The sequence below is a fragment of the Armigeres subalbatus genome, chromosome 3 (assembly GCF_024139115.2).
Source record: "Armigeres subalbatus isolate Guangzhou_Male chromosome 3, GZ_Asu_2, whole genome shotgun sequence".
Taxonomy (NCBI): domain Eukaryota; kingdom Metazoa; phylum Arthropoda; class Insecta; order Diptera; family Culicidae; genus Armigeres; species Armigeres subalbatus.
Window position 1 is genome coordinate 279,833,229 of NC_085141.1, and position 144,179 is coordinate 279,977,407.

The window sequence follows — 144,179 nt, forward strand, 5'->3', positions numbered from 1 at the left end:
ATGTTAATTATCGCAGCTTGTTCAAACTCAATAGCACTCGGTGCTGTGGTATTAGTTAAGTCCGCAACTCGTCCATTTTGTTTCATATTCCGAACACTTGCACATTTTTACTTCGGAGGTCTTTATGGCACATGAATGAAAATATTTTAATCGATCAGTTGTTTCCATCACGTAACGAAAGAATAGAACTTCCATATAAACGCTTGATAAGCATATTTTATTGATTGTAACGGTAGGTAAAATCGATATTCATCTACTTCGGAATTACTTCCAGGCACATTATTTTATAAACTCAACATGCTAAAAAAATACGTCTAACGCTGGCCCACCGCTATATCGCATTTATAGCCATAACCCACAGTCTGTTCTATATAGCAGCATATCTTTGCGCCTCATGGAACGCAAGCGGAGTAAAACCATGCTTTCATATTGCTTTATTTAGACGATATCCTGTTCAAATTATCTCGCGCCATGGTCCTCACTTGGTCCTGCTGTGCGAAGCAGTTCAGTCTGTTGCTGGATGCTTGGTGGGATCGGACGTGTCCATCAGTTAGTGCCGACGGGTGTGATAGGAGAATCCATAAATAATGTCTTAATTTATTTAAAATTTCGATACAAGTGCATTGAGTTTGGTAAAAGTGAACCGTCTCTTGATTGAGAATCCGAAAAGCTAAGGATTACACGGCTGTTCAAGCGGTCGCGGAAAAATATCATCATGAAAGGAGTTAACTCGTTCAACTGTACGCTGTTGATAATCGTTTGCGCGTTTTTCCGAGGTGAGAAGATACATAATATTCAGTGAATGATTCCCAATATAAATAAACCACGTTGAAGCATCTAATATGTGGTTAACCGCAGGAACTTTTTGCTTTGGATATCGGTACTTCAGGAAAGGATTAAAAGTTTATGTTTGAGTGTCAGCCACAGCGAAAGTGTGAATGGCACTTTTTGATCAAGTTCCCGTAAATGATATCTAAAAAAACGCTTTTTGATTAAAATGTATCAAATTTTAAATCTTATCGCCTGCTACAGGTAACGTATACCTAATCATAAATAAGGCAAGAAATGTGTTTTCCTAATTTATGTTTATTTAAACATTATTCACTGTTAATGTGATTGTTACTATAGATTTAACTTTCAAATATTGTGCATAGAAGTGCATACCCAAGATGAAAATTAGAATACCTACTTGTCGTCCTGATGGACTCGATGTGATATTTCATGCAAAACATTCATCAATATTAAACCAAGGTTAGTATTAGTATAGAAATACGGATAATAACAGAATTAGATGATTTGATTTAATGTCATAAATGTACATTAGGGTGGCTCAAATTAGTATGGGAAAAACTTTTTTCAATTTTTTTGATGGGCCGTCCTCTTGTTCGATTCTATTTGATGCCCTGATGATCTGGACAAAATTTCAGCCAAATCGGTTAACGTTTGGGCGGTGCTAAACTCGTTGGAAGTGTATATGCAAAAATGTATGCAGAAACATCCCAAAACAGTGAATTGCAGTTGGACGGCACAACTTACGATGAAAAACTATGATACTCACTCAGATCTTGAAGAATTTAATACAGAATGCTATGCAGAAAACCGCGAGAAGATTAGAGTTTGCCCGGCTAAGTTATTAGCATTTCTCTGAAGTGGGGTTTGAGCAAATTTCGTTTCTTTTACCTTTGAAAAGAAATAAATTCATCCCTACAACACTCCAGTAAAATGCTAATATCTTTGCCTAAAAAACTCTAATCTTCTCGCGGTTTTCAGCATAACATTCTGTATTTAATTCTACAAGAACTGAATGAGTATCATGGTTCTTGATCGTAAATTGTACCGTCTAACTGCAAATCACTGTTTTTGGATATTTCTGCATACATTTTTCTATATAAACTTTCAACGAGTTTAGCACCGCCCAAACGTTGACCGATTTGGCTGAAATTTTGTCCAGAGCATCAGGGCATCAAATAGAACCTAATAAGAGGGCGGCCCATCAAAAAAATTGAAAAAGTGTTTTTTGAGCCACCCTAATGTACATACACATCTCAAACGAGCATTAATGCTTCCATTTCTATGATTTTGATTTCACAATTGAACAGTTGCATATCTTTGATAGCGTAAAATCCTTATAGTATCTTGTTCGAATGTGCATAACACTTGTAAGATATTGTTCAATGTTAAGTAGTGAACTAAAATTTTGAGGTTTTATCGTTAAATATTTAGCCAATTCATATATCAGGTAGCGTATAGAATAGATAGTGTTTAAAGGTACAATACTCCTAGTAATTTAGTATGTCGAATTCGACGAATCCGATTGCATTTATCCCAAATTTATGCACTGGTTGTGAAATCTAGAACACCAGGCTAAGAGTCGGCAATAAACTTGCAAATGATTAGAATTAAAAAAAACAGTTTGTCCAAATAACGTTATGAAAATCATCAGATTAAACCGGCTTTTCATGCAAAAGAACCAAATTAAACTGAGGGTTTTTGTCGCCTTCATAGTTTCACCGGATCCGCTCTGCAAATCATACATCAATTAGCATCACCACCATAGAAGTCCGGTCGGTCGGGCAATGGAGACTCGAGTCTATTGCGAAGTGGCTGAATCCGTTTATGTCGCGGTTTGTGCTGCTAGAGCCAACAAGCGAACTTTTCGGTTGGCTGTTTGCCAGAGTATAGGTCCGTTTAATCCAATAGACGCTGACGTTGATGGTTTGGTTTCGGTGGATGGCAAATCTCCGAACGTTTGTGGGTAAACCAGAAATTTAATTTATTGTTGTGATTCTGTTGAGTGAGCAAATTTGCAGTTATGGGCCATTGTTTCGAGCAGATTACAGGATAGTCGATTATATGTGCAAATTTTAAGAGAGGACAGTTCAAAACACACTCACAGGGCAAAATGGCCTAACTCATGAAATCACTCATATAATCTTTTGGAGGACATTTCTTTTTTATTTGTTTTATTTTATTTCATTGATGTGTTAAATCAGGACACTTCTGACCGAATATTACCACTACAATTTAATATTAGTCATTTACTATGGAGCTGCAAAAAAAGATAACAAAGATAAACAAACAACCATGCGTTCACAATTATGTTTCATGCAATAGAGTAATTTTACATCACCATTCGGGCGTCTTGCCCCAAGCACATCTTTAAAACATATTTTAAATGCATTAGAAAGTCATATAAACCTTGTTGTTTTGTATAGGAGATTATTTTGAAATGTAGCTAGTTTTGTAAATTTTGCATTTGCACGTTGAAATGGTTAGGTATTCTTGTTTATATTGGTGAAAACATCGATAAAACTTATGGGATGTATAATGGACTGTTCTCCCCTACTTTCCTACACTCAACCAGTAATAGCGTTCGTCAATTCTGTATAGGAACTTTCCGTAATCTGTAAAGAACTGGGCATATGCGGAAATTTCAGAATATTATACAAATATTATATAAGACCTGAACCAAAAACGCATAAGTCGAAGAGTCTCACGATGATTCTGTACCTTCTTATAACTTTGGGAATTCAATTTGGTGTGATATCTTGGGATCTTGGGGATTTTGAAAGTTTCCATCATCTGCTAATTTGTTCGGGGATTGAAAACGAATATGTTCACACAACCAGCGATTGTCCGATTCTCAGACGATTCTGTATTAGAACCTACCTAACTATCTATATCTATGATGGTCGTACTGTACTGTGTATTGTCCGGAGAAAATCGAATGTCATATTCCAGATTGATCGTTCCTGGGCCGCCACAGTATTTGCTGCCCAAACACTCCGAGAATTCGATAGTATGCATCTTTTAACGCTCATGGCCATACAGGGTGACTGGACGCATCGACGTTGTGTACAGCGCTAGTTTTATCCGTGTCTGTAGGAAGGACTGGGGAGACTTCTCGCTTAACTTTTCAAAAGGACCTAAGTAACATTTTTTTCATGAATTAATTTGAATAGCGCAATCAACAGAACAACATGAAAGCTTTTCATTGCAGTACTCAAATTAATTCATGAAAAAAATGTTACTTAGGTCCTTTTGAAAAGTTAAGCAAGACTTGATCTCCTTCCCTCATTTCCGATGTATCCGATGTAGCCAAAAATAAATAAACTTATGCGATTTTTGCACAGACGGTCTCATTTAACTCTACTGATGTGTGCCAGTCTGTAAATTGTTGTTGTTATTGTTAAACATTCGATTTTTGGAGTGTTGTCACAAATCGAATTTTAACATATTTGAGGGGAATTGATTCCTCCCCAAGATAAAAGTAAAAAGGTGTACGTATTCGTCATCGATTTTAGTTATGGAATTCGACAGCGTATGTAATCTTGGAATTTTGGGATGGACTGAAGATGAAGAAAAGGGATGAAGGGTCCCCATATTGAATCCACAACTTAAAATCCAAATGTCCTTAAATTGTTATAGAGTGTTGACAATTTTATCAGTACAGATCAATTATTTTCTGATTTGTGCTGTGGAAAAATGGCATTTGGTTATTTATAGGAGAAGTTGTTCAAATTTTGCGTGACCACTAAAAAAGTCTTTAGAAGGGTCAAAACACAGAAACTGTCCTGCAGAATCAATATGGTTGCCAATCCAAAAAATAAGATAGCGATCAGCTTAGGATACGGCAGGCATGAAGAATGTTTTTATAGAAGTCGATTTGGCAGCGAGCGGAGGGCAACATTTGTGATGGTATAAATCTCACGACCTTCCTTCTGCCAAGCTCCCGTATGAAGAGTGAAAGAAGAGTATCAGTAGTGCTGTCCAATGAGCAGCTCGAAGTAGCTCAAAGTTGTTTTCCTCCTGCTCGTTCTTTTTGGTCAACAAATGGGCATGAGCAGGACAGGGAGAAACTTCGAGCTACTTCAATACTTCTCATTGGACAGCACTAGTGTGTAGACTTCCACATATATGCATACTTTCCAATTTTTTAGCTCTATGATGGCTGAAGTCATTCAATCCTGCTCATTAGTGACATTTACAATCTTTACATCATTGCGAGGTGGCTCGCGAAAACCGCAAGTTATATCGTCAAAAAATAAAATTGTAATAATCATTGGCGTAACTAGCCCTAATGCCTAGGGAGGAGGGGGGTGAGCTATAGCCCCTTCATCTATTTTCTCTATTTTGAGCTTCTTTTCAACAATTCTCTCTAGGGCAGCAGGGACTATGTCCAAGGGCTTGACGATCCCTCCCCAGGCCATCTGCGAGTTGTGGCGCCTGCCTAGGATGTGGTGGGGTTTGACAGTGGGCCCTGTTAAACCTCTATAAAAAGCTGCATGAATCCGCAAGCAGGCTCCGCCAAAGCGACCGTGTGCAGCCCACAGCGCACAAGCCCAAGTCCTGGTGTTCGGTGGGACGCTAAACAGCCCTGACACGACGGCCCTCCGACGAGACAGGAGGTTTACTCAGGCCCAATAAGCCGCTTTTAAAAACAACTATTACGAACAACATAGAAGATAATACGACTCGATACAATCGGCAACGACCTAGGCGACGAATAAAGGATCACGATTGGAAGCTTGGAACATGGAACTGCAAGTCGCTAGGCTTCGCAGGTTGCGACAGGATAATCTACGATGAATTACATCCCCGCAACTTCGATGTCGTAGCGCTGCAGGAAATCTGCTGGACAGGACAGAAAGTGTGGAAAAGCGGGCATCGAGCGGCTACCTTCTACCAAAGCTGTGGCACCACCAACGAGCTGGGAACCGGCTTCATAGTGCTGGGAAAGATGCGCCAACGCGTGATTGGGTGGCAGCCAATCAACGCAAGGATGTGCAAGCTGAGGATAAAAGGCCGTTTCTTCAACTATAGCATCATAAACGTGCACTGCCCACACGAAGGGAGATCCGACGACGAGAAAGAAGCGTTCTATGCACAGCTGGAGCAAACATACGATGGATGCCCACTGCGGGACGTCAAAATCGTCATCGGTGACATGAACGCACAGGTAGGAAGGGAGGAAATGTATAGACCGGTCATCGGACCGGATAGTCTGCATACCGTATCGAACGACAACGGCCAACGATGCATAAACTTTGCAGCCTCCCGCGGTATGGTAGTCCGAAGCACTTTCTTCCCCCGCAAGAATATCCACAAGGCCACAAGGAAATCACCTAATCAAGTAACGAAACCAAATCGACCACGTTCTAATCGACGGCAAATTCTTCTCCGACATCACGAACGTACGCACTTACCGCAGTGCGAATATTGAATCCGACCACTACCTAGTTGCAGTATGTCTACGCTCAAAATTCTCGACGGTGATCAACACGCGTCGGAGTCGTCCGCCGCGGCTAAACATTGGGCGGCTACAAGACGGTAGACTAGCCCAAGACTACGCGCAGCAGCTGGAAGTGGCACTTCCAACGGAAGAGCAGCTAGGCGCAGCATCTCTTGAAGATGGCTGGAGAGATATTCGATCCGCCATTGGAAGCACCGCAACCGCTGCACTAGGCACGGTGGCTCCGGATCAGAGAAACGACTGGTATGACGGCGAATGTAAGCAGTTAGTTGAAGAGAAGAATGCAGCATGGGCGAGATGGGCGATATAAGCAGGCGCAGAACAGACAAAACTCGATTTTCCGGAGGAAAAAGCGCCAGCATGAAGATCGAGACCGTGAAGAGACGGAGGAACTGTACCGCGCTAATAACGCACGAAAGTTCTATAAGAAGTTGAACCGTTCACGTAAGGGCCACGTGTCACAGCCCGATATGTGTAAGGACATAAACGGGAACCTTCTTACAAACGAGCGTGAGGTGATCCAAAGGTGGCGGTAGCACTACGAAGAGCACCTGAATGGCGATATGGCAGACAACGGTGGCGGTATGGTAATGAACCGAGCACGCGCGCAGGACTTGCGACTTCCGGCTCCGAATCTCCAGGAAATCCAAGAGGAGATCGGCCGGCTGAAAAACAACAAAGCCCCTGGAGTTGATCAACTACCAGGAGAGCTGTTTAAACACGGTGGTGAAGCACTGGCTAGAGCGCTGCACTGGGTGATTACCAAGGTTTGGGAGGATGAGGTTCTGCCGCAGGAGTGGATGGAAGGTGTCGTGTGTCCCATCTACAAAAAGGGCGACAAGCTGGATTGTAGCAACTACCGCGCAATCACATTGCTGAACGCCGCCTACAAGGTACTCTCCCAAATTTTATGCCGTCGACTAGCACCAATTGCAAGGGAGTTCGTGGGGCAGTACCAGGCGGGTTTTATGGGCGAACGTTCTACCACGGACCAGGTATTCGCCATACGTCAGGTATTGCAGAAATGCCGCGAATACAACGTGCCCACACATCATCTATTTATCGACTTCAAAGCCGCATATGATACAATCGATCGGGACCAGCTATGGCAGCTAATGCACGAAAACGGATTTCCGGATAAACTGATACGGTTGATCAAGGCGACGATGGATCGGGTGATGTGCGTAGTTCGAGTTTCAGGGGCATTCTCGAGTCCCTTCGAAACGCGTAGAGGGTTACGGCAAGGTGATGGTCTTTCGTGTCTGCTATTCAACATCGCTTTGGAGGGAGTAATACGAAGGGCAGGGATTGACACGAGTGGTACGATTTTCACGAAGTCCGTCCAGTTATTTGGTTTCGCCGACGACATTGATATCATGGCACGTAACTTTGAGAGGATGGAGGAAGCCCACATCCGACTGAAAAGCGAAGCTAAACGGATTGGACTAGTCATCAATACGTCGAAGACGAAGTACATGATAGGAAGAGGCTCAAGAGAGGTCTATGTAAGCCACCCACCACGAGTTTCTATCGGTGGTGACGAAATCGAGGTGGTAGAAGAATTCGTGTACTTGGGCTCACTGGTGACCGCCGATAACGATACCAGCAATTCCATACCAGAAATTCGGAGGCGCATAGTGGCTGGAAATCGTACGTACTTTGGACTCCGTAAGACGCTCCGATCGAATAGAGTTCGCCGCCGTACCAAACTGACTATCTACAAAACGCTTATAAGACCGGTAGTTCTCTACGGACACGAGACCTGGACGATGCTCGTGGAGGACCAACGCGCACTGGGAGTTTTTGAAAGGAAAGTGTTGCGTACCATCTATGGTGGGGTGCAGATGGCGGACGGTACGTGGAGGAGGCGAATGAACCACGAGTTGCATCAGCTGTTGGGAGTGTTATATCCCTGCGCATTTCAAGCGCAATCAAAACGTCAGTTGACGAATCGAATGAACGAACCGAATGGTTCGACTACGAATGTCTAATAGACGGACGCTCAGTCCATTTCGATACTCCGTACAAGGCAGTTCTACTTTTTACAGCTATACCGAAATTACCGTTGTAAGTCCCATTGTCCGCTTAGTAAATCCACTTGGTCGGTCTATTCTTATGGTGATAATAGTAAGTTTAACAGTGGCGAACGAGGAATTAAACTTAACGCGTGCGGAAAAGTGAACAAAAATAAAAATTGAACAGTGATAACGATTAACCGATTTTGACGCTTCGACGCAGTGCAAACCATTATCCTGCTTGCAATCTAAATGCGATCACGCCTGTGACAGAAGACAATGAGCAAAACTAATTAGTTTCGGAAATCAAACAGGCAACCAGGTGCCGAAATTTTCAGGTCACTGTTTCAACGGCGAGTTACTTTTCGTGAGTAGAATTCCTCTAAGGTAAGCGGAGGAATCTGTTCTTTTTTACGGCATTTGTCGGCCATTTTGTTATTACAACATGCGATATTATCCACAGCACTATTCACAAAAAAAATGAAAAGGCCTTTTCACACATTATTCCTGTATAGTAATGATTCAATAGGGTGGACACATTGTATCCTGAAACAATAAAATAAATCAGTTTCTTTGTTCCTAATATAATAAAAGATTTATTTTCTTTTATAACAGGTTACAGTGTTAATATAACACAATAAAGCAGTGATTTTACCACATGATTTATTCAAATTGAACCTGTCGCTGATTGTACAATTCGACTAAATTGAATACTATCTGGCCTATACAACCGATTGTACAGTTCGACGTAACAGGAGCGTTACTGTACGGTTCAGGTGAGCCTGTATTCAAATTTCGTAGTATCCGAGGCAATCTATTTGAGAACAGCGAATCGAGGTAGAAGGTGACACTCCGGATTGGAAGATTTGGCTCGAGGACAGTCGTCACGGCAACGGTCGTTGATACAGGAAAAGCTCTTTTGATTTCATCGGTAAGTCGGACACTTTTCTGATTATATTATTGAAGTCGTAATAGTTTTATTTCCGACAACTTTAACATTTTGATACTATCCATTCTGCTATTTTTTTGTTATTCATTTTTGTGTGTGTATATTTATATTTCGGTTAATTGAACACATTATAGACTGTATATTAAGTTGCCATGAGCATGTCAAGCATTGCATGTACAATGGAACCCTTTCGCAAGGGTGCTAGTTTTAGTAACTGGTACGCCAGGTTAAAATTTTTTCTTCAAAGTTAATAAAATTAACGATGAGGAGAGAATGGCATTTTCATTACACTTAGTGGACCGGTCATGTTTGAGGAAATCAAACTGTTGTACCCGGCTGGTAACTTTGAAGAGGCGGGCTTCGACGATTTAATCGCGAAGCTAAAAACTCGTTTAGACAAAATTGATCCGGATTTAGTACAGCGGTACAAGTTTAGTACTAGGGTACAGAACCCGGACGAATCAATCGAAGATTTTGTTCTCGCTTTAAAACTTCAAGCCGAATTTTGCGGTTTTGATAATTTTAAAGAAATAGCCATACTTGACCGCATCATTGCGGGAATAAAAGACAGAAATCTGAGACAGCGACTTTTGGGAGAAGAAAAGCTAACTTTGGTGAACGCTGAGAAAATAATTGCGACCTGGGAAGTTGCGAAAGCTAATGCAGGCACTGCGGATGAAAGGCAAAACGAAAATTTGGGACAGGTTGCAGCTATCCGCGGTACTTTGCAGGGAACAGCATACGGCAGGCTAAAGCAAGCTTTTGATTTATCGAGAAAATACAACGAGGGAGATTACAACATAGGTGCCGGGAGCAGCAGAGGTCCTGTCAAAAGTCGACTGGGAGTTAAACCTTACACTTACGGACAACATGGAAGAGGGCAACGACAATTCGGTACTAGGTCGGTGAACTTCAGATCAGAGGGAGGTATGACAAGACAAAGGCCAGATTATTCCCAAATAATTTGTCATTTTTGTGGAGTAAAGGGCCATATAAAAAAAAAATGTTTCAAACTAAAGAATCTCCATAGAGATACAGTTAACCTGGTAGATTCTTACAGGCCAGGGCCTTCTGCGGACCGCCACATAATTGAAATGATGGAACGGATGAAGGCAGATGATTCGGATGGAGACGAGAGTGATTCAGGTGATTTGGCATGTATGTTTGTATCGTCTATTAATAAGATAAGCGATCCGTGTTTGATATTCGTGGATGTTGAGGGAAATCCCTTAGAAATGGAAATTGATTGTGGTTCGTCGGTGTCTGTTATCAGCAAAATAGATATTTTCAAAATTCTCCAACCCCTTGGTCAAATATAATAGGAAACTTATTGTGGTCAACGGATCTAGACTGAAAATTGAGGGTGAGGCAAAGGTCTGGGTTAAATTTAACAATAAACTGGAGTTGATGCAATTATTAGTGCTTGATAGTGAAACTGATTTTTACCCCTTGTTGGGCCGAACATGGCTAGATGTTTTCTTTCCTGATTGGAGACAGTTTTTTACAAATTCAATGCCCGTCAATCATTTATCAACTATGTCCAGCGAAACTGCTGTGGATGAAATAAAAAAGAAATTCAGAAATGTTTTTGAGAAAGATTTTTCGTCACCGATTAAGAAATTCAAAGCACAATTGGTGATGAAGAATGAATCTCCTATATTCAAAAAAGCTTACAGTGTGCCATATAGACTTAAAGAGAAGGTCGCAGATTATTTGGATAAGTTAGAAAAGGAGAAAGTTATAACACCAATAGAGACGAGTGAATGGGCATCGCCAATAATAATAGTTATGAAGAAAAACAATGACATCCGTTTAGTTATCGATTGTAGGGTATCTATTAACAAATTGATTATACCAAATACTTATCCGTTACCCACAGCGCAAGATATTTTTGCCAATTTGTCTGGATGTAAAGTTTTTTGTGCCCTTGATTTGGAAGGAGCGTATACACAGCTTGAGTTAGCGGAAAGATCGAAAAAGTTCGTGGTGATAAATACCATGAAAGGTCTATATACCTACAACAGACTTCCCCAAGGAGCTTCTTCGAGCGCTTCTATTTTCCAGCAGGTAATGGACAAGGTTTTAGAGGGCATTGAATACGTTACGTGCTATTTAGATGATGTATTGATTGCCGGGGTAAACATAGAGCATTGTAGAAGAAATCTTCTACTAGTTTTAGAGAGATTAGCTAATGCAAACATAAAGGTTAATTTTGAAAAATGCAAGTTTTTTGTCAACGAAGTCCACCATTTGGGTCATATTATTAGTGAAAAGGGGTTGATGCCCAGCCCAGAAAAAATTTTAACAATTGAGAAAGCAAAGGCACCAAGAAACGAAACTGAATTGAAATCATTTTTAGGATTGTTGAATTACTATCATAAATTCATACCGAATTTATCATCCAAATTATACCATTTATATAACTTGCTGAAGAACAAAGTAAAGTACATTTGGGATGACAACTGTCAGAAAGTCTTTGAAGAAAGCAAAAATTTGTTGGTGAACACAAACTTTCTAGAATTTTACGATCCTAAAAAACCGATTATTGTTATTTCGGATGCATCGAGTTACGGTCTTGGGGGTCTTATTGCCCATATGGTGGACGGGGATGAAAAACCGATTAGTTTCACATCATTTTCTTTAAATCAAGCGCAGAGAAAATATCCGATTCTACATCTCGAAGCTCTAGCACTTGTTTGTACTGTTAAAAAATTTCACAAATACCTATATGGTCAACATTTTACTGTTTACACTGACCACAAACCACTGGTGGGGATTTTTGGAAAAGCGGGTAATAACTCGATATATGTGACCAGACTTCAAAGATTTATTTTAGATTTATCTATTTACGACTTTGACATAATTTACAGGCCTTCACACAAGCTAGGGAACGCGGATTTTTGTTCAAGATTCCCACTTAAGCAGGATGTTCCTAATGAGGTGGACGCAGAAGTTATAAAAAGCATTAATTTTAGTAGACATACACCTATTGATTACAAAATGATAGCCAAGGAAACAGATAATGACGAATTTTTACAAAAAATTAAAGGATTTTTACTTACTGGTTGGCCGAACAGAGTAGATAAACGTTTTAATGAAGTTTTTGCAAACCAACAGGATTTGGAGTTAGTGGATGAATGTCTTCTTTATAAAGATAGGGTAATTGTACCAAAAACATACCAGAAACAAATTTTAAAAATTTTACACGGTAACCATTTAGGTGTAGTGAAGATGAAGCAGTTAGCGAGAAGCATGGTTTACTGGTATGGAATAAATGCAGATATACAGAAATTTGCGGAAAGTTGTGAGGCATGTGACAGTATGGCGATTACCCACAAACAGAAGGCGTCATCAAACTGGATTCCTACTACAAAACCTTTTAGTAGAGTACATGTGGACTTCTTCCATTTTGAACATCGTACTTATTTATTAATTGTTGATAGCTTCTCCAAATGGATAGAAATTGAACATATGAAACAAGGCACAGAATGCAACAAAGTATTAAAAAAAATGGTATCATTTTTCGCTCGTTTCGGCCTTCCAGATGTTTTGGTTTCGGACAATGGTCCACCATTTAACTCCAGTGGGTTTTACAATTTTCTTGAGAGACAAGGTATTAGGGTGATGAAAAGCCCACCTTATAATCCTTCCAGTAACGGACAGGCAGAAAGATTGGTCAGAACTGTGAAAGAGGTTCTGAAGCGGTACCTACTGGAACCAGAAATTATGGAGTTAGATTTGGAGGACCAGATAAATCTTTTTTTGTTTAATTATAGAAACAATAATTTGACGAAGGACGGACATTTTCCGTCAGAAAGGATATTTTCCTACAAGCCGAAAACCATTCTTGATCTTATTAATCCAAGAAAGCAATATAAACAGCACTTAGAAGTACCACAACCCAATGATGAAATCATCGCAGAGTCACAGGCCGGGAAAATCCCGAAGCACAACGATGATTCGATTAATAATCTGATGATGGGTGATAGTTTGTGGTACAGAAATCACAACCCCCATCATCATGCTAGATGGTTGAAAGCAACATTATTGAAAAGATATTCTTCTAATATGTTCCAGATTCGAATTGGAAACGTAGAGGCCATGGCGCATCGAAACCAAATTCGGATTCGTAAAGACGATTCATGGCAGGGTCCGAACGTGCTCATCAAGCGACACGACCCAAATGAAGTGAATAGCGATGAACCGATAGAAGCTAATGAGATGCAGATGTTTAGTGAAGGCGAGGAGGGAAATCCCTCAGAGGAAAGTGACCGGAATAGAAAGAGGAAACGTGTCATATCGGACGTCGATCTAAGTGAGCCTAGGAGATCGAAGCGGAAAGAAAAACAAATCTATGTGACGATTTTTATTATATTTGAATTGTGTAATGAACTAACGTGAAACGAATGTTTATTTTGAATTCTATTTGGTTGACAAATGTCAAGTTCTGATTATAATATTATATATTAGTCGATAAGCTTTGCAAAGGAAAGAATTGTTATATCCCTGCGCATTTCAAGCGCAATCAAAACGTCAGTTGACGAATCGAATGAACGAACCGAATGGTTCGACTACGAATGTCTAATAGACGGACGCTCAGTCCATTTCGATACTCCGTACAAGGCAGTTCTACTTTTTACAGCTATACCGAAATTACCGTTGTAAGTCCCATTGTCCGCTTAGTAAATCCACTTGGTCGGTCTATTCTTATGGTGATAATAGTAAGTTTAACAGGGAGAACCATCCATCGTTCACACCGCGAAAATCGGAAGACTGCGGTGGGCCGGGCACGTAGACAGAATGTCGGACAGTAATCCGGTGAAAATGGTTCTCGACAACGATCCGACGGGAACAAGAAGGCGAGGTGCACAGCGGGCAAGGTGGATCGATCAGGTGGAGGACGATTTGCGGACCCTCCGCAGACTGCGTGGTTGGCGAAGTGCAGCCATGGACCGAGCTGAATGGAGAAGACTTTTATGTGCAGCACAGGCCACTCCGGCCTTAGTCTGATAATAAAAATAAAAAAATTCAACAATTCTCGAACATTTTACCTTCATTAATCTATCTTAGTGGTAATGTTTTTTTTTTCTTCATAAGCAATGGAGGGGGAATCTGCTCAACAGACATCCTGGGTTGCCCAGGAAGTGCGGGGTTAGGGACCACCTCCAACAGCAAATGAGGGAGGCAGGACTACATCCCCGACCCACTAAACCGTTTCCATTGCCGTCAAGCCCATAGTCCCAGTCGGTACAACCAGAAAGTAATGCTTCAAAGGGGGGCCAGTGTACAACGCACCCTCGAGATTAGCTGCGTGTCCTTGCAGCATCGAACATCGTGACTCGCTTTTTTAGAAGAACACCATGGTATCGTGCCAGCGCATTGCCGGCTTTCCAGGTGGCCTTACCACGCCCTATGTCCTCGGAAGGTGGGAAGGGTCGACTTCGCGCCTGCTTCCCTCTGCACGACTGGTATCAAGAAGGATGATGCCGCGTACACCCCAAATTGACCTCTCTGCGATAGGGTCTATGAGAAGTGGTAATGTGATGAATACGGTCCAACCACCCTAGGCAATTGCGGATCAACCACACTCGTCCATATTCTCTCATTTTCTCAAGCACGAGCTTTCTGTTGTAGCCCACAGTATCGAAGTGTGCTTGTTTACCAGCCGATGATTGCTACAACGATTGATAGCGTATGACTATTGTATCTAAGTGTAGTAGCACTCGACTTGGTCCCGCACACTCTAGAAATTCTGACGGACATCTTCCAAGGATTTCGATGAGAATTCTTTGGTGATTCCGGTGGGAATCTCCAGAGATTCAACGGGCATCCTTCAAGCACACTGAAGAAAACCATCAGGGATTCTGAAGGCAATCCACCAGGGATTTCGACAGGAATGTTCCAAGGAATCCAACGGAAATGTTTCAGGGATCCCAATGAGAATCTTCTCGATATTCTGAATAAAATCCTCCAGAATTGCCAACGTGAATTATCAGGGATTTTGTAGGAAATGTTACAAATCGTCGAAGGATTCCTAAGCAAATCGTCGAGGAACTCCGAATTAATCCGCCAGAGATTCCATAAAGAATCCTCCAGCGATTCCGAAGGGAATCCTCCAGGGATGTTGAAGCAAATCGTTGAGGAATTCCTAAGCAAATCATCAAGGATTTCGAAGCAAATCGTCAAATGATTCGGAAGCAATTCGTCGAGGGATTCCGAGGCAAAACGTCGAGAGAGTCCAAATTAATTATTGAAGGGATTCTGAAGCAAATTGTCAAGAAATTCAGAAGCAAATCTCCGAACGATTTCGAAACAATCTTCGAACGACTCCGGAGGATTTATGAAGCAAATTAACCAAAGATTCTGAAGCAAATCCTCTAGCAAATCCCTACAGATTCCCGAAGATATCCCTCAACGATACCGAAAGGAATCCAGTGTGAATTCCTTCTGGACTCCGGTTGAAATACTCCGATGATTATGAAAGGAATTCTTTAGAGATTCCAATTTCTGTCGGGTTCTGATTAAAGTCACTAGATATAAAGTCTGGTGGAGTGAAAACGGTTAGATTTTCTAATCATAAAAAAATCTTATTAGATTTAGGCAACCTTTGAAAAAGTTCAAGCTACCGCATGATGATTATCTTTTGTAAGTTGCTTTCACAAAGTAAACACAATTTTTTATTATTATATTCGCGGAAAATTAAAAAAAAGTTCCATTACCCTTTTCTTTGGATTCTTGCATTTTGTATTTTTGAAATAATTTTCATATTTATCAGAACTATCTAAATACTTTCAATTGATTCAAGCCCATTTGAAGCGTCATGTTTGATTGGATCATACAAGTGACAGTTTGATTGGTGACATGTCAGTGTCTTCGCCAGATTTTATATCAAGTGACTTCTGATGGGAATTCCTCTCAGATTCTGATGAGAATCCTTCTCGGATGCTGATGGGAATTGTGGAGATTATCATGCTGATAGGAAGTGGAAGTCTGACTCGAAAACTGTCACTCCAGTTCGTGATGGTTGACCACATGTCTCTGACTGCTTTGATTGATATTTTGGTGGCTCTGCGTCTTGATATTTAGGTGCCATCCACTTAGACTTGACGGATCTGGCTAAAATTTTTACTGTAGTTTCTGGAAGCAAAACTTTATTTTCAGGGGGTCTGTCTGCTTGATAGAATTTGAGAGAGTACCTTGTAGGTGGTATTGGGGAGACATGCCCGGGGTTCTACCAAATCGCATCAAGCTCCATACATTTTTTTCCGATTTTTCTGCCCAGTCCTTCGTTTAGCAGATTTATTTGATCACAAATTGTACCGGATATCTCTCAATCCCATAACTGTCCCATAACTAAGGATATCTAAATGTACGTATAAAATAGTATGGAATGATTTCCGTTTTCCTTTTACGAAAAAAATTATTGCAAGTTAGTCAAAAGGCCTCTTGGAGCGGTTTGGCAGAACCCAGACCATATAAGATAGCTCGAATTCTTTTCTTCCCCCTTTAAATTGTGATTGTGTGATTGAAACTTTGGATTTTTTCGTTCAGCCGGTCATCCCCACTAACGTATTTCGACATCAACAGTAAGGCCGTCTTCAGTGTCTCGTACTTGACTCGACTTTTCTCGAGGTTGAGGTCAAAATACGTATCGGTCAAGATACAATTAAGTGGTGGAATTCAATGGGATTGTACAAACTCGTCTTATGACAAGCGTAATTCTATTGCCCACATTTTGCCGGTAATAGAATCTATTGTACGTCTAATGGAACGAGGATATGGGAACTTAATTGGTATAATATAGAAACAATAGAGTTCATTGCTCATGAATAAAATGTGTTGTGTTTTTATAATAGTTTATTGTAAACCTATTGTATTTTTTATCCGGGACTCCCAACTTTTAGGAGCTCAGTCGGGATTCTGTCCTTCATTAGCTCTCGAACAGCCTTTCTCAATGTTGCAAGCTTTTTGCTTATGCCCAGCTCTTATACAGATTTTGTTAGGTTCTTATACAGAATTATGAAAAAATCTAACATCCGCAGGTTAGGTTTTGAGAAACTGTTTAGACGAACTTTACTTTTGACCACATTTGGTTGGAGTCTTTAGAAATGGCGAACAGTTCTGTTTAATGATGAATCAAAGTTCAACATCATAGGAAGCGGCGGGATGTCTCGTATACGGAAACTGCTTGGAAAAGCTTGGATCTTTGATACTGTTAACAAGTATGGGAATATCTGGGAATGTTTTTTCCGTTAACAGATGAGTGCAATGGATTGCTTCTGCTGCTAACTAGCACGTAAAGCTTTTTTTTGGCACCAATAACTGAAATTATTGAATACATATGAATACATATTGAATACTACTAGTATAAACAATCAGCTTCACAGATGTATTACTTTTTGCATTCAGAAAGCTTGTCATTTTCTTCCGATCGATTCTAGAGAAACAGTACTTTTCTTGTTAGCAATACCTGGTCATTCATAAAATGTACATCATTAACCTTTTCTCCTTTGTGTCAACGATGCCACATCAGCCCTGCATCCATAAATAAACGATCTTGTTTTCCAGACGAAACTAAAAATGCTCGAGAGTCAACATCTATACCTATAGGCATCGTCCTGTATTCGTTCACTCTTTTTTTTTCGAACGTATTTGGCACTGAGTCTCTATATAGGCTGATGGTTATAAAGGAGCTTCGACGTAATAAACTGGCCCAAATTTATTATTCTAAGAAAAAGTTCTTGGAAAAAATCGGATAAATTTGTTTGTTGCTTTTTATGATTTTGGAAAATTTTATATCAAATGTATGGACGAATATACGAATAACGTCATGCAAAATACATACTTTGGGGGCTTGACCAATAAAAAACGGATTCTCCATTTGTGGGACCAGTCTGTAATAGGGAAGGGGGCAGACTTTGTGTTGCGTTCTGGTGGTGAAAGGATACAGTAGACGGTTCATGTTTTGCCACATGAGAGAGACACTGACCTATAATGTGTTTGCCCTTCTCTATTCTATTTTCGCCATCCATACGGATGACATGGACGGTACGTCGGTACATGGCGGTCGTATGTGAATTACGGTGAGAATAAACGATTAAAAACACGAAATATATACCAGCTCGATTCACCTTATGGAGTTGGTGGCTTTTGATATTTTGGTACTTATCGTTTCCAAAGAGAAAATTGAAAAAAATAGAAAATTGCACCAACTGTACTTGTACAAAACGCTCATAAAACCGGACGTATTCTTCCTCGGGGAAAGCCTTGGAAGCCTCATTTCAAGTGGCTCGGAAGCCTCCTTCCAAGAGGCTCGGAAGCCTCCTTCCAAGAGGCTCGGAAGCCTCCTTTCAAGAGGCTTGGAAGTCTTATTTCAAGAGGCTCGGAAGCCTCCCTTCAAGAGGCTCGGAAGCCTCCTTTCAAGAGGCTTAAAAGCCTCCTTCAAGAGGCTCGGAAGCCTCTTTTCAAGAAGCTCGGAAGCCTCCTTTGATAGTGGCTGGGTTCGATTCCCGGTGCCGGTTTAGGCAATTTTTTTTTGTTTGGAAATTGTCTTGACTTCCCTGAGCATAAAAGTATCATCGTATTAGCTTCATGATATTCGAATGCATAAATGGTAACTTTGCTTCGAAACCTCGCGGTTAATAACTGTGGTAGTGCTGAATGAACACTAAGCAGCGAGGCGGCAATTTCCCAGTGAGGGATGTAATGCCAATAAGAAGAAGATATTTTTTTCGTTGTTTTGTTACGGAGTATATCATGACCTGACCCATGGAATACCCTCCCAATATCCCACTGCGTCGAACTTATGTGGGTCTCGCTGAGTATAAGACTTCTCGAGAAGTAAATAATAAAGTGAAACTTTTTTCCTCGTCGTGATAGCAATCACGATGGAGAGTTAAAAAGAAACGTGAATATTACTAGTGTCTATTGTACGAAATATACTGTCACGATGCTAATGCTATGGCTTGTGGAAATATGCTTATATAAAAATCAAGAAATAGTCTTCATTTTAGCATAAAATCTAACTGCGTTTGAAATGCAGCAGTAATCATCGAAAGTAATAAGTTTTTTAATTTCCCATTTCCGCTTCTCCTTATTCTGCTTCCTAGTTGGTTTTGAAACCTGTAAGACCATGCCACAGGCGGCAACACTTGTAGAACATAAGACGATAGATGTAAAGCAGAAGTGCATAGCATAGAGTTTAATCCGATTTTTTGAGTGAGGTGCCAAATACTTGAGCTGATTGCAGAGATTCTGCTCGGTGGGCGATATGTGAGATATGCACACACGCTTGACTGTGCATATTTTTAATGAGCATTGCTCTGGAAAGGAACGAGTCACGGCATAAAGCAGTGTTCTACGGAGATGTTCGCGTATACCAGTAGCAGCCTCGCTATTTTGATACGTAGGGGAACGCGGAGCACATGAATAAAAAGGACACCGGGCCCATCCCTATTTTCTTTAAAACTTTAATGTTTGTTTTTGTTTCAGTTTGATCAAATTCATGGTGTGTGCATCGATTTGAGCACTGGGTGGCTCAAATTAGCAAGGAAAAACCTGTTCTAATATTTTAAAATGGGACGCCCTTTCATTCCGTTCTATTTGATGTCCTGATGCTCTGAACAAAATTTCAGCCAAGTCGGGCAACGTTTAAGAGGTATATGTTCCTCCAGATATTTTTCCATTTAAACTTCCGAACGAGTTTGTCACCGCCCAAACGTTGACCGATTTGGCTGAAATTTTGTTCAGAGCATCAGGGCATCAAATAGAACGTAATAAGAGGACGGCCCTTCAAAAAAATTTGAAAAGTGTTTTTTGAGCCACCTTAATGTGCAATATAATATTGTATGAACGTCTTCTTGAGCTTTTATTTTTTTTCGAAGTTCCTTAATATTTTTGTTCCTGATATCGTTTGAGTCTAATGAAAAATTTGAATTATGTTTTTTTTATATCGTAAAATATCTAAAACAAAACAAAGCCTGACGTGTGTCCACTTTCCCATATCCATCAACCCTTGCATGGATGGGCATGCAGAGCGACAACACATTGTAGGGTATGTTGTGTGTGGGAAAAATAAGAGTGGATTACTCTGGAGCATCCTTTTGAGTGGATGCTGAAGAAGAGCATGACGTATCCACGAACGTATAAGGTGCTGTTTGTTCATGATGGGGTCCTCTAGACCTCCAATTACGTAGTCGGTAGGGTGTTTATCAGGCCGGAGGTGGCGGATTCGACAATTCCAAGGTAGCCTTTCTGGATATTAAATTTCTCGACTACTTTGGAACAGAGTTTTATTGTGCGTGACACATAACAAGATCATAATTAACACTAAGTTGAGAGGCGGCAAAAGGGTTCTCTAAACAACAAGCTTGCAATGCCTAGGAGGGAACCTTCTCGTGCTCCATTCCATTTATAAGTACATCACACAAGTTGTGGTGGATAGATGTGTGCATTTACTCTTCATTAACCTCAGGTGAATAAACCCGCAACAGGGACACGTCTCAATGATTGGCAAGATATTATATGGATTACAGCATGACGGGAATACCAAGTTAGATATGAACGGATGGCAACCAAGCATGTGATTTAGAAAGTAACGATTCTAAAAATGATACCGTTATGATATGATGCACAAATGTTGTACCTGATACAAATGACTAATAAGCAATGTGCGAACTTCAAACGTACCGTCGTGGGGGATTAGAAATTGTATCGAAAAAAAAAATCAAATTTGAAATAGAAAGTTGCCATACAACTATCAACAAGACACCCGAATGGCAATTTGATAGTAATTTACGTTATACATAATTCTTGTTTCAAAATGTGCAAAGTACCCCTGATTTGGCAACAGAAGCTTCGCACGATGGTATGCAATTTGAATCATTTGTTTGAGAAACTGCATAAGTCCATTTTACACTATTTCGAGAAAACATCAAAAAACTGTTTTTGAACAAATTTGCACCGAATCTTTCGATTTCAATTTTTTTTTTCGTATTTTTAGCCAGAGTACGTATTTTTGGACGAGGATTCAGAATATATAAAAATCTCATTTTGGCCAAAAATGTTACATATGCAGTTTCTCAAACAAACGGTTCATTTATTGTTCGTAGAAACTAGAGGCATCAAAGAAAACTTGTGATGTTGATAAATTTTATTGATATTAAACCGACAAAAAAATTTATAACTACGATTTATCAATTTCTTATTAACTTATTTAAATTATATAATTAATTTCAGGTTATTCGTTTTTGTTTTTGGAAAATTGAAAATTGACGAAAGTAGTTTCTATACAAGGCTATTAAAAAGAAAATGGTTTTACAGAGTTCAACCTCCTCATGCTGTTTTGTTTGTTGAGAAATGGAAAAAGCTCTCACTTATCACCTCTGTACACTAAAGTTTAAAATAATCAAATGTTTTTGATAAAGTCCACCTTTCTTCGTCATCAGCCTCCCCAGACACAATTATAGTCGACTGTGCGCCGTCAATATTCGATTGAATATGGGTCATTGAATAATTCTGTACATTCCACAAATTGAGCATGAGCATTATGAACGTACAATTCGTAGTTGCACTCCGTGATTGACCAGAACTTGCGCAATTGCACAGAGATCCAAATGAATGGAATTTGGGATTAGCTATCCATTCTCAATGTAAACGTTTCGGAAGCTCAAAGCTCAAAGAAAGAAAGGGATTGTTAGGCCGACTCTCGTTGCTATTAGAGACCGAGTATACCTCTGCATGTCCACGACTGTCTTGGGATTTATTTATTTATTTTCTTGTATACCTTCATTTGACTATATCTGTCTCTATGAAGTACTCTGGTAGGGAAAAGCCAGAAATTGTAGTAAAAACCCTGCTCCTTTTTTTAACATGCAGTATTACAATTGGGTGGCCCTCCTTAGCCGTGCGGTAAGACGCGCGGCTACAAAGCAAGACCATGCTGAGGGTGGCTGGGTTCGATTCTCGGTGTCGGTCTAGGAAATTTTCGGATTGGAAATTGTCTCGACTTCCCTGGGCATAAAAGTATCATCGTGTTAGCCTAATGATATACGAATGCAAAAATGGTGACTTGGCTTAGAAACATCGCAGTTAATAACTGTGGAAGTGCTTAAGGCTCTATAAACCGTAATCAATTTGATGATGATTTTGTTCTCATTCGCACTAATACTAATGCAATTTTAGCCAAAATTCAATATTTCACTGCTATTCACCAACTTACCTTTGTCAACGTATATTCATGGTATTTTCATATGAATTTTTAACTCGCCTACACACTTATTTTTTTTTACCGGGATCTCAGCAAAATGTTAAACTTTTACCGAGTTTCGCACAGCCGTGCCCCAGCAAACATATTTTTTGCCGAGATTTCTGTCAAAATTGCTGAAAATCAACAAATAATTTGCCGAAAATCAGCTAACAAACGTCATTTTTGCCGGGATATCAGTTTTTATTTAGCTGGGCAGACGGCTGTGCGGATTTTTGCCGAGCTGCAGAATTAAAAACTGAGTGTGTAGCTAATTAATTATCAATTAATTGACTGAAAAGCGCTTAAAACTGCTTTTTTTCCTAGACAAATTTTCGTATACTAATTATACACACACCAACTCCGAACGATCGAGACACACACATACACATGCACTCAGTTTTTCACTTGTTCTTTTCTCGCAGTTTTCTTGATTTTATCACAACTAAACATAATTCACTACCTAACTTTCACTTTTGTCTTTGATGTTGAACACCAATTTCTTCACTTCATGTCGAAAAACCAACGAAAACTGCTTTAAAAAATTTGAAGTGAGAGACAAATTTGACGGCCGTATTGTGAATGTTGCAAAATTCGGAACACCCAAATTCACTACCGCATTAGGTGAAATAGTGCGCTCAAAATCTCGGCAAAGAAACTTAGAAATATCAAAACAATACATCGAATATGCTAGTCGACACTAGGGATCCTATATTAAGAGATGTGCGAATACTTTTCCAGACGATTTAGCAACGCTGTTACTTTCGTAAACAAACACTGCCAGCACTTGCCGTTGCGCAAAATGTTGGAGCTCGAACATGACTTTGCGCATAATAGCATTTTCAGACTTCGTTATCTAACGTCCAACAGTGTATTATCACTAAAATATAAGTGCAATACAAATGAACAAAGTACCATGCATGAGCTAGACTACTTCAACTTGCCAATGTAAAACAAACTGTTTATTCGACAAAACTTTTCGTAAAATATTTTTCATTACAATCGCAATACCTTTCAATCCGCAACAATAACGATGTTCATTTGGCTCAGATTCTGACAGCTCTCAATGCTCGATTGGCTCAAGATGGCCGCTTTCGCATATCTCTGAATGTAGGATCCCTAGTCGACACGCAAACAAATTTATGCATATACAAGAAAAGAATCATCATTTCATCGTTGCCAGATTTATTTGATCAAATAATTATTGCGGTCTGTTTGCGAATTAATCAAATCAACTAGAAAAAAAGAAAAGATTATGCAAGCTTCTGTTGGCAGGGTGGAGAATGGTTGACATTTAATTTTACCGTACCATTCGTCCTACCATGCAGTCAAAAAAAAACAAAACTACGGCAGCCGCAGCAGCAGCCACGACCAAGCAGACGACAGCACATACTTTTACTATTTTCTCCCCCCACAATCAATGTTTTCGTAGAATAATTTCTCAACGTATAGCCGGTTTTGGTGGCAAATATACATTTCATTATTCCTTACTCATTTTACAGATTAGAACTAATAAATTAGTATCTGTGGCTAGCACTTTTTCAAGGCTGTGTGCCACAGCCTAATTCAACTCGATTCTGTTCTATTTGCACTGCGCACAAGAAAGTGTGGATGGTTGACACGAGCAGGTTCACGCAGCAGCAAACAAACAGTCTGCGGATGAAGAATAAAAAAGACTTAATTTCGTCTTACATTTATTTGGTAAACTGTCTCAGTGTGCTCGACTGCTCAGTGTACGAAATTTTACCGGATAAAATGTAAATATTCGGAGAATCAAAGTGTTTTACTGTACTTTCCCCAACACTAAACATTTTGTTGCATCTGGCAACATTATGTAGCAGCTGACAAGCTCTTACCACCCCATTTCCACCCACCTCAAATTTTCGTCACTTTTTCGTACAAGTTGCCTCACCAATACTAACAAGCAATAACGCATTAATTTTCAAAACAGCGTTACAGAGTCTTGAGCCTTAAGTAAACACTAATGTCGTTTTCGGTTTTAGACCTGGGTCAGGTCCGACCCCGACTCTGAATAACCGAACGAAAAACGAATCGGGATCGAGTCAGTATGATGGTGTTAGTGAGATCTCAAGCCCTATCATCTGTTTTGTTTTCAGTTCGCACTTTTATCAGCTGGCAGAAATAAAAATATTTTATCAGATTTTATACAGATTTTATCTTTTGAATTTTGTTATTAGTGTTATTTTGTTTCTTATATAAATTGAATGGAGAAGTTAGATTTTTCTTCTGTTAATTGTTTATTTTAAAAATGACAGTTAATCCATCAATAAATTTATGTGATTAGAAGCATGTGATGAATGGTGACGGCAATGTGGATTGCCGTGAAGGAATTCCCCGAATAGAATGGTATTATACGACTATTTTTCTAGCTATCATTTTTTGAGTATTGAAAATTAAAGAAGAATTGTTTATAGAATCATTCGAAATACCGTACGTTAATCATACAATGTATGATATTTACGATAGGCTTTATGATATTCTGATTTTGGATGATACATTGAATGGGTTGTTAAGTATCGTTACCATTCAAAAACATCAACTTTTTCATATATTTTTGCGAAGACATTTTACCATGAATCATTAGTTTATCTTCATTTTTTGTTTCTAGTGATTATTCGGGTTATGATTATATTCAACAAAAACTTTAAATTGTTTGATTTTTCCTAAAGATTCTGCATTTGATTTGAATTAAACGCTGTACGATAATCGTTCAATTGTATGATTATTGCATTATAATATGTATAATATGATTTCCCATAATACCATACAGGTAATGTTCTCATTCGGGTTTTCATTTCATAAAATAAGCCAACACAAGAAAGTTAGTATTATATATTTTATATTGCCTTTTAGCATTTTCTTCTTCTTATTTTCCAAGAACGATTGGAAGAATGTTCTCTATTGTTAGCTTCATTTGTTTTTTGCTGTTCTTTGCACAAATAAATGAAAACAAAAAAAATCGAAGGTAAAGATTCGATTTAAGATCATGTTATGTAGCGATGTTCATTCAACAGTTTTGCCTGCGAATTATACAAAAAAGATTAATTTATTTAGTGGTGATGGTTCCTTTCTTACGAACTTTATAAGTGTCAGGGTGCGCTATAATCCGTAAGACACAAGATAGGGATTTGATATATTTGGAATAGCGCTGGAATTTCGGATAAAACATAAATGGCTATTAACAGAAACCCAATAGTTGAACGCTGGTTGAAAGTTTATTACAATTGGTCGTGACGCAATACGGGATCATCGGATACATTGTGCTGAAGGCTTAGTATATCTACCAGAGTTCCGGCATCCTGACACGGTCTGTTGTGATACCGTTCAGCTATTGGGTCAACGTTAGGTCTTAATACTTTACTCTTCGCACACCACATACATTAAAGAAGGTCCAAGAAAATTCTTACCTTCACAGGCATATCCTCGCAGTTTAGCTGAATCCGTTGCAAGATCCGCTAGCGCAGTGCCATAAAACCATTTTACCACCAACCAACCACCAACCAGCGAATGTTTCTAGAAATAATAAAAAATAGATTTACTTCCCGATTTGATATAATGAAGTTTTACTTACATGCATATTAATCTTTTCAAATTATCCAATTTTTATTTTCTTTCGTTGTTTCACTTTCACTCTTTGTATTACCGCCGACTTTAAGGAAAAAAAATATTACCAGTATTGGCTCAAGTCGAGCAACTGCCGCTGACAGAAATGTATCTATTGCACTAAAAATAAAACAAACCTCAACCCTGCAGTCGTGTGTAAAAAACAACCCAGATCATATCATTAATGATACTTTTACTACAGATTATTTTTCATTTCTCATTCTAGTAATCATTATTGCAACATGTATAATCCGACAAAAATTTTGTATGATCAGGTCGGTAAATGTATTAATCATATGATTTCACATGTATCATACAGTTAATGATGATCGAACATGGAATAGAAAACGTATAATTTTAACCGTTCAGCCTACGATTTATTTCTATGCGGGTCTAGCGCTCTGGAACATTTCCGGTAATTATGCCAATCCGTGCTTCCCGATAAACTGTTATACTGGTTGTAAGTGGCGTTCTGGATAACAGTGATTGTGTTACATTTGATTTATCAATTATGCCATTCAAATGTAATAGAACAAGAAAATATGGAAACGCTTAGTAAAAAATCCAATAGAAAATTTATTGAGATTTGGGGCCTTTTATTATAAAACAAAGATTCAAATCGCACAAGAGTTGACTGACATTTTTGTATTTTCCTCCCAACCTTTGGGATAAACCGCGATTTTGCCAAAACTGCAAAAACCAAATATACAAGAAATGCAAATAATTTTTCTCTACATAATTTTCCACTACATAACAGGAGATTCAACATAATAAATATCAACGGGGTAAAATATGTCTTTGTCGTTTTTTTTAACGAATTACAACTAAAAATCCTTCTTCCACTCTAAAATTATACTCAATTCGTATAAAGCTGTTCCTAAATTCACATTTGAATTTATTTTCTGGCCAAGTATCATCTGGAGTGTTACTAGGTAGCTAATATACCCTCTGCAAGGTGAAAAATTAATAAAACTATTGTAAATAATCAGAAAAACGTATCATTTGTTGATGGTAATATAGTTATCACTGCCTTATAAAGGGTTAATACATTATGTTTATATTCTTCAAATCCGTAACCTTAAACAAATTATTCGCAGAGCTGCAATAACGAATAAAATAATGGTATGAACATTTTGGTATAAATAATAATCCGATACTCCGGTACGCTATTTTCGCATTGAGAGAGCAATTATACCTAAAGCATATCATCGAATACACAACGTAATAGTGAATAAATAGCAGCTACAGCTACCTTCTCGTCACTGCATTTATCAATCACATTTTCATCAAAAATTTTAACCATCATTTTGTTTATAACGGAGCTACCGTCTGAAGTAATCAGCAAAAAATATGTCGGCAACTGAATCCATTTCACCATCAGAGAAACTTGAAGACAACACACAATTAAAATAATTCATTTTTACGTGGAAGACAGCAATAAAATTGATAAATTCAACAAATGAAACAAAAACGATTAAAAGTCAAATACCCATCCGCACCCTTCCGTGTCTTTCATGTTTCCATTTTCCTTTAGCGTAAACATAAACACCTGTTTAACAGTTTGTGTTCGAATGTATTGGTGAACCTAGGTTCGATCTCGATAAATCGGCAGAGCGAACCTCATTCGTTTTGGGTCGGATCTGGTGCGGATCGCGATCCAACCTGAACGAATAACCGAACGTTTTGACAGCTGTTAGTGCGGATGATCCGGTGCAGAACTAGGTTCGACCCAGCAATAACCAAAAACGACATAAGCTGCGAGGCGGCTCTGTCCCAGTGTGGAGATGTAATGCCAATAAGAAGAAGAAGATTACAATTAAAACACATTAAAACAGCAAAAAATAATTTAGGTTATAAATATAACACATTCACGGTACTCCAATCGCTAAAAACTAACACATTATTTACAAATATTATTCACGGATTTGGTTGCTTAATCGGCGTCCGAAATCAGCTGCATTGACATCAAAGTCGTAGTGGTCGAAGAACAGATTAAAAGTCGATATGAATTGTCCTCAAATTGTCCATAGCGGCTGTTTCTTGCACTCAATTGAAAGAACTGACGACGTCTTAGTGATCGCTCTGGCACATAAACATTTAATTCGTTGAGCAAAGCAGGGGCATCAATCTCATTCGTAAGGATATTTGATGATGCGATGAAAACGGCTTGCATATTTGACCTTCTCTTCTCTAGTGTTTCGATACCCAGAAGTGTGCATCGATGTTCGTACGGTGGGAGGTTCGTAGCGTCTCTCCAGGGAAGGCCTAGAAGAGATTTGCGGACAAATTTCCGTTGAATTGCTTTAAAACGGTCAATCCAAATTCTGTTGTAAGGACACCAGACAAGCACTGCTGACTTCAGTATAGAGCGTACAAAAGCACATTAGGGTGACTTGCGGTGGCACTCCAATCTTTCAGTAGTTGTACCATAACATAACAAACTTGAGGCAGACAAAAATAAACCCTTTTTTGTTAACATCCGATCACCGTAAACATTGCATTAATGTGATCGATTTCAGTCTGAGTTGCACTCAGAATTACTCAATACGGTTTAACTATGTCATAAACTATCGAAATGTGTCCGAAAATCAACAGATTTGCTTTGATTTACGTTGATATTTATGTGTTATGTTTTTATTATGCTAGCTGTTTATGTTCACATCTTGCGACATTGTTGCCAGCTCTTCAAACACACAAATATCATAATTGAAATTTACTGCGTTTTCTCTTTCATTTTTCAAGACGTTCCAAAGTAGAATAATAATGATATAATTACGACATTAGTAGATAACAGGTTGGAGGGAGATTTATTATTTTTTCGATATTTTACATGTTTTCACTATGATTTCACAGTGTTTTATGTTGACAGCACTGTCTGCTGCGATAGGGAATGATCAATGACTGCTTGCATACGACGCTGCCGACGACGAGCAACCGACGACGTCGTTGGCATAGGCGGTGGGAAGAGGAGTTTTTTTTTCACTTGGTTTTATTTTCATTGAATCGACGCCAAATGTGCACTAAATGATTCGATTATTTTGTCAATAAGTAGGTTTAGGTTCAAACTTAGTTCTGATACTTTTTCTTGTAAAAGGATAATTAGGTGTAACGGAAATAAGCTGCTTAGTGCTAATCGGAGTGAGAAGGTGGGTAATTGTAAGATTGTGTTGGTGAGCCGCAAGGTAGCCATTCTGAATGACACCGTAAGAGGCCTTAGAGGGAATTCAAACACAGCCGGTCACGAAACCCATCAGCAAGCCTCAGGATAAACCAAGCTGTCTATTTCCGCGAGCTATCACATCTTCGTAATGAGGGCAGAATCCAACAAAACTCCGAGATCTTTAACTATGTTGAGGCGTGCCAAAGTACGCCCGACCAAAAAAAAAAAATAATTGAATCGGCTGTCTTTTCCTGGTATACGAAATTGTACTACATTTCGCCACACAAAGCTCGAAAAGGTTACGCTTGCTCCGCTTGCTTACGTTTTTGTCTAGGCACTACAAAAGCATCGTTGATGAACAGGGAAAACAAGAGAGGACCCAAATTACTCCCTTGTGGAACACCTGACGTGATTGCGATAGTCCTGGAATGCGCTGCACCTAGCCTTACATTCATTGATCTTCCCGTCAAGTACGATTCAAACTAATTGATGAGTCCAGTAGATACACCGAGCTTCTGCAGTTTTATCAACACGATCGAAGGCGGCCTTGAAATCCGTGTATACAGGATCCACTTGAAATCCAGCATCCATTAATCGTAGTCAAAGCGACGTGAGTTCGACTAGATTTGTGTTTACGGAACGTTTCGGAAAGAATCCGTGCAGCGTTGTTGAGATATATTTTTTGCATTTTCCAAAGAGTGCGGTGTTTAGGTATAGTATGATTTTCAAAAGTTTTGAGAAAGTATTCAACGAAGTAATACCCGGCACTGGAAAAAAGAGAGATGATTTCCAAGCGGCAGGAAAGGTTCTCTGTTGCAACGACAAATTGTACAATTTCTTCAATGGATTCAGTAAAGAAGTAGTGCATTTATTCAGCAGAGTCGACGGAATCCCATCCGGGCCAGGCGATACCGAATATTTGAGTTTGCGCAGCGCATTTTCTATATGATCGTCAGTGATATCAAACATGTTGAACTCGAAACTATCCAAAGGAGTATCGTTAATTGCTGCTTCTGTCTGAGATGATGTAGCTTGCCCAAGTGAGAAGAAATTTTTGAAGTGAGTATCGACAGAGATGTCTCCAAGATCCAACCTCCTTGCGTTTCGTTCGAACGAACGTCCAGAACCGTTTAGGATGCAGTCGTAGATTCCTTTGTGTGCGCTCGCTCAATGAACCGATTATACAAAAGACGGTTGTTCGTTTTCCGCGACGTTCTAGTTTGCGTAGGAGGCTGGTTACTCCAAGGCGGTTTCGCAGGGGCACGTTGGACCGGAACATGTTCTTGAACCACTCGCATAACTTCATTATTGAAATGTTCCACCATATAATCAACATTTTGATGAGAGTTCAAAAAACCCCAATCAGCCGCCGATAGTGCATCACTGAGCAGATCGTAGTCAACACGCCGGAAAATGTACTGCTGGACCGAAGTATCTTCAAAACTTAGTTGCAAAGACAAAGTAACAGCTACATCTATAACAGGATGAGCAGTGTCAGCATGGACGAGTGACTCAGCTGATGCACATATATTGCATGCCGATAATGTAGCATCATTTACTAGAATTAGATCCAGAATACGGGAGTTGGGATAGAATATTGTGTTAGTAATAAAAAGGATATTCTATCTGGATTCACTTCGGTAAGCGATGCGAGCTATGGGACGGGATATAAATACGCGCATTGAAAATACTATACTCACGTTTCTACCATAGTACCATTAAACTGGCTTGTAACCTAAAATACGACCAAACGCGCACTAAATAATTCCATCAACGGCCGCACAAAGCAGATCAAATTATTCCGAATGATCGCGCGATCGTTCTGTGCACTTCTCGAAATTCAAACACGCACTAAATAATTTATTTACCAGCCGCACAAAGCAGAACATATTACAGTCGACTCTCTACATCTCGATTATCCATATCTCGATGTCGATGGTATGCTCGGTCCCTTCAATCTACATACATTTTTGCTTTCTACATCTCGATATCCTCCCTATCTCGATATCTCTCTATCTCGATGTGTTCTGGTCCTGATTTGTTCAGAATTCTGTCTCCCTACAGTGAGTCCAAAAAGTATTCGTCTAGCTGTGCATTTTCTAGAAAATGTCAAAAATAGAATCTAATAAGCTCAAAAAAATAAAACTATCGATTACATTGTGTAGCAAAATAATCAATTCATCTTTATTGTTAAAAATCAAACAGAAAAATAAAACAATAACAAAAACAAAGGTAACAAAACACAACCATTAATTAAATACGGGCTCAAAAAGTATTCATCTATTCAGGTTTTGCTCGCTTTTGAAACGAAAACAGGAGTTGTAGAATGAAATTCAATATGTCGTTGGATTCCCCTGTGTATCTATGACGGGCTGTAGTTCTTGTGGCATGGAACTGACCAAATTAGCCGTAACGGGGGACGGAATATTCTTCCATTCTTCTTTCAACACTAATTTCAATTCGTTGTTGTTGGAAAAATGACTTTCACGAATTTCACGAAAAGTTTGTCGTCCAGAACCTTCAAATGGAGTTAAATTGGATACATATTTTGGCTCTGAAGAGGCGTTTTGAGTTGATTGGGGTATTATAGAGTAGCTACAGCTTAGTACTTTGGGCTGTGTGCTCGAGGTAATTATCACCCCGTAAGATGTATGTTCCCTGTAAGCCTAATTTCTCAGCAATGGAGTTCAAATTTTCTTTCAAAATGCGAATGAACATTTTGTGATACATAATTCCTTCCAATAATGTGAAATTTTCCCACACCGGTTGCGCTCAAGCACCTCAGAGACCATGACGGAGCCCCCACCATGCTTTACTGCTCAAAAGAGATTCTGCGGCTGTATTTCAATATTCTTTTTCCGCCATACCATACATCGGCCATTTAATTCAAATATGCTGTACTTGCTTTCGTCAAATAACATGACTTGATTCCGAAAGTCATTCTTCTTCCAGCGATATTTTTAGCTGAAATCGAGCTGTTTTTGATAATTTGATGGCTCACTTGAATTTTCTTCCGTGATACTCGCCCATTATACCCATACTTTTCACAAGTATTTCTGTTCGTATTGGTTCATATCTGAGCACTTCTTCTCTCCAACTCACTTGCCTATATGGGTGAACTCGTTTTTAAGGATTTTTTTATTTTCCGCACAATAAATCGCTCATCGTTATCAGTTTACCATCGCTGATGAGCACTCTGTTATTTGTTTTGATAGATTTTTGTGGCGCTGAAGCGGCCAATCCCCAATAAAATGGTTGAATTCTTGCTACCCTTGGTCTACCCACATTTCATGCAAAAACATAAGTCAACTTGCACTAATTATGCAGGCGTAGAATAAGTTTTTTTTTCATTGGGACTCATCTTTTTACTTTTCCCACCTATGGTGCTTCTGTTTTCCGCGCCAAGTTCAAACAAACAAACAAAAGCATTATTTGATCTGTCATTGAGTATTGACAAAATGTTGCAAGACATCACTAGAGTGTGCTAGTGTAATTACATGCGAATAAAAATATTATATTCGTGTTTCGCTCGATTATTTTCTGAATAGACGAATACTTTTTGAGCAAGCGAAATTGACGAAATTTAGATATTCTCTACATACCAGAAAAAGTAATTGAAATTTCTATTTGTTTTTAAATAATAATCATGTGTTGATAAGTTTTCTACCAAATTTAGAAGAAAGTTTTTTGATATCACTTCTATCACGCCTAAGTTTTACATCTTACTAAAAAATATGCAGCTAGACGAATACTTTTTGGACCCACTGTATGTCGGCAATTTCTAGGCTACTAGACCATCTGGGGACAATAACAAACTCATCAAAAACAAGAAGTGACATTTGTTTTGTTGTCGTTTTTCGTAGCAACGCGCTTTTTTCGATCTAGTACCCATTTCAATTTTCCTTCCATTGCTCGATCTCTCCTTATCTCGATGGTCCCTTCAATATCGAGATGTGGAGAGGCGATGATTTATTTCGGATGATCGCGCGATCGTGCTGCGTACTTCTTGAAAACACAAACTATTTATTTATTCACCGACCGCATATAGCACAACCCCGGATTTCGCGATTTTTCTGTGCCCTAGCATAAACGCGTCAAATCATGCACCCCCACGCGATCGTTCTGCGTCCAATGGAGAACACAAACAAACCTGTATTGATGGTTTCACTTTCTTATTAATTTACACGCCCGCGCAGCAGAACCGGACATTTCGATAACCACGTGATCTTTCTGTGTACAATGCAAAACACGAACAAACTTCTACTCGATTTCTGTTCATTCAAATCAATAAATTACTTAACAACTAAAAACATTTTCAATTAACTGAGTAATCTACCACGTAAAAATGAATTCTATTGTCAACGTAGAGGCATTTTCAGCGGTAAATGTCAAAATAAACATGCCAAAGTTATGTTTTTTTGCACGCAATAAGGCAAACTCAATGTCAATCGAATTAATGGATCGATGAAGAAGTAGGCTGACTATGTCATTCCACGTTTTGAATAATCATGCGATGTTTAAAATAATTTTTGTATGCGATGTTTGTAATAATCCCACCGAAGTAGCTTCATGAAGTTGAATATTTTAAACTCTGCTGCATACACTTGGCAGCAATATGAAATTTCGCAATTAGGAAATTTCCCATGAAGAAATTTAATGGTAAAAGCAATAAATAAATAGAAAATTTCACTAAATAATGCAAAATTTCCATAAGCAATGAAGAATTTTCCGTCGAACAAATATTAGGGTGGTTCAAAAAATCGTGCTTACCTGATTCTTTATCATATTCTGAGTGTCCTTTGAAAATTTGAGCTCATTTGGATTAAAACTGATTTAGCACAAGCCGTTTCAAGTTTGCATGCAAATTAGTATGGGGAAATTTATTTTTTCATTATACTGATAATAACGCTTCCTCATTAAGCGCAGGTTGAAAGAAAACCTACATAGCTAAAAGGAATATTCAAGAGCTTTCACTCAGCGAAAAACGCATCCTAATCAGGCATTGAAAGTGTGAGTGAAGCGGACGAGCATTGAGCCTAGCTCAGATGGATACCAAGCAACGATTATGAGCGATCGTTGCTGCGTAAACAACGAGCGACAGGGTTCGCCAAGCCAAACTTGGTATGGTATCCAGGGAAGCTACGACTGGAGCATTTGTATTACGCTTGCTCTACTAAGAATAAAAGCAAAACACATCAGGTGTTCTGCTTTATTCACTCTGCTTTCAAGTTGCTGGGATGGAGGAGAGAAAGTATCGAAGCCTCCCATGCAGTGTATCCGAGTTCCATTCTCATAGCGGACTGAATTTTCCTAATGTCTGAAAAGATTTGCCTCGCTCAGTTGTCTCCCATTGGTGAGGGGTGAAGATCTTTAAACATTGAATCAACGAACGCCAAATGTCAACGATCTAGAAAGCATCAGCTATTAGGCCGCAGGAGAACATCAAGTTGGCATGAATTTAGCTGATTTTTACTCATGATCTGATTTTTTTCAATGCCTGATCCTAATTAATCGTTCCAATAATTAGTAATCGAATTTAATCTAGACCGTAGTTTTCTGGAACTTATTGCGTAACTCCTTAACAGGCAACATTGCTGCCCGTGGCGCGAAAGATAGCACACACAAATTCTGTTGAGTATTCCTTCTAGCCAGAGGCGTGGCCACGTTCCCAGACGTGGGTAGGACAAAAACTGGATTTTCAAATCTATAGAATACTTTTATGAAATTTCAGCGACTTTCCGGAGATCGTCTCGGATTTCAAGAGATTTTTTTCGAACATCCTCAAATAACTCCTTATGACTATGATATGGAAATACTAATATCATCTTCCAAAATTGGATCATGAACATGATGATAGAATTAGAGGCGAAAGTATAGAATTAATAGTTCCATTAGGATACGCGCAGACATGAAGAATGTTTTTTATAGAAGTTTATTTGAAAGCGAGCGGAGGGCAATATTTGTCGCACGACTTTCCTTCTGCCAAACTCTCGTATGAAGGGGGAGGAGGAAAGAATATCTGTGTGGAAGCTGATATATCTCCACTGGCCACAGCTTCCACACTGATATTCTTGTAGACACTGATGACTTGTAGACAGGAGGTCTGGCAAAGACTATATCACTTTTCTAAGTGAATCTTCGATCTATACTTCTCTTTATCTACCTTACCGAGTTAATGAAAATTCCTTTCCATGAGGGGCAGCAGGGACTATGTCCAAGGGCTTGAAGACCCCTCCCCATGGCCACTGCGAGTTAGGGGGCCTGCCTAGGCTGTGGTGGGGTTTGACAGTGGGCTCTGTTAAACCTCTACAAAAAGTTGCATGTGTCCATAAGCAGGCCCTATCAAACCAAGTCAACAAATAAACGTATATGGTGTCGTGTAGTATGCTGAAGTGCAGGCGATAGAGGTACTTTTCAACACAACATGTATGTATATCGTCTCCAATTTAGCATCTTGTATTGCACCATGTGCGATTTTATGTAAACTGGGAAGCGACCGTGTGCCGCTCAAAGCGCACAAGCCCAACACGAGTGCCAACCGGCACATCAGGATTAATACCAGTGAGATCCTGATTACGGTATACAGGTCAAGGCAAGTGACACACACACACGCGAAAGTAATGCAAAATAAACGACATGTAAAATGAACGTAAATTTATACATTCTTACTTAACGTCAAATAGAGATAAAATAAGGATTACTATCAATTATTTTCAATTTTAATCCCGTTTATGTTTTACTTTTCTTACGTTAATGAAATGATAACGCGGGCGCATAATCCGAAATTCAACTGAACAATCGCTCACTTTGAGCGATTGATTGTTTATTCTCGCGGAAAATGAACAATTCTCGGGTACTTATTCAAAAGGACGTATGTGATTTTGTAAACAAAGATTCAAACGTCGATTTGTCCAATCTGATGGCACTCTCCCGCAAACCAACACCACCATCAGGTAGCCGAAGGCTTCCCCTACCTGTCTGTGGTAATAGTTTGCGTTGGAGTGCTATCAGATTAGAAAAATCGAAGTTTGAATCTTTGTTTACAAAATCACATACGTCCTTTTGAATAAGTACCCGAGAATTGAACAAATAAAGGAAATGCTAATACTGCTGTGTAGAAGTTTCATAGGTCACATCACTTTCCATGGTGAATCCCGATCTATGTTACTGATTACCCCACCCAACTAACACTACTTCCTTCCCGTGGTAAATGTGGAGATGCAGAGGTATTCTCGGTCTCTAGTAGCAACAATTACCACACACTCACATTCCCTCCCTTTCCCAAATGACTGTAAGGACTTGGCCGGCGCCGTTATTGATCAACATTTGCGAGCTGCTGAAACGTGCACTTCGAGAATAGTTGGTAAATCCCAACCACTATTCACTTGGATCGTAGTGCAATTTGAACCAGTTCTGATCAATCACGGAGTAGCAACCATTGATATGTACAGTCAGTCTAAGCTAAGCTAAGCTAAAGCTAAGCTAAAGCTAAGCTAAGCTAAGCTAAGCTAAGCTTACCGAGTTAATGAAATTTCATTTCCATGGTATCGTGGAGATGCAGAGGTTTTCTCGGTCTCTAGTAGCAACAATGACTGCACACTAACATTCCTCTCCTTTCCCAACTGACTGTAGTAGGTAGTAAGTACCAACCTTTATTCACTTGGATCGTAGCGCAGTCACGGAGAACCAACCATTCACAAGTACAGTCAGTCTTAGCTAAATTAAGCTAAGCTATTTAGTTAAGCCTGTTTAGATTTTCACCTTATAATTCATTCACCTGTCAGTCTAACAAATCTTAGAAATTTTCTGAGCCTCCCTGAACTAGCAGAAATAATTACACAGCTCCAGAAATTTTTCAACAATTTTATGGAAGAGCAGACCCCATTAGAAACTTCAAGACTTCTGGGAAAATTTAAATACATCATTGAGGACCTTTTGGAATGGAAAGAATTCCTCATAGACTCTTAGAAGCCTTTCTGAATAGGTTTCTCCTTTACATTCAATGAATCGCCCACTTTGAGTGTGCTTACAGCGGCACACTAGGAGTTAACTTTTTGAAATCAGTATGGAGAAAGGCATCTAACGTTCGATTTCTCGAAATTAAGCACTTTCATCGATAAAATATTTGGTAGGCGTAGTAGCGGACACCTTCCTACATAACCAAATATTTTTTCATGAAAAGTTCCTAATTTTGAGAAAACCCGCATTAGATGTCTTACGCCATACAAATTTCTGGCGGATATTTTCTCATGCTGGATATTTTACGCATATACTATTATAGCGACTGGATGTGGCAGCGGCGGGTAGAAAATCAGCCACTGCCAATAATTCATTGAAACAGTATCGATAGCATTAGATATTTTAGTTATTCATATGATATGTTCTTACCATAATCATGTGTAGGACAATGCTTTAACTGTCCTACCCATGGATTTTCATGCGTAGGACATGTTCTACTTGGCCCACCCACTCCCGGCGCCACTGCTTCTAGCTATGTAGGTTTTTTTTTAACCTGCACTTAATGGGGAAACGTAATTAGCAGTATAATGAAAACATAATTTTCCCCATACTAATTTGCATGCAAACTTGAAACGGCTTGTGCTACATCAGTTTTAATCCAAACGTGCTCAAATTTTCAGAGGACACTCAGAGAACAAGATAAAGAATCAGATGAGCGCTGGGGAGCAAAATCGATTTTTTGAACCACCCTAATAAATATATATTAGCATTTTAAAAGTAAAAATTACAATTCTCCAACTAACACACAAGCTCAGGAACCTATGAATCACTCTGTTGGTCTTGTAGTCCTCCAATATCAGAACTAGGGATTGGTTTGGTAGATATTCTAAGAATCTTGTATATTGTACATTAGACTGGCCCAGGAAACAAAGAGTTGTGTAATTCCACGGGGCACCCCCCAGGATTGTGTCTTTGGGTAAGAAAATCAATCTCTGAAAATTTCAGCTCAATCGCTTGTTGCATAAGCTGGCGCATTTGATTTGAAGTTTGTATGGGGATTTCAGCCAAAATGTATAGGAAAATACACCTAAATCACTCATTCGATCTGGAAATTGGTTCTGATTGCTCGATTGACCTCAGAATTGCAAAAACGGTAGTTGGTATGCTACAGAACCATTTCACAGAACATTGTATGATGATTAAATGAATTTTTATATAGGTTTTGGCTGATGCGATTCGATCAAAAAATCCAAAAATACACAAATCAGCTCCTAATAAATCAGCCGAAAACTATATAAAAGTTCATTTAATCATCATGCAATGTTCTGTGAAATTGCTCTGTAGCATACCAACTTCCGTTTTTGCAATTCTGAGGTCAATCGAGCAATCAGAACCAATTTCCAAATCGAATGAGTGACGGAGGTGTATTTTCCTACACACTTAAAATAAATCGCCGAATTCGGTAAAATTTTACCGAAATCTCAACAGCAGAACTGTTCGGTAAATAATTTAACTGATTTTCGGTGATTTTGACAGTTGAGCAATGGAAAAAAATACAAAAAAACTGTAAAATAAATTACCGAACAGGTCTGCTGTTGAGATTTCGGTAAAATTTACCGAATACGGTGAAATGAGTTAAGTGTGTATACATTTTGGCTGAAATCCCCATACAAACTTCAAATCAAATGCGCCAGCTTATGCAACAAGCGATTGAGCTGAAATTTCCAGAGATTGATTTTTTCACCCAAAGACACAATTCTGGGGGGTGCCCCGTGGAATTCGACAACATTTTTTTCTCCCCATACTAATCTGGGCCAGTCTATTGTACATACTGGTTTAATGATGTCCCATGGGGCTTCTCCTACTGAAGCACAAGCTCGGGACCCTAAGAATCACTCTGTTGGTCTTGTAGAACTCAAAGATCTGAACTGCAAGAGACTCTTAGAGTTCATCTTTAATGCTGCCGCCATGATCATTTCTGAGGTTTAATGTTTCAATGTTTTCGCATTCATCGGAACGTTTATAGCTGCCAACTCAGCTTCTTGTATAGAGGATACGTTGGTCGAGAATACTGATGATTTTTTTTGTCTTCATTAAAGAGATTTTCAGCCCTAGGCTGGCTCATTTATTGTGATGAATACTGCTTGGCGAACAACTCACAGGACATTACAGCTGAACTACATTCCGTTTCTCCTAGGTAAACGGTTGATGCGACAGATCCAGCTGTTTTGAGTAGAAGCTCAATATGATATGAAACTAGTCTTGTAGATTTAGCTCCAAGTTCATGCCTGTTGAGCACCTCCTCAAAAGAGGCGGATTTTGCTTATCTTCGTTGTATTACGTCTACAGTTCGTACAGACTGTCCCCTTGTAGTTTTTTGGAAATCGTATACAATCTAATATCTATAGGTAAGTACTTCAAAAATAGCAACAATGAAACAATCTTAGATCGAAGTGGGACTCAAATCCAGTCTTCAACTATAGCCACTCAAGTTGTGAAAATAAAAGAACAGAAAGCTAATCCATGGCTTTGACAAAGTTACTAACATCAGAGTGTCGAAGCTTTCCGTAACAGGATGAAAGGAACCCAGCGAGGGAAAGGAGCAGATACTATTAAAAACGTGAAACCGCCTCAAAGTCAATCTTAAATCAATTGACCGCGAACCACTCGTTCCGGAAGGCGAAGTCAAGGCAAAAACCGCCCCCTTCAATATGAGCAGCGTGGTGTATTTTTACGAAAGCAACAGACCGCGTACAGCCTAGGGTTGGTATGCAAGTGAAAGTGAGTGGATGTAATAATGTTTTTAAAATAATGAGGAGGAGGTTTGTGTAACTTTCCTACCAATTCTTTATCTTCATTATAGACTAAACACGCTCTTTCCTGATATTCTGTAACTCGATGTGTTCTATAACCGATAAAAAATCATTTTTACTCTGATCAGTTTCTTCATAATAATTTCAACATTTCCCCTTACCAGTGAAATGTAAAATACACTGTAATTATTTTTGTAAGCAGAGTGTAGAAACTCAATGCGCTTATAATCATTGTCTAACGTTTATAATCAAACAAACACATTGTGCTAAGTTTACTTGGTAAACTCGGTAAAATTCACTTCAATTAACCAAAGTTATACAATTCAAGTTAAACATTTTTTTAATTGAATGGAAATGTTTATACGTTTGATCACGGTCTCTGAAAAGCCTGGGTTAGACAAATTCAAATGAGTTAATTCAACAACTTTTTTTAACTCATTTGAAGCCGCATTTGGCAGGTCTCCTGCTCGTTTGGAACGCGATTTTGTATGGGAATGACAGATGAATTTTGTTCCAATTCTGACAGTGTCGCCACTCTTAATTACATACACTCTGGTCTCACCAACTTTTTACAGAGTTTTCTTTGAATTTTCAAACATTATCAACAAGATTACATTCTCATATCATTGTTATTGCAGGATGCACCCTACAACCGGGCTGTAAAACAGGTCAGAAAATAAATGCGTTAGAAATACAGGCGCTCAAGAACGAGGTCGTCATCGCATCGTGGTGGTCGCCTTCTCACTAGGACGTCATCTATGGTAAAAATGTCGCGGGAGGCGTTCTCCAATGGAGTCAGCGGACCATTATGTGGAAACTTTCTGGTGTTTGAGTTAATGATTGGAGTTAAATTTGATTTCCGTCTGGACGGGCATGTTGCGCCGGCCTCATTTTTAATGTCAAGAATTTAAACTTGACGAGGGTGCTTGGTGTCGCGTATTTGGCTATGGAGCGTATATTTTCCGTGACGGACGGGAAATGCAAATTAATTCTAAATTGGGTAGTGGCAATGAGGTTAATTGACAAATTATTTTTTTTATTGAGTTTACGTTTATGTGCACCTGAGGGATACAGTGGTGTTAATATTTAATGTAAACGCTGGCACATGTCAGAATGTATATTTTTGAGTCAATTTTTTACAGTTTTCGTTTTTTATCTTTACTGGCATTACATTCCCGATTCGTACATTGCGGCCCGTTGATCTGTATTCAATTTGGTCTCTGCTTGTTAATCCTGGTTACTCTGATCGGATTTGTTCATACCAATTTGCATGGTGCCTTACAATGGCTTTCGTTTATGTTTAACGTACTGATTATGATTTATAAATAAAGCTCAATCTCTCGCCTTAAGAAAAGACATGAATACCGTCTTTGACCAGAGGTCGTACAGACTGAACACTTAACACCTAGCATGAGACAACGGACAGGACACATAACAACCCAGTGGACCAGTGGAGAATTTTTCTCCTTACCGGGGCGGGAATCGAATCCACACTCCCTAGCACATGCGTCTAGACGATTGACGTCGCTAACCGCACGGCCACGAAGCCCACAAAATACTTGGCGAATATTATTATACGTGCGTGAAATACAACTTGTTGTTGTTAAAAATGCAAGAAATTAATCAATTTGAGAATGTAAAAAGAATTGTTCATTGTGGATTAAAATTAGACATAGGTAAATAAGAAGATAAATTTAGGTTGAGTGTTTTATGTATGTATATGATCAAATGATAAATAAATGGAGTATTATTATCATTAAAGTGCCTAACAGTGAGATTACCTGTGAGAGTGAGAGTGCTTATCGATCTCCAACAAATTCCTCGCTAAATTATTAAAAGAGAAAATAAAATTAAACGGACGTAGTCACTTTTCGCTCGCCTAAACATATTATAACAAGTGCACGTTCACATTCAGAAATATATCAAATTTTAACGTGATGACGAACTCAAACGCCGACTCAGCAGCTGTATCAAACGCTGACGCTCCGGTGAGACCTCAGGTCGTCACACCCAAACAGCTGTTAGCGCAAGTCACTCAGCTTACAAATAACCAGAATAGCTTGATCGCAACAATGAATTCGTTGCAACGGAAGATTCATAACCCTTTTGACGTAGGACTTACGTCTTTCTATAGTATAGTAACTTCGTCATTAAGATTTTTGGAAATCGAGAGCGTTACGCTGGAAGGGAAGATTTCAAACGATACTAGCGCCTTTATCTTTCGATGGATTTTCAATATTTATATATCAATCGACTCGGACACTCTCCAGCAATTTGCCTATTTCATTGAAACTTAAGATTCTTAACGATAGACTATTGAAAATTTCAATTCTTGTCAAAGCCAGCAAAAATTTCATATGTAATCAATCCCGTACATTCCTAACACGGACATCAGAATGCGGTATGTCAGATTTTCTTCGTGTATAAAAGAAGAGCCTGCCGTATGCGAGCCATTACAATTTGTGACAGCAACGCGTACCGTGGGGCATCGAAATCCGTACACTTTAGCACCTTAATATATGAAAAAGTCATTAGAAAATAGGAATCCAATGTAAATAAAACGTTTGTCATTGACACATGAGCATGAAGGCTTCTACTTTTGAAGTGTTTCACATTTACTCATTAAAAACTACGAAAAACATGATAAAATAATGAATAAAATCAACTACTCCTGACTCGAAATCCATCCACCGTGGACGGATTTCGAATCAAAGGATCAAAATCCGTACAGCTATTTCTTAACTAAATATTTAAATTGAAACAGTGTGATTGACTAAACTACCACTGTTAATAGTTCGATATGCACCTTAAGAAGCGATCCCTTCGATTTGTATCCCGCTTATCTTATGTAATGATTTGCAATTAGCAATTAAAACACAGTTACTTTTGGTGCAATTATGCTCTACCCGAAAACAAAATGGCGGCACAAACTCCGCGTTTGGTGGGTGGAGATTTGTTTTTGATTTTTGTGGTTTTAATTTCAAAGCCTTTTTTCCAATTCTATGCCCCAAAAGCTTACTGTCAAGAATCTGAACAAGATAAGATAAATTATTTCTACATTGATTACCTTTAACCCCCTTTATTTCATTGATATCTCATGAGGTGGACGGATTTCGGTCCCGCACGGTACTGACGTGCTGTTTGCTCGCGCATTGTTCGTTTCGTTCGTTCGTTCGCTGTGTTTGTTCACGTACACAGCATGCAGTTGCCAGCAGTAGAACTGCCGGTGGGTCTGCGAATATGCATGAAAGAAGTGGGTGCATTTTTTTTGTCATTCTGTGCTTGATGATGGTCGGATGCAGTGGTGTCGGTTGCGATAAAAGATATTTTAATACCAGATAAAGATTGTCGCTGTCGTCGCTGTCCGGAACATCTTTTGCTGGCGAGGATAGGGGTCTAAATGTCAATGAAGGGAAAATATATACGATTTGACAGTTAGGTACCACACATGTTTCGGACAGCAGAACAAAGGGAACCGAAGCGACAATCTTTATCTGGTAACTAAAATATCTTTTGTTGCGATGGATGCAATCGCCCATCGCATCGCTCGGAGTTCATGGTTAGTGGCCGTCGGCCGATGATGGCTGAGGCAGCGGTGGTGGATGAAGAAGAATAAAAATAGAAAGATTTGGTCTGCTCATCCACGTAAAGTGATTGGTTTCATAATTCACATGATCCCGGGATGGGTACGAGTCATGGCATATGACGGACCATATGTTAAGTTGTGCTTGGTACTAAACGACACGTACATTAAAACATGCTTATACTATAACAGTTCTGATTTCCCAGCAAAAAAAAATCAACTACAATGATGAGAATAAAAATTGGATTAAAATAATTACTTCATTTATTCGCAGAAGGCATTAGCAATTAAAGATGCACAATAAGCAAAAGTGTTAATATCCATTTTAGAAAGTTAGAAAATTTCGCTGTATGGCATGTAAATGTTTTGAAAAAGTCCACAAAACATAATTTCCAGAAGAATATTTAAATAAACATAATCATATTCTTTGTTTTTAATTTTCTGAGAAATTATATTATTAAACTTGACGTAGACTTATTAGTAGTACCTCCTCTATTTTAGTAGGGTTACTGCTCCTTGACTTGTTCCTTATTGTTGTGATTTTTTCAGCAGTAATTTGTGCTGTATTTCTTTGTTTGGTAAACGGGTTCCCCTAAAATAGCACATTTTCCCCAAGTCTGAAAATTTTATTAATAGAATTTTAAAACTTCAAATATTATCATCATTAAGAAATCTATAAATTCCCTACATTTGCTTAAGTAAATAAGGGCTTAATAGTTAGAAAGCAATTCTAATTATGTATTTATTTATTAGTTTTATTTCCAGAAGCTTTGAATAAACATTTTGCTAATAATTCTACACAGCATGGAAGTTGTCGTTTCCAATATCAATACCTATAATCAAACTCCATAGATCCAAAAGTTAGAAGTCAAATGTAAATACGTTGCGTTTATATAAGTCCTACGTCTACTCACGGTTATGTTAAAAACATTACCCATTACTAGTTTTATGAATTTTAAAATACTCGATCAAATTAATATAATATCTAATTTCAATTTCAAAAAAAGAGACGCTAGCATGGGTAAAAGATACCCAAGAAGCTCTCGATTTGTTTGAAGATTTCGAGCTTGAGCCCTCGTACAAACGGATTATGAGAGTGGTCAAGTCGAAAATTGTCGGCGAGGCAAGAGAAGTCCTTATAGCCGCGGGGAACCCAATTGAATGAGCAGACATCAAAGAAGTGCTCTTGAATGCCTTTGGGGACAAACGAGACATAACGTCTCACATTCAATCATTGTTTTTTATCAAACAGAGAACATTGACATTGGGTGAATACTTTCACAAACATTAAATTATCGACACTGCTATTAAGTCTACTGCAGCTCAAATGGATGACGACAGTGGATCAACAGAGGCAGTAAATTGAAAGTTTGGGTTTAGCTTACGTAGGAATGTAGAACATGCGACTCACCTTTTGGACTCATCCCAGGGGCAATCTAGCTTTCCTAGCCGAGTGGAAATTTCTACGTTGGGAGAAGGGCTTCTCCTTTCTGCCGCCTGCCGTTGTAACCGTGTCACTCCGCACTATCGATCGAACTCGACCCGTTCACGTGTTACTTCCTTGGACGGGGAGGTATTCCGACAACGAGGGATCACGAAATTTCACAATTTCACGACAGTTTTGCACTACGGGAGATGTATAGAGGGAATCTTCACTCGCGATTGTTATAGAGGTTTTTGGCACTGCCTCGTGGATCTTCAACCACGCCCTATGGACCAGTCTCTTCCACGATCGCGTGGGGGTTTTTGCGTTAGTCACTACACTCGTCTGATGAAGAGTTCAGTGCGAGATTTCCCTTGTTTCGGACAGCAGAACGATGGCGCGATCGGACGAAATATTGTGTTCTGCTTTGCGTGGCCGGTAATAAAAATCAGTTCAGTGCGAGATTTCTCTTGTTTCGGACAGCAGAACGATGGCGCGATCGGCCGAAATATTGTGTTCTGCTTTGCGTGGCCGGTAATAAAAATCAGTTCAGTGCGAGATTTCTCTTGTTTCGGACAGCAGAACGATGGCGCGATCGGACGAAATATTGTGTTCTGCTTTACGCGACCGGTAATAAAAATCAGTTCAGTGCGAGATTTCTCTTGTTTCGGACAGCAGAACGATGGCGCGATCGGACGAAATATTGTGTTCTGCTTTGCGCGGCCGGTAATAAAAATCAGTTCAGTGCATGATTTCTCTTGTTTCGGACAGCAGAACGACGATCGCGCGATCGGTCGAAATATTGTGTTCTGCATTGCGCGCCCGGTAGGCCGGTAGTTAGTTTGTACTACTTTTCACGCCCGATTCATGGCTAGGTAAAATCACTGTGTATAAAGAATGACACGGTCGTATCGCTTATCAGAGTGAATCCAGATCCAACGATGCCTACCAATTAATTGATAATCCTTCCTGTGGTTTTTGTGGAGACGCAGAGGTAAACACGGTCTTCAAATAGCAAAAACCACCTACTAATATTCCTTCCTTCTTCCTAACTGACTACAAGGACGTGGCCGGCGCCGTTATTGATCATTTGAATTTTTGAGTCACTGAAACTTGCACACTGAGAATGCTTGAACAATCCCAGTCAATCATTCAGTTGATTCTTTGTGCAATTTCACTGATTCTGGTCAATCACGGAGTAGCAACCATAGATATGTGTAGTCAGTCAAAGCTAAGCTAAGCTAAGCTAGTCACTACACTCGTCTGATGAAACCCCTGGTTTTGGACAATTCGCGAATAAGAGGGCTCTTCACTTGTAGGGAACGCCACGTCGGTCACGAAACGGAACGATCTCACCAGTAACTTTTGAGGATACTCGACCACTTTTCCGAGATTTTTAGAAGTTACACGTCTTATCGCACTGACGCACTGAACAGAAGAGATTGAACTTCGTTCGCTTGATCCACCAGAACCCCCCTTGAAGACCGAGTTTCATTCGTTCGGGCGAAAGACACCTCCCGAACATTTTTGGCATTGCCTTTTTCCGGCAATTTCGTACTGTCGGAGTGGGATGTCGGTGGCGGTGATACCAAGAAACAAGTTTTTAACAATAATAACAGTTTCCTAACTCCTAACGAATAAATTTTATAATAGGTTTTAGATAATTTTAAGTTTGTCATTATGGGACATTTGTTGAAATGTAACAAAATAAATTGATTAATTTGATGACCCTTACACGATATATCGACAGTTTGAACGGCGATAATATAGCAATGTATGTCCGAAGTTATCGTCCGAAAACACTAGAAGAAGCACACAAAATAACCACACAACATTCTAACGCATCATTTAGGCAGAAAATGGGAAACAGGCATGGTTTAGGTAACCCAACGAATCCATCCTTCAACCCTAAGGGATTTAATCCAAATAAAATAGATAATCGAATAATTCTCAACAATCAGGTCATCAGTATAAGCAACAATTTAACCCAAATAAACCTGATACCCAGAGAAATAAGAAATCAGAAACCTATTCGGGATGACGAAGTTTCAATGAGAACAGCGCAATCCAGGATGGAAGTGAACAACCACGATGAAAAAAAGGAATGTGAACACACAACTTAACTTAACTTAACAACTTAAAAAAAACCAGACGACTCGGTTTTGGAGTCACATGATGATGAGTACTTTGTCGACGAGTTAAATTTTCACGTGGGCGAAGCACATCAAATAAAAAGATAAATAGCAACAACTTTATCCCTTCTACGTCGTCATACAAACATCAAAAGGTGAAATGAAGTTCTTGATCGACACAGGTGCGAACAAAAATTACCTTTCTCCCAGTCATGTGAACATAGAAAACTGCAAGAATGAACATGGCATAAAAGTAACGAACATAAGTAGAATGCACAATATCACGAAATCAGGTACCTTTGATCCATTTCAAATTAATAAAAAAAAATGAATTTTACATTTTTAAATTTCATAAATTCTTTGACGGCATAATTGGTATGAGTCTCTCAGAGACTTGAACGCTCAAATTGATATTCGAAAAAAATTACTTAAAGTGGGAAGGAAGACTATTCAGATGCAAAAAAAAGTTTCCAGATAACGATAAAATAAATTTTACTGAGTAGTAATTTAAATTTGTTAAAATAAAACCAGCAAAGAATGGAGAATTTATAACCAAAGAGGAACAAACTCACGATAAGTTTACCATTTTACCAGGACTCTATAAAAGTTCGAATAATTCAGCTTTCATAGCAGTACAGAACCATTCAAAAGCTCCAGTCGAAATCAATTCCAATGAGCTTGATCTTGAAAAAGATAGTAAAACCAACGAAATAGTTACAAATGATCCGTTCGATTTGACCGAATCACTGGAACAAATCGACCTCACAAATTACGAGATTAGGGACGATAACATGAGTACATTAGAAAAAAACCCTGATTAATCCACCTAGCGGTGATGATGCCTTTCTCGTGCATTATAAAATAGTGTTTTGGCCATTCCTCTTGAGCCCATAGTCCGATCTGGCCAATTTTCAATAGGAAACAATGGGAGAGTATTCTGCGTCGAATGCAACTGCGAGTAAAGATTGCGGTATGGTGGTGGACCAGGGAGAACGCGCACAGGACATAATTTTACCGGCTCCGGATTTTGCAGGAAATCCAAGAGGAGATTGGCCGGCTGAAAAACAACAAAGCCCCTGGAGTTGACCAACTACCAGGAGAGTTATTTAAATACGGTGGTGAGGCACTGGCTAGAGCGCTGCACTGGGTCATTACCAAGATTTGGGAGGAGGAAGTTTTGCCGCAGGAGTGGATGGAAGGTGTCGTGTGTCCCATCTACAAAAAGGGCGATAAACTGGATTGTAGCAACTACCGCGCAATCAAGGTAATCTTCCAAATTTTATGCCGTCGACTAACACCAATTGCAAGGGAGTTCGTGGGGCAGTACCAGGCGGGTTTTATGGGCGAACGCTCCCCCACGGACCAGGTGTTCGCCATTCGCCAAGTACTGCAGAAATGCCGCGTCATCTATTCATCGACTTCAAAGCCGCATATGATACAATCGATCGGGATCAGCTATGGCAGCTAATGCACGAACACGGATTTCCGGATAAACTGACACGGTTGATCAAAGCGACGATGGATCGAGTGATGTGCGTAGTTCGAGTTTCAGGGGCATTCGCGAGTCCCTTCGAAACCCGCAAAGGGTTACAACAAGGTGATGGTCTTTCGTGTCTGCTATTCAACATCGCTTTGGAAAGGGTAATACGAAAGCAGGGATTAACACGAGTGGTACAATTTTCAATAAGTCCGGCCAGCTATTTGGCTTCGCCTATAACATAGATATTATGGCATGTAACTTTGAGAAGATGGAGGAAGCCTACATCAGACTGAAGAGGGAAGCCAAGCGGATCGGACTAGTCATCAACACGTCGAAGACGAAGTACATGATAGGAAGAGGTTCAAGAGAAGACAATGTGAGCCACCCACCGCGAGTTTACATCGGTGGTGACGAAACCGAGGTGGTAGAAGAATTTGTGTACTTGGGCTCACTGGTGACTGTCGAAAATTATACCAGCAAAGAAATTCGGAGACGCATAGTGGCTGGAAATCGTACCTACTTTGGACTCCGCAAGATGCTCCGATCGAATAGAGTTCGCCGCCGTACCAAACTGACAATCTACAAAAAGCTGGACGATGCTTGAGGAGGAACAACGCGCACTTGGAGTTTTAGAAAGGAAAGTGCTGCGTACCATCTATGGTGGGGTGCAGATGGCGGACGGTACGTGGAGGAGGCGAATGAACCACGAGTTGCATCAGCTGTTGGGAGAACCATCCATCGTTCACACCGCGAAAATCAGAAGACTGCGGTGGGCCGGGCACGTAGCCAGAATGTCGGACAATAACCCGGCTTGTTTACTCTTTTACCGTCTATATTATCAACAGAAAAACGAAAGCGAAGAAGGAAGCCGTCTTCAAGATCCCAAAAGCAACGGAATCTACGACAAAACGACAGGGAGAAACACAGATCCTTTGGATTCGGACCGCTACCAAGTCTCGTCTTTTTGACAAATCGTTTGAGGACGAACGACAATCTGAGAGGGGAGGCGTTACACCACAGTCGACCGATCGAACCACATTCGAATCCACCACCCATTCGTAACATCAGCAGAACCCTATCGAGGCCGATAGCAACGAGTGAAGAAACCCAGCCGGCCGATAAATCGATGACGCGCAAGATATCGGCAACCACGCGGACAACGGTTGCATCAGCATCGAACCACCTACCGAAGATTGGCTATTCAGTGCAGTGCAATTGAGTCTTCAGTCGTGTGAATTCAAAGTGGAATTTATTGTAATTAATTATCTAAAGAAAATAAATGTATTTTTTTATAACACTCTGGCCTAACAGAGCATTATTTACACACTAACATTCCTCTCCTTTCCCAACTAACTGGAGCCGTAGGTAGTAAATACCTTTTTTCATTTGGATCGTAGCGCAATTTACACCAGTTTTGGGAAAAGCAACCATTACCATTGTTTAGATATTCAACTTTTGATTAATTCACAGTCTGTCAATTCTTATAAAATTTCAGAAATTTTCTGAGCCTCCCTGAACCAGCAGAAATAATTACGTATTTCCAGAAAGTTTTCAACAAATTTATGGAACAGGATATACTATTTGAAACTTCAAGACTTTTTGAATAATCTCAATACATCATTGAGCACTTTTTGGGCTGAAAAGAATTCACCAAAGACTCTGAGAAGCCTTTCGTAATAGATTTCTTCTTTACAATCCCTGGAAACCACCACGATTGCCAGTGTAACCTCTGATAAACTTATAAACCTCTGATTAACTTTGAAACTTTTTAATGATATTTTTATAGATCTAGAAATTGAAATAGTATTGATAGCATTGGATCTTTTAGTTATCCATATAGTATGTTCTTACGGTTCTTACCAGAATCATGGGTAGGACAATGCTTCGACTGTCCTACTCAGGTATTTTCATGCGTAGGACATGTCCTACTTGTCCCACCCACTTTCGGAGCCACTGGAAGAATTATTCTGTAGATCACTGAGATCATCATGATTTTAAGACCAGCTGTTTTTTTATTTGCCATACACCATATGCGTATGGAGACGCATGGTTTCTCATCATGGTTTTGTGTAGCGAATGCGGTTCCCGCAAACACACGCATCGATTAGCGACTGCGATTATGTCGGCGAGTTCGTTCATCGGCTTCACATGGAAATGCTGTATATAAATGAATAGCTGTATACTATTTTTACGTAAAAATGCATATTCGAAGATTTATTAAATTCACACTTTTTATTAGTTATATTTAATGAAAACAAGAATAAAAATAGATTGTCGATTTTCTATCTCAGAATTGACCTCTAAAATTATATTAACTCTTGTTATCAACAATCCACTATAATTGTCAAACCATTTTTAAAAAGAATCCCGGAGAAAAAATGAACTACACAACCAGAGCTTTAACATAATGTATTACATCTGAATAATTATATCTTTACCCTTTTCAAATGAACCTTGAGCGATGCATTATTTACCTCCATCAACCAGGAATTAGCAGTTTTCTGATATCATGGATCTGAAGAAATCCTTTAGAACAGATTGTATTTATATTTCACTCAACATGGAAAGTATATACAGTCGAGTCTCCCAAACGACAAGCAGTATTGTGTATCCAGGAACATTGAAAAAATAAAAACTAAGAATTTGGACAAATAAGCATTCGAAGTTTAGTTAAATTAGTTTCCCTCAAGACACCAAGAGCGACATTCTTCTTTTATCTGGTGATAAAAGGTTCTCGATTCCTTGGACATTGTGCTTGCTTCACAATAAACAATTGCATGTAAAAAAGTCTTCTGAATAGAATCGTAATTATTTTTAAATTAAAACACGGTTTCCTACAGCAAACCCATACTAGTCGTGTTGTAGTAGAGCCGACTGTAGGTTATTCTGTTAGTAGGAGATAGAATAACAATCTGTGTCGAGGAAAGACGCAAAATGAGCTTAGAAAATAAAAGCGAGCGACGCCGCAGGATCAATCTAGCTAAATAATGCAATACAATATTAAATCTCATTAGCGCTCCAGCTTGGCGGTTGATGTGTTATGCGGGATGAACTCCGTTGCGGCCCATAAAGTTTCTCGCTGCATCTTGCTTTGCGGGTTGTCATCAATGGATTCAGCTTGGTCATAAATGTTTGAAAGCAGGATTGGATCTGATTTTGCGACTGGTGACAAAGTGTTGCAGTTTTAAATTAATTTGTAGATAATTGATTTTGCTTTTGCAATTTAGAATTCTTTTAGAGAATGAAAACGGTAAATAAGAGAGATTTAAGTTCGTCAGGTTAATTTTGATTAATTGCATGATTAATTTAATTAATTAAATTTCTTTACAAAAACATCGGAAACAGCGAAACTAGTTTTCGGTTAATGAACAAAACGATGCGATTTTGCATGAAAAAATAGGCACGCTTCTCCTTTTCAGAATTGCAAGTGAATCAGCTATTTCATGAAGCCTCGATAATTGGGATTAACATAACACTGACGCCATCACATGCTGCAAACTATCAGCATCTTGAACGCACAGACATTCACCTCATCCATCTCTTATATAAAATGTTGCATAATTCGCCATCTATCACATGTTTATGAATAGGAAACATTTGAAACATTTTGCAAAGAATCCTAAGTGAACAGAGAGTGATTTTTTTAATTACATGTCCTCATAAAAGGATAAATGACAAAATGTTAGATTGGAAACTTGGAAGGTTCGCATATCTTCTTCTTCTTATTGGCATTACATCCCCGTTCGCATATAACAATGCAAAATATACCATCATGAACAGTTGTTGTCTATTTTTGAGGTGAGCCTGCAGTCACCATGCACTGTTGTGCCATCTTATATCAACATGAAGTGGAAGCACATGTACGTGCAGAACGGCGATGAATTTTTAATACTTGTGTCCCCGGGATTTCCCATAGGAGACATTTTCCTAATCGACCGAAAATTACTCTTCCCATATCCTTAAAATAGACTTGAACTTCTCTATCTATTGCGACCGAATGTCGATTTTCAACATTTGCTAAAAAGTATTCACCGTTCTTATCTATCCTCTGCAGTTTACAACTCCGTTCACATCACCAACCTCGATGTGCCGCGAACGTATATCCTCGAGAGGGAGGAGTTTATCACTGCCTTCCCTGTAGGACATCGACGACAACCGTTGGTTCAGATTGAGCCCGAGCCGGATGATGATGGTGGCAGCAGTTCAACGGCTTCGTCTATTCCTGAAACAAACACCACTGCCACAGCTAGCACTAGTAGCAGTACTAATAACGGCGATGAAGTGAGAAATTCTCACGAGATTAAGCCGCTGATAATGGACTGCCAGTATGAGATCAAGGCTAACGAGTGTGGTTTCGTGCTGAAATGGTACTTTAACAGAAAGTTAATTTATCAGTGGATTCCGGCACGGAGCCCCGTAGGAATGGTAAGCGATTTGATTTGAGTCAATTGACTGCATGGAAGGGTGATGATGTTGCTGAAATAGATGATTAAATTGATAAAATCTTGTTGCTCGAATTACATAATTATTATTTACTGGGACTCAAAAATATATACCTACTTGAAATTAAAACGGAGTTCGTCGCTTGACAATTTACCCTATCATTGAATTCTCAGTTGTTAACTGTCGTTTTTGTTTTGGATCTGGACGAGTTTTTATTTCATAAACATGGGCTATCTGCTAAACAATACTGCCACTACAATTGTTGTACCAACGCATGACGCCGCTTATTTATCCAGTTGTTGTAAAAAATCAATTCCTCTTTTGATATTTTTACTCCTATTACTGCTTTCATATTCCTCCGTTAGAACCAATTCAAAAGTGAACTTCGGACCAATTACTCGATGTCGGACCTGACCAACTACAAGTACCGGGCACTGGTCATACAACACCCGAAACTGAACCACAGCGGGGAGTACATGTGCTCCGTGCAAACGTACGAATCGTTTGATCGGAAGGCAGCTCGATTTCAAATCGTCGGTAAGTACACTTGAATCCGAAAACCGTGCACCATTGTGCTCAGCTTTTCGATCCACTGACTGCTTTTAAATATTTATCGTGTAATCGCTGATGGAGAAGATTGATGGGATAGATTATCTTCAAGTTCAAGTGTGTTTGCTTTTTTCGTTGATTTTACACTGCTGCTCCCGGTTGGCTGATTGTTGCTGATGGGTGATACCAGTGCCAGAGAAGATGCTGCTACTCCACTACGAGAACGATGCCGAAAAGGAGAACATGCTTCTGATAAAGTGTAGCGTTTTTATGATTTATCCCGAACCAAATATGGTATTGGTGTAAGTGTATGAAATATTCAGAGCTGTACGTTGTGAGCTGTTTAGTTTATTTGGTACATGTCTGTATTTAATATGTCAAAGTATTTAATATGTTATCATGTGGTTATCATAATAAACTGTTTATTAAATGCATCCTAACTAATAATATACCAGTCAGAGTGAAATATCTGTCAATTAAACAATTTGTCAAAACGTTTTTCAGATGTAATATTCTAAAATGACATTGACATTGCTTTGAATTGAAACGTGACAAATTAGAGCAAAATTGCCACGAGATATCAAGGCTTCATCTTCTTCTTCTTATATATAAAAATGAAATGGTCTGTGTTCGTATCCGCATAACTCGAAAACGGCTGGATGGATTTTTTTCATTTCTTCAGCAGGAACATTCGTTATAGTTTCCGACGGGTTTATATGATATTTCCTAATGCGAAAATTACGAGTAAAATTGAGCAAACCGTGAAAAACTAAAATTGTGATTCCTATGCGAACTTTGCATGGGCAGTTCGGAATGCACATTCTCGCCTACTATGCAGGACAACGTCTGCCGGGTCAACTAGTTTAATATGGATTTTGGCCTTCATACTACAGATTTAGAACGAACAATTTTTGCTATAATGACTGTTCAGTTTTTAAAGAGGACACATGGTATTGTCGATGTTTTTTAAACCATCGATCTTTTTAGAAATCTGTTTTTTTTTGTTGTTGAATATATTATCTGACCTTCTAGAAATGAAATCCAATTATCAACGGAACAATTCTTACTCCCAAATTTGCGATATTTAAAACAATCTCAATTTATTGGATTTCCAACCGTTTTTTTCGTTTTCGAGCCGCTACAAGCTCTACTGTTTCTGGATATCGACAAATCACTACATACTGAAATATTTTAATGTTCATATTCCCATTTACAGCGTAAGCGGCGATTTGCTTCTAGTCAGTTCACGCACGGTGGTCGTATCGGATGGACACCGCATGTACAACAAAACCATTTATGGTTTGATCGACAAGCATTTGTTAATATCACCAACCTCGATCGGGTGTGTTCTAACGGTGGCTGGATCCAGTTACGTTCGAAAGCGTGAAACAATTTATTACGGTAAGGATTTTTGTCAGGAACACTCATGGATCAAAAACTCGTCTTCTACACGGCAGTAGGGGAAAGTAGGGCAAGATGGCCATCCTAAGCGTTAACCCTTGTAAAATAGTGACACTCCTTCAAATTGTGCTGATTTGTCCATGAAACACCTTTATAGCCCCACCTATAAACAAGTTAGCCCCCCTAGCATTCCTATGACGTTGCATGAGTATGGCACATATCTAGCGCTCTGATCATATCTGGGCGTAACTACAAATCATGAATTCTTATCATCTCTCTCTACAGTGAGTTGAATATATTATTTTATCATGTTTTCTAACTTCGAAAAATTTATATATCTTGGGTTAGGAATGCTAAACACGAAGGATATTACGCTCCCTTTATTCTCAGCCACACATATAATTGCTTAAGGTGAATTGCGTACGAATCTAATTTCTAAAGTAAATTACACTTTCGAAGGCACATAAAGCCAAAACACAACTCGTTTTCAGTACGCACAAAAATGTTTTTTAGATGTGCTTATCACCTATGCATTGACATTTGTGCTGCCAAAATGAGAAATGAGCCAAGGTCAGAGAGGACGGGCATGGTTACAGTCATTTTGGGACTCTGTCGAGATAAATGTTGGAGTTGGAACAGTATTTTCATGCTGATTCAATGCTGATTGAATAAATAATGGAAGTAACAGACTAACAGAACAAATACTATAGCTGAGATTTTTGATGAATAAAGAAAATTCAAGAAAAATAATGAACTGCCTGTAATATTTAGACAACATGAAAAAGACAATTGTTTAACTTGAGCAGGAGACACAGGATGCTTAGGTTACCGAAGAATTTCTAACAAATCTTGACTTTTATTTATCAGCAAATCATCAACTCTTTAAGATTTTTATGGTTACATTGCGTTGCATTGCATTGCGAGTATTTTTTTAAAGTGTGCCTATGACCTCTAGTTTTCCAACATAGCCCTTAAAGATGCATGGCATTTCGAAAAGGATTGTCAAGTGAAACCTTTCGATATTGTGATAGCTGAGTACAACGTATCGTATGCCTGTAATAGCAGACATTTTGAAGGCATTTTTTCTGCAGAGGTGGTAAAGTTTTCAAGCGATGTTGCTGCTATTAACCGAAAACTTTGAATTTCCAATTATCTTGATAATCCGAAAAAAAAATTCCATAATCCTTGAAATCCGAAAAAAGCTCGGTAAACCCTGAAATTTCAAGGAGAGGTAACTAAAAAGTATAAGAAGACAGGAACACCGTCTTCGACCAGAGGTCGTACAGACTGAGCACTTAACACTTAGCATGAGACAACGGACAGGGCACATAACACCCAGTGGACAAGTGGAGAATTTTTCGATCATGGAAAGTTTCCTCCTTACCGCTAACCGCTAACCGTACGGCCATGAAGCCCACAATAACTTGAAATTATTTCTAATGGATATGTAAAACTCGAAAGTTATATGTATCTAAACTGCCGCTGACCGCAAGTCAGACTTATCTGTATATGGACGCCATATCCAGATAAGTCTGACTTGCGGTTAGCGGCAGTAAAGCTCTTAAGTTTTTTACGTATCAAAGTTATTGGGAATCCCACGACATTTCTAGATTTTTATGTCAGAGCTGTTCAAGTCGTCACTGGATGTATTGAAACAGCTGTTTGGTAGGCCAACTTGCGGACAGTTGAACAAACACAATAACTTTTTTGTGTTTGACTGTAAGAATAGAAAAAAAGTTAGCCCCCCCCCTAGAATTTTTCCTTAGTTACGCCAATGCATATGGGGCGATATGGCCACCCCTCGGGGCAAGACGAGCAAGGACCAAAAATTATATAATAATAGGGGACACATTTCTTGCACTTCTATGGATTATTTTTAAATGATGTTTCGCCTAAAAATGTCGTATTCCATGTTGATTTCTCGACCACTGCACTGCACAATGGTTCGAAGGCAGCCAAAACCTCAAAAACCGAAATTCGTATTTCGGTCGGAATTATATTTTTCTCATTTTATAGAATACTTATGTGGTTCAAATTCAAAATTTGAAGAAGTTCTGTTGAGTTTTGACTTTGTTACATCATTTTTAATTGAACATGATTGTTGATTTCCAATGAAAAACGTTGTTTGACAAAGCATTTAGATCAGCATCGTACGGCTTCAATTATATCGCTAACCCCAATATTATCCCAAGACTGCATTATCAGGGTCTTAAATAGTATACCTATATCAAATATAGGTGACAGAACTCAACTTAAATTAACTTTATATACAAATTTATTTAAAATACTCACTTTTGTTTTATTGAAGTGCTCCAAAAGTATAGGCGCAATTGAGTACTCATAACGATTCTATGCTCATTACAAAGCTGAAAGCAATAGCTTTCTATGAATCACTAGGGGTATTCACGTAGCGCTTGGTATTCTGTGTATTTCTTGTATACGTGGTATATTTAGCCAAATATTTACGAGCTGGTATTTCTTTCAAAGGAAATCAGACTTACGCGACTGTATGCCGATACACTTCGATTTTGATGTGTATTTGTTTACACCGATTTAGAATACCATGTTCAAGGGTATTGATTTGATATTTTTCAGAAAATAAATAACAAAGGTGGAATCTTCCACTAAATAATCGAGGTTCGATAAGTTCATATGTGCGTACCGGTTTGGGTTGTACATGACATTTGAGCGAGGCTGCTTTTCTCATTCTTATATGCGGCGTTTTAACAGGGCAAGTGAATTAATCAACTCAGTTGAGTTCAATTGACTTGCCAAAAGTTGAACATATTCAACTTTCTTCTCGTTCAAGTGTATTAAATAAAGGTGCTTACACGTTCCATTCGCGTTTAATTCAAGCGACTTGCTTAATTCACATATCTTGTCTTAACTTAGAATTACGGATGGCGCTAAATAATAGTCGAAATATATGTCGCATGCCTGCACATTCATCAGTGCGCCCCTTGCATCTAGAAGTATTTTAAATTATTATATTATTTTCATTAGTATATTATTCTCAAATAAGCTACAACCAATCGTCCGAGACCATTTGAACAACATGCAATTATTCTCTCTTCTCGGTATACTTTGACATAAGAAAATATAGATCAGATAATTTTGTTCATTTACACATCAATATACTACGTGGAGCATTCACATGAAAGCAGTGGTAAACATTTAGCAAATACGCCTTGGTAAAAATACCACCCTACATGAATACCCCTACTATTTTGTTTTGCGGAAAGCTGCGATAAGCTGCTTTTTTTAAGTTTTAGCTTGAAATGTGCTTAGTATTTTTTGGTCTGTTTCTATTTGAAACCTTACAAATGCGTATTTTTTGTTCACAAGAACTTTAAAAATGCCTTTTTCTAATTACATATTAGATGGAAGTGTCTTACTTCCAAAATTTGCTCTTGGCATCCGAGATTCTACCAATTTTAGTTTTTTTCTACATGAATTTTATTGTTGGAATTTTGTTTTTGTCTATTATTCAAAATATGTAATTATGCTGAAAACTTTTCTATTTTACAATGTTATGAAAACTCATATGTGGATATGTACGTTATGTGGAAGATATTGATTTGGAAAATGTATTGCAGGTAACCACTTTCCATTCGATGGGACTCGAACCCATGACCCTACAGTACGTTAGACTGGCGCTTTAACCAACTAAGCTACAAAGGACCTCCGTCGGCCTTCGCAACCCAGCGGCTACTGAACGAGCTCGAGATTCCCAAATTGGACGCATAGTCAAATCACTCGCAATCCATTTCTCAAGCCATCACTTCCACATGTGTGGTACACGTCCACATTAGAGGAGCGTGAGTATTTAGAATGTCTGGCGGCTGTACACATTCTTCATCAGCTGTACTGATCAAGTGAGGTTGTGTAAGCTATTTGCCAGTCGGTCGTCAAGCTCAGACCCGACCGCTCCTCTAATGTGGACGTGTACCATTGCTTGAGAAATGGATTGCGAGTGATTTGACTATGCGTCCAATTTGGGAATCTCGAGCTCGTTCAGTAGCCGCTAGGTTGCGAAGGCCGACGGAGGTCCTTCGTAGCTTAGTTGGTTAAAGCGCCAGTCTAACGTACTGTAGGGTTAAAGATTTTATGAAATTGACTACGACAACAGTAACTTTAGTCAAAAAACAACGTTCCGCAGCACTGTCCACTGACCTTTTAATAGTAGTTTGTGCAACAAGTTGCAAAAAGATGATTTTTTCAGCACGAGTTGTACGTTTATCCAACGAGGCTTGCCGAGTTGGATAAAAACTACGAGTGCTGAAAAAATCGAGTTTTGCAACGAGTTGCACACGCTATTTTTTGCAATGACAAAAAATTGACTTAAATTTGATAAATCTGTACCAAAATTGTACAGTCTAATTTACTTCACATGGTCATTCTTGCCAATAAATTATGTTGCTGCGGAGAACAATCAGATTCCATTTTACCGTGCCACATTGCATAGTTCGATATTTAATTTATTACGGGGCGCATAGAATACACTATTTGAGCACTTACCGAAGCTAATTCAGCAAAATGTAGTCATGTAACTACTGTTCTGATGTTGGTTTTTCATTATAGCACCCAAATAAGTGCTATAATGAATATTATGCAACCCATTTGAGTTGCATAATGTTCATTAAAGCACCCATTTCGTTGGTATGGAAAAGTAGGCCGTTGTATCGGCCGTTTTATCACTCAAAGACGAACTGTAAACCAGATATTATGATCAGGAATTGCAAAAAATATATTATTACGTTGTGAACAAAAGAAATTTAGCAAGCAAATAGATCTTTTGTCTCGTATTATCTTAGCCCATGGACAGCCTATTTAATTCCACCAGAGTCAAGTACGAAACACTGAAGATGGCGTTACTGTTGGAGTCGAAATACGTATCTGTAAAATAACAATCTAACTAGTTTTATGGCATGTGAGATCGTCTTTGTTGCGAAACGATCTGTTTTCAAAAACCGAATTTAGCAGTAATAGTGGGGCATCGAAATCCGTACACTTAAGCACCTTAGTATATGAAAAAGTCATTAGAAAATAGGAATCGAATGTAAATAAAACGTTTGTCATTGACACATGAGCATGGAGGCCTCTACTTTTGAAGTGTGTCACATTTACTCATTAAAAACTACGAAAAACATGATAAAATAATGAATAAATTCAACTACTCCCGACTCGAAATCCGTCCACTGTGGACGGATTTCGAATCAAAGGATCAAAATCCGTACAGCTATTTTTTACCTAAATATTCAAGTTGAAGCAATCTGATTGACTAAACTACCACTGTAAATAGATCGATACGCACCTTGAGAAGCCATCCCTTCGATTTGTATTCCGCTCATCTTATGTAATGATTTGAAACTACCAATTAAAACACAGTTACTTTTGGTGCAATTATGCTCTTCCCGAAAACAAAATGGCGGCAAAAACTCCGCGTTTGGTGGATGAAGATTTGTTTTTGATTTTTGTTGTTTTAATTTCAAAGCCTTCTTCCCATGTCTATGCCCTGAAAGCTACTGCCAAGTATCTGAACAGGATAAGATAAATTATTTCTACATTAATTACCTTTAACCCCCTTTAATTTGTTGATATCTCATGAGGTGGACGGATTTCGGTGCTGTACGGATTTCGGTCCCGCAGGTATGAAAATATTTACTATTCACAGAGATGCCGATAAATGGCTGTATATTGCCAAAGCAATGCTTCCAACACCCACGATCAAGTCTGTATGTGATAAAAAGCCTCAAAATTCCATGAGACAAACATAAAACCTACTTTTAGGGACATTTTGAGGTTTTGACCATCCTTTGTTCTAGAGCGAACCACTGTGCACTGGTACGACGACAATATCAGAATTTGCCTAAAAATAATTTTTACGATATAAAACATATGCTCTATTTTAAATAAGCTAGGATTCACGCGGAAACGATTTTGATCATTTTTGAAATGCATTCGAGGGGTTAGGCGTCAAGGCTTCCCGTCGAATGAAACTTTTTGCGCGTAAATCAATCAACGCTTAGTTCCAGAAAAGTGCATATAGAATGGCTAGATGTGTCTAATGAAAAGGCCATTAATTAAGTGTGAATTTTTTTTAGCACTGTAGGAAGGTTAAGTGTGTGGTACAATGCATTGTACTTCACTACTGCCCATGATCGCATATTTGCTATACTTTTGCATTTTTGTCGATTTGAATTATTTTTTGGCATTGTCAGTACATACAAAAGCCACGGCTCACCCGACAATCGTCATGAATAACAGAATGGAGGCGCATGGTACATTAAAGGTTGGAAATGCATTTTGCCTGTCAACATTGTTCAACCAGGACAGGAAAAGTAGAAATAGTTTTCAAGTTTGCTGTGTTTTTTACTCTTGTATGATTGTTTATTTGCCTATATTTCGTCGTTCTTTCAAGTGCCAGATACCACTTTATACAGAACAACCTCGCAGGATGGGAAGCCACAATCAAATATTGATATGATTTTCTTTCGTGTTTTCATGCCTCCACGTGGTCGACCGGTAGATCCAACGCAACTGACTAGCTGGAGCCGCCTGCGAATGGATGAGCAAGGACGTTTCGAGATTAGCGATGGCTCCGGTATGTATACGCATAGCATTCAATGCAATCCTGTACCCACGCTTGGGGCTCTTCGGAATACTGGAGTGCTTGAATTATTCGATTGAACGATTAATGTGATTGATGTGCCCAGTATCGATGAGTTTCGATTCGCTCCAATCGAATAACGGGTATACATAACATGTTCGTTTGTCGTATTTTATGACGAGAGCTGTGCTTTCCGTGTTCATTCCACTTTCATCTCTTATTTGAATAATTTGTTTGACGAACTACAAAAGTCCATATCAAAATAGTTAACAGGACAAGACCATTTTTCATTTCTTCGTTTTTGAGCAAAGCATTATTTTCGTTTTTAAAAACATTAATCTTTTTTCCAGTACACTGCCTGTAATCGCATATATGTCCTGTATGGATGGGTAACCCAGCAGAGATTGTACAAATGTGCGATAACAAGCAGCAAATTTTCGATTTAAAACAAAAATAATAAATTGATATTATACAAATTTTCTAAATAGCCATTTTTTAATATGTAAAAATATCAATTATGTTCTTTCTCAAACAGACGACTCATTTCATTTTCCTTTACTCATAGGTCGTTCGAGCGTGTCGTTCCCGATGACAGCAATGATTGCGTTATGTTTGCTCTTCCAATGGTATTTCTAAAAGTGATATTTGAATGTAGGATTAAATTAATTTCTATACGGGTAGAGAAGATAGATAGCAAAACGTTTATTGTGCTTCATATATCCGATAGCCATGATTATTTTATCAGCATTCCTTCAAACATCCTATAGATTTATAGATCTATAGATTTCTGATTAGCAACAAAATAACTACTATCAGTGGTTAATATGATATAAAATTGCTTCCATCTTCAAAAATGTAACGATTTTCGAAAATATGTTTCACGAGTCAAAACGCCCCAGTGTAGGCAGGACGATATGCCCTTACCAACTGGACACAAGCGCAGCGAGCCTGCAGCAGTTGCTTACAAATGACATGGAAAATATTGAAATATAATTCAAACCCTTAAATGGATTTATGTTGGTTTTTTGATGTCAAGCACATATGGATTTGTAACCTTTTCATTATAGGATAGATATAAGCTACACTGAGGGAAGTGGAAAAGGAAAAATCGATAGTGCATGTTTGAATTAGTGTAAATCCAATTTAAATCATCTAAATTAATTCAATCAAAATGGGTAATCAAAAACAATTTTGCACCAACTGTGCGGTAATTCATACCATTTTGATCGTCTGAAATTCATGGAAATAGATTTTAAAATTAGGAGTTGTTTTTCCACTTATCCCAGTGGGATGGAGTAAGTGGAAAACCTCGGGAAAACACATGTTACCTTGACCTTTAATTGTGATGAGTAGTTACATATATCTGAAATCAAAACGATAATTGCTCTGAGTATCTTTTGTTGAATAATTTCATTGGGTTAACGGAATAGGTCCCCAAGGTTTTCTCATAATAGCCAGTGGAGGGTGGTTTTGCCTATAGATATAGATATAGTCGCATATAGATTTTACATACACTAAGTGTATGTAAAATCTATATGTTTGCACCAAAGATGAAATTTTTATAGGAAAAATGGAACTTACAGGGTTATAAACTAATCAACTTAGTTTAACGAACTGAGATGATGTCTGTGTTTTTTTTTCTTCCTAAGCAAAGGAGGGGGAATCTGCTCAACAGACATCCTGGGTTGTCCAGGAAGTGCGGGGATCACCTCCAATAGCAAACGAGGGAGCCAGGACTACATCCCCGACCCGCTAAACCGTTTCCATTGCCGCCAAGCCCATAGTCCCTTCGGTACAACCAGAAAGTAATGCTTCAAAGGGGGCCAGTGCACAACGCACCCTCGAGGTAAGCTGCGTGTCCTTGCAGCATCGAACTTCGTGACTCGCTTTTTTAGAAGAACACCATGGTATCGTGACAGCGCATTACCGGCTTTCCAGGTGGCCTTACCACGCCCTATGTCCTCGGAAGGTGGGAAGGGTCGACTTCGCGCCTGCTTCCCTCTGCACGACTGATATCAAGAATGATGATGTCGCGTGCACCCCAAATTGACCTTTCTGCGATAGGGCCTATTCGCCAGCACACAGAGGGACTTGCCGACGCGGTGCCTACGCCTGCCCCAGCCTTGACGAGGACCTCTTTCCGTCCTCGGGCTCGGAACCCGCCCGGTTGACCGACGCCGCGAAAGCGACGCTGCCATGTTGTTCTTCGCGCGGCCACTTGTTCGAAAAAAGGATCGAGTTCAACCACAGAGCATGACCACCGGTATGACCCATGAAGCCGACTCCGATCCCTTGGACCACCTCTTATTTGCGCCTGAACTAGCCATCCTTGAGTCACGCGCCACCTTCTGTGTAGCTCCGAGACGATTTGGGCGATAGCCGATAAAACGGCGTTCCAGCCAACTTCATCTTTATACATCCTCCGAACTAGGTTGTCCGGGGTAGTGTCCAGACCACATGTGGCAAGCATGTGGTCACGCATTGCGCCAAAACGTAAGCACACGAGCAACACGTGTTCCGCCGTTTCCTCTAAACCTGCGCACACCAAACACTCGGGCGAGGCCGAGCAAGCCAGCTGCGTTACCTGCACTGTGATTTTGCAGCACGCTTAAACGCCGGGCACTTCGAACCCCCCATGGGGTGCTTGCTGTTCACAGCTTTGCTGGAACAGATCAAACAGTTGGGAGGGTTCGTGCAGCATTGTACCTTATGTCCCTCCAATCCGCAGCGTCGACAGAGCTTGCTTCTGTCAGGGCCTTTGCAGTCCCATTGCTTGTGCCCCGGTTCCAGGCACTTGAAGCAAACTTCGGGTTGCTCATATATGCCCACAGGGCATACCGACCACCCCACCTTGACGCTCCCTAACTTGACTACCTTGGAGGCGTCCGCTGCAGATAGCCGAACCAATGCTACCTGTGTCCCTGCCGGACCTTTCCTTAGCCGAACGGCTTTGGTGGACGCCTCCACTTCACAATGTCGCAGTGCCGTGACGAGCTCTTCGACTTCGGTGATCTCGTCCAGGTCTTTAACCCTTAGATTCACCTCCGTCGTGAGTGCCCTCACCTTGACCGTCTCGCCTAGGACTTCCTCTGCCAACTTCTTGTAGGCGGCGCCCTTTTGCGAGACGCCCCGCTTCAGCTCGAGGATCATCTCACCCAGTGGCGCCGGGAGTAGGTGGGACAGGTAGGACATGTCCTACGCATGATTTTTTGCTGGGTGGGACATTCAAATCATTGTCCTACCCATGATTATGGTAAGAACATATGAAGTCATTCGATGGTAAGAAATTTTGTGTTAGCAGAAGGTTATTTTAAAGTTTAACAGAGTCCAAACAATAATCATAGATGTTTTTGGGATTTTTGACTTTTTGACTGATTGTTCTTTAGGACTTCAGGCACTTTATAATCCCTAAAGCGCTCATCGATGTCTAAACTAAACTTCTTAGACTATATAAACGTTTTACGGAAGTAAAATAGAAGTTGTAGAAATCTGCGAATATTTTTTTAGAAGTTATGATAAAGCACGATTATTAGAATCCCACGGAAAAACTTTTCTTCAAACCTTACTAGATCTATTGAAATTTGAGAAACCAGAAACATACCGAAGTCCGCTCTAAATCTGATCTGTAAGGGATTCCGAGCTCCTAAAACAGATTCATTGGCAATCATGCGATTTTTGGTTGTCTGATTTGTATCACTAGATCCATAACATTTTCTATAATAAGAAATCCTAGCAGTTAGCAATAATTAATTAAAACCATTGAGTATTTTTTCAAATTTCTGTTACCTAAGCTTGTAAGGAGATATTCGATAATCGATAATGGAAAAGCAATATTTGTCCCAAAAATCGAGGAAATTTTTTCAAATTCCGTCGTCGGGGGTGACAATGGGTCAAATGGGGGTGAGAATGGGTCACTGTTTCAAGTACTTAGAATGGTTGTAGAATAGATTGAATGTATCTGAGGGCAAGAAGACTAAAATATAAGAGACCTTTTTGAATGATTTCGTTATCCGACCTCCAGGCTGGCGGTGAGAGCGATGACCCATTCTCACCCCCCAGACCCATTGTCACCCCCGATGGCGGTTATATAAATATTTTGGACGTAAGAACTTTTCAAGTCCGGATTATTTTTAAAATTGATTAAATGGCAAACATAACTTTCCCATAGCGAAATGGATTTCATATCAACATGGAAAAGTTATGCTTTCAGTGATAGTATTAAGTATAGTTAGAATGTGCATCGATTTCTCATTACCAGAATTGTTGCCCAATTCGTAGACAAGCTCAGTGGTCTAGTGGCTATCATTTCTGCCTATAAGCAGGAGGTCATGGGTTCCATCACAGCCTTTACCTTTTCCTATTATGTATGTCTTAGTTCTTTTTGTGTTTCAAGTTTTACCAAAACTATTCCTACCGTTATACCACACAAACTGTTCCATATCCTTCCGTGGCACCGATGAGAAGACGTAGCTCCTTTCTAAATATAGATGTCCCAATTAATAATTCTTTTCCCTCTACCATTCACAAGAACGTGACCAGAACAGATCTCGACTGTGCCTTGCTTCCATCTTAGAGATAGTGATTAGTCTAAAATCATTATTTGTGTAAACAGATGAAAGTGATGCTACTTCCATACAATAGTCTACCCAAGTAACATTTTTAATTTAATAACGATCTTCAAAACCATAATTTGCTTTCCATGACTTTCATAAAACCAAAATATACTGGAATAGGTTTGTAATACCTGCGAATTTATATGAATCGCTTAATGTTACTGCTAATACCAGACTGTAGCCCAAATCGGCATTTTCCATTTGTCCTACCCACGACTCGGAACGTGGATGCGCCTCTGATCTCGCCCATTCGGGTACGTCTTATTCGACGTACGTCGGCGCCGAGTTTACCGAGCTTGACGTCACTCCTCATCGCCTTCAAGACGTCCGAGTACTTAGCCTCGTCCGTTTTGATGACTAGGGCATCGCCCCTGGAGCGATTGGCGCCTACCCTAGACTTCTTGCTACCCTCATGGGCCTTCTTTTCGGCCTTTGACGTCTTCGGTTTCCTCTAGTTCTTGACCAGGGTCCAAGAGGCGTCATCCCCCTCTATTTCCCTGGTCTGGGGCGGCTGAGAGCTCTCAGCCTGCCATAACCCCTTACCACCGTCTTTCCTGGGTGGACGGACCTTTCCAGGTCCTTCCTCCCCCGGTTTTGGAGGTACCTGGCCGGGGTTCAGCTTCCCAGCCCCACTACCCTTGTTCGGGGTAGTAACCCTCCGCGTTTTGGAGCGGCCCCAGAGAGCTCATCCCCTGGAGACTGTCTCCCCCGTTTTTGTGTCTGCTCCGTTGGAGCAGTCACCCCCGACGTGCCCGCGAATACTTGAGCCTCAGTCTGGGTAGACTTTGGCACCACCGTCTTCGCTGGCACGCCCTCGGTCGATTCGACCTTGCCCAAATCCGCTAATTCTTGGGCCTCAGTCTGGGTAGACCTCGACTCCACAGATTTCACGGGTTCGCACTTGGCCGTCCCGACCGCCGTTTCCAGCTTGGCGTCCAACATCGACTTTTTTCAGCAAGTTTCAGCAAGCTCCTCTTGAGTTCCTTACTGATATTATGCTTCGATGACGCAAAGTCGATGATGGCTTCCAGCTGTTCCGTCGCCACCTCGAAGGCCGAAAGCCCATCGCGTTTGCGGTTCATCGCTTTCACAAGCCATGGGCCGTCTATAACCTCTACCGGCGGAGCCTGGGAGATGGTTAAGTGACCCACGCTGGCGCTGCGCACTGAGCTGCCGACTATTGCCTCTGGCCTCCTAGGCGGAGACCTGAACAACCCACCTCTTGCGAAGGGGTTGTCGCCTACACTACTACCACTAGTTGAAGAATTGACTTGGTTTTCCATTTTGGTCCCACGAGTTGCTCGGGAAAAGAGGTCCACCACGCCAGAGCCCAGCATGACGCGGTAAGGGACAATTACTGTGGAGGGTGCCCAGGTACCCCACAGGTTCCGTTAAAGGCCTAGCTTATTATTTCACCTCCCTGGCCATGCATCCCCTCGGCACGGGTCGCTTAACGCCTTGGGATTAGGGGTTAGGGACGATGGTCCCGTTGGTCGCACCCACTCACTCTAGCTGATGTCAGAAGGACAACAGTGCCCAGGCTGCACTACCAGCTAAGTACGCAACTCTTAGCTAGCGGGCAATTGTCATCGAAAGACCCGTAGAAGCGTGAGATTGGAACTTGTGAGGACCAGAGCTGTGTAGGTCGTGTCGCGACCTGCCATATTCTCCACAGTCCAATCTCGACCGTCCATTCTTGACGATGCTTCTAGTGAATGCACAGAGATGGCGAGGCCACTGCGTGCTTGGAGTGCCGCCTCTTGCCGATGCTGTCCGAATTATTCCACAGAGAGAGCGAGGCTACTGCGAGCCTGGAGTGCCGTCTCTTTTGTATACTGCTGGTAATTTACAGAGAGAGCGAGACCGCTGCGGGCCTGGAGTGCCGTCTCTTGCCGATGCTGTCCGAATTATTCCACAGAGAGAGCGAGGCTACTTCGAGCCTGGAGCACTGGCTGGTGATCCACAGAGAGAGCGAGGCTACTGCGAGTCTGGAGTGCCGTCTCTTTCCTATACTGCTGGTAATTTACAGAGAGAGCGAGACCGCTGCGGGCCTGGAGTGCCGTCTCTTTCCGATGCTGCCGATTATCCGCTGGGCTACTGACTGCTTCCGTCTGCTTGCGCGTCCGTCGAAAAAGTCGTATGAAAACAAATCCTATCCTTCCCGTGCGCGTGCAAGAGAAAGATGATAAAACGTCAGATAGCCTTATACACACATACACATGAACTGACCGACATTTGCTCAATTCGTCGAACTAAGTCGATTTGTATATAACTCTATGGGTCTCCGAAGCTTTTATAAAATTTCGTTTTCGGAGTGAAATGATAGCCTTTCGGTATAACTTTGTTGTACGAGAAAGGCAAACTACCACCTTCATCCAGTGCTGCCTAATATTTACAACCCTGGATTAAACATCAAAGATTACATACACAAATATTCTTTTCATCTGCCTCACTGACCCAGCGCCATTAATCGACGTAATTATAGAGACATAACCCATTAAGTGGTAATTAGTTGCCTATCTAGTAGCTTCTATCCCTCCTCACTAGGTGCTATCGGTTGGGTTGGCTTACGACCCTACGAGCAACCTTATAGTAGATCGGGTAAGCAACATCAGTGGGTACTTTTGTCGTATACCGACTGATAAGGCAACGCAATATTTCTCCTTTCTTGATATGCGAACCTAATGGAGCGTCTATTCCTCATGCTAGCGGTTATTCCTCACGTTAGCGGCTCACCATAGTAGCTGTTTCCATGTTAGGGGCGGCTAATCATCGTTCAAATGTCAGCGAGGGACTCTCTTCAGCATCGAGTTGGCAACTCATTCAGCACGATGTAATTAATATAAGGCTTGCTGACTTTAATCATCTTTCCCTTGCACGCGCATGGAGGGGATAGAATTTGTCTTCATCGGGAAGCGCATCCGAAGCGGAATCATAGGGAAACCTATGAAAACAAATCCTATCCATTCTGTGAGCGTACAAGAGAAAGATGATCAAGCGTCAGCAAGCTCTATAACAGTAATATAACCTGCCGACCCTCCTGGGGACCTTCCTTAGCCTAGCGGTAAGACCCGCGGCTACAAAGCAAGATCATGCTGAGGATGGCTGGCAGGGATGGGAAAAATCAAATTTTCAAAAAATCAAGGACGATCAAAACTCACCCGCGATCTTATACTTTTATATTATATATCAAGTGATACAAACTTGCCAGCGATTAAAAATCGTTTGAAAATCGTATCTTGATTTAAAGCATTTACCGTTACATTTTGAACTCTTCTTCCTTACTAACGTAAAACCATAACGCTAAATATGTAGTAGATATAAAGGGACTGTTGACAATAAGCTGATATTAGAAAAGATTAATGGTTGAATGAAAATTATGTGTTTATTATCATTTGAGTACAAAATTTGAGAAGTTGTCGTCGGCGACAACTCGCCTACTGTTTTCACGTGAAAAGTTTTCATATGAAAATTGCAATCATTATTGTCTGATAATGATTCAGCACAATACTAGGCTGGGTTCGATTCCCGGTGCTGGTTTAGGCAATTTTCGAATTGGAAATTGTCTCGATTTCCCTGGGCATAAAAGTTTGTCGGTGATAAAAGTATCATCGTGTTAAGGCCAGTATCCACTTAAAAAGTAGAGAGGTTACGGAATTTTATTCTACATTACCATGCGAAAATTTGATAACTGATCTGTATGGAACTTTTACTTGCGGAATAATCGAGCAGACTATTTTTCCGAAAGTAAAGTGACAGCTCTTATAAGTTTGCGTGGGAACCTTAAAAAAATCTATTTTTGTTTTTTGTTCCTTTCAGGTGGATACTGTTGAAGAAATTTTATTTCATATTTTTTATTTTCCGATTCAGTAAACGGAATTTAACATGGTATTGGGATAGAAAAAGGAATTTCTTTTGAACACGATGCCAACCTTTAGCCAAAAGATATTTTAGTTACCAGATAAAGATTGTCGCTGTCGTCGCTGTCCGGAACATCTTTTGCTGGCGAGGATAGGGGAGCTAAATGTCAAAGAAGGAAAATCCATACGATTTGACAGCTTGGTATCCAACATGTTCCGGACAGCAGAACAAAGGGAACCGAAGCGACAATCTTTATCTAGTAACTAATATCTTTTTGTTAGCCTCATGATAAACGAAAACCTTGGCTTAGAATCCTGGCAGTTAACAACTGTGGAAGTGTTGAATGAACACTAAGCTGCTTGGCTGCAATGTCCTATTTTAGCATAAGAATTAATGTTTCTGGGCTGACCGGTTGAATTTTTGATACTTTTTGAAAACATGAAGAGGTCTAATGCCCATTGAATAGCTGGATAGCTAACGATGTGTCTGCTCCTACCGAATTCACCGTGGTACCGTGTAACATTACAGATGTCCTCCGAGGGGCGCTCTCCGGCGCGAGTGAGTGTAGACAATTGGTTTTCAAGCTACATATTCGTTTTCCGCAAGTGTTGTGTCACCACCTTCACTGCCGCCATCCGATTACAGATGTGTGGTGAGGTCGGTGAGGTCATTTATTATAAATAACTAGTTTATTTGTGGACGCAGTAGCGCCCGCGGCAATTGCTTTTTTTTTAATATAAACGATTAAATAATTCACGCATTAAAAAAAATCTAAATTTTCAACGTCTGTTGTCTGTGATTTTTTTATCAAATGCTGTGTCTGGTTGTCTAAGGTTGTCACTGGTTTTGTTTTCTGCATCTGATAGTAAAAAAGAATTGAAGTCTCGAATATTTTTGTTTTGTTAGAATTTCCCCGTGTGCTGCGTCTGGTTGGCTAGTCACCGGACAGACAAACAGGGCTATTATATATAGTATATCATTATAAACCAGGCTATAGACATCCATATCTAACTCCCTTAGCCTAAAAATAGCCACCATGTCCCGGGCACAGTGTGCAGATAGACCTCTGTCAGTTGCATGAGATGTCAACAATCTTCAACAATGATTGTAGCTTGATAATTGAAAATATCCACAACAATAAAAGAACAGGATTTATTTTTAAATTCTGCTCAAGCTTTTTACGGTGAAATAAAAGACAAATTGTTGTTCTCCATGTAAGTAAAATAAAATTGATCGTGTGGATAAGTTTTGAATCAATTAAACTCATTAGTCATATATTCCCGATTAAAGTTGAATATTGAAGAAAGCGGAATTTGGATGTTTTATGATGTTAAGCTTTTTTAGATTTGACGTACGTTGCTCGGCGTTGGTGTTGGTGTTGGCTACGCTAAACTTGAGCTCTTAGCATGGGGCTGTTATAAATAGGGATGAAACGATACCACTGAGGTATCGATACTTTTACTTGGAAGTAGTATCGTTTAAAAGTATCGATACCACTAAATATCGAATTAAAAGTATCGATACCTACTCGTATCATATGAGTACTCATATATTTTAAGTTAAATTCGAAAACGGTTGTTTTGTCATTGTCAAGTAGTTATTCATTATGTATGCTGAATGGAACAGTAAAGAATGAATCACATTTCATTACTTTTTGTTTTTCGATACAGTATACGACGATACTTTAATTCACTTATCTCGAGAGTGTATTATAAGCTGTTATAATTGCTTCTTTTGACATTAAATGCATTTTTCTATATTTTTAATTCATGTTCCTAAAGATGCGAATCTCTCTGATGCTTTTTCAATGGGATGGGACCTTTGCAAAGCAATTTCAAATATTCGTTTATAGCCGAGATTATCCACGATCTTTGAGCCATTTACTATCGAGTTTGCGGAAATTTCAAACCAATATAGGATTGAGTAAAGTGATAAGTTTACAATTTATGAATTATTTATTTTGAAAGCTTTATATATTGAGCAATATTACTATGAGTAATTATTTTAGTATTAATAAATTTTAGTAATATCAGTATTAATAATAATTTATTCAAAATTTAAGCAAACCGTTCCAAAATAATTTTGTGTTCTATCAGCCCTTAACACCCAGTATGATGCCAACTACTCGAATTCTTAGAAACGGTAACTTTGAATTTTAATAATATTTTTAAGAGAAATGTTTTACAATCTTGATCTCGTGGCCATGCGGTTTGCGGCGCCGGTCGTCTGAGCGTATGATATATTATGTGTATGTATCAAGTGCTTCAGGCGTTTTCCTGATTTTAAAGATTTTTTATATCTTTACAGATCTATGGATGCTTAAGATTTTACACATTTTTTGATATCCCGATTTTCAGATCCTTGAAGTGACCCAAAGCCTTCCGACTCAGATCATAGCCATGACCGAAACTTTTCAGAATATTTGACATATTCCGTGCATCATACTTATTTTCAACATTCCCACTTTCTCGAGACCCTTAAGGTTATTCAAATGCTTTTAGAATCCTATGATTTTCTACGGCTTTCCTAGTCTCTCGAATTCACTGTCTGGGACTGTCCCGCATAATACTAGACGTATGGTCACTTTAGGATTGAGGATATGCCAGGTCACATTTACGTGAATCATTAGAAAACTGTAGAATAAAGCTTAGTACACTTTTATAGATTCCACTAATAATATACCGCAATTAGCACAAATAAGTGTTGAACGGCAAAAAATTAATCCTTTTTGTTTGAATTAAATACTAAAACATTATTTCGAAAAAACGATAATTTCTATTAAGGTTTATTGAATTTAATAGACTTTAAATCGAGTACTTGATTGATTCAAGTACTTCAATTCGATACTTACTTGGTATCGAATATCAAAGTATCGATTCCAAAAGTACTTCGTATCGAATCAAAAGTATCGAGTATTTACTCGTATTTACTAGTATCGATTCATCCCTAGTTATAAACAGTAACTTGATGCCAATGCCGTAATCTATAAATGCTATTGGGGAGGTTTAAAGTTATGAACAAAACCACAATATTAGACTAGCAAGACATTGTAGTCATTCGCCTCAATTGAATTCTATTTGTCTGAAAATAAATGGACTTTTTGTTCTATGCCAATATAAATAAACAAAAGATCATTTTAATAATTAAACAATTATTTATTTCATTCAAACAACCGAACGTCAGAAAAGGTACACACTTAAGTAAAAAGCATGTTTTATGTGTCGTGTAGTAAGCCTTAGAATATTTTTTTCTCAATCCCTACCCTCGGTAATTTAAAATAATAGGACTTATTCACAGTCCATTGGAGGAAAGTAACTACCTAATGAATTTCATCATCCATAATAAGTTAATTTGCGATTTGTTCTTAAACTCCTGTGCATCTAGCATTATAACTCTGGATGGGTTTGGCGAAATGGATATTAATGTCAGTATTCAATACAGAAAATGGTGAGGTGATACATTTGATGAACCCTTTAGAAAAAAAGCTCAAATATAAAAGCTTAGTTTAATCACTTTTGTCGTTGCTGGAGATAGCAATTTTCCTCTGCAACTTGCTATATTCCTCAGTCAATCGGTCGTATTCGCGATTAAGGCTTTCCGACTGTGATTTCATCGCTTCCTTATCTTTGCGTTCGCGTACTAATTCGCTCTCGAGTTCGGCGACGCGTTTCTTCAGTTCGTCAGCCTGTAACGGGGCAGAGATAAAAATGTTATTTGATATTTCGTAATGATATATTTATTGGTGTTTTGTGAAATGCATTGAAAAACCCCCTTACACTAACTTCGTCCGCCGATGGAGCAGAGGGTTTCGGTTTGTCTCCGGTTTCGTCTTCCTTCTTCTGTTGCGACAGCAGACTGCGAGCGGCGGCGGTGGCACTTTGGGCCTGCTTCATCGACGCTTCCGACTGGGCCAGTAGTTGGGCTTGGGATGTGATGAGCGAAATCAACCGACGAATGACCAACGACAGAAAGATGGCAAATCCGGAAATGTAGAAGTTGCGCTGGGCACGGAACAACCGCATGCTGTGCTGCATACCCACGTTCAGGTGCTGTTCGGCGGCTGGGTCTGTAGGAAATGAGAATAGATTTGTGTCAATCTTCGTTCGTAAGACGAGTATGGCGTTCAACGAAACGATTTCTTTGACTATTTTTCGTTGTGTAATATTATGTTTGTTAGATTTTTTGTTATTTTTTAATCATCCAATGCAACAACTTCATAAGATTTTTGTTTTGTTTTGCAACTTCATTATAGATACGCATTTCGTCCCCAAAAAATCGTATCCAGTGTTGCGTTCTTGACTGGACTAAGAAGACGAACAATTCAGTGTAACTTCTGAATTTCTTGACTGACTTTAACCAAATTTGGTACATATAGAGTAGGAGGAGATGATTATATAGGAGGTGGGAGGGATTTGAAAAAAAATGACATGGGGGAGTGATTTACAATGTTATGAAAACTCATATGTGAATCTGAATATGTACGTTATGTGGAAGATATTGATTTGGAAAATGTATTGGAGGTAATCACTTTCCCTTCGATGGGACTCGAACCCATGACCCTACAATACGCTAGACTGGGCTTGACGACCGACTGGCAAATAGCTTACACAACCTCACTTGATCAGTACAGTTGCACGGTGGTCCCCTGACCGTTATTAAGGCTCAAGACTCCATCACAATGTTTTGAAAATTGATGACTGTATCACTTGTTTGTAATAGTGATGCAATTGGTACGGAAAAGTGCAGCAGCGATAAATAAAATGTTGTTTACAACTGGGGTGGGTGGAAATGGGGTGGTAAAAATATGTCAGCTGATGCATAATGTTGGCTGACTTGACGAATTGTTTATTTTATATCATAAGACATGTTCATGGTGTATCAAATATATGCGTATTTATCGGTTTATTTATTTGTATACACCACTTGGAATGTAATAGAAGCTTACGTAACATGTTTAAATATTTATTTTTGGTTTGGTCGGATTGAACCGACAAACAGCAATGACTTTTTCCAATAAATAAATCTGGCAACGGCGAAGAGATGATTATTTTCCTGTGTATGCACATCTTTGTTTGCGTGTTGGCTGGCGTATACGTTGTATTGTTCGAGTTGAATGAAGTTGCATCGCGTAGATTTTGTACTCACCATTTCACTTATTGCGCTAGTGAATTTGAGGCTTCCGCATTTTATTGCATTCACAATACGGTCGTCAAATTTGTCTCTCACTTCGATTTTTGCAAAGCAGTTTTCAACAGTTTTTGGGCGTGAATTGAATTAATTGGTAGTCAAGGTTGACGAAAAATGTGAAACTCAGTTAGTGAATATGTTTTAGGAGTGATAAAATCAAAGAAACAATGGGAAAAGATCCAGTGAAAAATCAAGTGAGTGTGTATGTGTTCGATCCGAACGTTCTAACGTTAGTATGCGTTCGATGAACAAACGAACATCGACCTACAAAAAAGGCAGTTTTCAGCGTTTTCCAGCAATTCCTCAGTAATTGCTGGTTTTGATAAGTGAAAAATTAATATGGAAATGCCATGAATATATTATGATAAAGGGTAAGTCCGTAAATAGCCCCAAAATATTGAATTAATTCAAAACTTTATTAGTATTAGTGCGGATTTGAATAAAATCATTGTCATTATCGGATTGATTACGGTTTATAGAGCCTTAACAAAAAAAAATCTCCATCAAAACTAATAACCGAAGCTGAATTCTGGGGCTATACTGCATCTCTGGACGAAATTTGAAAAAAATCGTAGGGCCCGTTTTGGAGTTACGCCCTTTTTAAGACGTAACTGATATATATCGAAGAAATTCACAGAATTCTGTTTCAACGCGATCTGTTTTTTTAAGTTGTATCCCCATCTAAAATGATTATCGTATATAAATAATTATCTGACTTTTCTCTGGATTATTAGTGGTTTTAGGAACATGTTGCATGGATTTTGATCATAAATGAAAGCCACACGATCAAAAATTCAACCGAAACAAAATCGTGTGGAAACAGAATTCTGTGTATAGCATCTCATCAAATACATATTTCTATACTTTCAAGGCATCGTCAGCGATAAAAAAAGATTTTATTTCTGTTATAGCCATTAAAAATTCTATACAAAATTGGTGACTATGACGATAAGTAATATGAGATTTGTCTAAGAACATTTAAAAATAAGATTAGCTTTATCTTATGTCTACATTCAATTCTAGCCAACTAAGTATGATTAACCCTTTTTATTTATGTTTAAATTAAATGGACAATATCAAATGCACACATATCTTCTTTTCGCAATAAATTTCAGCTCGCAAGAGATGGGTTTTACAGCTTCGGCGTATATGTCGATATATACTCTTTGTGCCATCCCTGCCCATGGCCGAATGTATTACAAAATTCTTTTATATAAAATTTTGGGATATGATATTTGGAGGTTTTCGGAAGATCCTAACTTTTCCAGGAGACAACGAACTTATCAATTGCGACATAGAATCCAGGTGAAGGTTCATATGAGGAGTTGCAAACATTTTGAAAATGCTTCAAAACCTTTAAACAAAAACCACAGATGTCATTCACATAGGGTAATTGTACCACTATTAATAACATGCTCCGATAACGCCAACAATTTTAGATTTAGAGAAACGACATATTAGAAAAAAGTTTTAAGGTCCATTAAGGGTTACTTGTTTATATAAAAACACAATTGTACATAACATGTGACAAAAGTTATTCTATATAAAAGTTATTGATTTCAACTTGATACGTGTCATTTCCAATGCTCTCGTGCATGCTTACTGTTGAAAAAAAAAACTCAAAGGTGCAGCCCAATCGGGTTGTACGCAAAGGTGACGTAGGACTACGTACCTATACGAAATGGAGGGTAGTTTTCATCATAATTTGTGTAAATTTATTATCATTGTGCAAACTGCTCGGAGGTCAACCGAATCAAGAAACTGAAAGTAGCTCCCAGTTGGATGAACCAGCCATGGAAAAAAACGACTCATCGGCCGCATCGCCACTGAAGCCACTCGCCTATCTTTCAGTGGATATCATCAGAATCCTAGAAGACATTATGCTCAAAAATGTCCGGAATAAAGGAAAAATAAGCAGAATCGGAGGTGGCGCGAAACCAAACACAAATATATTAATTTGCAACGTTCGACTTCCGCACGCGATGGAAGCGTACATGCATCATTTTCTATTGCGTTGGTGGCAAAGTGAGCGGGACTTCAAGGATAAATTACAAACAGTCCTTTTCAGGACTTAAACTATTTATCCAAGAAGAGGTTTTGACCGTTGGGAAAATTGTTTACCAAGACAAACAGACTGTTCGGCTGTTTAACGACAATGACGATTTTGGAAAGATTTATTGTTTTTAATAATGCGCCATTTGAAAAACTAAGGCAGCTAAACGACATTTTCCACTAAGGCGGCGTCTTCATCGATTTGGTCGTCGTCGACGGAAAGTGAAACTTTCTGGCAAGATTCTTTGGTTTTGATTCGTTAGTCATTAGAAATGATATCGATTTGTTCCAGGTTACCATCGTTTGGCGACGACAGAAAGTTTCCCTTTGGTAGCACAGCCACAAGCGCGCGTCGGAGGGAGATGATGCAATGAGTTTGTTCAAATGGATGGCGTCAGTAGCAGTCAAATGGAATTTCCTCACAAGATTTTGATTTGTTGTTGAGGTTGAATGACGACCACCAACGCAGAATTCCACTACCAATTCGATGATTTTCCTTCGAAAATGCTACCAGTCCAGAGAGCCTCCGTGCTGCTGTGTTCGCTCCGCTGCGTCCGCTCTGCGTAAAATCTTGTTCAACCGCTCTCTGCGAAATCCCGATCAAAATGGCTCGCGCGCGCCGAACAGCAGCTTTCTTGTATTTAATAAATTAAGCCCGTAAGCCCCGCACCTTTGTGAGCTGATATGGGTGTAAATATAAAGTGCACTAATAACGATTAATGAAGGGGCGGGCATAATGGAATTACTTCATTAGATATAAGAAAGCTGCTTTTCGGCGCGCGCGAGCCATTTCGATCGAGATTCCACTACGAGATGTTGGATTCAATCAAAGTTAATTGCCTATTTCCGGGGATTAAATCACCCGACTTGGACATTAATTTACAATGTTATCATCTTCATTGATTTTATACAAAAGAAGGCTGATCCGACTATCCGAAATAAACTTTCTTCGAAGTGCAAAACTCAATCGTAAATAGCGAATTTGATAGCGCGTCGGAGGGAGATGATGTAGTGAATTTTAATGGATGGAATCACTAACAGTAACCAAACTACCACGCCAAACCCGATGCCACCGAAACAGTCCATTTTCGCAATTAACTCTTTCTTTTCATAAAATGTTGATCCTGAGAAGAACCAATTTTCTTTTCCTAATGTTCCTTTCCAACTAACTGACACCACAATTTGTAATAAATTTTCAGCATCGGCACTGGCACTGCGGGATCGTCACAGTGCTATTTTTATGGTCAACCTTTTCTTCATATGAAATTCTGGTTCGTTGAGGTTGAATGATCTGCAGCAACACATCGAGCTCCACCACCAATGCGATAGATTTTCTTTGAAAATGTTATTAGCGCCTTTGTGATGCTGTGTCCGCTCCGCTGCGATCGCTTTGATGCGTCTGCTCTGCGTAAAATCTTGTTCAAACTGAGGATTAGATCCAAACCCGCAAGTGTGCAAGTTTTTGATTTGTGATGTCTGTGCTAGTGATGCATGTACGTGATTGGTTGGTTAACATATTTCTAAACTATTTATCAATTATCGATAATAAATAGTTAAAAATCAGTATTTTTATATAAATACAAGAAGCGTTGATTAATCCTTGATCGAATGGTCAAAAAACGGCTGAGATATTAAAGTTTAAAGTCTATCATATTTTCGTGACTGTCCCGATTTTCGCAATCGTAAAGTGTATTTCAATATAGAAAAGACAGACGTAGTCCTACGTCAAAAATAACAAAAATGAGAGCAACGCAATTTGCACTTCAATTGTATGTTTTTGATTGATATTGTTATGGGTACATGTATTCAAAGAGCAGTAACCCATCTGTTCTTTACTAAAGCTTCATCCATACATACGTCAACAAAGTTTCTCAAATCCGCATTATTTTATAAAATGTGCCAGCATAGTGGTATGCTCAGTGAAGGCGTTTTTATGCTTAAGATAACTTCGAGGTATCAGACATAACCCTACACCTTAAACCCATAAATCTGCCCAGTTTGTTTTAACACTGCTTTTATGTAACGTTAACGAACAAAGAGTGTTCACGTGGATTGAAAGAGGAGGACACTTCATCAATATAGAATCACTGTCCTTGTCGGGAATTAGATGTATTTTTCGCAGCACGCCCGACTTTTTCAATTTTTATTAGTAGCTGAATATTTACAATAGTCCTGGAAACGCCGCTCTTAAGATTTTCTCGGCTTCGCAATTAGTCATTATTCCTATTATCAGGTTTATAATCTTAAGGTCACCTGCAATAATGTACTCGAAATGGTTCAATTTGACAAACTGTTCCATATAAAAACGGTACGAATTTTCCAGGTAATAAGTGTGGATACAAAGACAACACTTGTAGCCGATTGTCGCCAGGTTTTGAAATCTTTGTTTGATCTGGAATTATTGAAATCGACACCATTTTCAATAAACACATTTTCGTCAAAGATATGTCTACTGTTTTTAATACATTGAATCAAAGCTGGCACATCATTGTAGTATGCAACTGGTATATCAGCAAACTACACCCGATTATATTTTTACACATCCGTGTAAAAAAATATCCCGGACAAAATTTTTGCAAAGTTGCTCCATTTTGCATGATTTGTGGAGAATAATAAAACTTTTTTTACATGGATTTTCAAATTTTTAACTGAAAACTTTTTTTACGCGGAACGCATCCTCCGTGTAAAAAAAAGAATCGGGTGTACTTTTATGGCTGACGACTCAATGGAAGTTGAGAAATATGTATAATACGAGATATTATATTGATTTTCTTCGATATCATACAATTACGTCTTAAAAAGGGCGTAACTCCAAAACGGGCCCTATGATTTTTTTCAAATTTCGTCCAGAGATGCAGTATAGCCCCAGAATTCAGCTCCGGGTATTAGTTTTGATGGAGAATTTTTTTTGTTAATAACGCTCAGGGGAGCACCGTGAGTTGCTGATGAAGAATGTGCATAGCCGCCAGACATTCTAAATACTCACGCTCCTTTAATGTGGACGTGTACTATACACATGTGGAAGTGTTGGCTTGAGAAATGGATTGCGAGTGATTTGATTATGCGTCCAATTTGGGAATCTCGAGCTCGTTCAGTAGCCGCTGGGTTGCGAAGGCCGACGGAGGTCCTTTGTAGCTTAGTTGGTTAAAGCACCAGTCTAGCGTACTGTAGGGTCATGGGTTCGAGTCCCATCGAAGGGGAAGTGGTTACCTCCAACACATTTTCCAAATCAATATCTTCCACATAACGTACATATTAACATATGAGGTTTCATAACATTGTAAATTAACGTCCAAGTCGGGTGGTTTAATCCCCGGAAATAGGCAATTAACTTTGATTGAACTGATGGGGAGTGGTATTGTTGAGGAAATGAACAATTCAATATAATTTTTAAACCGTTGGACAGATTTCAACAAAATTTTATACATATATCCTGAAGTGACAATTATAGAATGATTAATGTAATGGTCATTAAGGGGATCGATTGGTAGCATTGGTAAGCACCAAGGGACAATATAAAAGAACAGGATCACCGTCTTCGACCAGAGGTGACACATACTGAATACTTAACACCTAACATTAGACAACGGACGCGTCATTCACACAACACCCAGGACCAGTGGAGAATTTTTCGTTTTCTGAAAAAGTTTTCTCTTTGCTAGGGCGGGAATAGAACCCATACTCCACGGCTGACGCCGCTAACCGCACGGTCACGGATCCCACGTCCCACCAGGGAGCGCTGAAAAGCGCATTGAGACTGATGCCAGTTAAGTCTCAATTATGGTTCTGGCAGCGCGCGTTAATGGATTTTGTTTTCGTTATTGCTATATTTTGGATGCGAGAGCTGGCAGTCGAGACATTCTACTAGTAAGGCCAAGTGACACCGACCTGAAACGGCGTGTGGGCTAATTGCAAGGCTGTCTTCTGTCCCGTGGCACGCCAAGTAATATGTCGCCCAATCCTGCCAGTCAATTTTGCCAACTGGGTGAGAGTTGGCTCAGATGATAATTCCTGACTAGCGCTGATCTGGGTCGGAACACGCAAGTGTCAACCCTCGCATGCTTCCTCGGCAAGCATAGATAACACATACATATCGCTAATCAAGTTGAAAACCGGAATACGGGACTATCTTAGTTGGATTTTTCTCGCAATACGTACGTTAAATATAACTTCGCTAGTAGTGCGCTAGTCTAATTAGGCCATAATTCGACTAGCGCGCCACTTGCGAAGTTGGGTTTAACGTACGGATTGCGAGAAAAATCCAACTTCGCTAGTCCCCAATTTTGGTTTTCAACTTAACTGAGTATTATAACATCTCGGACGTGATCATGTCCTCTCTGGATAACCGCGTGAAATACAGCAGGAATCTAAAGATATCTGTGATGACCGTCTCCATCATTGTTGTAGAGGCAAAGCGGGAATGGAGGCGGGACGAGAGATCCGCCTACTTACTGAGAAGAAGGAGTTGGCAGTGCGCCAGGATGCGGAGGCCAGAAAGCAGGCTGAATTGAATATTTTGTTCCTTACTGAGGTAAAACAGCTGGCGGAACACTAAGCTGTAGAACTTCGAAGACCGGTGCAACTCTTAGGCTCAAAAAGGGCGCTTTGGATGCCGATCAAAAAGGAGCTAATGCCAAGCCAGTACCACCAGAGAGGAAGGATACTGCCAAACATCGGAAGAAGGTCAGCAAAAAAAGCTGACTCTAAGGAATGGCGGGGCAAGTGTCTCCAGCAAAAAAGGGTGCTGAGCTGACGTTCGCAGAGAGGAAGGCCTTTTATGGAGAGAGATCGTAAACCCCAAAAAAGCGATACGAGCGGAAAAGGATTTAATTGCTTTTTCCTATTTTTTATGAAAAATTTCTTATTTTTTATTGCTTCTTATTTATATTTTGTACGAGAAAGGCAAAAAAACATTTTTGGATCCTAAGCAGCATCCGGTCGAAATTCTAAGAAGCATCTACTCAGGAATCCGTCTGGAATTCTGAACAGAATCCGTTTGGGATTCTAAACATAATTCATTTGAGATTCTTATAATTCATAATTGGTTCGTGATTCTGAACTAAATCCCGGCCGATATTCAAATCTTCGGAGATTCGGGATCCTTGCGGAATTTGTTTGAAATTTTGAATAACGTCCGTTTAGTATTCCGTTTGAGATTCTGAACATATCTGTTGGCGATTCTAAACTGAATCTGTTTGAAGGTTTCTGAACAGTTGCATTCGATGAGAGACAAACCCTAGTTGATCAATATTGAATATAATCACGATCGGTCCTTGCGTTCAAAAGTTTTGAAGAAAATGGTGTGTTGAACCATATACGGTTGGTTGGTTGTGGTTGGATAAACCTTAAGTAAGGATAAGCCTTCCGAAATAAAAAAAAATAATAAAAATCACTCGCGGGCACCTTACTCAAAACGAAAGAAACGCACAACTTACCGCGTCCACGCAACGTACCCAGCAGCAAATGTAGTCGTGCACACGTTTACGTGAGCATTAATCCATTTGATGCTGGGTGCTTGTCGTGAACGCGGCTTGCACGCAGCGTAAAAAACCGCTACGTGGACATCGGCCCTTGTGCTTTTTAACGGCGCAGGTTTGAGTTTTTGTACAATATTTTTCCCCAAAACCTCCCCAGACTAAGGAACGGCTAAAATTTATCGGCGGCACGGTCAAAAATGGTGGCGGCGGCGGCGACGGCGCACAATTGTACTGCTTTTAATATTTGTCCCATCGTTGCTGGGTTTCCTATTCATATAGGACAGGTTACAGGAAGTAATACACCCGATATGATTATTAATTTACAATGTTCTGAAAAACTCCGTTTTAAATATGTTCATTATGTGTAGAATTTTAATTTGAAAAATGTATTGGAGGTATGGAACCCAAACCCTCCACCCTGAGTGCGCTAGACTGGTTTATCAGTACCGTGACCTGCCCTAATTCCGCGCATCGCCTAATACCGTTGTTTTCATCAAAAATCAGATCCTGGCTATCATGGACATCGTATTATTTGGAAAAAAGTTCAAACATATTATGTTTGAACATTTCACCAAATAATATGATGTCCATGATAGTCAGGTTCTGATTTTTTATGAAAACCACGGTATTAGGCGATGCGCGGAATTAGGGCAGGTCACGGTACCCGTTGCACTTTTCTTTCCCTTTCAACGAACAACCACCATAATTGGTGATATTTCAACGGAATCTTTTGAATTTGAAAAGGCACACAATCAGTGCAGTTAGTCAGATTGTCTTATACACTACAGGAGTATATGCACTATGTGATGCAATTTACTGGAAGATTAGATAAGCATTTCCTCCCATTTAAAGCCAATTTTCATCTTGCAAAAAATAGTTTAATGCAACTTGCCATAGAGTACAACTCGTGGCAAAAAAAATCATCTTTTGTAGTACAAATAAGTAACCAAAAGGGCAACTGGAGTACTACAAAATATAAAAATGCTTTCTAAATCCATGTTTTTTTAGTAGAAATAGGGGGAATGACGGCTTTGGCAGGTTTTGTTCTATTATTGGCAGGAGGGTTTTTTATGACTGACTAGGCTCAAATCTGGCCTAAACATTCTTTGCATATCGAAGAATATTGTGGCCAATTTCATAAAATTTGGTAGACAAAAACCCCCCTGCCAATAATAGAACAAAACCTGCCAAAGCCGTCTTTCCCCCTAGTTTAAAAAGATATTGAATTTTGTTGCAATGTTTAATCATACTAGAGAGAACCACAAAAATGTGTCATTCAGAGAAATCTACAAAAAATATTGTTTTTCGAAGGCTATATTGCCCCACTTTCCCTAACTTCAGTACACAAATAAACATATGCTATCAATGCTTGAAATCACTAAGAACAAGGTCAACCGCATTAAGACAACAGATGACTAAGAGAAATTCAATCATGCAGGTTCATACAGGCAAATCTTCTTAATCACTGACGTGGATTTTAAAGTTGTTTCACCATCCCATCCCTTCTCATCAAACTACGTCATTGCACTCACCCAGTATATGAAACTTACCGACGTGCGAGTACTTCCGCATCTCACGGATGGCTTCCAGCAGGAACAGGACCAGCACGAACAGCAGCAGGTAAAAATAGGTTTGCGCCTGTCTGCTCAGCATCGCCAGGAAGCGACTTTTGAAGAATCGCTGCCATCGCTGGGGGCTGGCCACCGGGAGTACCAGCAGCAGCACGATGACGATCTCCACATAGAGGAAGGCCGCGATCAACGTCCAAACGAGACTCATTTTGGAGTGCGATAGGCTTACGTGCTGGGGTAATTCTAAAAATAGCAGTAAATACGATTGTATTCCATGTTTAGGCATTAAAAAGCAAATAGTTTATTTGGCTGATTGATTTGCGAACAGAAAATATAGTGTAACGTGATACTTACGTTGAACAAGAACAACGAATTGATGATGAAATTAAAACACAAAACAAGATTTTTGTTCTTCTAAAATCACTTCTGTTTTTCACCTGTGGACACACAACTCGAACTTATCTTTCCAAAATGACGACGAATAATGCTCGGCCGGTTGCTTTTTATGTCGTGCAACACCTTACTGTGTTGCATCTGACGGAAAATCGTTCGTGCGGACTGCAGTTCGTGAGTCATGTTTTTATTTACGTGTCCCGGTGTGCGTACAAGATTTTGACAATTGAATTATAAACGTCATGATTATCGAATGCGGGCATTGCGTGACGAAACATACAGTGGTTTTGCTATAAAACATCAATAAGCTACTTTCCCCACGGTGTCTTTGTCCGAAAAGGCTTTGTTATTGCGACTTGCAACGAAAAACACATTTCCCACCGAGGAAATGTTCAATTGACGGGTAGGTCCATTAACAATTAGTTGTACAAATATGCTTAATTATGACAGAATATAATATTTTCAACTCCGGAGATGAGCCAGCCTTGGGCTGAAAGTCTCCTAAATAAAGACAAAAAAAATATTTACAACTATAATGGAACTCATATGGAAGAAAATCTTACGTTTAGTGTGTTTACTTATTCCTCTTCTGCTTAGATCGTCGATCCGTGATGGAATTGCCAGAATTTCAAACTGGAGGTTAGATTAATTCACAAAAGTTCATATGCATGTTACCTACTGCTCTCAGTGTCTCTAATACTAAGGACACACCTGTGGTACTTGTACCATGGATACAAGAGAACAAGAAAATTATTCCAAGACTATCCTTAATAAAGACAATATTTGGTATGGTATTCATTTCAAGATTCTTGTACCATGGTACTTGTACCACCAGTGTGTCATTAGTATAAGGTAGCCTCACACCTCCCGAGGTGTAAGGTAGCCTTAAGCTTGTAGGGTAACCAACTTGATTTGGACCTCTACACATTTTGGACCCTCCTGGCGTTATTTACTTGATTTCTTAACTAAAACGATGCCGCTCCCGCATAAAAATTTACCATTCTGAAAACCAGATAAACTGTTTTGTAACTACAGTTCGTACGGTTACCTATTTGGTATATGGTTTTTGTAAGTTCTGTGCTCACATTACAACCATGGCTTCTGGTTGACAAATAAACTAAACTTTATGAAACGACATTTTAACCATATCTGCTGTTGTACATGCTTGCTGCCAACCTCGGCATAAGAATTTTGCTGTCAAAGAAAAAAATGTCTGCGAACTCCGAGTTGTATGTTTTCACTTTTTTTCAAAATTTATACCGGGATATTTAGTGTTTGTGTTAAGGATAAATGAGGGATGCCATATAGTTTATCACCGCTTCTTCCATAATCAGGTAAGTATTGGGTCCTAAAATGAAGAATCGGTACTCGATTTTCTTTCAGGGAACGATGAAGGTAATCATCCTGAACGTGTCAGTTTTTCTTTCGACTCAAAAATCGAAAAGAACATTGTTTAATTTGAAATTAAAAAATAGATGAAAAATGCTTCCTCGACATTTTCGGTCTTGTTTGACGTACGGATTCAAACGCACTAGCAAAACACCGCAGGGCACTTGACTCAACCTTTGACAGTTAATATATGGGCCTGACGTTTTGGGCTGATGGTTCATTCGTTCTGAAATGTTGCACAGCCCAAAATTTGCTTTAAAATGTCTTAAACACAAAAATATTATTTTTACTGATTTAGATTTTTACCAGAATTTGTATAACATCGGTTCAAGTATTCTTGACCGATGCACTATCGTTTGCAACCATAAACGAGGTAGGGCTTTAGGACCCAATTAATACTTTACTATAGGTTTTAATAAATGCAGTAAAATGGAAAATTTCAACTTTTTTACAGCTTCAACAAAACGATAAAAGACAACGGGATGATTCAGTTTCTCAGGTTCCCCGTATATATAGGAAGAATAAGTGTTTTATGCGATTTATGTGAGGTACCGAGTTCCCCATTGTCGAGACTATGGTAAGTTGAAATACGGTCCTCAAATTATTCAATGATTTTTAATTTTCCTATTGCTTTATTCTTGTATTGCAGTATTATTCGGAGGAATTAAGTACAGAACTCGATGGTACGTCAACTGCTGATGGACAAAACTCCAAAAATGTATTTTTTTTTTCTAGCCGCATACCTCAGGAAAATATTTCCGCCGGATTTCGGTCTCCATGCAACTCAATAGGACTTCGAGCATCATCTGTTGGCTGAGTCAGACCTGTAGAGTAAGTACCTGTGCGAATTTAGGTACAATTAGTTAGCATCCCTTCCATATGTGAAAACACTTCAAATTATTTCCAGAATAGTCTCCAAGGATTTCCTGTATCCGCTTCCAGCTGAGGAAAAGCGTGATGATGACAAGTGCCCCGAATGCTAGAAAATCACGGCCGTTTTTAGCCATGCCCAGGCGTTATAATTTGCACGGGCAAAGAGAGTCAGTCGTTACCTACGGCGAGATGCTCTCACTGCAAGGAGCTGTACCGAAAAAAGGTGGCAGACTAGGAATTGTTAAAACTATTCGACTGCATAAATTTAATAAATAAAAAGAATATGAAACATTTTGTTTTCATTATTATTTAAGCCGAGATTTAAGCAAAGCAAATGGCAAATAATTGATCTGTATTTGAACCATACCATCAACTGTTTCACGTAATGGTGTAACTATTTTCCTTATTTTCAATTCCCTGGAGGTAAATTATTCAACCTCACAAGGAACGGTTGTATTACAGTCGGAATTCGCTGGTTGGGATTTTAATACTTGGGTCACTTTTTAGTTGGGCCTCCGCTGGTTGGGTCATGGCCCAACTAAAAAGCAACCGTACGTCAAAATTCAATGTAAACACGGAAAACGGGATTGGGCGTCACTGGACATCATTTGTGATGTTCAAGTCGAAATACACGTGTTCAAATGGCTGTCAGTTGGCCCAACTAAAAAACCGAATTCGTTAGTTGGGCCGAGATCGTGGCCCAACCAGCGAATCGCGACTGTACTGTCAAGTGCGAAATTTGTTCGTGAAAAAATGAATTTTGATAAGGTTAACGTTCTTAACAAATACGTATGGTAGATTTTCAAAAAACGGTTATTACTATGGTCAAAATTTTATCCAGTTATAGTTAACTTAAGATCCTGGTCACCAAACTGATTATGGTTTTAAAAGGAAGATATACTGTAGTCTTTGATGTTTTGCTATGGTTTAGAATTATGCGGGCTGCTAATTCCTCCATTGGCTTCAGAAAAATAATATTGTTCAGCATCTGTCCCGTGCGAAAATAGCGATATTTAGATGTAATTTCGAGGAAATTAGTTTGTTCAAGAAGGCGAGCGTTACAATGCGTTACGCTTAAAAATATACATCACTGAAAATCTCAGAACGTACACAATAAGTTTTTGTCGAAATTGTGAATTTAAAACGTAGGAATCTTCTCATTGATGCATGCCAATCGAAAGATAAGACTTTGCTTCGGCTCAATTGACCAGGGTAAATTAGAAATTCGACTTTGAAGAGACTAAATTGGGGGTGTCCAAAATGTGTACATTTGGGGGTCCAATATATGTTGCACTGTCCAAAACGAAGAATATTTTCATTTCAGAAAATGACAAATTTCACCGGTTTATCAATAACTGAAGCCCATTTCGAATTTCTATTTCATAAATAAGACCTTCATCTTTGAAATTGTGTCATTTCCGCCTGTTTCGCACCTGTATTTGAATGTCTTGTAATGATTTGGGTTTAAACAAGCAGAGGTAACAGAACAGTAACAAGTTTTATTGAAGCGTCCGATCAGTATGAGCTACAAGTTGGATCTGAATATAATTTTTTTTTTCTAACATGTCGCCTAGCGTTGCTATGTATGTTTTGCAGCTCAATGGTAATTAGGGGCTATATAAACGATTGCCTACTACGCCAACATCCCCTCTCAATCGGTCAATCCTATACCTTTACACAGCTCATTGAAGTGTACCGAATCCAATGATTTCGTGAATAAATCTGCCAGCTGATTTCTCGTATTGATGTATGGCCCCTTGATTGTCTTCGAAAATAATGATAGGATCTGTTGACTGCATAAGCTGAAGATCTGCTAGCACTCCTGACAACCAAATGCCCTCCGAAACAGCAGAACTCATAGAGACATACTCCGCTTCACTTGACGATGTGGCAATGGTTACTTGTTTCTTGCTTGACCAAGATACGACATTTCCAAATACTTTAAATACGTATCCGCTAACAGATTTCCTATCCTCCGCGTCAGATGCCCAATCAGCGTCAGCATATCCGACTAATGGTTCCGCAGAGTCGTCTCGTGTATACTGCAGATGTTTTGATTTCGATCCCTTTAGGTAACGTACTACACGCTTCAGGCACTGTCATTGTGTTGTTGTTGGTTTCTGCTGATATCGTCCCAAAAATCCAACGGAGAAACATAAGTCTGGTCTGGTACAAAGCATTATGTACATAATCGTGCCCAGAAGCTCACGGTAAGGTTCATTGGTTGCATTACCATCCCGAGGAACTTGCAGCCCCTTTTCCATGGGTGTTTTCGCAGGGTTGCAGTCTGTCATCTTGAATCGAGCCACTAGTTTGTCGATATTCATTTCCTGTGGAAGATTCATTGTGCTTGTGTGGTGGTTATATGCAATCTTCATGCCTAGGAAATGCTTAACTTCTCCACAGTCCGTCATCGAGAAATTTAAACTCAGCTGCTTCTTTAGTTTTATTATTGACTCAATTTTTCTGCCAGCGATAAGCAAATCGTCTACGTATAGGATAATATATATTTCATCCCCAGGTAATATACGCGTATACATGCAGCAGTCATGCTTTGACCGATTGAATCCTAAACTCAGCAATATGTTATTGAATTTTTCATTCCAACATCTTGGCGATTGCTTGAGCCCATACAGTGACTTTAGTAGACGACATAACTGCATTCGGAGGTGCTATAATACCAGCAGGAATCGACATGTACAGTTCTTCTTTTAAGTCTCCATGAAGAAATGCTGTCTTCACATCCATTTGGTGGAAGAAGAAACGTTGCTGCACGCCAGCTGCGAGAACCGTGCGAATAGTGGCAAGCCTTGCCACCGGAGCGAAGGTCTCCTCGTAGTCTAAACCAGCTTTTTGCAGGAATCCTTTCGCAACGAGCCTCGCCTTGTACTTAACAGGATTGCCGTTAATATCGTCCTTCAGTCGGAACACCCATTTCGTTTTCAACGGTTTGATGTTCAGCACATTCAAAGTTAATTGCCTATATGCCGGGTATTAAGCCACCCGGAGTGGAAATTAATTACTATGTCTGAAACTTGATTATGCATATGTACAACATGTGATAGATTTAGTTCGGAAAAGGTATTGGAGGGTAACCGCCCCTTCGGTGGGGTTTGATCCCACGACCCCAGTTCGCATGACAGGTGCTTTCCCTACTAAGCTACGAAGGACCTCCGTCGTCCACCGCAGCTTAGCGGGTACTGATGAAACCAAATTCCCAGCACCAGGTACCAGCCGATCTCTCGCAATACATTTTCAGAACTAACTCTATGTTATCTGGACAACTAACTTGATGTTATCTGGACAACTTGTGATACGCCAAACTTTATTTTCCTCCATGGAGCGGAGCTCGTCCTGTATGGCCGTCATCCATTTGTCACGATCAATACGATCTGCCAGTTCGTCAAATGATTTGGGTACGTCTGCGGAAATTAATTCGCCAAAAGTTGCTCTGTAGCCGATAAAATAATCGAACAACTTACCGGGAAGCCTGCGCTCCCGTTCGCTGGACCTCAACAACGGTTCACTTCGAATCTCGTGTTGTTCTGCGTGCGAAGGGAGCGCGTCATCAGGTTCAGTGAGAATGGGATCAATTTCATCATCTACTCTGATTTCTCCACACGGTTGACAAGCTTCAAGATCAGCTATTAGTTCGTTGTTCTCCCCCTCTTGCTCCAACGGGAAATGAATGATCAATGGTACATCTTCTTCTTTCATCTTGGTAGCGTAAGGGAAGGACGACTCATCAAATTTCACGTCACGGGCAATTGCGATCTTTCGAGCAACCGGGTCCCAGAGCCGGTAGCCATTTGGAGCATATCCAACCATAATCATCTTCATCTCCGTACTCTTAGGGTCCAACTTTTTGCGCTGCTGTTTTGGAATCCACGTAAAAACCTTGCAACCGAATACTCTAAGCTTGTCCATATTTGGCTTGAAACCAAACCACATCTCTGCAGGAGTAGAACCATTAGGTAACACACTTGTTGGACTCCTATTCAGCAGGTAAACGCAAGCAAGAGCAGCTTCTGACCACAGACGCTTCGGAACCTTGGACTCGATCAGCACCGAACAAACTTTTTCAATCAATGTTCGATTAAATCTTTCTGCCACACCATTCTGCTGCGGAGTGTAAGCGACTGTTGTTTCCATCTGAATACCTTTCTTCTTGTAGAATTGTATCTGATTTGCTGAGCAATATTCCCTACCTTGATCGACCGTTAGTTTTGAAATAGGCTTCTCAAACATTGCAGTGACCAGGGCTTCATATTCTTGAAATTTCTCAGACACTTCAGATTTCCGTTTCAGCAAATAAATCATCGCGAAATGGGAATAGTCGTCAATGAATACTACGATGTATCGAGATCCATCCCATGCTGGCGGGTCGATTGGTCCGCACACATCCGAATGAATTCGTTCAAGCGGCCGGCTGGCCTTTACACGGGTTCCTTTAAACGGTTCACGGCACTGCTTACCTTGAGCACATGCATCGCAGAAATCGGCTTTCTTCATCGTTTTGTGAACTCCTTTCAACATTCCTCTACGAATCAAGATCTCCAATCCGCTCTGACCAATATGCCCTAGTCGACGATGCCACAGATTTGCAGTTTCTGCTTCACAATGATTTGCTATTGCTTCCACCAACGATAGTTCAAGATCATACAGATTTCCACGTAGATGTCCCGTAGCCAAAACATTACCATCTTTCTTCAGCACTGCTATGCTTCCAGAAAATAGCACATCTATTCCTGCTTTAGCCATCTTTTTGATTGATATCAAGTTCTCACGTAATTCAGGAACGTATAGGACATTCTTCATGTTGAATTCTACACCCTTATTACTTACTGCATTGATTTCACCAATCTGTCGAGCAATCATGGCTTCACCTTCCTTGGCCACCTTTATCTCTACTTCATTGTCCATTTTCCGCAGAACTGCAAACAAATTCCTGTCGCTCACCAGGTGATCGCTGCACCCAGAGTCCAGCTTGAATACGATTCGTCCAGGCTTTCGGTCACCAACATCGGAATCTGCCATGAAGCTTACCGCACTCTTCTTTGCTGTATTGGCTTCACGTTGACGACAGTCCTTCTTCATACGGTGTTGAACTTAGTCTGTAGATTAAAAAAACACCTTAATAAAGATTAAAAAAAAAAATCCTTCTTCATATGCCCTCGTCGGCCACACTTATGGCACTTACCGTTGAACTTCATTATTCGTTTCTTCGAATCGCCGGAAAATGCTGCCAACTTGTCTTCCACGGTTTCACCATGTCGGTCCGAACGCTTGCTTTCCTCAGCCAATAGACGCTGTTTTACAAGATCCAAAGACAAGTCTTCTTCCGCGACGTTCTCCAGAGTTACGTTACGAGCCGTTACGAGAGGGTCGAACGAATCCGGTAACGTTAAGAATAATGGGCCACACACAATTGATACGTTTGCGTGCGTTTTGACAGTTTTTCCATGAGAAAACTGTCAAAACGGACGCAAACGTATCCATTGTGTTTGGCCCATAACTGCGATATCAGATCTGCTTCTACTAACGTAGCTCCAGCAGTCTTCAGTTTTCTCACTATTCCGTCGAATTCCAGCAAATGAGTTCTCATGTCCGTACCTTCTTTCATCCGCAATCGAGCCAGTTGCTTTCGTATAATCGTCTGGCTAGCAACGGATTTCTTGGCAAAAGTAGCTTCTAAACTGGTCCACATAGCATTGGTGGTAACCTTGTCTCGAACGTTTCAAGACATTCATCCGATAAGCACCCCATCAATAACGCTTTCGAAATTCGGTCCATTTAATCGAATTTGACTTTTTCGGCTGCTGCTTCCGGAGCATCTCCAGTGAGCACTTCGGCTACGCCCTTTGCTTCGAGAAACAACCTCACACGGTAGCTCCAATTTTGAAAATCAGCTCCATTTCCCCTCAATAACGGTATGTTACCGGTCAGGTCCTTAACCCTTTATAAGGCAGACGAATCTAAACAATAAATTAACAAAAACAACAATAGGACACAATGTTGACATGGTATTTAACTCAAATGTATGTTTGTTATACATTAAACAGTTCAGAAACATTGAAAAATTGGTGGCAATATAGTTGCCACTGCCCGCCAAGCGGTAAAACATTGATGGCAATATAGTTGCCACTGCCCGCGAAGCGGGACAACATTGGTGGCAATATAGTTGCCACTGCCCGGCAAGCGGGAAAACAGGCAACAACAAAAATATAAAAAGATTTTTAAAAATTTGGTTTTACGTAGAATCAGTCAAATCAAGGTACGTTACATTTTTTGGTGAAGAGTCCTAGTCAGAAAACGCATTTTAAGTGAAAAAAAAAATTTTCGCGTTTTTTCTCCCAAGGGACCCTTGGGAAAAAATACAATTTCGTCAAAAATCCAAAAACCAAATATACAGAAAGGCAAAGCTTTTTTCACGCTAATCACGTAGTAATCTAACACAGAAGATTCAAAATAATTGATACCAACGGGAAAAAATATATCTTTGTCGTTTTTTTAACGAATTATAACTGAAAATCCTTCTTCCACTCGAAACTTACGATCTGTTCGTAAAAAAACTGTTCTCAAATTGACATTTCAATTTTTTTATGGCTCAAATTCATCTGGGGTGTTACTAGGAAGCAAATAAAGTCACTACATGTGAAATAATAAGTAGAGCTCTTGTTAACAAATAGAAAAACATATTATTTGTTGGTGGCAATATAGTTGCCACTGCCTTATAAAGGGTTAACGATGGTGCCCATAACCTCTTGTAATGATTTGGGTTTAAACAAGCAGAGGTAACAGAACAGTAACAAGTTTTATTGAAGCGTCCGATCAGTATGAGCTTGGATTGAATTGAGTTGGATCTGAATACAATATTTTTTTTCTAACAAGTCGCCTAGCGTTGCTATGTATGCTTTGCAGCTCAATGGTAATTAGGGGCTATATAAACGATTGCCTACTACGCCAACAGAATAGATATAAGCATATGTTGGGAAGCACTTCCTCTAGGGGTCCAAAATATGACAGTTACCCTAGTTAGTAATTATTGCATGTTTCCGTAGGTTTAAACTAGTATCTAAGTAAATAGCATTTAAGTTAATAAATTTACATTAGTTACATTCGGCACTTCATGTAGAAAAACAATATGTAAAGTCCTTTTATAGCATTTGCGGCATGCTTGCCAGTTGTTAGCTATAATACGTGCTTGCACCTTAACCATACATAAATAAAAAAGTCGATTCGTTTATCGACATACTCACTGGGCATTATATGATATGACAAAATTCTAGCCAATCATTTAAGAAATGTTTAAGTCATTTAACCAAATTAATTTTTTTTTTGACTGTGTAATCGTAAAACATGAATTAAAAACCAACTCCACGATTTTTAGATAAGACACTTAAATTTATTATATTATTATTGATAAAAGTTTTTCAATAAGTCGATTGCTCATGTCCTATAAAGCGAAAAAGTGCATTACGAATGATCATGACGAAGATTTGACTCTTATGTTATGTTGTTCTAGATGTCAAAGGGCAAGGAAAAAGCAAAACCGCGAACGCGAAGAATCCACAGCACTTCAGCTCAGATTTGATTGGTCAGAATTTTTGGTATTGGATATCGTTTTCCATCAAAATCCACCTAGAAAATGACCTTTTGCATTTAAAACTTACCAAGAAGCATTTCCGCTTCCAAACGGTGTTATTTTATGGTGCATAACTGCGACAAATAGTGTTCGGTTTGGGCGTATCTTTGTTCCAGTAATTCTGCGAGTGATCCTTCGAAGCAAAAACGATGACTTCCGGAAGTTACGATTCTACCATAATCGCAACGGTGACGCGAAAGTTTCGCGAAGACGAGTCGGTTCTGGCGGTAAGTCTGGATTGTTAATTATGTACCATTATTTAAGAGTTGTTATCAGAGACGAAAATTCTTATCAGAGGATTGGTGAATCGATTGTTTTTTTGTGCCTATGCTCGTTTTAGTTGTGTGCGTTTTTAAATCCTTGTCGATTTGTTTACATCACTCCGAGCACAGGGGGTGTTTTATTAATCATAGCTGGTTGAAATTATTAAATTTAGTCTAAATTTGTTTTATTATTTTTGTGATTTTGAACATTGAACGTATATAGAAAGAAATTGAAAGGATTCATTAAGATGTATTTTATTTTGGCTACATGATATTGGCTAGACAGATTTAGGAAATACTCCAACGTGCGAAGGTTGAAGAACATTGCACTTTTCTAGCTTCTGATGATTGATGCAAACGGCCTTGTATGAAGTGTACGGCACTCAGGTGGCTGGAATGGAGTGGAGGGAAGAATGTGACCGCAGAATGAAACGAATGTTGGCTCAAAAGGCAACTCAGCAAAATAATGCCATGCCAATTTAATTACTCATTCCTAATCGCGAATGACGTCATTCGAGCGGTTTAGATATATTCATGTAGATATTAATTATTTTTGTTTCTCCTATCGCCAGATCTTTGAAGCATACCAAATCGTTGGAAGTAAACACCAAAATCAGCTGCTGGTCATCGTTAGTTCTAATTATACCTCAGCACTGTTCGCATTCTCCATTTCTCGCTTTCCGCCAGAGAGCATTTCCGACCTGACTGTGGTGGCCGTTTATCCGATCGATGATTCATTTTGGATAAATCCAGGTGGACTTTGTTGATGATTTTTGAAGAAAGCATAAACAGCACATTTTATTACTTGCAGAATCGGGAGGTCATGGCTCGATATCCAGTCATCAGTTTACGATTTTCTCGCATGAGGAACCAACGGTTTATTATTACCAAGCAGCACCAGAGGCCATCGTCTCGCGAGATAATTTCATCAGTAAGCTAAAGAACTTGATCTCTACCTACAAAAGTTCTTCATCGCAGGCAGCTTCCGTTTCGTTTCCACTGGAATTCACTTGGCTGGATTACTATAAGCGGGCCGATATGCTGCTTATCGATCGGAGCATAGCCGAAGGTAGCCAAGCTCCCAAATCAAGGGATTCCAAATTCAAGGAAGAGTTGGACCGTCGGCGACACGAATACATAGTATATGAACCCTATAAAATCTACACGGCCACGTGGAATGTGAACGGGCAGACCTCGGTGGATATTGAACTGCCGGAATGGCTCTCTACCACGGAAGATCCACCGGATATCTACGCAGTTGGTTTTCAAGAGATAGAATGGACCCCGGAGAAGATCATTATGAACGAAACCAAAATCGATCGCACCTGGGTGTAAGTTTTGATTTTAATTTGAATCCCCATAAAAAAAGTCACCATCATTTTTTTAGTGATAAAGTAATGATTGGCCTTCATAAGGGAGCAGAATATGAGGAAGTGGCATCAGTTCGTCTAGTGGGGATGATGTTGACAGTAGCGGTGAAAAAAACTCTTCGGGATCGTGTTTCAGATTGTTTGACAGCTGCCGTTGGAACTGGGACTTTGAAATGGGTATGTACAATAAATTTTCCAACTAGCTATTAAATTATGACAGCAAGCCTTTAAACGGATTAAACATGCATTATGTATAATTATTTTTCTCTTGGTACATAGTAGCTGTGATTTATTTTGTTTCACAGGGAAATAAAGGTGGCGTGGGAGTAAGCTTTCAATTGAACGAGGCCCTCCTGTGTTTTGTAAATACGCATCTGGCAGCACACACTCAGGAAGTGGAGCGAAGAAATGAGGACCATGACGAGATCATCCGAAGGATGTCTTTCCAAAAGACCTTCCGAGGCCGATCCATTGACGAACATCAGTAAGTGGACTGAAGAACGACGCAAATTTGAGTAAAGCATTCATGAATTTAACGAATTCATTTTAGTCACATATTTTGGATCGGTGATTTAAATTATCGGCTCAACGGGAACGTGTCGCAGGAAGAAGTAAACCTTAAGGATCGTGACTACAACCAACTTTATCCGCATGATCAGTTGTACATAGAGAAGCTGCGGAAGCGAATTTTTCAAGATTATAACGAGGGCAAGATTTTGTTTGGCCCGACGTACAAATACAATCCAGGAACGGACGACTGGGACAGCAGTGAGAAGAGCCGATGCCCGGCTTGGTGCGATCGAGTTTTGTGGAAGGGTCTAAGGATGGAATTACTGAGGTATGATAGCGTGATGCAGTTGAGAAAAAGTGACCACAAACCGGTTTATGCTGTCTTCAAAGTAGATGTGAGTACAATATATAACTCGATTCCGAACTTCTTTAATGTCGGTTACCATTGTAGGTCGAAACAAAAGATGATCACAAGTTCAAGAGGGTCCACGAAGAAGTTTTGAAAACTGTCGACAAGTATGAAAACGATAACCAACCGCAGGTGAGTTTGAAACTTCAATTAAGTAATAAAAGAAAAATAATTTGTTTGCAATACTCAGATAACGGTGGAGCAAACGGACTTGGATTTTGGCCTGATCCGATTCAACGAGAAGTACTCCCGCGAACTACTAGTGGCCAACAATTGCCATCTGCCGGTGCAGTTTAACTTCTCCGCCAAGGACGACCGCAATAGCAACGTCTGTGAGGAGTTCATCCACATCAGCAAAACATCAGGCGATCTGCTGACGGGAGACAGCGACAGCATTCGGATAGACATTCTGATTGATTCAAAGGCTGCTTCTAAGATGTTGAAGAAGCTGAAGGATGCCAAAGCCGGTGTGAAGATTCCTTTGGACATATTGGTGCTACACGTGAAGAACGGCCGAGATATTTTCATCACCATTTTCGGGGAGTACAAATCGAGCTGCTTCGGGGTTCCGCTGGACACGTTGATGAAGTTGAATAAACCGATTTTTGAGTATGACATCAACGAGCTGATCGCGCTGGATAAGGAAGAGAAGCTTGTTGATTTGACCAACAACAGCGAAAGGAAAGTGCCACAGGAGTTCTGGCGATTGATCGATTATCTGTACAAAGATGGTATGGATGGTCAACAATTGTTCATGAACCGCGCCTACGGCAGACATGAAAATATCGTGGAAATCCGTGATTGGCTGGACAGTTGGTCCCCGGCTCCGTTTCGTATCCTTTAATAACATGCAAAACTATTTAATTTATTTAAAACACTATTATTGAGGGATTTCCTTAACTGGTTTTATATCTAGCCGGCACTCCGAAAACTGCGGCAGAAGCATTATTATTACTCTTAGAATCTCTTCCAGAGCCATTGGTTACCATCAGCGAAAGGGAGTGCATTGTAAACGCAGACAACTACGAGCGCTGTCGGGAGCTGATCCAAGCGAAACTTAAGCCGGTCAACCGGATAGTGTTTCTTTACATCTGCATGTTCCTTGGTGATCTACAGCGAAAGAATCCTGCAATTCGCTTGAACAACTTAGGTAGGAGATCACAACACAAATTTTATGGATTGATTTCGATATTGGAACTATGTTTTAGCAACCACATTTGGGCGGATTATGATCCGAAGTCAAATAACACCCGGGCGGACCCCGACTGGTAATGACGTTTACGCCTACACCGAGTCTGAGCGGGATCAGCGAAGGCGCTTTTTGATGACCTTCTTAACCAACAACAACAGTGTGCGAGAGTTGGCCCGGGCGGAGATGAATGGAATTGGGAAGTAGACGATTTTGCATGGCAAATTGTATGTAACTGTTAGCAAGTAAGTTAGACCGTTTGAATGTGTAACATATTATGTGTATGAATGTTATTTTTAATTATGCTGCGAACAAAGCAATAAATTACTGTTCAAAACAGTGTTGTACCGCGATTTGCTTCAAGTTAACTAAACAAATGTAAAGGAAAAAAGGAACACAATGATTTGTTTCTTCAACTTAATATTTATGTGCTGCGAAAACATAGCATATCGCGGTATGACAATCATTCATTGAAATCCGAATTTTTGTTCAAAAAATTGCGGTAAAAACACTTGTAGGAATTAGAAGAAAGCAGTCATGGAGGATTATGTCGTGTACTATATCTAAGAGTAAGTAGAAATACAATGAACAATAAAAATAGCTCATTTCAATATCATCCCTGATAAAGTTGTATTTTAGAGTAATCATAATTCATGTTGTCCGAAAATGGGCAATCCACCAGGGGCCTTCCTTTTCTCGTCTTCCCTGGGTATAAAAGGATCGTCGTGTTAGCCTCATGATATATCTACCTGGATACCTGGTTAGCTACAGCGTCGATGCACCTATGCCTGGCGTATTGTAGAGCTCCATAATCGTCGGTTTTGGGCAATGTTCCTTCAGTTTCATCGAACGTTCAGGGTCCCCTGTTCCGATTCCATCACGTGCAGCCAGCATGTTCGTGGCCTTCCACGAAGTCGCCGGCCTCTATTTGGTTCTCTGTTGAATATTGTTTTTGCTATTCTTTCTCCGACATTCGCACTAAGTGACCAGTCCACTGAAGTCTGCCGTATTTTATACGATTCACAATATTTTCTTTTTTGTATACTTGATACAGATCATGATTCATGCGTCTTCTGCGCCACACACTATTTTCTAGTTTCCCTCCGAGTATTATACGCAGCACTTTTTGCTCGAAAATCCCGAAAGCTCTGCAGTCCGCCTCTTTTAACGTTCATGCTTCATGTCCTTAAAGGGCCACTGGTAGAATCAGAGTTTTATAGCAAATTTCGTTTCCGTCACCATGTACTTTGTCTTTGTCCTCGCCGTCTCGCTCCTCAGTGGGACAAAAGCCTCCACTACTGCTCTGTGACTGCGATCAATTCCAATGAGGTCGGTTTCGTCCGCAAAGCCCAAGAGCATATGCGACCGTGTGATGATTGTGTCGATCCTCTGCACGCCAGATCTCCTAATAACGCCTTCGAGTACAATGTTGAACAATAAATTCGATCAGTCTAAGGTCACAAACGATTTTGACACTTCGTCTGCAATCCGAATACTTGATTTCGAGCCATTCAGCGTTGCACGTATCAGTCTAATCAGTTTCGCCGGAAAACCATGTTCGGACTTTATTTACCACAGCTCATTTCTTTTCACTGAATCGTACGCTGCTTTGAAATCAATGAACAGATTATGAGTCTGCAAGTTGTACTCCCAGAATTTATCAAGGAATTGTCTCAGGATAAACATTTGATCCGTCGTTGAGCCCTCATGAAAACCTGCCTGGTATTCGCCGACGAAGGACTCTTCAAGCGGTCTCAGTTTGTTAAACAGGATATGCGACAAGATTTTGTACGTAGAGTACAGAAGGGTGATCCCTCTGTAATTGGCACGCTCTAGTCTGTGCTCTTTCTTATAGATTGGGTATATGAGGCCTCCAACCAGCCGGCATCCCTGGTTGGATTTCATCCCTCCATATTTTCTGGATAATGTGGTGAATTTATTGATGCAGCTGCTCACTGCCGTGTTTGAGAAACTCGACCGGAATCTCGTCTTTTCAAGCAGCTTTACTGTTTTTCAGCTCATTTAGAGCCTTCTTTACCTCGTCCAGCGTTGGTGGTTCCACAGCTTGACTGTCGCCGACTATGTTCATCGTGCTCCTTAATAAACCTTCATTTTCACCAGTCAACAAATCTTCAAAGTGCTCCTTCCACCTGGCTGCCACCATAGTCTTGTCTGCACGGATACAAATTTCATTCATTTGCTTCAAAAATATACATGTTTACTTCCAAAATGATAAAATGTTTGAATCAAACCTACTTATTTTTAAAACCAAATCCCTTTTTGTTTTATACGAACACTAGTGGGCAGCCCCTCGCTCGCTCTTGCAAAAGTAAACAAAAACTCGAGTTCGGATCGGATCCGATCGGAGGTCAACACTCAACAGAGAAGCAGGAGCAAGCGTGGAATAATATGCGTTTTCTTGCTTCCAAATTGATGATAAGGATGTTTTTCAGGTACAGAAAGGTAAGTAAATGAAATATGAACGATTCGAATTGTGAAATCTGGTAGTCAAATGCTACCAGAATATGAAAATTGGTAGAATTGTTAAGAAAATATTATGAATGGCCGAACCAAAACAATAATATCCATGTTTGCTTCAACATTTAGCTGGTTGAAACAACTTGAAACGCACATTTGATTTAAAAAAAAGTTTTCGTTCGCTTCAAATGCAACAATATGTTTGATCCAAACATATTTATTTTTGATGCCAGAACAAACTGAATTCTTGTTTGGATTTACCTAGAATATGTTTGTCTTTAACGTAGTTTTTTCTGCGTGTGTCAGGAAATTCCCTCTCGGTCATTGCACATAGGCCTATCCACGAGACGTTTAAAAACAGCTGATTGTATTGTCAATTGACAGTACTTCTATGAAAGTGACAGCTTCGGGGTTGCGGGCCTGTTCGGCGGTTGTAAACAAGTGCAGTCTCGGCAGTGTCACATGAAAAGGCCCATGGCGGGCACTGGCGCAGTCTTATGCCGCGCACCATTGACAGTTGCGTAAAACCTGCGCATATCGTTTCTATCCATGTTTTCCTGTGCTTCAGCTATCACACTCTCTTCGTGTTGTCTTTTTTCAGCGGTGGATTCGTTTCTTTTCTGCCCTTGCTACACTATACCGCTCACTCGCTGGCACTCCTCATCAAACCAACTATTTCGTTGGCGTTGCTGTTCAGTAACTATAAGGGCCGATGTCCACGTAGCGGTTTTTCAAGCTGCGTTGACGCAGCGTTATTCGGCGTTGAATCAGGCTGGGAATGCACACGACAAGCGGTAATTTGCCGCAAAACTTCTAACGTCAAACCTATCTGTCACGCCAAATGTCATCCGCCTGCCAGCTGTTGTCAGTCTGTCATTTTTCATTCTCTTCCAATATGAATCGAGTTCTCCATTCACATAAAGACATCAAACGTGAAATATATTTAGATTTTGATGTGTATGAAGCACATCGCCCCCGAACAATATTCAATGGGTATAATGCTATTCTAAACATTTCATGAGCTTTAACATACCTATATGATGACAGACTAGTGAAGGTAACTCAGTATTATTCCAAAATAAAAAGTTCAATTAATGCTTTTTAGTATAGAGTAGAAAAAATAACTCACTGTAGATTTAAAAGTCTCCCATTACTTCTAAAATGAAAAGTTTGAACTTTTGAAATTAATTGTAGATCTGTGAAATTGAAATCGTGCCGCACAATTCGATTGTTTGAATAAAAACGTTTTCAATACAGAGAGACAGAAATTTGGCCTCGCTTTGCTTAATCCCAAAATGTTTTCTACAATCATAATAAATGAATATTATTACAATTTCATAATGTTGCTCATTCTTTATCTCCAACTTAAATTTATTACTTCATAGGAGGAGATTAATCTTGAATAATAGTGGATTCAGGCATTCAATTGTTCTTGTCTTGAATTGAGCATCTGTTGCATTTGGGGTACGATTTTTATTAGTTCCATTTATCGGTAATCATTTGCTCACGAATAAAAAGTCATTAAACATTTTGGTCAGATACTGCAGTCACTCCTACAAATAAGATGCTCAAAATCTTCCTCCGAAAGCATCACAAGCGATTGCTGGCGTGTTGCTACGTTTGTCGTTGTTCTTCCAAAGAAGTGCTATCTAAATGCCAAACGTCGTTATTATCATTGCAATTTTTACTTCACTGCAACACGGACCGATCGCAGTAGCGTTGCCCACAACACTAGAAGAAATGCATTAGTACTGTAGCTCACCATCTCTTTATCTGATCTCGTTTCTTTTTGCAATTGCAATCCACATTATTTGACGATTTCCTTCCGTTGACATTCCTAAAAACATGAACATATATCAGCAATAGAAAAGCCAAGATATAGGAACCTCCGTATCAAACCTATATTTAATAATTCTTCCCATGGCGGAACTGGTATCGCCTTCCTTGGTGTATACAGGGTCCCGCGGAATGTTGGTTGGAACTTTGTTGGTTGAATTTTGCCTGGTCCGTTATTCATCCCAAAACTGCCACATCACCGTCTGTTCGGAAATCAATTTATTCTGATAAAGTTGGTACAATTAACGTCACAACACTATCCGGCACATACTTCCGTTGACTTTGACTCTATCCACCAGCCTGTGATGGTTGCATGTCAGTTCTTTCCAAAGGTGTTTTGACCGCGACTGGTACTAACACAGGAACGAAAGAAACACTTACCGCTCCGAACTATTACAATTGCTATTATTTAAAGAAGCTAGATTTGAAAAGTGTTGCAATTTGCAAATTAATTTGCGAAACCAATATGAACTGATTTGCGAAGTATTTTTGTTTGTTTTGATTTCGCTCTGACACATTCTTTCACATCACAGATTTTCCCATTAGAAATCTTATTGGAAAGAAAAAGAATAGAGAAATGTAAAAAAAAAATACTAGCGTGCACTCTGCGCTCCTGTGAGGAATTGCGGTAACTTTGCGGTAGCTCTCGCCGCAAATGAGACGCGTGTCGACGCCGCGTTAACGCAATCATGCGCGTGCATGATTCTATTTGATGTTGGGTACTTCTTACCGCAATTGCGTTGACGCTGCGTGCTCGCAAGTTCAAAACCGCTACGTGGACATCGGCCCTAAGGCGCTCGCCAGAGTAAACGCGACGTGCGATGCGACGCAACTCACGCAAAGGTTTAGCACAGTCATACAGTGAACGTATAAAAATAGACGTGTTGCCTAGTGTTAGGCCATCGCAGATTGCCCGAGGCCCGGAGATACGTTGCTAGACTTAGAAACCCAAAGAACTAAGTAGCTGTTTTGCATCTTCAACTTTTGCTATCAACAAAAGTTGCATTTCGAGGGCGAACACGATACAAACGGGCGCGAAACAGACAACGGAGGAAAAAAGCGCCAGCAGGAAGATCGTGACCGTAAAGAGACGGAGCAACTGTACCGCGCTAATAACGCACGGAAGTTCTATGAGAAGTTAAACCGTTCACGTAAGGGCCACGTGCCACAGCCCGATATGTGTAAGAACATAAACGAGAACCTTCTTACAAACGAGCGTGAGGTAATCCAAAGATGGCGGCAGCACTACGAAGGGCACTGGAATGGTGATGTGGCAGACAACGGTGGCGGTATGGTAATGAACCTAGAAGCTAGGTGCGCAGGACATACGACTTCCGGCTCCGAATTTCGAGTTTCAGGGGCATTCTCGAGTCCCTTCGAAACGCGCACGGAGTTACGGTAAGGTGATGATCTATCGTGTCTGCTATTAAACATCGCTTTGGAAGGGGTAATACAAAGGGCAGGGATCGACAAGAGTGGTACAATTTTCACGAAGTCCGTCGAGTTATTTGGTTTCGCCGACGACATAGATATTATGGCACGTAACGTAAGGCCTACATCAGACTGAAAAGCGAAGCTAAACGGACTGCACTAGTCACGTTAAAGACGAAGTACATGATAGGAAGAGGCTCAGGAGAGGACAACGTGAGCTACCCATCACGAGTTTGTATTGGTGGTGACGAATTCGAGATGGTTAAAGAATTCGTGTACTTGGGCTCACTAGTGACCTCCGAATACAATACCAGAAGAGAAATTTGGAGACGCATAGTGACTGGAAATCGTACGTACTTTGGACTCCGCAAGACGCACCGATAGAATAATGTTCGCCGCCGTACTGAACTGACAATCTACAAAACGCCCATTAGACCGGTAGTCATCTACGGACATGAGACCTGGACGATGCTCCTGGAGGACCAATGCGCACTTGGTGTTTTCGAAAGGAAAGTGCTGCGTACCATCTATGGTGGGGTGCAGATGGCAGACGGTACGTGGAAGAGGCGAATGAACCACGAGTTCATCGTTCACACCGCGAAAATCGGAAGACCGGGCACGTAGCCAGAATGTCGGACAGTAACCCGGTGAAATGGTTCTCGACAACGATCCGACGGGCACAAGAAGGCGTGGTGCGTAGCGGGCAAGGTGGATCGATCAGATGGAAGATGACTTGCGGACCCCCCGTAGACTGCGTGGTTGGCGACGTGCAGCCATAGACCGAGCCGAACGGAGAAGACTTTTATGTATTGCACAGGTCACTCCGGCCTTAGTCTGGTAATAAAAAAAGAGCTTCGAACTACAAGAAACTTATTCATTACGTCATATGCAATAAATCGAGATAAAATTATTTTCTATTATTGCCCGTTGCATAAATTTTTAGACTCTGGCGTAACTTCGTTTTGCTTTGAATTTTTAGCGTGCACACCAATACATTTAAACTACTTTTGTAATTGTTTTTTGTTGTTGTTATTTAACGTACACACGTGTTTTTGTTCACTCAAACAAACAGCAAACAGTACTAATTAATTTGTATCTGTGACACGGGGAAAATATTTACGCAAATAATTTTCGCGCAGGAGTCTAATAAGGCGGAATCTGCGCAATATTAGACTGAATAATACTGAAATAAAATGATTCAACATGAAAAGTCAAACTTATTTTGATATTTTTATTTCGATATCATCTTCAATAAATTAAAACAAAATAGGAACTGAATTAGCTATTTTTCTGATAACAAGACTTACAGAAAATAACTAAATGTTAACTAATCTAGTTTGTAAATTTTGATTTCGCATAATAGAGAAGTTTCATAAAGTACGTCACGCAAAAGTTGGCGATTTTTAACCCCCCTCCCCCTTCGTCACGCTTTTGTAACAAACCTAAAATTTTTGTGTGGATTGTCACGCTGCTCTGAACCCCCCTCCCCCCAAGAAGCATGAAGTACTTTGTGGATTGCCGTGTTCGATCAAACGAGTAACTAAATAACATAGCATTATTTTGATATCACTATATGATCCATGAATGAAATTGAGATACAGTGGGTCCAAAAAGTATTCGTCTAGCTGCAAATTCTTTAGTAAAATGTAAAACTTAGGCGTGATAGAAGTGAAATCAAAAAACTTTCTTCTAAATTTGGTAGAAAACTTATCAACGCATGATTATTATTCAAAAACAAATAGAAATTTCAATTACTTTTTCTGGTATGTAGAGAATATCTAAATTTCGTCAATTTCGCTCGCTCAAAAAGTATTCGTCTATTCAGAAAATAATCGAGTGAAACACGAATATAATAGTTTTATTCGCATGTAATTACATTAGCACACTCTAGTGATGTCTAGCAACATTTTTGTGAATATTCAATGACAGATCAAATCATATTTTTGTTTTGTTTGAATTTGGCGCGGAAAATAGAAGCACCATGGGTGGGAAAAGTCAAAAGATGAGTCCAAATGAAAAAAAAAACTTATTCTACGCCTGCATAATTAGTGCAAGTTGACTTATGACTTTGCGAGAAATGTGGGTAGACCAAGGGTAGCAAAAATTCAACCATTTAATTGGTGATTGATCGCATCAGCGCCACAGAAAATCTAACAAAACAAATAACAGAGTGGTCGTCAGCGATGGTAAATTGATAACGATGAGCGATTTATTGTGCGGAAAATAAAAAAATCCTTAAAAACGAGTTCACCTATATAGGCAAGTGAGTTGGAGAGAAGAAGTGGTCAGATATGAACCAATACGAACAGAAATACCTGTGAAAATTATGAGTTTAATGGGCGAGTATCACGGAAGAAAATTCAAGTGAGCCATCAAATTATCAAAAACAGCTCGATTTCAGCTCGCTGGACGAAGGATGATTTTCGGAATCAAGTCATGTTATCTGACGAAAGCAAGTACAGCATATTTGGATCAAATGGCCGATGTATGGTATGGCGGAAAAGGAATATTGAGATACAGCTGCAGAATCTCTTTTGAGCAGTAAAGCATGGTGGGGGCTCCGTCATAGTCTCTGAGGTGCTTGAGCGCAACCGGTGTGGGAAAATTTCACATTATTGAAGGAATTACGTATCACAAAATGTTCATCCGCATTTTGAAAGAAAATTTGAACGCCAGTGCTGAAAAATTGGGCTTACAGGGAACATACATCCACCGACGAACCGACGTGTCACTGGCGCTCTCTGATTGTCTCACACTTTTTAACGGTAATTCGCTTTTGCGGGCGATCGCTCCTGTCAAATGAGCTAAGACACAACTCCGCTGCAATGTTGATACACGTAGGTTGGTGGCTGAGCTACGAACACTTCGCGAGCCATTATGGGCGTGGCGGTAGTGTTCGATGATTTTTCATCATGGCGTCGTGGGCAGCAAATTTGAATTATTTTCTATGGAGTGACACGTCGGTTCGTCGGTGATACATCTTACGGGTGATAATTACCTCAAGCACACAGCCCAAAGTATTAAGCTGTAGCTACTCTATAATACTCCAATCAACTCAAAACGCCTCCTCAGAGCCCTCCATTGGAAGGTTCTGGACGACAAACTTTTCAGGAAATTCGTGAAAGTCATATTTCCAACAACAACGAATTGAAATTAGTGTTGAAAGAAGAATGGAAGAATATTCCGTCCCCCGTTACGGCTAATTTGGTCAGTTCCATGCCACAAGAACTACAGCCCGTAATAGATACACAGGGGAATCCAACGAAATATTAAATTCCATCCAGCATTTTACGTGTGGTAATGGCCGCCACAGTTAAACACACTTTTTGGTGGGATGCATTCGGTTTGATGTTTGGCTTGTGTCGTATGACACCGCAGCGATCATCATCATCATAAATTCATCATTATGATGATAAAAACTTATCGTTTTTGTGTCATACGACATAAGCCAGACTTCAAACTGTTACCACCCTGCCAGAAACTGAGTTGGATTGTGGCGGCCATTAGCACTCGTAAAATGCTGGATTCTACAACACTTGTTTTCGTTTCAAAAGCGCGCTAAACCTGAATGGACGAATTCTTTTTGAGCCTGTGTTTAATGAATTGTTATGTTTTGTTACCTTTGTTTTTGTTATTGTTTTATTTTTGTTTGATTTTTAACAATAAAGATGAATTGATTAATTTGCTACACAATGTAATCGATAGTTTTATTTTTTTTGAGCTTATTAGATTCTATCTTTGACATTTTCTAGAAAACACACAGCTAGACGAATACTTTTTGGACTCACTGTAGTTTTTTTGTTTTTGCTCGATATAGTCAAGTCATTATTATATTGAATACTGAAGTGCAGCGGTTCTCAACCTGGGGTACATGTTCCCCCGGGGGGTACCTTCGCTGGCCGCAGGGGGTACCTCGGACAAAAGTGCGTAATGGCGGATGTATTACAATTATTATTCAATCTTATTGATAAAGTTTTGACAATCGGGTTTTTTATTTCAAAACTTTGTCTTGTACATAATAAGTATGGCGTTCAGTAAATTAAAGCCAATTGAATCCTGCCCTGCCGTAATCTGGAAAAGTAACGCATGCGCCAAATTACAACCTACATGTTTTCCATTTTTCTGTTAAAGAGGTCGATGAATATTACTCGTTAACACCATTTTTGGAAATGGGCGTATACGTAACTTTGCCAGATTACGGCAGTGCCCTTCACAACCAGCACATGGTATGGAGGGCTGCGGGACAAAAGATCAACAGGATGAAACATCGAATGAACACATTTTAAAAATCTTCTATTTGATCGAAACAAAATAATGTTAAGAATATGCTTCTGAACTAAAATATAGAGTCTAAAGATTCTGAAGCCACCATTTGAGAGACCTGGAGGGTTTTTTTTCGCAAAGTTAGTTGATTTATTGCACAAGGATTGTTAGCCTCCTTCTACGCTTCTCAAATGCCTCCTTGCAAGCTGCTTGGAAGCCTCATTTTAAGAGACCTCTTTTCAAAAGGCTCGGAACCCACCCTTTCAGATGCTTGGAAGCCTCTTTTCAAGTGGCTCGGAACCTTTCTTTCGAGAGGCTCGGAGGACTCTTTTCAAGAGATTCGAAAGCAACCTTTCAAGAGGCCCGGAAGCCTCCTTCCAAGAAGCCCGGAAGCCTCCTTTCAAGAGGCCCTAAACCCACGCAGCACATATGTTGTACAACTCATATACAACCAAATTTGGTCACATTTGAGTTGCTGCAACTCAATCAGTGTGAGTTATGCTTCTCGGGAAGCCTCCTTTCAAGAGGCCCGGAAGCCCCTTTTCAAGAGGCCCGGAAGGCCCTTTTCAAGAGGCCTGGAAGCCTTCTTTCTAGAGGCCCGGAAGCCTTTTTTCAAGAGGTCCGGAAGCCTACTTTCAAGAGGTCGGGAAGTCTAGTTTCATGAGGCTCGGAAGCCCTCAATAGTTATAAAAATCATGTTGCAAGCTTTTAGCCACCTTCTACGTTTCTCGGAAGACCCTTTCCAAGCAGCTTGAAAGCCTCCTTTCAAAAGGCCTTCTTTCAAGTGGTTCGGAATCTTTCTTGTAGGAAGCTTAATGTATAATTTGTATTGGGAAGCTTCACGGAAAAATGAAAAGTTTGATCCAACTTCATGGAGAGCCGGTAAGGCCCGTTAATTTTAAGGTCTATTTTTCATGTCTCTTATAAGTTACGCTTATTTTCATTCACAGAAAAAAAGGGGTGGCACAATTAATGCAAAAGCTCCAGGGGGTACTTCTCAACCTGGGGTATATATGTACCCCTGCGGGTAGCTTCGCTGATCTCAGGGGGTACCTATGACAGAAATGCGTAATGGCGGATGTTGCGTTACCCGTTGTCTAGATGGGCGAAATGAATTCTCCTGTTGAACAGATTAGAACTGATTTAGAGTTCGCAGATAAAGAATCTATCATCGGGTGGGAAGTCTTTTAACAAATCGATGGCCATTTTTGGTATGCTATTAATGAGAAATACAGCTTGTGGTTCCTTTGGAAATAAGATATTTTCGTGCTAAACACATGATGTCTGCCACCGGGGGTGTGCAGGACCCATAAGTAAGTGAGTAGAAACACATGATGATTCTGTTAGAAAACACCCCCCATCCCCTGCACAAAGTGGCCACATACTCATTCTGAAGAAACCCTCATGAAATTGTTTCGGAAGCATGACCTTTTGGGTAATTAGGCCATAGGATGTTTGCAACGGACATTCTCAAACAAGTTTCCATGGGGCCCCTTATTTAGAAGAAACCATGGCTATCTTCTCTTCCTCGAATGGGTTAACATGACAACTGGAACTTGACCTACTTTTCAACAATTTTATTAGTATATCCACAGTAAATCAATTGAAAGCTTTTCTATAACGATCAAATGTTTAACGGTAGAGTTGTAAGCGAATGTAAATAATGTTTCATAAAAAACCACGGGGATGACAAGCTACGCCATCTTTGTCACATCTTTTCTGAGTCACCAATACGAGTGCACTGCGAATGCAACATAAACAATTCCGAGGGTGAATATGATATAAAACGAACAAAGGCCTAGACAGTACCTTGTGCAAGTAGTATTCTGAAGAATTGAGCAAATAAGTTGAACATTCTTATGTTTAAAGCATGGAATCGAGTGTAAAATAGTTTTAATTTATAGTTCGTTAATTTTTTTTCTCTATTTTCTCATGATTGTATCATGTTGGATTATTGAGTGGTATGGGCGTTTTGCATCATATTCTCCTGTAAAAACGTAAACATTCAAAATTCGCGCACATACTAATGCAAAATAAATAAGTATTGGGGTAATTTGACACTGGGGGATAAATTTATCCCCCAAAAAAGAACGAACAGGCAAACCTGTCAAAATCCATAGTAAAAAATAGGATGTCGGTCCTCTGTAAAAACTATTTCCTACTTTGCAAGGTAGAAATCAATCACCCACCACAAGGAGATGATGAACCAATGCACCATGCATCTCCATATGATTGTATGCTCATCAAGGAATGTAAAATAACAACATTGCCAATGACAACAACATTATCCTCTCTTGTAAATGTTGGGACAAAATCAACTCGCAATAAGCGTTTGTCCAAAACTGCAACAGAATAGGACAATGATCGCCTGCCACGCATTTTGAGAAGTAGTCGGTTTCCGATGATGTTTTTGGTTAAATTAGTATCAGTTATCATAGATTAGACATACACTTAACCATCTGTTGCCATGATTTGCGTTTTTCTCCTAAAATAAACAAGTTATCGCAGTTTGAAAAGTTCACAACAATTACCTCTCCATGATTGTTGCAAATAAAATGGAACGCAACAATGTCTTTATCCTCTGCAGATGGGGACAAAGAGTTATCGCTATTCTCTTTTGTCGCTTGTTTTTTGCATTTTTCAGCGACAATTACATTCCTTGATGCTCATACATCGAACATGTTCAAAACCTGTTGCCATAAAATGCAATAAATCTCCAAAAGTAATGAAATTACGAACTTGGTGTCTTCGACAAAGTTTTTCAGGAGAACTTTTGCTACAACTCTCCCAAAGACATGTACCTTCCATGCTGTAAAGTGGAAAAATATTTTTTTCATCTCGCTTTTAGGGATTGATCATAAGGCTGAAAATGTCTCGAAAATGCCATTACGCTAAATCACATAATTTCATTCATTTATTTATTTAACATCTAAACAGATAACACTGAATCAACAATTTGACGCCACAATGCACGGTTCGAGGCCGCATCTCTCCATCCTCGGATACGCCCCACGCTCGCCAAGTCGTTCTGCACCTGGTCTGCCCATCTCGCTCGCTGCGCTCCACGCCGTCTCGTACCTGCCGGGTCGGAAGCGAACACCATCTTCGCAGGTTTGCTGTCCGGCATTCTTGCAACATGTCCTGCCCATCGTACCCTTCCGGCTTTAGCTACCTTCTGGATACTGGGTTCGCCGTAGAGTTGGGCGAGCTCATGGTTCATTCTTCGCCGCCACACACCGTCTTCTTGCACACCGCTAAAGATGGTCCTAAGCACCCGTCTCTCGAATACTCCGAGTGCTTGCAAGTCCTCCTCGAGCATTGTCCATGTTTCATGTCCGTAGAGGACTACCGGTCTTATTAACGTCTTGTACATGACACATTTGGTGCGGTGGCGAATCTTTTTCGACCGCAGTTTCTTCTGGAGCCCGTAGTAGGCCCGACTTCCACAGATGATGCGCCTTCGTATTTCACGACTAACGTTGTTGTCAGCCGTTAGCAAGGATCCGAGGTAGGTCGACCACCTCGAAGGTATCCCCGTCTATCGTAACACTGCTTCCCAGGCGGGCCCTGTCGCGCTCGGTTCCGCCCACAAGCATGTACTTTGTCTTTGACGCATTCACCACCAGTCCAACTTTTGTTGCTTCACGTTTCAGGCGGGTGTACAGTTCTGCCACCTTTGCAAATGTTCGGCCGACAATGTCCATGTCATCCGCGAAGCAAATAAATTGACTGGATCTGTTGAAAATCGTACCCCGGCTGTTACACCCGGCTCTCCGCATGACACCTTCTAGCGCAATGTTGAACAACAGGCACGAAAGTCCATCACCTTGTCTTAGTCCCCGGCGCGATTCGAACGAACTGGAGTGTTCGCCCGAAATCTTCACACAGTTTTGCACACCATCCACCGTTGCTTTGATCAGTCTGGTAAGCTTCCCAGGGAAGCTGTTCTCGTCCATAATTTTCCATAGCTCTACGCGGTCTATACTGTCGTATGCCGCCTTGAAATCAACGAACAGATGGTACGTTGGGACCTGGTATTCACGGCATTTTTGAAGGATTTGCCGTACAGTAAAGATCTGGTCCGTTGTCGAGCGGCCGTCAACAAAGCCGGATTGATAACTTCCCACGAACTCGTTCACTAATGGTGACAGACGACGGAAGATGATCTGGGATATCACTTTGTAGGCGGCATTAAGGATGGTGATCGCTCGAAAGTTCTCACACTCCAGTTTGTCGCCTTTCTTGTAGATGTGGCATATAACCCCTTCCTTCCACTCCTCCGGTAGCTGTTCGGTTTCCCAGATTCTGACTATCAGTTTGTGCAGGCAAGTGGCCAGCTTTTCCGGGCCAATCTTGATGAGCTCAGCTCCGATACCATCCTTACCAGCTGCTTTAATGGTCTTTAGCTGTTGAATGGCATCCTTAACTTCCCTCAAGGTGGGGGCTGGTTGGCTTCCATCGTCCGCTGAACTGACGTAGTCATCTCCTCCGCTGCCTTGACTTTCACTGCCTGTACTCTCAGCGCCATTCAGATGTTCCTCGTAGTGCTGCTTCCACCTTTCGATCACCACACGTTCGTCCGTCAAGATGCTCCCATCCTTATCCCGGCACATTTCGGCTCGCGGCACGAAGCCTTTGCGGGATGCGTTGAGCTTCTGATAGAACTTGCGTGTATCTTGAGAACGGCACAGCTGTTCCATCTCCTCGCACTCCGCTTCTTCCAGGCGGCGTTTCTTCTCCTGAAAAAGGCGGGTCTGCTGTCTCCGCTTCCGTCTATAACGTTCCACGTTCTGCCGGGTACCTTGCTGCAGCGCGACCGCCCGCGCTGCGTCCTTCTCCTCCAGAATCTGTCTGCACTCTTCGTCGAACCAATCGTTCCGTCGACTTCGACCCATATACCCGACGTTGTTCTCCGCTGCGTCGTTAATGGCTGCTTTAACTGTACTCCAGCAGTCCTCAAGAGGGGCCCCATCGAGCTCACCCTCTTCCGGCAACGCTGCCTCGAGATGCTGCGCGTATGCAGTGGCGACATCAGGTTGCTTCAGTCGCTCTAGGTCGTACCGCGGCGGTCGTCGGTACCGAACATTGTTGATGACGGATAGTTTTGGGCGCAGTTTAACCATCACCAGATAGTGGTCAGAGTCGATGTTAGCGCCACGATATGTCAGAACTTCGATAATGTCGGAGAAGTGCCGTCCATCAATCAGAACGTGGTCGATTTGTGATTCTGTCTGCAGTGGTGATCTCCAGGTGTACCGATACGGGAGGCTGTGTTGGAAGTAGGTGCTACGAATGGCCATATTCTTGGAGGCGGCGAAATCAATTAGTCGCAGGCCGTTTTCGTTCGTCAGTCGGTGAGCACTGAATTTTACAATAGTCGGTCTAAACTCCTCGTCTTGGCCAACCTGAGCGTTCAAATCTCCTATGATGATTTTGACGTCGTGTCTTGGGCAGCTGTCGTACTCACGTTCCAGCTGCGCGTAGAATGCGTCCTTATCATCATCAGTGCTTCCGGAGTGTGGGCTATGGACGTTGATTATGCTGAAGTTGAAGAACCGGCCTTTGATCCTCAACCTGCACATTCTTTCATTGATCGGCCACCACCCGATCACGCGCCTTTGCATATCGCCCATCACTATGAAAGCTGTTCCCAGCTCGTGTGTGTTGCCGCAGCTCTGGTAGATGGTATGATTACCTCTAAACGTTCGCACCATTGATCCCTTCCAACAAACCTCCTGCAGCGCTACGATGCCGAATCCACGGTCCTTGAGCACATCGGCGAGTATGCGTGTGCTCCCGATGAAGTTGAGAGATTTGCAGTTCCACGAACCGAGTTTCCAATCGCTAGTCCCTTTTCGTCGCAGTGGTCTTCGCCGATGGTTCCGGTCCGTACTCTCTTGTTGATTGTTCGTTGCTTATGATTTTTAAAGGCTGGCTTGCAGGGCCTGACACCAAACACCCTAAATTTCCGGAGGACCATTCCTCCTTATTTCCGGTGCACAGTTTCACTTAGAGTCCCTCGCTGGCACTCGGACGATGATCAGCCGCCCCTAACATGGAGAACAGACGCTGTTGTGAGCCGATCCTGACATGGAGAACAGACGCTCAATAAGATTTGCACCTCCGGAGAGGAGCAAACCCCCCCTTCCCTGTCAGCATACGACCATAGTTCCCACCGGGGTTGGTTACCCGATCTTCCCTAAGGTTGCTCGTATCCCAGCCAGCACCGCGGGGAGGTAGGGATAGGAGTTGCTGGGTAAGAGGCTAAGGACCGCGAGATGGGGTCTATTTTATTCCTTCAGGTACGCGAAGTACCAATGGTACGCTTTACCCAGCATTTGCCGTGCCAAATCACATAATAAAGGTACTATTAAATAAACGCGCTCAAAACACGATTTTAGTCATTGTTCTCACTTCTTTCTTCTTTATTTTTCTTTTTTTTTCTCTTTTCCTCCTAGCTTCTTTATTCTTCTCCCTCTTACTTCTCGCATATCATTTCTTACTCTTCACTTCTCACTTCTCACTTCTTACTACAGTAATATCCCGATTTCATCATCCCCTTGGTGAATTTTGGGGCGAGAAAATAGGAAATTTGACAAAATCGGATTTTTTTTAATTTTCAGTTTTTAATCTATTTCACAAATTTGAATCAATTTAGAAAGTTTAAATGCATGAACGGTACCCGTTCTCACTTGTCAAAATTCTTGACAGATACTCAGAAATGATTTATAATAAACGCTGTAAGTTATTCCTGAAATGGGTCGATAAACTCGGGTCGAAAATGTGATAAAATCGAAGGTAGACAAAATCGGAACAATACTGTGTCGCTTTTCACTTCTCTCTTCTCATTTCTTTCATTTCACTTTTCACTTTTCTCTTTCTACTTCTCACTGATCACTTCTCACTATTCACTCCTCACTTGTCATTCGACTTTGTGTTAGTGGATTGTTCTAGTAGGCTATGGACGGTTGATGGAATAATAAATCAGATTATTGTATGCGTCACAACAGAACAGATGTCTTTCATTCAAGGTACCACATCTGGCGACGAGGATTAAGGCTCGAATCCACAATTTTCATTATCAAACACTCATTATCAAATATTTCCCCCGATCTAGCGAAGAAGGATTTACGATTGGTATGAGATAAGTTATTAAATAAAAGTTTTAAATTTTTTTGTACAACTGCTATAAGCAGGACACTCCGCTGCTAGCAACAGGGAAAGGCATAAAGCCGCTACCGTGGGTAGAAAAAAAAAAGAGATTTACTGCTATTAAGCAGGACACTTTGCCATTGTGAGCAATATATATAAATATAAAAAAAAACTAAATGTTTGAAAAATAACAGCAAAGCTGTTACCATAGCAACCACTTCAATGAGTAATTTTACAATAAATTTTCAGTAATAGAAATTCAAAATGGAAAGCTGGAACATAAACCCGTTTAAATTCAACCACCTTCCTGAGACGCAAACCCGTAAAGAATGGATGCGCTGGAAGCGAAATTTTGAGGTCATTGTGGCAGCTAGCGAGGAGACAAATTCGAAAGATCAAAAATGTACTACTCGCCAAAGGGGGTCTCGAACTTCAGGATTTATTTTATTCAATTGACGGAGCAGATGTTACCGAAGACAAAAAAAAGAAATTGACCCTTACAAGACCGCCATAATCAAACTCGACGAACATTTTGCACCCAAGCAACATGAATCTTTTGAACGAAATGAATATTGCAAACTATCACCAGCTGTTGTACAAGATGGTCAACGTTGTGTCGATCAAGCAAAGCGTTGCAATTTCGGAAAAACTGAAGCTGAAGGTCGAGATCTACGAATTATGGATAAAGTGATCTACTACGCCCCCACTGAACTGAAAGAAAGGCTATTACAGAAAGAGAAATTAACTTTGGCACAACTGACACGCATAGTCAATTCCTAAATGGATTAGTGGAGAGACAGAATAGATCCCTTCTGAAGAGGTTGCAGATTAGCAATGTTTTGCGAAGAGATTGGAAGAAAGATTTGAACGATTATCTGTTGATGTATTATACAACACCGCATTCAACGACCGGAAAAACTCCAACAGAATTGTGCTATGGACGTACGATTAGATCAAAAATACCGTCGATCGATGACATTGAAACCATTCCACAATCATCGGATTATCGCGATCAGGACAAACTGAATAAGCAAAAAGGAAAAGATAAGGAAGACTGCAGACGGCATGCTCAAGAATCTGACATTCAAAGTGGAGATACTGTTTTGATGGAAAATCTTCTACCTGGAAACAAACTTCAAACAACATTCGGAAAAACAAAACATAAAGTATTGAGTCGCGCAGGTACTCGGGCTCTGGTAGAAAATCAAGAAACAGGAGTAACGTACCAAAGAAACATAGCACATTTGAAAAAGATTAATCCACCAACAACCTCAAGACCTACAGACAACCAATGTACAATAGAATCTCCAGATACAGTGCCTTCAGATGAAGAACCAGAATTCAGAGGATTTGAAAATGTTGAAGAAAACTTTACCGGAATGTAAAAATATATTATACAAAAAAAAACAAATAGTGTTTGGTTTTAAAAATTATAGGATAAATACATTTAAACTATTAATAATTGTAATTCAAAATTATATAAAAAAGGAGATGTGTTAGTGGATTGTTCTAGTAGGCTATGGACGGTTGATGGAATAATAAATCAGATTATTGTATGCGTCACAACAGAACAGATGTCTTTCATTCAAGGTACCACAGACTTAATAACCATTCGGCCTAATGTCCGTTGGTCATTCTGCCTAATGACCCAGCATCAGACCCACCTTTTTGGAAAAACATGTTTCCAAGAATTTTGATGCCAGGGTCTCTTCTAAATGAGTTTGTGGCCACTTCAGGCCCTCCGGGAACCTGTTCCAGAATGACCATTCCGGTTCATATCCATCCTATGGTCTCAACTACATGAATAACATGTTTCCGAAACAATTCCAAGAATTTTGATACCCATATTGCCAGGGTTTCTTCAGAATGAATTTGCGGCCACTATAGGGCCCACGGGAACCTATTCCGGGATGTCCGTTCCGAGTCCAAATGATCAGGTGGTCCTAATACGTTGTGAAGTCATAATCCTCGAATTTTCTACGAAACTGGTAACTCAGGATACAAGAAATCATCATTTGGATTCTATAAGATCAACTTCTCCATTTTTGAGACATGGTCTAGCAAATTCGGAATTCCGGTAACCGCATCGGATAGAGGACGAATTTTTTAATCCATAGCAAACGGAATCGTCCAAATCGGTTGAAAACTGACGAAGTTATGGTCATACCAAAAACGTGGGTACCCGGCTACCCTGTCGGTACGTTACGGGGTAAAAATATTCCAAAGCCCATTCCCCAAGGCCCCTTACTGGATTTTCATTTTGATACCACCTAAACCTAAATTTCGCAGAGTTTGAAGATGTCATGGAGTTTCAATTTCCTGCGATGCTTAGAACCCTAAAAAAAATCACTTGAAAACGAAAAAGGTACCCGGGTACCCTGTCGGTAACATAAGGGTTAGAAAGAAGTCTAGCAAGTCTTGTGGATGGAAGCTTAAAGAATCTGTAGAAGATCCACAGAACAAAGAAGGGGGATCTTTTCTACTATTCAGCATTCCAGAACAATTTTCCAATATAAATTCTTGATAAATTTTTTTAGACAGAAGCGTCCTCCGAACGGACATCTAAGAGACCGGAGCCGTCGTTTCGCCGTGTCTTCCATCTACTGCACGTTCTCCAACAAAGGATACGGATTGCTGACCAGCAATGAAGTTTCGCTCTCCAGCCTTCTGCAAATACTGCAATTTGCGTTGAGTTTCTTTAGCTGTATGGGTGGAATAGCTGGTCGACGCTGCGTACTCGATATTGTCCTTAGATACATTAATTCCATTATAAAGTCTCTCACATAAAGACATTCTAAGTTGTGGAAAAAGTGATCAAACACCATTTGGCCCTCGGTACGATCACACAATGCATGAACTACCAGAACAAAAACTTTCAAACATGAATGTAATATGATAGGCAAGTCATCGGGAATTACGAAACAATACTGCTAAGGAATGGAAATGTATATTTACAAACCGGTTGTGCACAATGTTTTACCTATCTATTATGAATATAATAAAATTCGCAAGATTTCTACAGTAAACCTTGATCATGAATTTGATTTCTTGATCGTTAAACGAAACAGTATATAAGCCGAATTACGTACCTAATAGTTATCCTATTTCTTCGGTCTACCAGCTGCTTTCCTACTCGCTGCCGTAACCTTGTCTTTGTTGGCTTTATTTTGGTTCAAAGGGTGTACATCTGGAAATAAAATTGAGCGATCGTCATTTATTTCTACTAAAACTAAATTAATAATTAAATTATTACCTTCAATCGGTGCATTGTCGAGAGCTATTTCATAAGAATTCGCCTTCCTTTTCTTAGAAGCAGGCTCATTTTCCTTCAGCGACATAGAATCATGACCCGAGTTATTGTTGAATCCCGTCGCCAGCGGATCGGAGTTGTCCTGTGAACCCCAGCCATCTTCCGGATCTTCCACTTCGGGAGCGATAGGCAGAAACTGCAGCGCATGTTCATCTTCATATTCTTCATCGGATGAGCAGAAGGCAGCAATCGGCTCAGCGGAAACCACATCAACCTCTACCTCTTCGTCCTGTTTGGATTCGGCAGCCAAATCAACTGATTTGTCTTCGTCGGTAATGTCGAACTCCGACTCCCGCTCTTCGTAATCCACATTTTCGTCAAGTTCTTTGAAATCGGGAGCAAATGCAGACCAGTTTTCCACCTGATTCTGAGCCCAAATCGAAACCAGTCCCGAACTTATGCTGGCAATAATGGGACGAACCGGGTGCCAAACTACATCCAATAACAACTCTCCTTTAGTACCGTGCAGGATTTTCACCAAATTTCCGATGGATTTCTCCCACACGTACAAAGCGTGTTGGCGGGCACTTCCAGCGCAAATGTACTCTCCATCACCAGAAAAGCAGCACTTCTTCCACGTAGTCCTAAACAGATTCAAATGTAATTATGAAATCTTCAACGTTCTTTAGGTATGCATCTTACTTGTTAACCAAATCCTGAAGTTTTTGGATGGGTTCGGGTTCCCCTTCCTTGCCACAAGCAACAACTTCTTTAGAGTCATAAACTCGTATCACACGATCAGAGGTATTTACAAGAAAAGCTCTACAATATTCAAATGAACAAAATGGTTTAGTCATGGTTCAAGCGTTTCGTCCAGAGAAAAAAAAATATACATACTCTCCCCTTCTGGCAAACTCTATACTTTTCACAGCTGTTGCACTGGAAGTTCCTACCGCTATCTTGAAACTCGCAACGATCTCCAATGTGTTCGAATTCATTACAAGAATTTTACCCTTCGCATTGCCAGAGTAAATGTGGATGCCTCGTCTATCAAATGATGCTACGATGTTGAGATCTCCCTGAAAAAATATGTATATTTATTTGAGAGTTAACCATATTAAAAAACTAAAACTCACATCATTGTCCAGTGGCAAGCACTGATGCTTTCCTCCGATGTCCACCAGAACCGCAGCATAACGCATAGGACAAACGAGAAATTTATTGTCGTTTCGCGGATGGAACTGGACCTTCAATATCGGCGACGGAAACCGATACTTGTGCTCACAGTCTCCACTCATCACGTCCCAGATGCAAACATTGTTATCCGTCGATGCCGACAGTAGCTTGTGGCCGTTCCGGGACCAACACAAACTGCACACCGGGTGAACGTGGGCGGAAATAATCTTTGCGATGCCTCTCGTCAGAAAGTCCCAAATAACGATGCGGCCATCGTTGCAACCCACGGCCAGCAGCGTTCCGTACTTGTTGAAGGCACACGTCACCGCTAAAGAGATACAGTCCAGCGAACCGTCGAACTCTTCCGGGTAGTTTTGACCGAATGATTCTGTGCGGAGTAGATACAAAACTTGTTATACGGTGCTCGCTGGCAATATTCAATGCCTTCGCACTTTTTGATGTGCAGTTTGAAATACTCACCAAGCAGTTGAAGATTCATTGTTGATAATATAAATTTGTACAATGATTCAGTGAAAAAAATCAAATAGTTTTGGCAAAATTACCTACTCTCACAAAATAAATGAAGCCATTCGAATACGACGCGATATAAACACAAACAAAATGCATGCATCAAGCCGACGTCGCGACGCGACAGAAATGTCAAAAGAGGGTGTAGGTATCTAGCTCTAAACTGTTTGTACTATAAAAAGCTGCCCGCTTTAAAGAATTCTGTTTGCTGCCATAAATGATTTTAAATACACTTTTTAATAATTAATTGATTGATAATTGGGCAGTGGTTTTCCTTTATCTTGTAAAAAACATGTTACCAAGGCTTATTCATTAAACTTCGCCATAATACAACAATTGGGGCAGCAGGGACTATGTCCAAGGGCTTGACGATCCCTCCCCAGGTCATTTGCGAGTTGTGGCGCCTGCCTAGGATGTGGTGGAGTTTGACAGTGGGCCCTGTAAAACCTCTATAAAAAGCTGCATGAATACGCAAGTAGGCTCCGCCAAAGCGACCGTATGCCGCTCAATGCGCACAAGCCCAAGTGCTGGTGTTAGGTGGGACGCTAAACAGCCCTGACACGACGGCCCTCCGACGAGACAGGAGGTTTGCGCAGGCCCAATAAGCCGCCTTTAAAAACAACTATTACGAACGACATAGAAGATAATACGACTCAATACAATCGGCAACGACCTAGGCGACGAATAAAGGATCACGATTGAAGCCTTGGAACATGGAACTGCAAGTCGCTAGGCTTCGTAGGTTGCGACAGGATAATCTAAGATGAATTACATCCCCGCAACTTCGATGTCGTAGCGCTGCAGGAAATCTGCTGGACATGACAGAAAGTGTGGAAAAGCGGGCATCGAGTGGCTACCTTCTATTAAAGCTGTGGCACCACCAACGAGCTGGGAACCGGCTTCATAGTGCTGGGAAAGATGCGCCAACGTGTGATTGGGTGGCAGCCAACGCAAGGATATGCAAGCTGAGGATAAAAGGCCGTTTCTTCAACTATAGCATCATCAACGTGCACTGCCCACACGAAGGGAGATCCGACGACGAGAAAGAAGCGTTCTATGCGCAGCTGGAGCAGACATACGATGGATGCCCACTGCGGGACGTCAAAATCGTCATCGGTGACATGAACGCTCAGGTAGGAAGGGAGGAAATGTATAGACCGGTCATCGGACCGGATAGTCTGCATACCGTATCGAACGACACCGGCCAACGATGCATAAACTTTGCAGCCTCCCGCGGAATGGTAGTCCGAAGCACTTTCTTCCCCCGCAAGAATATCCACAAGGCCACATGGAAATCATCCAATCAAGAAAGGAGAACCAAATCGACCACGTTCTAATCGACGGCAAATTCTTCTCCGACATCACGAACGATTATATAGTGCGACTATTGAATCCGACCACTACCTCGTTGCAGTATGCCTGCGCTCAAAACTTTCGACGGTGATCAACACGCGTCGGAGTCGTCCGCCGCAGCTAAACATTGGACGGCTACAAGACGGTAGTCTAGCCCAAGACTACGCGCAGCAGCTGGAAGGACACTCCCAACGGAAGAGCAGCTAGGCGCAGCATCTCTTGAAGATGGCTGGAGAGATATTCGATCCGCCATTGGAAGCACCGCAACCGCTGCAGTAGGTACGGTGGCTCCGGATCAGAGAAATGACTGGTATGACGGCGAATGTGAGCAGTTAGTTGAGGAGAAGAATGCAGCATGGGCGAGATTGCTGCAACACCGCACGAGGGCGAACGAGGCACGATACAAACGGGCGCGGAACAGACAAAACTCGATTTTCCGGAGGAAAAAGCGCCAGCAGGAAGATCGAGACCGTGAAGAGACGGAGGAACTGTACCCGGCTAATAACGCACGAAAGCTCTATGAGAAGTTGAACCGTTCACGTAAGGGCCACGTGCCACAGCCCGATATGTGTAAGGAACCTTCCATAAACGGGAACCTTCTTACAAACGAGCGTGAGGTGATCCAAAGGTGGCGGCAGCACTATGAAGAGCACCTGAATGGCGATATGGCAGACAACGGTGGCGGTATGGTTATGAACCTAGGAGCACGCGCGCAGGACATGCGACTTCCGGCTCCGAATCTCCAGGAAATCCAGGAGGAGATCGGCCGGCTGAAAAACAACAAAGCCCCTGGAGTTGACCAACTACCAGGAGAGCTGTTTAAACACGGTTGTGAGGCACTGGCTAGAGCGCTGCACTGGGTGATTACCAAGGTTTGGGAGGATGAGGTTCTGCCGCAGGAGTGGATGGAAGGTGTCGTGTGTCCCATCTACAAAAAAGGTGATGAGCTGGATTGTAGCAACTACCGCGCAATCACATGGCTGAACGCCGCCTACAAGGTACTCTCCCAAATTTGATACCGCCGACTAACACCAATGGCAAGAGAGTTCGTGGGGCAGTACCTGGCGGGATTTATGGGTAAACGCTCTACCACAGACCAGGTGTTCGCCAAACGACAGGTATTGCAGAAATGCCGCGAATACAACGTGCCCACACATCATCTATTTATCGACTTCAAAGCCGCATATGATACAATCGATCGGGACCAGCTATGGCAGCTAATGCACGAAAACGGATTTCCGGATAAACTGATACAGTTGATCAAGGCGACGATGGATCGGGTGATGTGCGTAGTTCGAGTTTCAGGGGCATTCTCGAGTCCCTTCGAAACGCGTAGAGGGTTACGGCAAGGTGATGGTCTTTCGTGTCTGCTATTCAACATCGCTTTGGAGGGAGTAATACGAAGGGCAGGGATTGACACGAATGGTACGATTTTCACGAAGTTCGTTCAGTTATTTGGTTTCGCCGACGACATTGATATCATGGCACGTAACTTTGAGAGGATGGAGGAAGCCTACATCAGACTGAAAAGTAGCTTCGCTACTTTTTCGGGTTAGACTTATCATCAACACGTCGAAGACGAAGTACATGATAAGAAGAGGCTCAAGAGAGGTCAGTGTAAGCCACCCACCACGAGTTTCTATTGGTGGTGACGAAATCGAGGTGGTTGAAGAATTCGTGTACTTGGGCTCACTGGTGACCGCCGATAACGATACCAGCAGAGAAATTCGGAGGCGCATAGTGGCTGGAAGGGCTGCGAAATGGTGAGTTGACATCCGGGAAGGGGCGCCTAACATAGCTCTGGTCCTCACAAGTTCCAATACTCACGCTTCCACGGGTCTTCCGATGACAATTGACCGCCAGCTAAGGGTTGCGTACTTAGCTGGTAGTGCAGCCTGGGCACTGTTGTCCTTCTGACATCAGCTAGAGTGAGAGGGTGCGTACTATGGGGTCTGCCTAGGATGTGGTGGGGTTCGACAGTGGGCTCTGTTGAACTTCTATAAAAAGCTGCATGTGTCCCCAAGCAGGCCCTATCAAAGCGACCGTGTGCCGCTCAAAGCGCACTAGCCTAGTCCTGGTGTTGGGTGGGACTTTAAACAAATTTGACCCGACTGATCGAGCGTCTGTCCACCAAGGAGGTGCGGCTCCAACAGCGTCTAGACAGAAATAAAGATTAAAAAAAAAAAAAAATCCAACAGCGTCTGTTCTGGCATCCAGCGGCTGAGTATGAAATGCTATTCCCCGGAAGCTATACCTAAGATGGCAGCCCCATCCCGGTGGATAGGGAACCTTGGGCCAACAACCTACTGTTCCCGAAACATCAATTTGTTCGAGAATCCGATAATGAAAGAATACGGACTGATTTTACGGCGACGACTCTTAGCGCGAAACAACGGACACGAATAGGAACATGGAACGTTTTAACCCTAGCCCAGCAGGGTAAATTGGCACAACTTGCCAATGAGGCACGCCGCATGAAGCTTGAGATCCTGGGACTGAGTGAAGTCCGTTGGCCAAACTTTGGAGAACACAGAACGCCGTCGGGACAAGTTCTGCTATACTCTGGTTTACGAGGTGAACACGCTCCCCGGCATCGCGGAGTTGGCTTCCTACTAAGCGCTCAGGCACACTCTGCGCTTATGAAGTGGGAACCTATAAGTGAAAGGATAATCGTTGCCAGATTTAGAACACGGGTCCGAAACCTTACTATAATCCAATGTTATGCGCCAACCGATGCTGCCGATCTGCAAGACAAAGAGAACTTCTACAGTCAACTCAATGCCGTCGTAGATAGAATTCCGAAGGGTGATATCAAGATCTGTTTGGGCGACTTCAATGCGAAGATCGGATCCGACAACTCGAACCATGAGCGCATTATGGGACGCCATGGTCTCGGAGAAATGAGCGAAAACGGAGAGCTGTTCGCAGAATTTTGTGGTAATAACGACATGGTGATCGGGGGATCGCTCTTCCCTCATCGACCGGTTCACAAGATCACGTGGGTCTCCCGTGACGGCTTTACAGAAAATCAAATCGACCACATCTGCATCAGCCGAAAATGGAAACGGAGCCTTCTTGATGTACGGAATAAACGTAGTGCCGATATCGCGTCTGATCATCACCTCCTCATCGGCGAAATACGCCTGCGCATTGCGCGGATTCGTCGGCAGGAGGAAAGAGTTGGACGACGATTCAACACACGCCGACTGGAAGATGCCACGGTGAAACGGTCCTTCGTTGAAGAACTGGAGACGCGTGCTGCAGATATTCCGGAAGGTGGCAGCGTGGAAGACCAATGGACCGCCATCAAGAATGCCTTCATCGCCACCAGCGAGAACAATCTGGGTGAACTACGCACCCAGAGAAAACAATGGATCACCGATGAGACCTGGAGGAAGATAGAGGAGCGAAGAGAAGCCAAAGCCGCGATAGAGCGATCGAAAACCAGAGGAGCCAAAGTCTTAGCCCGTCAACGATACACGGCTCTTGAGAAGGAAGTAAAACGCTCATGTCGACGGGACAAGCGAGCGTGGGCAGACTCTCTGGCCGACGAAGGAGAGAGAGCCGCCGCAACCGGGGACATTCGCCTCCTCTACGATATCTCACGACGCTTAAGCGGGGCGAAGATGAATGCAACGATGCCTGTGAAAGACGCGAATGATCAGTTATTGACCGACCCAACTGACCAGCTGAAACGCTGGTTCGAGCACTTCGAACAACTTTTCAAGTGCCAACCAGGCCATCACCACCTCGGCATGATCTGCCTAGGATCCGACGTATAACACGTGTCAATACCGAAGCTCCATCACTGCTAGAGATTCAAACAGCCATCCAAAGCATGAAATCGAATAAAGCCCCAGGGGTCGACCGCATATCAGCCGAGATGCTCAAAGCTGACCCCATGACATCTGCTCAACTACTGCATCGTTTATTTCGTAATATCTGGGACACCGCAACTTTCCCGGTCGACTGGATGCAAGGTATCTTAGTGAAGGTGCCCAAAAAGGGTGACCTGACTGTATGCGATAACTGGCGAGGCATTATGTTGCTGTGTACCGTTCTCAAAGTTCTGTGCAAAATTATCCTAGCCCGGATTCAGGAGAAGATCGATGCGACTCTCCGGCGGCAGCAAGCCGGATTCCGTGCCGGAAGATCCTGTGTGGACCATATTGTCACGCTCCGCATCATTTTGGAGCAGGTCAACGAATTCCAAGAGTCCCTTTACTTGGTATTCATTGACTACGAAAAAGCTTTCGACCGTCTCAATCACGAGAATATGTGGGGCGCCCTGAGACGCAAGGGGTTCCTGAGAAAATCATCGGCCTCATCGAAGCACAGTACGAGGCCTTTTCGTGTAGAGTGCTGCACAATGGGGTCCTGTCCGACCCTATCCGGGTCGTAGCTGGTGTGAGGCAAGGATGTATTCTATCACCGTTACTGTTCCTCATCGTAATCGATGAGATTCTGGTAGATGCGATTGACCGTGAACCAAACCGCGGGCTGTTATGGCAGCCTATAACCATGGAGCACCTAAACGACTTCGAATTGGCGGATGACGTTGCACTACTCGCGCAACGGCGCTCTGATATGCAGAGTAAGCTCAACGACCTTGCCGATCGCTCCTCCTCGGCAGGTTTAGTCATCAACGTCAACAAAACCAAATCGTTGGATGTAAACACGGTGACTCCTTCCAGTTTCACAGTAGCCGGGCAACCAGTGGAGAATGTTGAAAGCTTCCAATATCTTGGTAGCCAAATGGCGTCAGACGGCGGTACCAAGATCGACATAGGCGCACGGATCAAGAAAGCAAGGGCTGCCTTTGCGAGTTTAAGAAATATCTGGAAAAACAGGCAGATAAGTGAACGCACCAAAATACGAATTTTCAACTCTAACGTGAAATCTGTGCTGTTATACGCTAGCGAAACATGGTGTGTATCAGTGGAGAACACTCAACGGCTGCAGGTGTTCATTAACAGATGCCTGCGGTATATAATTCGGGCCTGGTGGCCTCACAACTGGATCTCAAACAACGAGCTCCATCGTCGTTGTCACCAGAGGCCGATAGCAACAGAAATTCGGGATCGGAAGTGGGGCTGGGTCGGCCACACTCTACGTAGGGGCGGAAACGAAATCTGTAAGCAAGCATTAGACTGGAACCCAGCGGGACATCGCAGCAGAGGCAGACCCAGAGGCTCATGGCGGCGAAGCCTCAATAAAGAAATAAAAGAAGTCGACCGAAATCTAACCTGGCAACAGGTTAAAGCGATAGCCGGGCATCGCTCAGGATGGAGATCTTTCAAGTCGGCCCTTTGCACCACCGGAGGTGTGCAGGATCCATAAGTAAGTAAATAGTGGCTGGAAATCGTACGTACTTTGGACTCCGTAAGACGCTCCGATCGAATAGAGTTCGCCGCCTGGGAGTTTTTGAAAGGAAAGTGTTGCGTACCATCTATGGTGGGGTGCAGATGGCGGACGGTACGTGGAGGAGGCGAATGAACCACGAGTTGCATCAGCTGTTGGGAAAACCATTCATTGTTCACACCGCGAAAATCGGAAGACTGCGGTGGGCCGGGCACGTAGCCAGAATGTCGGACAGTAATCCGGTGAAAATGGTTCTCGACAACGATCCGACGGGAACAAGAAGGCGAGGTGCACAGCGGGCAAGGTGGATTGATCAGGTGGAGGACGATTTGCGGACCCTCCGCAGACTGCGTGATTAGCGAAGTGCAGCCATGGACCGAGGTGAATTGAGAAGACTTTTATGCGCAGCACAGGCCACTCCGGCCTTAGTCTGATAATAAATAAATAAATAAATAATACAACAAGTCTCTATATTCGGCTTTCATTTTCGTTAACATAATTTATAATTGGTGGTGTTTGAGTTACCTTACCTAACGTTGATAAAGTTGATTGTCTTAATAACAAGCGTCAATACTTGAGGAATATTGATCGTTTTCGCATATCGATTTTTTTTGGTGAATATGCAAAAGCAGGGAAATATTGCCATACCTATTCCTTGCTTAGAACTGTCACAACGCCATTGTTATTTCCTGTCATTGCTGGTGCTCCATCAATCGTTAGGTCATTTAAGTTTTCGAAGGAAAAAATAGCTCCTTCACACAGTGTCGTGCACCCACCGGAACATCTCACCGTTCCCCTTCTTGACGAGCCATCTCAAACCGCTAACGATTCCGCACTTCGTCCACCAAACCAGAACCACGTCCGTCCTCAACAACTGCTCTCAAACAACTCCTCGTTCTAAATCACTTCGCATCAGTCAAGCATCCCAAATCAGCTCCACACGCACACATCATTCACCCATCTCTATATCGTTTAGAATTGCATACAACCACCCACACGTAGGATTCAGGTTTCATCTCACACACATCATTCTCGAATGTACATAACACGACCGATCAATTGTCAATTCGAAGACTTACACATACCTAGATGGTGTTTCCGGTTCTTCATTAACACAATCTCGCAACTTTTAAAAGGCTGATAATCCTCTGCATCATTTACAGGGTTGTTCTAACTTCGCATCTTATTCATTTATTATTATTGGTTGACTATTTTCAGATCATTTTTCTTTTGTTCATCTTATATGCTACATCTTCTTATACCTCCACTCTCTTGATGGTCATGTTTGCAGATAATGCGACATTTTCAATGTTATCCTCCACAGCACCTTTCCTTTCCTGACAAACTCAACTCGCAACAAGCGCTAATTCCCACCTCTAGAGAAGGAACCGCAATCCAATTACATTTTCGCATCAAACCTTCGATCACAGCTGTTGCAGACAGAACTAAACGCTTTGCTACACAGATTGAAAAGTTAAAGCATATATTATGTAACAAAAGGCTCCATTCGATTCAACTCATTTTTCATCGCTTTATAAATTTGCAGTTTGTCGTTACTGTATACAAGAAAAAGTTGGATGTAAAACTAGAGGCTATTGAACACAAAACTATGGGTTCAAATATTTACATGGCAACTGTGTATATTTGTCCTCTGCAGACATACACAAGGGCAAAACATTAACCCGCATCCTTTGCACGAGTCCAAACAATTCGAAAAAAAGACAGCGACCTCTCGCCCCAATTCAAACCAGAGTCGAGTCCACTCGTAAAAACTAAAACATGATTCGTAACCTCTGCTCTTATGCGAATCTACACGTTGACTCGTGTCCTCTCGCATGAGTGCAAACAGTTGACAAAATGTCGACCTTTTGCACGAATTCTAACCTGATTCGCGTCCTCTCGCACGCATCTTCACGTTGACTCGCGTCCTCTCGCACGAGTCCAAGCAATTCGTTTCCACTCGTACGAACTCAAATATGATTCGCGTCCTCTCGCACGAATCTAAACATTGACTTGCGTTCATTTCCCCAACCCAAGTCCTCACATCTAAAAAGTATTATTCGCGGTCTCTCACACGAATCTACACATTGACTCGCGTCCTCTCGCACGAGTACAAATAATTGAAAAACATGATTCGCGTCCTTTCGCACGAACCTACACATTGACTCGCGTTCTCTCGCACGAGCCCAATCAATTCGCGTCCACTTGCATCGATCTTTGCCAATGATTAAATATGTGTAACCAACAAGCTCAACATGGCTGCCATCAAGTTTCCAGGTTCACAAACAGCATCCCTGTTTTACGATAGCAATGTCAAAGTCGACGCATACAGCATTTTTCTTCGCGACTCACTTCAATATTTTTAAAATACCTACCGAGCTCTGGGAGCCAAAGCGCCATTGTCGTGCACCCACCGGAACATCTCACCGTTCCCCTTCTTGACGAGCCATCTCAAACCGCTAACGATTCCGCACTTCGTCCACCAAACCAGAACCACGTCCGTCCTCAACAACTGCTCTCAAACAACTCCTCGTTCTAAATCACTTCGCATCAGTCAAGCATCCCAAATCAGCTCCACACGCACACATCATTCACCCATCTCTATATCGTTTAGAATTGCATACAACCACCCACACGTAGGATTCAGGTTTCATCTCACACACATCATTCTCGAATGTACATAACACGACCGATCAATTGTCAATTCGAAGACTTACACATACCTAGATGGTGTTTCCGGTTCTTCATTAACACAATCTCGCAACTTTTAAAAAGGCTGATAATCCTCTGCATCATTTACAGGGTTGTTCTAACTTCGCATCTTATTCATTTATTATTATTGGTTGACTATTTTTCAGATCATTTTTCTTTTGTTCATCTTATATGCTACATCTTATATGCGTCCCAAATCAGCTCATATATGCTACATCTTATATGCGTCCCAAATCAGCTCCACACGCACACATCATTCACCCATCTCTATATCGTTTAGAATTGCATACAACCACCCACACGTAGGATTCAGGTTTCATCTCACACACATCATTCTCGAATGTACATAACACGACCGTTCAATTGTCAATTCGAAGACTTACATATACCTAGATGGTGTTTCCGGTTCTTCATTAACACAATCTCGCAACTCAACAACTGCTCTCAAACAACTCCTCGTTCTAAATCACTTCGCATCAGTCAAGCATCCCAAATCAGCTCCACACGCACACATCATTCACCCATCTCTATATCGTTTAGAATTGCATACAACCACCCACACGTAGGATCCTACCGACTGCGCCATTGTCGTGCACCCACCGGAACATCTCACCGTTCCCCTTCTTGACGAGCCATCTCAAACCGCTAACGATTCCGCACTTCGTCCACCAAACCAGAACCACGTCCGTCCTCAACAAGTCCTCAACAACTGCTCTCAAACAACTCCTCGTTCTAAATCACTTCGCATCAGTCAAGCATCCCAAATCAGCTCCACACGCACACATCATTCACCCATCTCTATATCGTTTAGAATTGCATACAACCACCCACACGTAGGATTCAGGTTTCATCTCACACACATCATTCTCGAATGTACATAACACGACCGTTCAATTGTCAATTCGAAGACTTACACATACCTAGATGGTGTTTCCGGTTCTTCATTAACACAATCTCGCAACTTTTAAAAAGGCTGATAATCCTCTGCATCATTTACAGGGTTGTTCGAACTTCGCATCTTATTCATTTATTATTATTGGTTGACTATTTTTCAGATCATTTTTCTTTTGTTCATCTTATATGCTACATCTTCTTATACCTCCACTCTCTTGATGGTCATGTTTGCAGATAATGTGACATTTTCAATGTTATCCTCCACAGCACCTTTCCTTTCCCGACAAACTCAACTCGCAACAAGCGCTAATTCCCACCTCTAGAGAAGGAACCGCAATCCAATTACATTTTCGCATCAAACCTTCGATCACAGCTGTTGCAGACAGAACTAAACGCTTTGCTACACAGATTGAAAAGTTAAAGCATATATTATGTAACAAAAAGGCTCCATTCGATTCAACTCATTTTTCATCGCTTTATAAATTTGCAGTTTGTCGTTACTGTATACAAGAAAAAGTTGGATGTAAAACTAGAGGCTATTGAACACAAAACTATGGGTTCAAATATTTACATGGCAACTGTGTATATTTGTCCTCTGCAGACATACACAAGGGCAAAACATTAACCCGCATCCTTTGCACGAGTCCAAACAATTCGAAAAAAAGACAGCGACCTCTCGCCCCAATTCAAACCAGAGTCGAGTCCACTCGTAAAAACTAAAACATGATTCGTAACCTCTGCTCTTATGCGAATCTACACGTTGACTCGTGTCCTCTCGCATGAGTGCAAACAGTTGAAAAAATGTCGACCTTTTGCACGAATTCTAACCTGATTCGCGTCCTCTCGCACGAATCTTCACGTTGACTCGCGTCCTCTCGCACGAGTCCAAGCAATTCGTTTCCACTCGTAAGAACTCAAATATGATTCGCGTCCTCTCGCACGAATCTAAACATTGACTTGCGTTCATTTGCCCAACTCAAGTCCTCACATCTAAAAAGTATTATGCGCGGTCTCTCACACGAATCTACACATTGACTCGCGTCCTCTCGCACGGGTACAAATAATTGAAAAACATGATTCGCGTCCTTTCGCACGAACCTACACATTGACTCGCGTTCTCTCGCACGAGCCCAATCAATTCGCGTCCACTTGCATCGATCTTTGCCAATGATTAAATATGTGCTCAACAGCTCAACATGGCTGCCATCAAGTTTCCAGGTTCACAAACAGCATCCCTGTTTTACGATAGCAATGTCAAAGTGGACGCATACAGCATTTTTCTTCGTGACTCACTTCAATATTTTTAAAATACCTACCGAGCTCTGGGAGCCAAAGCGCCATTGTCGTGCACCCACCGGAACATCTCACCGTTCCCCTTCTTGACGAGCCATCTCAAACCGCTAACGATTCCGCACTTCGTCCACCAAACCAGAACCACGTCCGTCCTCAACAAGTCCTCAACAACTGCTCTCAAACAACTCCTCGTTCTAAATCACTTCGCATCAGTCAAGCATCCCAAATCAGCTCCACGCACATCATTCACCCATCTCTATATCGTTTAGAATTGCATACAACCACCCACACGTAGGATTCAGGTTTCATCTCACACATCATTCTCGAATGTACATAACGACCGATCAATTGTCAATTCGAAGACTTACACATACCTAGATGGTGTTTCCGGTTCTCCATTAACACAATCTCGCAACTTTTAAAAAGGCTGATAATCCTCTGCATCATTTACAGGGTTGTTCGAACTTCGCATCTTATTCATTTATTATTATTGGTTTACTATTTTTCAGATCATTTTCTTTTGTTCATCTTATATGCTACATGAGTTGAATCGAATGGAGCCTTTTGTTACATAATATATGCTTTAACTTTTCAATCTGTGTAGCAAAGCGTTTAGTTCTGTCTGCAACAGCTGTGATCGAAGGTTTGATGCGAAAATGTAATTGGATTGCGGTTCCTTCTCTAGAGGTGGGAATTAGCGCTTGTTGCGAGTTGAGTTTGTCGGGAAAGGAAAGGTGCTGTGGAGGATAACATTGAAAATGTCACATTATCTGCAAACATGACCATCAAGAGAGTGGAGGTATAAGAAGATGTAGCATATAAGATGAACAAAAGAAAAATGATCTGAAAAATAGTCAACCAATAATAATAAATGAATAAGATGCGAAGTTAGAACAACCCTGTAAATGATGCAGAGGATTATCAGCCTTTTTAAAAGTTGCGAGATTGTGTTAATGAAGAACCGGAAACACCATCTAGGTATGTGTAAGTCTTCGAATTGACAATTGATCGGTCGTGTTATGTACATTCGAGAATGATGTGTGAGATGAAACCTGAATCCTACGTGTGGGTGGTTGTATGCAATTCTAAACGATATAGAGATGGGTGAATGATGTGTGCGTGTGGAGCTGATTTGGGATGCTTGACTGATGCGAAGTGATTTAGAACGAGGAGTTGTTTGAGAGCAGTTGTTGAGGACTTGTTGAGGACGGGCGTGGTTCTGGTTTGGTGGACGAAGTGCGGAATCGTTAGCGGTTTGAGATGGCTCGTCAAGAAGGGGAACGGTGAGATGTTCCGGTGGGTGCACGACACACAGGTCTTATCAGCCCTCAGATTTTTCCCGTTGGTTGTTCCCTGCATTGAGATCAAAGCTGCCAATTTATTTGTCATTCGAAGCTTTCAAATCTCCTGCGAGAACTTTTACACTTCACCGTTTTCCGCGCAAACTAATGCTACTGAAAGAGGCCACAGCCTTAGGACACACGATGTAAACAACAACCGAAATGCTTTCCTTAACAAGTTCTACGTCTTGGAAAAGTTTCATCCGTTTTGCTAAAATCTTACAAACAGCTAAACTGGCATTTTCTGACTTCGTATTTGCTCAAGTGGAAAAAGTTTGTTGTTTCCATAATTCACTGTACCAATAATTTAAATCAATGAATGGGAATTTAAATTAATTGAGCACTCTACCTTTGAAGCTCTATCAAATTTTGTTTCCTACCTGAGCCTTTTCAAATATCATATTTCCTGGATTGTTTTGATACAGATTTTATTCCTTCAATATAGCCAGTGCTGTCATGGCAAATCATGAGCTGGTTACTCATACATTTAAAATTTTGCGCCCCTTGGAAAATCCGCCCATCAAACTTTATTGATTTGAAAATTGCGCCCCACGCCTAAATGTGAATAAATTCAATTTAATACTTATTCTAGATCAAACAAAACACGTAATACCGCCAGAGTAACACCAGATATTAGTTTGATGCGTCATATACATCTGCATAAACAAGAATTCATATGTAAAGCACAGACAAACAGACATAACACTCCTCAAATTCCCATCGTTTACTGATTTACTGGTCAATTCAAATAATCATTAGTTGGCCAATCGATCACTCGTGGCGCGTGCATCGTTTTTGCTCGAGTTCAATTGGCATGTTAGAATGAAAGTGAAATTCTAATGAAATAGGATCTCCAAAATATACACTGTGATGGAACGGAACTCCCATAGTTTTCAAAATACCAATGAAATTTCGCTTTCTAAACTCATTGAATGTAATGCATCGTATTATGATTTTTACAGGTTTATGTGCCGACTTCTTTCAAAAACAATTATGTTGATGAGTAAACATTGATCGAAATTTCAACTGTACTTTGTATTGAATATTTGATTATTTTTTTCTTGCCCTCTGTCCAAGTCAAGTTTTTATTGACTATTTAAATCGCCTCCATTTAATACCAATGCATTTTTATCTAAAAGAATTTATAGAAAACTCTTACTTAATTTAGAGGTCCTACGCGCCTCGAATTGATGACTGCCTCAACAAAGGTTGTTTTTCATACGAAATGCCTAAATTTGACAAGCTAGCCTTTCTAATTACCTCATATCATTGATACATTTTCTAAAGGAAATACCGCCAACTTAGAATGCTTTTTTGAAATAGCTTCAAACCAGTATCGAAACTTCTGAAGATATTTTCACAAATTTGCAATGCTTTTAGGAAAATTTTGCACTCTGATCATTTTCTGTAAAGAAAGGCTATGATTTCACTCCGACAACGAACTTTTTATAAAAGGCTCTTAGACTCATAGTATTGTATACCAATCGACTCAGCTCAACAAACTGAACAAATGTCCTTACGTCCACGTCCGTTAAATTTCGCCTGCGCCGGACATTTTTTTTTTTTTTTAAGTTTCGTCTCCACAAATTTAGGTATCTTCATTGAACAAATATTCCATAAAAATGCTTGTTTTCACACTACTAAGCTTTACTTCATTAACAGTTTTACGCCCATGTGTTTTGGACGTTTAAAATGCTTCTGGGTAATTTCAATCGTCTAGTGGCATGTGCTGAGAAATGTCGGTTTGATTCCTACCCTAGTAAAAAGATGTTTTTTCGGCATCGGAAAATTTATCACTAATCAACAAAAGTGTTGCATGAGAGTGCTGTCCGTTGTCTAAGCCAAGACAAATTTGTTATCGTGGTGTGTCACGGTAAAATGAAAACTAATAAGGTGTACAGGCTTAAATTTTAATTTTAAATGTTCATCAATCGACCAAAACAAACTATTCACTATGCATGCCTTAGAGCAATTAAATTGTACTCCAATTGCTACTAAGGCCGTCCTCACATGACTCACAAGACCGCCCAACTCACAATGAAGGTCTCAGAGTAACCATAATGTACTCAAGTCGAATCTGTGTCTAACTTCATGGGTTTCAGACGTTCGCTGAGCTCATTATGGATGCCTCGAATCAAACATATTGTACTAAAATTGATTATATGTCTGCACTACAAAACTCAAAGGATCTATCAACTTACTATGAAGGCCTCAGAGTAAATCAAATCTATGTCCGCCCACTCAAGGGACTCAGATGATCACTCATTTCACAATGAACACCTCAGGCTCAGAGTAATCAAATTGTACCCAAATCGAATCTGTGTCCGCCTTCATGGGACTCCGATGATCGCTCGATTCACTATGAAAGCCTCAGAGTAACCGAATTGTACTCAAATCAAATTCATGTCCACCCACATGCGACTTAGACGATCACTCATTTAACTATGAGCACCTACGAGTAACCAAATTGTAATCAAATCGAATCTGAGTCATGCCCGCATGGAGCTCTAGCGAGGGCTCAATTCACTATAAACGTCTCAGAGTAACAATCCTGTACTCAAATTTATGTTGTTTTCCCCCTTATGGGACTCTGGCGAGCGCTCAATTCACTATGAACGTCTCAGTGCAACAGATTTAGACCCAAACTTATGTTGTGTTCGCCCTCATGGGACTCTGATAAGCGCTTAAGTCACTATGAACGAATCAGAGTAACAATGCTGTGTCCGCCCTTATGGGACTCTGGGGGGCACTGAATTCAATGAAAAAATTTCAAAACGACTTATCTGGTTTAGTAAACAAGGATTCAAACGCCGATTTGACGAATCTAATGGCACTCCCACGCAAACCAACACCATAACAGGTAGCCGAAGCCTTCACTTACGTGTAGATGGTGATGGTTAGCGTGGGAGTGCCATCAGATTCGTCAAATCGACGTTTGGATCTTTATTTACAAAAGCAGATAAGTCGTTATGGAAATTAGGTATTCAATTCACTATGAACGTCTCAGAGTAACAATTTTGTACTTAAATTAATGATGTGTTCGCTCTCATGGAACTCTGGCGAGCGCTCAAGACACTATGAACGTCTCAGAGTAACAATTTTGTCCTCAAATTCATGCTGTGTCCGCTCTCATAGGGCTCTGGCAAGCGCTCAAGTCACTATGAACGCCGCGCCCACGCAAAGTATCCAGTAGACTCGCCCAGGAAACAAAAAGTTGTCGAATTTCACGCCCTCCCCCCTTGGATTGTGTCTTATGGTGAGAATATCAACCCCTCAAAATTTCAGCTCAATCGCTTGTAGCATAAGCGGCGCATTTGATTAGATGTTTTTATGGGGCTTTGAGTCAAAATTTATAGGAAAATACACCTCCGACATTCGACATTCGATTTGGAAATTGGTTCTGATCGTTCGATTGTTGGTATGTTACAGAACAATTTCACAGAACATTGTACGATGATAAAATGAACTTTGCTATTTTTGAATATTTAATATACAATGTTGGGTACTTAATCTGCCCATGATTTTATAGTTGATATTTGGAATTACTTGAAGACAAATATCGCAAATCTTAAACAATTTACCCGTAAAAACTTAAATGAGGTTTGAGACATGCAACTTATCGATGTTACAACGATTGAATTACAGTAGTAAATTAGCTGAAATTTTGAAAGGTTATTACGTCAATCATGATATCATGGGCGGTACTGTTCACATTTTACATGTAATTGAATTTAAGATCTTAGGGGGGTCTGGCCATGTATACCACGATGCAAATTGTGCCTTTTTTCGGAAGAAATGTAGAAAATATATACATGCTTGCTTGTACTGAATGTATCCGCATAACAATTTCATTGAAAATTTTCATAACTTCTTTAATCAAAAATAAATTATTTTTATGAAAGAATTAGTTCAATGGCTTATGTCTCTACTCATTACTAGAGCAATCCACATATTTTTTGTAGATTTTGACCCCCTCCTCCTATGTCCCAACGTGTTTTTTCTTGAACAAAAAAACCGTACTATCACACTTCACATATTTTTGGTAGTTTTCAACCAAGTGAAAATGTTTTGATGCCAATTCAGGATTCTGTTAGCATTGGTTCCACGATGTATGATTAAACTTTCAACTTTTGTATCTTCAAGTCCAGAAAACCTTTTAATATTCAATTAGAGGTAGAAATTCTTTTCAAATATGATTTTCCCAATTATTAGAAGTTTCTACGAAATCGCAAAGTCCTGCTCCTAATAGCTGAAGTCTTTACAATATCACTTATTTTTCTAAATTTATCCGGGTTTCTAACAATCTACTTCTATTTATTGTGGATTGAAACTATGAGACGGTTAGTAAATGTAATTAAAAAGTAGTGTACGATTGCTGAAATAAGAAATAAATTTTAGGTTTATTAAAATAATTGAACTGATCTCACAACGACCACCTCCAAGGATTCAAACGAACGCTCATTCTACTATCTTCTTAGAGAAACCAAATTGAACTCAAAATGCTACTGTGCCCGCCCTCATGGACTCAGACGAGCGCTTAATCCACTATCATCACATGAGTGCAACCAAATTGAACTCATATCGCCAATGCGCCCGCCCTCATTGACTCAAATGAGCGCTCAATCCACTATTATCACATAAGTGTAAACAAATTGAACACATATCGACACTGCGACCGCCCCCAAGGATTCAAACGAGCGCTCATTCTACTATCTTCTAAGAGAAACCAAATTGAACTCAAAATACTACTGTGCCCGCCCTCATGGACTCAGACGAGTGCTCAATCCACCATCATCACATGAGTGCAACCAAATTTAACTCATATCGACAATGCATCCGTCCTCATGGACTCAGACGAGCGCTCAATCTACTATCATCACATGAGTGCAACCAAATTGATCTCATATCGACACTGCGACCGCCCCCAAATTACTTTCTGGTTGTACCGAAGGAACTATGGGCTTGGCGGCAATGGAAACGGTTTTTTTTTTCTTCCTAAACAATGGAGGGGGAATCTGCTCAACAGACATCCTGGGTTGACCAGGAAGTGCGGGGTTAGGGATCACCGAGAGAGGCAGGACTACATCCCCGACCCGCCAAACCGTTTCCATTGCCGCCAAGCCCATAGTCCCTTCGGTACAACCAGAAATTAATGCTTCAAAGGGGGGTCAGTGCACAACGCACCCTCGAGGTTAGCTGCGTGTCCTCGCAGCATCGAACATCGTGACTCGCTTTTTTAGAAGAACACCATGGTATCGTGCCAGCGCATTGCCGGCTTTCCAGGTGGCCTTACCACGCCCTATGTCCTCGGAAGGTGAGAAGGGTCGACTTTGCGCCTGCTTCCTTCTGCACGACTGGTATCAAGAATGATGATGATGCCGCGTGCACCCCAAATTGACCTTTCTGCGATAGGGCCTATTCGCCAGCACCCAGAGGGACTTGCCGACGCGAGGCCTACGCCTGCCCCAGCCTTGACGAGGACCCCTTTCCGTCCTCGGGCTCGGAACCCGCCCGGTTGACCGACGCCGCGAAAGCGACGATACCATGTTGTTCTTCGCGCGGCCACTTGTTCGATGAAAGGATCGAGTTCGACCACAGAGCATGACCACCGGTATGACCCATGAAGCCGACTCCGATCCCTTGGACCACCTCTTATTTGCGCCTGAACTAGCCATCCTTGAGTCCACGCGCCACCTTCTGTGTAGCTCCGAGACGATTTGGGCGATAGCCGATAAAACGGCGTTCCAGCCAACTTCATCTTTACACATCCTCCGAACTAGGTTGTCCGGGGTAGTGTCCAGACCACATGTGGCAAGCATGTGGTCACGCATTGCGTGAAAACGTGAGCACACGAACAACACGTGTTCCGCCGTTTCCTCTAAACCTGCGCACACCAAACACTCGGGCGAGGCCGAGCAAGCCAGCTGCGTTACCTGCACTTTGATTTTGCAGCACGCTTAAACGCCGGGCACTTCGAACCCCCCATGGGGTGCTTGCTGTTCACAGCTTTGCTGGAACAAATCAAACAATTGGGAGGGTTCGTGCAGCATTATGCCTTATGTCCCTCCAACCCACAGCGTCGGCAGAGATTGCTTCTGTCAGGGCCTTTGCAGTCCCATTGCTTGTGCCCCGGTTCCAGGCACTTGAAGCAAACTTCGGGTTGCTCGTATATGCGCACAGGGCATACCGACCATCCCACTTTGACGCTCCCTAACTTGACTACCTTGGAGGCGTCCGCTGCAGATAGCCGAACCAATGCTACCTGCGTTCCTGTCGGACCTTTCCGTAGCCGAACGGCTGCAGTGGGCGTCTCCACTTCACACTGTCGCCGCAGTGCCGTGACGAGCTCTTCGACTTCGGTGATCTCGTCCTGGTTTTTAACCATTAGATTCACCTCCGTCGTGAGTGCCCTCACCTTGACCGTCTCGCCTAGGACTTCGTCCGCCAACTTCTTGTAGGCGGCGCCCTTTTGCGAGACGCCCCGCTTCAGCTCGAGTATCATCTCGCCCATACGGGTACGTCTTATTCGACGTACGTCGGCGCCGAGTTCACCGAGCTTGACGTCACTCCTCATCGCCTTCAAAACATCCGAGTACTTAGCCTCGTCCGCCGTGATGACTAGGGCATCGCCCCTGGAGCGATTGGCGCCTACCCTAGACTTCTTGCTACCCTCATTCGCCTGGGCCTTCTTTTCGGCCCTTGACGTCTTCGGTTTCCTCTTGTTCTTGACCAGGGTCCAGGAGGCGTCATCCCCCTCTATTTCCCTGGTCTGGTGCGACTGAGAACTTTCAGCCTGCCGTAACCCCTTACCACCGTCTTTCCTGAGTGGACGGACCTTCCCAGGTCCTTCCTCCCCCGGTTTTGGAGGTACCTGACCGGGGTTCAGCTTCCCAGCCCCACTACCCTTGTTCGGGGTAGTAACCCTCCGCGTTTTGGAGCGGCCCCCAGGGAGCTCATCCCCTGGAGACTGTCTCCCCCGTTTTTGTGTCTGCTCCGTTGGAGCAGTCACCCCCGACGTACCCGCAAATACTTGAGCCTCAGTCTGGGTAGACTTTGGTACCACCGTCTTCGCTGGCACGCCTTCGGTCGATTCGACCTTGCCCGAGTCCGCGAATCCTTGGGCCTCAGTCTGGGTAGACCTCGACTCCACCGATTTCACGGGTTTACACTTGGCCGTCCCGATCGCCCTCTCCAGCTTGGCGTCCAGCATCGACTTTCGAAGTTTCTGCAAGCTCCTCTTGAGGTCCTTGCTGATATTATGCTTCGATGACGCAAAGTCGATGATGGCGTCCAGCTGTTCCGTCGCCACCTCGAAGGCCGAAAGCCCATCGCGTTTGCGGTTCATCGCCTCCACAAGCCATGGGCCATCAATAACCCCTACCGGCGTTTTTCTAGCCGAGAGGAAGGTTGAGTGACCCACGCTGGCGCTGCGCACTGAGCTGCCGACTATTGCCTCTGGCCTCCTAGGCGGAGACCTGAACAACCCACCTCTTGCGAAGGGGTTGTTGCCTACACTATTACCACTAATTGAAGAATTGACTTGGTTTTCCATTTTGGTCCCACGAGTTGCTCGGGAAAAGAGGTCCACCACGCCAGAGCCCAGCATGACGCGGTAAGGGACAATTACTGTGGAAGGTGCCCAGGTACCCCACAGGCTCCGTTAAAGGCCTAGCTTATTATTTCACCCCCCTGGCCATGCATCCCCTCGGCACGGGTCGCTTGACGCCTTGGGATTAGGGGTTAGGGACGATGGTCCCGGTCTAACTCGCAGTGGCCATGGGGAGGGGTCGTCAAGCCCTTGGACAAAGTCCCTGCTGCCCCCTCAATGGAAACGGTTTAGCGGGTCGGGTATGTAGTCCTGCGCCTGTCTCCCTCGTTTGCTGTTGGAGGTAGTCCCTAACCCCGCACTTCCTGGACAACCCAGGATGTCTGTTGAGCAGATTTCCCCTCCATTGCTTTGGAAGAAAAAAAAAGGGATCAGAAGTGTCGTTTTGGGAGGAGTACGCGTAGTACTGCCTATCCTCCAGAAATTATACTGGAAGGTAGTTCCGGGGGGGATCATGACATTAGTACCTAGAGAGGGTAACTCAAGTAACCTTTCGTTACTTGGGTGGGTTTAGTGGGTAGGCCTTCCGTCAACCCCACTCCCTGAGTGATTGTTTCAGGTGTTTGTTTGCAGATTTGCCTTCAACCCTCTAAAACACACACGGACGGACAGACAGACATTTGTTCGCCAACCTGAGTCGATTCTTATACGTCACTATAGGTTTCCACAACTCCTACCAAAAGTTCGTTTCTGGAATGAAATGATAGCGCTTGGGTACAACTTTGTAGTACGTGAAAGGCAAAACGCTCGAAAAAAAAACGAATAACCACCCATTAAAAAACCTATACTTCAATGATATCTTCGTTTAAATATGCACTTCCTTCCCACTTCCTTGCATGAAGAATACATTTCAATGCCAACGGGAACAAAGCTTCCTGATATATGTATTCACATGTTAGATCGCATACAAAACCATATCCCGAGATAAGTATTTCCGCCGGAAGACTGAATGTCTTTGTGACTCGTAGTCCAACTCAAGCGTTGCAGTACGGAAACGAGCGTAATAGAGTATTCAAAGCTGCCGGTCGAATGGCTTCCTCCATCATCGGCGAGAAGAAGGAAAAGTGTCGAATAAAACTTCCATTTGTACTGAGAAAAGAAAAGAATATAAAACACACAAGAAAAAAAATTGTTGAAACAACATTTTGTCCGATATTGGTACAATACGGAGCTGCATGTCATACGATATAAGAACGACGGAAAAGACGACGTATACGAGCAATCGTCGAGTGCCACCATGCAATTTTTTACACTTTTCCTCACTCCAATAAAACTATTGCACCAGAGAAAACGTGAGAAAAACCTCAAATACTTCGTTTTCGTTGTCGGTATGTTTTCGAATAGCGTTGCCTTACTTATGGGTAAAGAAGGATACGTTTCTATCTTGGTTCGGTACTATATTATAATAAGAATGCTTTCGTAGTTTGGTTATGACTGAAACGTTAGAAAAAACTTGGACTTGAAACTTGTTGTTTACCGTGATATGTAGAATAGAATTATTGGTTTGGTTTTAAAATGTTACGCCAGTTTGAATGGCTCAACATTTTCTGTGTCGGCATTTATGAATATATTAATTAACTTAAGTAAAACAAAAGCTACCGCAAAGTTGTACATTTCCATCGTAATGCTTCTTGTAAATCTAACACAAAAGTAGTAAGATAGAAATCCAGAAATGCTTTGAATTGGTGTAATTTGAAGCCATCTCATAGGAATTTGGTACCTATCTAGAAATTTATTTGTATTTTTGTAAGGTTTGGAAAACTTCTCAAGCGCGCTATTCAGCAGCAAAACTGGACGGATGAAACGCGCTTTACAAAAAAAAACAAATGTCAAATTGCTATAAGTCAAAGGCATTAAAATCAACATCAGTAAAAAAAAAATTACCGCTCATAAAAAATCTAGGTACCCCTCCACTTATTTTTCGCCGCATCCGAAAATATGCGTCAGATTGTCGCCTAAGAAAAACATACCTCCAGAGAAAAAGCTACTTTGATATTTTTGAAAATTTGATGGATTATGGCGGTGAATGCTTGATGGCATATCCTATTTGTATTGTGAATAAATTTTACACATCTAAGATTGCCATTTTGTAGCAAGGCACAATACTTACTAAATAAAACGATTGGTCGGTACCATTGCCATTATTTGTTGTCAGATTATATCTCATTCGCGGTTAACAGTAATTCTTCATCAGTGAATCATATACCTATCTCCAAAGAGATGTTTTCATGCAGTAAGGGCACCAATAGAAACTTTAAGATTTTTCAATAGTTAGCAGACTTAACATCAACCAATCGTACAATGACAAAATACTACGATTGCTCCTAGATTTTAAGTTTTGATGATTGCAAATTCACGTTTCCGTAAACCAACAAACTTGTTTCCCTTTATCCACGTGCTGAAGGATCCCATTTGTAGTAGCTAGCACCAATTTGCATTCCCAATCCTACTTTGTATTACAGACTGGTGGCGGCTTGCTATATAGTTCTGTGAACACCGTTCCGGGAGAACTCCTTCGCGTGCTATTGCGAGCATTTTACTACAAATAGTTTTTAATCTTTTCGGGAAAATTCCCAGCGCAAAGCCATTGCATTGCGGTGCGATATGAACGTGCACCGAATATTGTCGGAAGTGTTTCCACTTCCAGATCATGCTAAGCAGGCAATACTCTGAGCTGCATGTGTGCAAAAATGAACGAAGCGAGTTTTTTTTTTCTTCAGCGACGGACAGGAGGAAAGATGCAGAAAGGTTTTCGCACTTTTATTTTCTATTTGACGCAGTTGGAACTTTCAGTGCTCTTGGGATGGTATCAAGTGGGTGCAGCAAGATGGGAAACGAGTCAAGTTTTTGCTTATATTTATTTCTTTTTGAAAGCTTCAAACAACTTATTTCATCGCTGCAACGGATGAGTTCAGAAACAACCATTGGCGAATTGGCATGCCAAAAAATCAGTCATAGTACTTATTGTCATCTTACAGTAGTTTCGTTGTATATAAAATGTAGGCAAATATATTTTTTGGATTGAATTCCTTAAAAGTTTTATTTATCTCAGATTACGAAATCCGGG

General features: G+C 40.9%; 4 protein-coding genes, 2 long non-coding RNA genes and 1 other non-coding gene across 10 annotated transcripts; 2 read left to right on the forward strand and 5 right to left on the reverse strand.

Moving 5' to 3' along the window:
- Positions 1 to 521: 521 nt before the first annotated feature.
- Positions 522 to 62,350, forward strand: LOC134220015 (uncharacterized). Of its 2 annotated transcripts, XM_062698943.1 has the most exons (7): positions 522 to 776; positions 52,689 to 53,059; positions 53,443 to 53,614; positions 53,817 to 53,928; positions 54,843 to 55,027; positions 61,557 to 61,631; positions 62,203 to 62,342. In XM_062698943.1, the coding sequence occupies exons 1-7, from the start codon at positions 716 to 718 to the stop codon at positions 62,271 to 62,273; spliced, it is 1,047 nt and encodes a 348-aa protein (XP_062554927.1). In that variant the 5' UTR covers positions 522 to 715; the 3' UTR covers positions 62,274 to 62,342. The 2 variants fall into 2 exon arrangements, with proteins under 2 accessions (XP_062554927.1, XP_062554928.1); XM_062698944.1 differs by lacking the exon at positions 61,557 to 61,631 and having other exon boundaries at positions 62,203 to 62,350.
- LOC134220014 (uncharacterized) lies at positions 25,678 to 26,312 on the reverse strand. Its single transcript, XR_009981740.1, has 2 exons — positions 26,053 to 26,312; positions 25,678 to 25,994 (listed from the first exon to the last, which is right to left on the reverse strand). It is a non-coding gene; the product is annotated as an uncharacterized LOC134220014 (long non-coding RNA).
- Trnav-aac (transfer RNA valine (anticodon AAC)) lies at positions 58,633 to 58,708 on the reverse strand. Its single transcript has one exon. It is a non-coding gene; the product is annotated as a tRNA-Val (tRNA).
- A 10,895-nt stretch (positions 62,351 to 73,245) lies between the features above and the next one.
- LOC134224600 (B-cell receptor-associated protein 31) lies at positions 73,246 to 84,934 on the reverse strand. Of its 2 annotated transcripts, none has more exons than XM_062704013.1 (4): positions 84,753 to 84,934; positions 84,378 to 84,641; positions 73,894 to 74,177; positions 73,246 to 73,796 (listed from the first exon to the last, which is right to left on the reverse strand). In XM_062704013.1, exons 2-4 carry the CDS (start codon positions 84,604 to 84,606, stop codon positions 73,617 to 73,619), a joined length of 693 nt encoding a protein of 230 aa, XP_062559997.1. In that variant the 5' UTR covers positions 84,607 to 84,641; positions 84,753 to 84,934; the 3' UTR covers positions 73,246 to 73,616. The 2 variants fall into 2 exon arrangements, with proteins under 2 accessions (XP_062559997.1, XP_062559996.1); XM_062704012.1 differs by having other exon boundaries at positions 73,888 to 74,177; positions 84,753 to 84,926.
- Positions 84,935 to 94,574: 9,640 nt separating this feature from the next.
- On the forward strand, positions 94,575 to 99,055 carry LOC134224601 (inositol polyphosphate 5-phosphatase OCRL). The gene is made up of 10 exons (XM_062704014.1): positions 94,575 to 94,925; positions 95,534 to 95,714; positions 95,773 to 96,292; positions 96,349 to 96,508; positions 96,637 to 96,815; positions 96,882 to 97,236; positions 97,293 to 97,382; positions 97,441 to 98,083; positions 98,167 to 98,400; positions 98,459 to 99,055. Exons 1-10 carry the CDS (start codon positions 94,848 to 94,850, stop codon positions 98,644 to 98,646), a joined length of 2,628 nt encoding a protein of 875 aa, XP_062559998.1. The 5' UTR covers positions 94,575 to 94,847; the 3' UTR covers positions 98,647 to 99,055.
- A 3,315-nt stretch (positions 99,056 to 102,370) lies between these two features.
- Positions 102,371 to 103,285, reverse strand: LOC134220016 (uncharacterized). 2 transcript variants are annotated; one of them, XR_009981742.1, is made up of 3 exons: positions 103,025 to 103,268; positions 102,817 to 102,956; positions 102,371 to 102,754 (listed from the first exon to the last, which is right to left on the reverse strand). It is a non-coding gene; the product is annotated as an uncharacterized LOC134220016 (long non-coding RNA). The 2 variants fall into 2 exon arrangements; XR_009981741.1 differs by having other exon boundaries at positions 102,817 to 103,285.
- A 15,245-nt stretch (positions 103,286 to 118,530) lies between these two features.
- On the reverse strand, positions 118,531 to 120,662 carry LOC134220017 (retinoblastoma-binding protein 5 homolog). The gene is made up of 6 exons (XM_062698946.1): positions 120,506 to 120,662; positions 119,986 to 120,413; positions 119,747 to 119,928; positions 119,552 to 119,671; positions 118,853 to 119,493; positions 118,531 to 118,786 (listed from the first exon to the last, which is right to left on the reverse strand). The coding sequence occupies exons 1-6, from the start codon at positions 120,522 to 120,524 to the stop codon at positions 118,701 to 118,703; spliced, it is 1,476 nt and encodes a 491-aa protein (XP_062554930.1). The 5' UTR covers positions 120,525 to 120,662; the 3' UTR covers positions 118,531 to 118,700.
- Positions 120,663 to 144,179: the final 23,517 nt, after the last annotated feature.

Excerpts from the sequence above, each read along its gene's own strand:
- LOC134220015 (XM_062698943.1), top strand. The coding sequence starts at position 716 with ATGAAAGGAGTTAACTCGTTCAACTGTACGCTGTTGATAATCGTTTGC. Across the intron at positions 53,615-53,816 it reads AGCTCGATTTCAAATCGTCG|TGCCAGAGAAGATGCTGCTA; the intron begins GTAAGTACACTT and ends GGGTGATACCAG. Across the intron at positions 55,028-61,556 it reads GCGTGAAACAATTTATTACG|ATCCAACGCAACTGACTAGC; the intron begins GTAAGGATTTTT and ends GTCGACCGGTAG.
- LOC134224600 (XM_062704012.1), bottom strand. The coding sequence starts at position 84,606 with ATGAGTCTCGTTTGGACGTTGATCGCGGCCTTCCTCTATGTGGAGATC. Across the intron at positions 74,178-84,377 it reads GCGGAAGTACTCGCACGTCG|ACCCAGCCGCCGAACAGCAC; the intron begins GTAAGTTTCATA and ends CATTTCCTACAG. Across the intron at positions 73,797-73,887 it reads CATCGGCGGACGAAGTTAGT|GCTGACGAACTGAAGAAACG; the intron begins GTAAGGGGGTTT and ends GCCCCGTTACAG.
- LOC134224601 (XM_062704014.1), top strand. The coding sequence starts at position 94,848 with ATGACTTCCGGAAGTTACGATTCTACCATAATCGCAACGGTGACGCGA. Across the intron at positions 97,237-97,292 it reads ATGCTGTCTTCAAAGTAGAT|GTCGAAACAAAAGATGATCA; the intron begins GTGAGTACAATA and ends TTACCATTGTAG. Across the intron at positions 98,084-98,166 it reads TTGGTCCCCGGCTCCGTTTC|CCGGCACTCCGAAAACTGCG; the intron begins GTATCCTTTAAT and ends TTTTATATCTAG.
- LOC134220017 (XM_062698946.1), bottom strand. Across the intron at positions 119,672-119,746 it reads GAGTTTGCCAGAAGGGGAGA|AGCTTTTCTTGTAAATACCT; the intron begins GTATGTATATTT and ends TGAATATTGTAG. Across the intron at positions 118,787-118,852 it reads CGACAATGCACCGATTGAAG|ATGTACACCCTTTGAACCAA; the intron begins GTAATAATTTAA and ends TTTTATTTCCAG.